Genomic DNA, 112278 nt, shown 5'->3' with positions numbered 1-112278 from the left:
ACACACTGGACACTGCAAGCAGGGCTGTCATTGATCTTTGCTTCTTCGCTACGAAAGATACAAGAATACAAACATACGTTCTTGAAACAAAACTCACAGTGTTGCAATATCCTCACAACAAAATCTAAAAATGTTTGGATTCAATGTCGTTCAGAACTGCTGTGCCATTATCAAACCACGATGGTTAGACATGCCTTCGTGTTTTTCTTTTGTGTAGGTGTTGAGAGTGGCGACGTTGCATTACATCAAATAGATTGTTTCCCCGTTGGACAGGGTCAACTGCAGGACGCTAGAAATTCTTGCTGACACTTAACATCTGTAATAGGAGGCGCCTCCTTGATAAACCTTTATGACATCCCTGCTCTCACCCTATCCCCTTGCAGACTCAAGCAAGTCTCTTAGTTACTGTCCCAAAATAGCTCAAAGGTTTTATCCACTCCTGGGTGTGATAAAAGGTAGCTATTATGACCTGCACAATGAACCTGTGTGAGCTACCTCACAGCCAGAAAACAGTTTTATGATCTCTTTGGTAAATGCGTTATGTTCGGTTATAGGATATTTCTCTCTTGGTCCGAATGAAACTCCTCCGTGAATCAGCACACTGCGAGGTGAAAGAGATTTCATGCCCTGGTGATGTCTTCAGTGACTTTAGTGTCTGGAAAGCAGAGGCACAATATTCATACTTTAGAGTGCAGATTACAATATTAATGTTCTCATTCTCAATTTATTCTCAGGCTTTTAGGGCGTCATTATAGCCAAATTTGCCATTTTGCTTTACACTGTATCGTGGGTCGTATTCTTCCATCTGAAGGGCACGGCGGCCTCTGTCAGGCTATTCTGTGAAGTCAGAGGGGAGGAGTCGTTAGCTTAGGGTATTAGTCTGCTGTCCATCATTTCTGCTGCGCTCTGAGGTCCCCGGAGACACTGGGAGAACGAAAGGAGGAGGAGGAGGCGAAGGGAGGGAAGGAAGGAGGGGCGAGGAGGAGGCAGAGGGATTGCGTGTAATTGTGTGTGCGTGTGTGCGTGCGTGCGTGCATGTGTGCGTGCGTGTGTGTGTGTGTGTGTGTGTGTGTGTGGGTGTGTGTTTGTGTGTGTGTGTGTGTGTGTGTGTGTGTGTGTGTGTGTGTCCATCAACCCATAGAGGACCTCTGAAGTCCCAGACAGAGGGAGGTGTGCACTGCTGCAATGCGTAAAGGCATCGCAGCTTCACGGCCTCATGCAGTCGGCACACTGACTGACTGACTGACTGACTTGAACGGCTGACTGACTTGTTGACAGACTGCATCAGGGATTTATACCATTTATACCGTTTCCTAACAACCACAGGTGATGCTGTCATTCAGGTCCATTCACCGTAGTGAGATATAATCCTATAACTAAATTTTGAATTAAGTTAATTACCACAAGAAAATCATGTGGTGTGTTTTGTTAGAACCCAGTTGCTGGGGCTAGATTATTAACGTGGTCAAGGGACAAGGCCCAGTATTAATAACCTTTTGTGCCGAAAAAGAGAAAAGGCAAAGAGTTTAGTATTTTACAAGAGCGCTAATTGACAAGAAAAGTGTCAATTTCATGACCGTGTTTCTAGTTCTGCAGCATCTCATTTATAACATCTTAATCAATTATCTTCTTTGGGTCTCCCTTATTATTTAAAAAAAGGAACTTTGCACATTCACTGGTCCCTTAATAGGCGACCCATAGGAAACAAAGCATCGGATAATAGATGTTTTGTTTCCTGTTCTTCATTTAAATCTTGTAGTTAGAAAAGTATATTCTCCTCCAGAGAAGCTATGTGCTCTATTCTTTTATTGTCATTTAGATGCATTTACACCCGGAAATTCTTTGCAATAATGGAGGATATGTTTATATCTAGACAGGTGTACTAAATCAAGACCAATTTCTGCACTATTACATTTAGCTTTTTTTTTAAACTCCTGCAGCCTTCAAAATGAGTTGAACCATATGTTTCATTTGTAGTTTCATTTTTCATGTTTACTGTGAATAACATTTGTCCTTACTAATATGCATGTGGATTTTGTTCACTGTACTTGTGTGCTGACGTTTTTTGTGCAGTTCTATTGAGTGTGTTGCTTGCAGAACGACTCGTTAATTAAACATGTAAATCCCCATTATTGGAGTTTCGAGGTTTTCACTCAACCGTGACACCAGCGCTCGCCATATTGTGGTGTCAAGAGATCATTCGCTCCCCGAGGTCCAACAGCATGGCGAAGGAGCTATGAAGGAAGCAGCTCAGTGTGACAACTGGAAACCCTCCAGTGTGAGGAGACGACGCTCACTTGTGGGTGAAAAAGATAAAGAACGACGTGAAAGAGTGCAAAAGTGTGAGGTTCCTGCATGTGCTACACTGAATTTCCTCCCTTGCCCTTGATAAGTGGGACAAAAAGGGAAAGGAAAGGGTGCAGCTTCGGGCCCAGCATGGCTTCAGTGCAGAAGGTGTGCGAGGACATTAACCACTGTGCCGTCTGTCGATGCAAAAACAGGACTGGGGCTGGACCTCTCGGGTTGCATATACTCGGTTTGCCCTGGTGGCTGCTCTGTCCACATCTTTGAACTGCAGGGTGTGAGCAGTGCACATCCCCATAGCTGTACCTGTATCTTCCCCTGTACCTGTCTGAAATAGGAATGAAATACTGCAGGAGGCTGGGCCCCCCACTCTCCTATACAAACACATTTGGAAAGCATCCAGAGTGGAGCGCATCGTGCCCTAGAAAGCTAGTGCAGTAGAACTGTCACGGAGCAATGCAGTGAGGAGGGGAACGTGCCCGTTAGACGGTGGGAGCCGGATTCACACACCACCCACCACACAAGCAAAATATGAGCATGAAAGGTATTGCAGTGGACAGCCAGAGCAGAGGGTTAGATTTCCTCTGAGCAGATTTATGACACAGTTGAATAAAAGCTGTAATAACGCAGCTGGGACCATCCTGCCCTGGTAACCCTCATGGGAGGTCAGGAAAAGCTGCTGTGACCAGAATTTAAAACTATATCTGTCTGAAAGGATAAAGAATTACATTTTAAGATCTCGATCATGGTGCAACGTGTAGCCAGTGTATTCACTTGTTTTACTGAATATAAGTCGAAACCACGGTGGCTGAGACGTCTCACACAAGCACAATGCAAAGGTAACAACACAACTGCTTTGTGGTGTTGTGGCTTTTGCATTTGTGTTATGGCTTTTGCAGTTGTGTTCTCCATTAATGCACTTGTGTAAACGTCCCTGTACTAAACACTGTTACAGAGACTTTGTTATAGTATTTATTGGACACTATAAAACGTAGAGACAGAGAAGAATTGATGATTGCACATCAGTCGATGGATTGATCCTGCAGCTCATCAGCTTTAAGCAGCTCAAATTACAACATCTGCGGTTGTGTCCCAAATTTAAAATGGCAGTGTGGTCAAAGAGCAGTGAGTGTGAGCTATCTCACAGACTGCTGTGAATGCTTACATTAGCTTATTGTGACAAAACGATACTGCCCTCACACAGCCACCCACCAGGGGAATCTGAAAGAAGCACAAAGAATTGGATCAGGAACAAAGTGTCCAGTTTGCCCGAGGAGACAAACTGCAGTGGAGACAGTTTCAGAGCAGCTCTGACAGGTTGTGCCTGCCTGAAAGTGACTTTCTCTTATTGTAGAATATACTGCACTGAAATCAGTTACACAAACAGACGGACAGATCAAGGTTGTCTGTACTTTTATTATAAAAGGAACATTTTGTATAGTAAAGGATAAAAAGACCTACAGAACTGTAACAAGGTTTGTTCAGAGTAAAAACTGCCCAACCAAAGAGAAGAAGTGGTTTTCTCTTCATTCTGTCGAGCAGCAGAAGGAAATATGACTTTTACCTTTTCAGCCTAAATCCAATCGTTTCATGGTTTCACAGGGGACACATATCAGACAGGACTTCAAAATGCAGACCTGTGTTAGAAGCACACTGGAAGTGTCCAACCAGCTATTGTTTGAACTGAAGTCAGAGAAGAGAAGCTGGATTGACTGCAGAGATGAACAGAAGGAGAAGAAGAAGAGCCAGCACGGAGAGGGATGCGTGAGATATGAGAGACCCCACCACCACCAGCCCCCCACCCCTGCTCTTAGAGCGTTAACTTTGTGTGTGTGTGCATCTTTGCATATATGAATATGTTTGTGTGTTTGTCCACTCCCATGAGCATTGGGGTGTGAGTGTGTGTTTGTTGGATGCTCAGTGGAGTCGTTCTAATTAATAGCCAAAAGAGTTTGGCTGTAAGCAGAGTTCCTTAAATTAGAAAACCCTCTGTCGTCGAACTTGGCAGGGTGAAGCAGTCACATTGGCACCCATGTTCCTCAGAGTTATAGCAACAGTATGTTAAATATCTTTACAAAAAGTGTATGTGTGTGTGTGTGTGTGTGTGCTCATTTTTGTTACCCCTTTGGGACCTTTTCTCCAGCATAAATACTGACCTTGTCAGGACCAGTAGAGCTCATGGGGACCAGAGCCTGATCCTAATGAGGTTGAGGTTCCTGGTTAAGGTTAGAGGTTAAAACGGTTAATTGTGGTCAGGTTAAGGTTAGGGTTAGGCATGAATTGGTCGTGATTAAGGCTAGGGGACAATATGTTCAAGGGGTTGAATAGACGCAGGCAGAGATATATATTTGCCCCTGTTTTACATAGAGACCCCTGGATTTAGGGTAAGTGGACAAGGCAGGTGGTTAGGATGTAGAATTAAAAAAGAGTAAAAGAAAATCAGGTAAGGCTGTCCCTAATGAATGGAAGTCAATGCAAAGCCCTAATAAGGATCGGTAAATATATACTCACACACTCTATACAGCCCAACAATGATAGAGATGCACTGACAGAGCAGTTTTACAGCATGTCTGGCTCCCGTTCAGATAGAGAGGGTACGTGTGTGTACCAAATATGAAAATGCAGACCATGGCTTGGGAGTCTCACTCATGTTAAAATATAGAAGTCTGGTGTAATTCTTGCCTTTCATTTGGGGGAGTTACAAAAAGAAAAATTGTGCAAATGTGGAATATGTTACACAGCAGGGTGGCCAAGAATTTGTTACCAATTTACATGGATGAAAAAAAATACGGGGTCTAGTTGTTACTCCGAGTTATATAACTTCAGCTCCCAAGAAACATTTGAGGTGTGGTGCGGCTTCCTACTGTCTTTTTTGGGTGATAAAACGTCTGTAATTCTCTACAAGTTAAAGGGAAGGAAACGGTGAGATTTGAAATGCAGGATTTTTACTTCTAGGCTAATGGAGTTTGATGGCAGATGGTCCAAGATGGTGGTTGAATGGTCACATGGAAAATATATATAATATATAATACTTTCATGTTTTAACTATAACACACACACACACACTATTGCTGAGATATACAAAACATGCCACCCACAGTCTCTCTCTGTCTCTCCTTTGAAACTCTGTAAAATGACTCCCTTCTTCCATAAGACCATGAATCAGTGTTTATTGATTATGTTTTATGTCTTGTCCCTGACACACACATACACACACAAACTGCTGATGGGGTGAGCTTTCCAGTGCAGTGGAGCTCCGTGAATACATTATACAGTATGTACACTCAGAGGGGCCATGCATATTTGATGGCTATAAAAAGGTGAGGCTGGGGGAGAGTTGTGAAGGCTCTGCTCATTCTTTAAGTACACACTTCCTATTCCCACAAAACTATGCAGCATTATTTAGAATAGCACATAGATGTTTATTACAAAGCACATAATGAGGACATTTCAGGTAAAAATATATATATGTTTATGATAAAAGACAACAAAGACAGTGGCGGTGCTGTCATCTTTTTGCTCTTAATCAAAGTTTCACCCTCAAATAGTGAAATCAGTGTGTGACCCATTGTGTCTGGTGTAAAGCTACCCGATGAATGAAAAAGCATTTCCCCTTCGTCTGAATGACTCGGTTTGCTCCGGCTGAAAACGCCCATGCAGCCTCGCCCTGCTTTACGTGTGACTTTGCAGATATGATGTGTGTCCTTGAAAGAGACCTTGGCTGGCATTGCAGTCATGATGATTGCAGAGAAACCGGCACGCTGGTTATGCTGCTGCCCCTCAGTGGGCAATATAGAAAAGTGCACCCAAATGCAGGAGATTGCATCATGGGAGTTGAAAATCACACGTTTTTATTCTGAGTGTGAAGGTATAGAAATCATATAATTCAAATGATTGTTATACCTACTGAAGTTAAAAACATGCGTTATATGATATAAAGCATGTTTCTAACTTCAGTGGATGAGGAACTGATGAAAACTAATTTTTATAATAAGTCTAAAAACAGCATGTGTGATGGAGAAGTGAAACAGTTTGTTAGAATTAGAAACTCACAACCATGGTGTGACTTTTACAATAATTTGTCGTTTATACTATAACTCAAATGTACAAAAATATTCCTAAAAACAGCACATCTTCCAAACCAGGAAACAGGTCAATCTTTTTGTGAAAAATATTTCCTCACACTAGCAAACTTACTGGCATTAGTCCCGCTCAGACACAAAACTCCTGCCAGGGGTTGGGCAGCTCACAGGAACAAAAGATACTTGTTCTTTTGCAGCTTTAACCTTCCCCTGAGGGATCATTTAAGTGTCTTCTGTAATCTACACTGACTCTAAAATGGTGTGATGTCAGAGGTTTGAGGTGTTGCCTGATGGTGATGGAGAACATAATATAATAATAATATATAATATAATATAATGGAAGAATAGCAGAACCCTGTCCCATCATTTGGCAATGTGGCGTCGCTCGAGTCAACAAAGGCATCAGTGGTGTCAAAGGAATTGGTGCAAAGTGATAGCGCCTCCTCGCGTTTATCTCAGTGAATAAGAAGCTGGAGAAGAAACAAAGTCACAAATACTCCTTTAAAAAAAGCTTTTTATTGGCTCAACACACACACACACACACACACACACACACACACACACACACACACACACACACACACACACACACACACACACACACACACACACACACACACACACACACACACACTCCCTCCCCTTCACAGTATCTCCTTATCAGTGATGCAGCAGGATTGTGTTGAAAAAAAAGGTGGTGGCCAGAGAAAGAGAAAGGGGCAGTACATTCAAAGGAAGTCAGATAAAGCGGTGCGAAGCAGTAACAGTTGATAATCTGTGTCTGGATGGGATTTTCTTTATCTACTGTGTTTGTTTGCTGTTGTTGTTCTGTTGCTCAGCGTCGGATGGGGGGGAAATCCTGCCAGTTATCACACAGCTCTAACTGCAGTAATAAGCTGATCTCTGAGTGAGAAGAAAATTCTTTACCCTGTTGCAACATTCAGGTGTGTGTGTGTGTGTGTGTGTGTGTGTGTGTGTGTGTGTGTGTGTGTGTGTCTGTGTGTGTCTGTGTGTGTGTGTGTGTGTGTGTGTGTGTGTGTGTGTGTGTGTGTGTGTGTGTGTGTGTCACGTGTGGAGGGAGTTTAAGAATGAGGAAGAAAGAGGCCTTGCAGGTACAGCGGGGGAGGGGGAGGTTGGCTTTTTTCCCCCTCATTCTTTTTAAATCTTTGTCCACACAACCATTAATTTACAAAATGTCTCCGTCCAGACGAGAACAAAAGACAAGTAAGAATGCCGGGCCAGTAGCTGGCGATAAAGTCTACATCAGCGATCCGTCTACCAGAGAAAAATATTGTGAACATGCTCAGTGAGCTTATTGGATGAGCTTCATATTGTGCATGCTTGAAATAAACTGTGACATCATCATTGCTTCCCTAAGGCTCTGATTTACATGAACACATGGATACACAGAAACCAATTATTCAAATCTGCAAACTGTCTGCATTTGTGAGGACAGGGCCTTACTCTGTGCCGTAGCACCACACCTACTTTATTAATTTATATTGTAGACTTTTAGGGCCCATTGGCTTCCTCTCTTTGGAATCTGAGGCAATCCATCTGGCAAACTCCTTGCCCTCTTTTTAATCTCTATTGCTTTAAGGCACAGTATTTATGTGTACTTTCTCAGGACTTGTGTTCTGGATTCATCTTTTTATTTTTATTGATCTATCTTCAATCTAGTTCTGATCATTATTCAACCTTTAGAAATCTTAATTTCACCAAAGCACCTCTAGGACACATAAAAGCTGTACAAATTGAAGTGTGACGAGAAATGCAGCTTCGGTTCTGCTGCTGGCAGAACCATGTGACTGTCATAAGTTGTAGACTGAGTGTGTGTGTGAGTGCATGTCACACATTCCCTGTGTTTTTCTGATTTTAGCAGCAGTTTTTGCTCGATTGCTTTGTAAACAAATTGTAATCTGTGAAATCGTCAAAAATCCACATTTACACATTGACTTTAAAATCTTCATGTTGAAACTCATGTGAGTATATTTCATAGATGAATAAAGCATCACAGGAACAGCTGACCAGGTGCAGTGAAGTGAGGCCCATATTCTGTGCATCAAAATGCATCAGTTCCTTCTGTCTGCCTCTACGGCTGCTGTGAAACGGACTCCTGTGGACGTAGGAGGAAGAGAGGGCCATGCTTCGACTCTCATATGTTACAGGGTACAGTTTCAGAGGGAGAAGTTTGCAGTTTCACATTTGCACAGTAGAACACTGGATTTACGTGTTAAAATAAGCCAGTGAAGGAAAGCACAACACAATACAACTGAGAACTAGATTACACCAACAAACAAGGTAAAAATGGAATTGTCCAGGTAAGGAAAGGTAATGAGTATTAATTAGGTAATACTCCCAATCTATTTATCTTCACATAACACAGGAATGCTGTAACTCAAATACGAATTTGTTTTATTAAATAATTAGGAGGTTATATTTTATTCAAGAAAACACCATGTTTATTTAAAGTTCATCAGAAAAGCCTTAGTCTGTAAATTGTCCATTGACAAAAGGTGTGTCTGTGAATTTCACATCAAAATAAATAGACAGGATAGTAGCGGGTGAGTTGTTGTGTACAAAAGGATGTGCAGTGTTTGAACATGTCAGCAGAGACAGCAGCCAGTCCTGCACTGCAACGTCCCTGTTAAAACCCCACTGCACTGCCCCAGGCCGAGAGTATCCTTCATGTCTGCACACACACACACACACACAAACGCACACACACACACACACACACACACACACACACACACACACACACACACACACACACACACACACACACACACACACACACACACATATAAATAGCTGTGTTTGTCTGATATCTCAGGTCTGAATGGAAGGAGGAAAGGAGAGGGGGGAGATAAAGTAAGTGCATTTCAGTCTCTGTGCACGTCCTACTGCGTCACAACCACACACACACACACACGCACCCCCCGCTTCTCTCTCTCTTTCTGCCTTTCTTACTCCGTTTCACACTCAACCTCAGTCGTCAACTCTTCTAAAAAACTTATTTTTCCCCATTCATTCTTAACTTTTCGTTTTTGTTTTCTGTCTTGAGGCAAAATCCCCTCCTCCACCCAGCTCTCAGGACTCCTCCAAACCACAATGACGCTGTCAGTTCTTATGCAACCCCAGCCCTGGTTGTGGGGGAAATAGCCCTGCAATGCAGTGCAGTTATAAAATAGCAGCAGGAATTATGGGGGCTGCAGCTGAGACGAGAACACTGCCACTTCCTGCACCGTTGTGTGTGGTTACACTGGAGCTGCTTAAAAAAAAGCACTGCTTCATCCTTAATGCACATGTTTCTATCTAGAGTTCATACCCAAAAAGAAGAATAGGTGTTTTATAATATTTTTCTTCAAGGTCAGATCAGTGTGATCTCATTGCAGGGCTGTTTTCAGACACAGTACATCTCATTTACATGGTTCATATGTTCTCACCATATACCAATAATAGTATATTTCTTTAAATATATTTTTTAAATATACTATGATCTTTAAAAAAACACATGATTTTTTACTTAAAATCCTTGCTGATTGGTTCTACACTCCACTAGGCTACCCACAGCGCCATCCAGTGGAATGGCGTTGAGTGTCTCCAATTCTGTCATTGTGTTCTCTGCATAAACATCTAATAATTTAAATCGAGAGCATCACGTTTTACATAAAAAAACGTTTACATCTTTAAACATTGCTCAGTGTTACATAGTTATTTACACATCTGCCCTGCACAGATGTGTGAATATGCTGATGTGGGTTTATCTCCTCCCCCTCCTCTTAGATGACGTCAGCTACACTACATTACTGTGCACATTTCTCTTGTGTTCACCGTGCCCTGCGTTGTTGCCAGGTTTCCTCGCGTAGTTCACCATCAAGTTTGTAAAGCAACACCGCTTCCGTCCAAGGTTCAAGAAAATAAGAGCTCAATAGACAACCCCCTTGTCACTTTTCTATTCACTTTTACTTAGTCCTCTCATCCATAGCCTAATTAGCCTGTGATGTGACTGGGAAGTCAATGGGGTGCCAATATATATAATTAAAAAAATAAAACACTGAGACTATAATTTACACTACCGTTCAAAAGTTTGGGGTCACCCAGACAATTTCGTGTTTTCCATGAAAACTCACACTTTTATTTATCAAATGAGTTGCAAAATGAATAGAAAATATAGTCAAGTCGTTGACAAGGTTAGAAATAATGATTTATATTTGAAATATAAATTTTGTTCTTCAAACTTTGCTTTCGTCAAAGAATGCTCCATTTGCAGCAATTATAGCATTGCAGACCTTTGGCATTCTAGCTGTTAATTTGTTGAGGTAATCTGTAGAAATTTCACCCCACGTGTGATCCAAACACCTCAAACTTTGATTCGTCTGTCCATAACACTTTTTTCCAATCTTCCTCTGTCCAATGTCTGTGTTCTTTTGCCCATATCAATCTTTTCTTTTTATTGGCCAGTCTCAGATATGGCTTTTTCTTTGCCACTCTGCCTAGAAGGCCAGCATCCCGGAGTCGCCTCTTCACTGTAGACGTTGACACTGGCGTTTTCTGGGTACCATTTAAAGAAGCTGCCAGTTGAGGACCTGTGAGGCGTCTATTTCTCAAACTAGAGACTCTAATATACTTGTCTTCTTGCTGAGTTGTGCACCGGGGCCTCCCACTTCTCTTTCTACTCTGGTTAGAGCCTGTTTGTGCTGTTCTCTGAAGGGAGTAGTACACACCGTTGTAGGAAATTTTCAGTTTCTTCGCAATTTCTCGCATGGAATAGCCTTCATTTCTAAGAACAAGAATAGACTGGCGAGTTTCACATGAAAGTTCTCTTTTTCTGGCCATTTTGAGAGTATAATCGAACCCACAAATGTGATGCTCCAGATACTCAACTAGCTCAAAGGAAGGCCAGTTTTATAGCTTCTCTCACCAGCAAAACAGTTTTCAGCTGTGCTAACATAATTGCACAAGGGTTTTCAAGGGTTTTCTAATCATCCATTAGTCTTCTAAGGCGATTAGCGACGTTTCCACCTAGAATAGTCATTTACCACATTAACAATGTATAGAGTGTATTTCTGATTAATTTAATGTTATCTTCATTGAAAAAAACAGTGCTTTTCTTTGAAAAATAAGGAAATTTCTAAGTGACCCCAAACTTTTGAACGGTAGTGTACATATGATGACTTGACATGGGTTTGCTCTCTCAGTGCTGCTAAGTTTGGATCAGTCTTTTTGTGAAAAATATTTCCTCACACTAGCAAACTTACTGGCATTAGTCCCGCTCAAACACCAAACTCCTGCAAGGGGTTGGACAGCTCGCAGGAACAAGAGATACTTGTTCGTTTGCAGCTGTAACCTTCCCCTGAGGCATCAAGTTTCTTCTCTAATCTAAACTGACTCTAAAATTATGTGATGTCAGAGGTTTGCGGTAGAGCTGTGTTCTGGATTCATCCTTTCATTTTTATTGATCTATCTTTAATCTAGTTCTGATCATTGTTCAACCTTTAGAAATCCTAATTTCACCAAAACACCTCCAAGACACATAAAAGCTGTACAAATTGAAGCTTCCTTTTTTTGGAACCTGAGGCAATCCATCTGGCAAGCTCCTTATCCTCTTTTTAATCTCCATTGCTTTAAGGCACAGTGTGTATGTGTACTTTCTCAGGACTGTGAATAAGAAGCCGGAGAAGAAACAAAGTCAGAAATACTCCTTTAAAAAAAGCTTCTTATTGGCAGTTGTTTTCACACAACCACAGACATGTTTAGGGGACTGATATTTGTGCAATTTGGTCCAGATCCGAATACAAATCCAGATCCAGTGGATGTAAATGTGGTTTCACAAGGGGAGTGTCAGGCCTTGGCGGACACGCAACTGAGAACCTTCGCCTTGTTTGGTTTTATTGTGAAGGTCCAACGCAGGCCCATCCGGTGCAGTTGCCCTGGCTCTTGCCGGTCTCGGTCTTGTGATGTTCAATGTTCTCAGTTAACCACTGAGGAGCCGGAAAGGAAGAGACAAGACAGTGCGTGTGCCCACCGATGGTTTCAGCTCGCAGCGCAGTGTCTCCGGCTAATTCAAGGTGAGTTCGAATCCGTGCTAACAGCGTGAACTGTGGGAGGGGCTGGAAACGTGCGCTGACTCGACTGTGAGGAGGCTTCAACGGCTAATGTTAGCTAACTTTACTCCTTCCACCCACTGTGTGTGTGTGAGAGAGGGAAACGTGTCCCTAAGTCTGACCATACAACTGTGTGTTTGTGTGTGTTTGTGTGTGTGTTGGTTTAATTCCCTGTCCTGCTTGTAACGGGACGAGCGGCTCCTAGCATAACACTGTAACCTCGGCTAAAGCCAGAGCTTTGTGTAACATGCTCATGTTAGCTCAAACAGCCCCTCGCTTGGACACAAGCAACTTAAATACTAAAGTTTTTAAAACACACACACACACACACACACACACATCCGGCTGATGGTTACTTCACGTGTTTGTCATAAACCGCTTCAACTTGAATTTAAACGTATTTGCCACGTTAGGAAGATGCTCACGTGTTGCAGCAACTTAATAACAAGCAGGCACTCTCAGTTTAAAACACAGTGGATTCCTGGAGGTATAGCTAGCTAACTATCCAACTGCTAAACAGTGTTGTTTAATGTTAATGTTTAAACGTTAGCTTGTCATCACATAGTTAAATGCAAACCTTTTATTTTGGCATGTTTAGCACCAACCAGCAGCCCTTGCTGTGTTTACTACATAATGCAGTGATAACAGCCGGTATGAATGTACTGTACAACCAGCCCACACCACTCTCAGTTAATCCGGTATCCTCCATCATCAGGTGGTTCCTTACTTTGAACTATTAAGATGTACCAAATGTCTACTTCCTCACAAGCATCATCTGATGACATTGACAGTTACGTGGCACATCCTCGTGTGTCCCTCTGTAAGGTGTCTCCTGTTTATGACGCCGCAACCCACTTCCTTCATAAGATAAATAAAACAGATATTAGTCATGGTTACTCTACTCCAGAGATCGTATTTAACTTAAAAACAAGGACGTTTAGACTCATTAAAACACATTAGTTTCAGAGAGCTAACTATTGTTGTACAGCTACTAACTAATATAAACAGTCTTAGTTTCCTTTAATGTTACAATGTTATCTTATCATCACATAGTTTGATTAAAACCTTTTTATATTTGGCGTCTTTGGCATCACCCATGCAGCATCTACTCCTGTGTTTAACACATGTGACTTGCATCATTCCCAGTTAATCCAGTATAACCCATGATATAATTCATCACCTGGTAGGGCCTCATGTACAAATATTTAGAAATGCAACGTGTCTGCTTCCTTATGAACGTCATGAGCAGTGATGTGACACATGTCTCACTGTAAGGTGTTGATTTAATGATCCTTTATTGTTATATCACAACCACAGCTTCATAAAACAGACATTCGTCCTGCACTCCAAGATAAGATATCATATTTAACTTAATTTGATAAAATACTGTGTCAAATTGAAAAAGTTGTCAGTTGCGGAGTATGTCCTTCCTGCCCCCCTTGTAAAAACTGGATATTGTCTGAGTGAGCCCATGTAAGAATACAGTAGGAAAATTCACAGCGGGGCGAGTGGGTGTGTTGATGATGTTTTTAACATGTGACAGACGCAAGACTGAAAAAAACCAAATGTATAGAAATATCTCAGGACGGAAAAAATAAGTTCCATACTTTTGTTGTGAATGTGTCTGGGCCTGGCAATCTCCTTCTGCATTCTACATATGGGAAAAGCAAACTTTTCACGTTTGAAAGGAACTCAAGAGATTTGTCCTAGACAACCTGAGAGGTGTGGATGTACGTAGTAAAGTAACATACCAGAAAGATATGGTTCAGATCTGGCAGCTGGAAAGATGGAATTCAGTTTCCTGGCCTTAATAGGGACACTGAGTCCATCTCACAGCTTATTTTAAGATACCTGTATAGACAGCTCTAGGGTCAGTAGGAGAAATAAAGAAAAAGACTAATTTGGGTTGTTGTTCCTTATAACTTGGTTCGGAGAACTTTAAACTTGCATCTCACATGTTGGTAAACCGGTAATTCAACCTTGTATACTGTGTTGCCTCCCGAAGGTTGACGATTCAAGTCGTCTCAGTCAACTAAGTCAAGCATTTGTCGATTAGTTTTTTTTGTCCTTTGGGCAGCATTTAGTTGAGGAAGAAGTTGCAGAATGAGTGCTCCTCTTTTTCATTCTTTCTCTGGGCTAAAATCATTCCAGTACAGTTTCAATAAAGCAATGCTTGTTCATTTAGTCGGTTATAGCGCGAGTATGATTTACACTGTATGAGTCATTTAATGGTAATTCTGTGGAGAAGCAGGTTGAGCGCACAGCCTCATAGCCCGTCACTATGTTTGCTCTTTTGATGATTGACCCAGAGTTTGGTTTGGTTTTATGTGGCATTATCTTTGTCTGATGTGAACCACGATGTCACAACTGTGTCAACAATGAGGCTAGTTTACTCAGTCCATGTTCCATTCTGGTGCCCACACTGCCATCCCCCCCATGTCAGACACAGGCTTAGAGAACGGGTGCTAAAAATCCCCTTTTAGGCCTATTAGGTTTGTGTTACAATACAGTATGTTTGGCTATTATTGACCAAGGCATCTCCACTGTCCCTTTTTAGTTAGGATATAGGGCTGCAACAATTGAAACTTGTATTCTCTGGAATGAACAGCAGAAGGCGACTCCACTAGATGCAAGAATAAGTAACTTTCTGTCGACGATTATAAGAAAATGACCTGACTTCTTACTTGATTTATAACATCAGTTAACATTGTCATATGGAGGTTAAGGCCTCAATCATTAGTTTCAGGTCTTTTTCAATACAGCATGATGTTTATTGTTAGGTTATGGTCCCATTTGGTTTGAAATAGATGATCAAGTATGGTATGCATGTGTGGTTACTTCAGGTTAAAAAAAAAAGAGGATGGTAGTGGACAAAATGATAAACTTGAGGCTTCAGAAACATTTGACATAACCAATGGAGGATGTCACGGTGGGTTGCCACTTTGCTCAAACTAAGGCTTTTTATTTTTGATAAATCTGACAATCCCAGTTTCCATGGGGACATTTTCAGACAAACAGACCAAAACCCACAAATTTATTGTCGTAAAGGTAAAATAAAACCAACGATTCCTCATAACCAAGAAAAACTAATTAATTCTTAATTTTTTTCCTCAAAAATTGCCTTAATCAACTAAAACTGCCACAAATGTCTGTCAATCAGCTCTTCAGTGAATTAAATTGTTTCTGCTCCAGTTTTAATGACTCATATATTTTGACTTTTTACCCTGGGCGTTATTAATCAGAGACTATCAAAGAATTTACACAATGAGTTCACCTGTATTTCCATTTCCGTATGTACACAACTTTAATTTGCAATTCAAATGCAGAGAGTATACAGATACAATGCATCTGTAACAAAAGACAAACACAGACACTCTTGAGGGACCCCATGGTCATTACAATGACCAAAGTGCTTCCAGCTGTTCTTCAGAGTGACTCACCCAGCTTCTTCCCTCAGGGCAGCACTCAAAGATCATGACTTTTTAGCACAACTGTGCCAGAGGAGGCAGCAGGAAGAATTCCCCTTCAGACATGCAAACAGCGTTCCTGTTTTCAAGGCCTTCAAGCCTGGATTCCTTTTGTAGTCTGCATTTTATATTACTCTGAATGTCAGTGTGATTTTCACCTGCCCCTTTTCCGTGATTTCTTAAGAAAATTTATTCTGTCTTTATTGAACCAGGTTAGCCCCACTGAGTTTAAGCATCACTTACAAGGGGGAGCTGGTTAAGAATAGCAGCACCACAGTTACATTACATTACATTTCATTTAGCTGACGCTTTTATCCAAAGCGACTTACAATAAGTGCATTCAACCATGAGGGTACAAACCCAGAACAACAAGAATCAAGAAAGTACAATTTCTTCAAAAGAGCAAAACTACAAAGTGCTATAAGTAAGTTTCAACAGTAAAAGTAATTAACAGACAAACACACAGATTAATAACCTTAAAACTTGATCATAAACATTTGCACAAAGACAGTGTGCACTCAAGAAAATTTACAAGAGATTAAATTAACTTGTTCAACTTAACTACGTTTTGAAGCTGAAAATCAATCTGTAAATTATTATGTGCATTAGGTGCCCAAAACCTAAAAGCTTTCCATCCCAAGTCAGTCCGGACTTCAGGAACAACAAACCACAAAATGTCCATAAACCAAAGATTATGACTTCTATAATTACAGTTTAAAAGAGAAGATAAATAGGTTGCCTGGAATGGTTTTGTAAAAATACATAATACAACAAAGTTACCTTGAACTCTTCAGATAAATGTGGGAAAGCAGAAGCCATAAGGTCCCTGAACTCGTTGATTAAACAGAGGACACCAGATAAAGTGATTTAAGGAACATATGAATCAGACGTGGTTGATGCAATAGGCTGAATCGTGTTTGTTATTTACCGATTTGTTTAAAGCTGACCTCTGATCAAGGTGGACAATTTAAGTCAGTGGAGACGGAGATTTTCTGACTAATAATGGAAAGCATGCAGACTATAGGACATTGTGTCACCTGAAACATTGAATAGAGACACCTTTGTCATGCTATGAATGTGGGCCAGGTTGACCTTGTGTTGTTGTAGCAACCTAAAATGTGGCTTTGTTGCATCTCTAGATTTTATCTGCAGGTTCTGCTAATTCCTAACGCTTTCTGGTGCGTACACTTTGATGATAAACATGATAAAAATCTAGTTTGATTTCATTCTTGTGTGAAAGAAACCTTCTGTTTCCTGTACCTTTTTTTTGGGGGGTAGAGGTAAAAGCAAGGATTGCAACAAAGAATTCTGAGAATTATTTGCATCGCATATTTCCTCTGAAGCATATTGTTTCTGTCATTTGTCATCTCGGTGATAGAAGCAGTCATAGATTTATGAGGGCTTTATATGATGGCTTTATATGATGTTTGGCAGGAGGTTGTTTCAGGATGTTGTTTCTTCCATCCGTTCAGCTAACTGTGTCTTTAAGCCAAACGGACCCTCCCGAATCTGGCGCAGCTCCTCCCCCATTGTACGTCTGTGTCACCCACCCTCCTCCTCTTCCTCCCTCCCTTCCTTCTGTGCTGCTTGATGGCTCGTACATGCCCTCCTTTTGTTGACTAATGCGGCAGGGCAAAAGAGAGGCATTTAAAAAAAGAAAGGGGATTTGAAAAATAATAAAGGGAATCCACAGACGCGTGGGATGGAAAATCATCCGGGATCTTTGTGCACCAACCCTCATGTGAGTCAAATGGCCTTTTTTTCTCTTCCATCTCTCATATTCTCTGTCTTCATCCTCCGTTTCTTTCACACTATCTTGTATTACCTCTCTTTTTATTCTGTATATTCAGTATGTCTGCCTCTATTGCAGTGTCATCCCTGCCTTAGCTTTATGCATGCGTACCTACCCCCATACCATGATGCCGGCTGCTGATGCTGTCTTGTGATGCTTGAGTGGAGGCCACGGCGTGCTGAATGAGATGCAGGCTAAATCATAGGACTTAGTCCAAGAAGGGTTCATTTGTGTGTGTAAGCTGATACATGAATGTTAAAGAAAAGCAGAAAAGAATCTTAATGTTGCTTTTATTATGTCGTACTGATATGATGGACATTTGCTCTGTTATGCTAAGGTCTTGTACCCTACATTCATAGTAGGTTTGAACTTTAATAGGACATGGTCTAAATATTGTTCTGATCTTCCTGTATAACTCATTTCTAAATATTTAAGAAACGAATAAGACGACTAAAATGTGGAATAAAAATCTAAAACTGAACAGTAGCACTTCCTCAGAGGAAATAATAGAGGAAAACATCAGCCCTTACAGTGAATGAAATGAATTTCCTTGAAGATGCATCAATGAAAATGTTTTGGAAGCAGAGGGAAGATTTTATAAAGCTCAACACAACATTCAAAATCGCTATCACAGTTTTAAATACCTTAATATTTTTTACATAAAGGGTTTTGAGCTGCTTTAAACCCCACTTTTGGGTTAAGACAATCCACAAGCTTCTGCTCCATGGAATCAATTAAAATAAATTAAATTAGAGAGGCATGCCACGCCCACAGAATGCTAGCTAGGCTAAGTACATTCTGCATATGTCACCTCCATTTTTTACAGTTTGTCTCGTTTCATATTTTAAATAAGTAATGTATTTCATCTGATTACAATGAAAGAAGTCGTAAAGAGTGGCTCTGTTCTGTTGAAACAATGCCGTCCCTATATAAACTGTACAAATAAATTGTAAAATGACATGACTTACAGTAAGTAGCTGTGCCTGTACACTAAGCATTTGTCTTTCTGTTTTGGAGAGAATACAATGTCTTATAGCATCATATTAAAAAGACATGTATCCTCAAAAGTGATGATTTTTTAAGAAGATATAGTGTTTCTTTACACGGATTTACACCCTGAGAGTCTCCTGCATACGTGCCCTGAGACTGGGATCTTTGCCTATAACAATATTTGATCAACCCTCACTAATCATTGATGGTTATCTGTTTGACAGCGCATGACGCCACTATTTTCAGTGGATCACCAGCCCAAGACATCGGAGACACAGAGACACAGCACATGTAATTTTGCAATAGTTGAAATCTCAGCAGGGCTTTAAGCAAGTATTCAGCTGTGTTGATTGTTGTCTTTAGTACAGTCAGAAGATAATTAGTTCCTATTTTGCAACCTGTTGCAATGAAGACACACAGTCATTTTCATAACAACGTGGTTGTGTGAAAGTAAAATGTACTTTAATGTTGATTTAATGTCATCTTTACCTTGGAGTGTATGAAGACTTTACTGCACTAATGTGGTGCTTTTTGAAGCGGGTACAAATAAGAATACTGAATTACATCATGGATGAAATTCTAAGCATTATGACCGTATGGCAGCGTTCTCTGTGCAGCTGAAGTCACATGATGTAGCACAGGCCTTTTAAAATATATTTGTGTAAGTTGAGATGTTCTTTGCTCCTCTCTGATACAGAGACTCCTTTATTTGGGTTTTCTGTCTTTCTGAGTATACTTGGACCCATAATGTTTGATTGTGCTCCTCTGTGTGGGTGGCTCAGTTGGATACGTTACAGCAGAACAAAGTGTCCATACACAGCAGGCATTGATTCTACCTTTACTATTCATTCCACTGACACTAGTCTACTAGGAAATGAAAACTTCATGGAATTTAATATTTGTACCACAGTGGGATCGCTGTTAACCCTAACCCTGCTGAACTCTGCACCACGGTGATAATTTTTATCTCACTTACTACCACCACTTATACTTACACCTGCACTTTATATATACTTATCATATATACACTACCTACTTCTATTGCTGCTAGTCTTGTATCAATACTGTTCATATTCCATATCTATTTCTTACTGTACATATCTTATTTATTTACATATTCCACTTTACATATGCACATACAGTTTTTTTGCACTTCTGGTTAGATGCTAAACTGCATTTCGTTGTCTCAGTACTTGTGCAGTACCTCTGTGCAATGACAATAAAGTTGAATCTAATCTAATCTAATTTAATTTCTCCTGAACTTTATGTTGGTTCATTCTCATGTCACTGAACTCTCCATTTGGCTTCAATTCCCAGAAGTGCAGAAGAGTGAAACTGAGCTCAGTCAGTAACTCGATCAAACCCCAGAGGTTGTTTTTTTTGTTGGAATTCCAAGCCGTCAATCCACTCAGGAATTTGAGGTCCCTGTGGTTTACCAGACCGCCTTGAAAAAGTATTTAAGTAGTTGACTTTCAGTACTTAACTAGGCAAGTGCAACTGTCATAATGCATCCACAGCAGCAGAGGGCAGCATGTATGCATGTATCACTGAGAACTTGAACACTAACTACAGTTTAAAATAGCTGGATGAGCTATACACGGTATATGAATGATCCATTGTGCAGTATCACTATAAGCTATAGTTGTGATTCTGAAGTGAACACATCCACAACAGAGTCTGACACAGATAATTAAACCCATGGACATAAATGCTGGGGGGAGAGCAGTTTGTCTGCATAAAAATAACAACAGTTACAATATAATTCTGTCATCCTACACTATAGTTTTAATAGGCTATTATTATTATTATTATTATTATTATTATTATTATTATTATTATTATTATTATTAACAATAATAATTATAAAATAAAATATTTAATACTAGTTCTACTGGGTTATAGAAAGAATGATAGAAGGTTAGAGAAAGAGCAAGGCTGAGAGAGAGAGGTTGAAAGTGCCAAGGAAAGAGCGCCACATACAGTTCTGCAATGAAGAAATGGTAGAAAAAGACTAAGCTCAAACTAACCTTATATGTTATTATGTAAAAGAAACCACTAATGAAACTGTAACGGGACAAATGAGACTAAATCAACCCACAGTGTATAGAGATAATTTGATCCACAGTCCAGCTAATGAATGTGAAACACTCTTGTGACACCTGCTGTTAAAACAGCTTACTGTGAACAGAGAGCAGATCCATCATGTGTAACATGTGCTTTAATGAGAAGTCAATATGTGTGAGACTGAAACTGTGTTGTTGCGGTTTTGTCTTGTATGTAAAATCATCAGCTAAAATCACAATTGTGCTACAGATTAGTTTTGGACAATTTCTTGATTCCATTTTAACCCTCGGGAGGCTGTATTCAGCCCATGGGACAAGAATAAGGGAGGGACAGTTCAATTCAAATGGACCGACACAAATATGCCAGGCATGTGCAGGGAGCCACCTACTTGGTGGTGGCTCCCTGCCATGCCTTGTTTCTCATCAGCCAATGAGCCCAGAGAAAGGCATTTACCACAGATGATGAGCTGAGGCCTGTGACATCTATAGCTATCCAAATGGTTCTCTTAGTATAAAGCAGTTCCCCAGTTTAGCCAAGTCTGACAGTTTTTGTCCACATGACAACAAAAGTGAAATGGCTGAAGGAGAAGAATCAGAGCATGAGAGGAATTGTGAGCTCTCCACACAGCTAAATGTTTACATATGTGTTGAGTTTTGAAAGATACTAAGAAAGTGGTAGTTGATTCATATTTAGTTGGAAAACAAAGACACATTTGTTATACTGTCTGTGGCATGGTGGGGCTGTGGTTTGCACTGTTGCCTCACAGCCAATAGGTTCTTGGTTTGAATCCCAGATTGGCCGGGGTCTTTGTTGCATGTTGTCGCTGTGTCTACGTGTCTTCCTCCCACAGTCCATAGACATGCAGATTATGGTTAGGTTAACTGGAGACCCTAAATTAAATGTGAGCATGAAGTTTCTGGTTATCAAACCAATCAATTAGTAAATAGTATTAAAGAATCCCTCCTCCCTACCAGTTTTATTCATGTGACCAGAGCGTTGCCTTGCCATGCAAAGCAATGTCCTACAGCATGTTTCTCACCTCTGGAAAAAAAGTGTTGTTTATGAAAAAAACAAAACATTTTTAGCGTAGTTTTGTTGTGTTTTCATGCTTCAGCATCTGAATATCTGGAAGGCCCAAGTGAGTATGACCTACGGGGGGTTTTGGCTGTAAAATAATGGTTCACATTTTGCTTTACCATCTTTTTACTGGATCAATCTCAGTCTCTCTTCTGTCTTTGTTTTGCAGGAGCTCTACTATCGGAGAATGCAGAGGGTGAGGGAATCGATGGAGAAAGAGAAAATGGGCGATCAGAATCAGGTATGTGAGGAAATACTTATAAAATACATATAAAAAGCTTTTTTCTGTAGCCGATGTAGAAGGATGTGTGGCAGTGATAATATTCCTGCAGACGTCAGGTAGAGTATTATTTTTTGTAATAATGCCTCTAGATGTGAAGTGGAGTGGGCTTTTACGAGTTGTGGGTAATAAATTTGAATCAAATTAAATGGTCTCTGGATGCGCTTGTTGGTTTCACCTCTTTTGACTGTAGTTTAAGAGGAGGTTGAGAGTGTGTGTGGCAACATGCAACCGAGCAGACTACTCCAAGCTGGCCCCCATCATGTTTGGCATCAAAGCACACCCTGAGGAGTTTGACCTGGAGGTTGTGGTGCTTGGTTCACATCTCATCGATGACTATGGGTAAGAACAACCATTACAACAGCTTCCTTTGAACAAGCTTGTTGCATATGTCCTAAAACAGTGAAATTGTGTTTGAAGAACAGTGCAACAGTTATTCTGTCAGGTTTATTTCTCCAGGATTCATTTGTCACTTTGTCTTGTTTTTTCCTACTTTCCACTCCGCAGGAACACTTTTCGCATGATCGAGCAGGATAACTTTGACATCGGCTCCAAGCTCCACACCATCGTGAGAGGAGAGGATGAGGCAGCCATGGTGGAGAGCGTCGGGCTGGCACTGGTGAAACTCCCTGATGTCCTGCAGAGGCTGCGCCCTGACATCCTGATCATCCATGGTGACCGTTTTGATGCACTCGCCCTGGCGACTGCTGCAGCACTGATGAACATTAGAATACTTCACTTGGAGGGTGGAGAGGTGAGGAGGCGTCAGTGTTGAGCAACAGAATAGATCGCATAACATACACTATATCTTAAAACGTGGTCTGGCTTCTTTTCGCAGGTGAGTGGTACGATTGATGACTCGATCCGCCACGCTATAAGTAAACTGGCCCATTACCACGCCTGCTGCACACCCCGGGCGGAGCAGTACCTCATCGCCATGTGTGAGGACCACTCTCGCATCTTGCTGGCTGGCTGCCCTTCTTATGATAAGCTGCTGTCAACTCATCAAAAAGGCGACTACATGGATATTATCAAGAGCTGGCTGGGTACGCAGGGATACAGTCATTACACAGTAAGGTAGCGTTAAACTTTTGTGTGTGTTTTTACGTGATATGTGTTTTGCTCTTGTTGCAGGTGACAAGGTGCAGAGACATGATTATGTCGTGGCTTTGCAGCACCCAGTCACCACAGACATCCAGCACTCCATAAAGATCTATGGACTAATGCTGGATGCCCTCCTCTCCTTCAACAAGAAGACCCTCATCCTCTTCCCTAATATTGATGCCGGTTAGTTTCACCTATGTCTCCTATCATCAGGGTTATTGTATGATTTAATAAAATATTTGAATAGTTGCATTAATAACTATGTCTCTTGATCTTCCCTTTCCTACGTAAACAGGCAGTAAGGAGATGGTGCGTGTGATGAGGAAAAAGGGCATCGAGCAGCACCCCAACTTTCGAGCGGTGAAGCACATTCCCTTTGAGCAGTTCATCCAGCTGGTGTGCCACGCCGGCTGCATGATCGGAAACAGCAGCTGTGGCGTGCGAGAGGCAGGGGCCTTCGGCACCCCCGTCATTAACCTGGGAACCAGGCAGACTGGCAGAGAGACAGGTGAGAAAGACAAAACCCAAGATTACATCTATTCCTTCTGTTAATTAAGCTAATCCTGGTGTTATTATAGAGCTGCTTTCATCATCGAACACAGGTTATGTTTTTTGATGAATAGTAAAGGATGATGGGCAGCTTGAAGACAAAGATACTGCCAAGGTGTCAAGATCAATTTCTTCATGTAAGCAACCCAAAGCAAGTATCATTCTGTTAATTCTAATGGCCTTTTTATGACATTTCCCTCTGCCAGGTGAAAATGTTCTACATGTCAGGGATGCTGATACTCACAATAAGATCTACCACGCTCTGGAGCTGCAGTTTGGGAAGAGATACCCCTGGTATGACCAACGTCCTGCTTGTCTGTCTCACTAAGTCTCTGTCTTGGTCATTCAGTTTTTCTCTTGCAGATCCTCTAAATATTGATTTTAGATTTTTTTTAATTCAGTCCACACTGTAAATTGCACAACAGGTTCTACTGAATGTGGAAGCACCGGCATGCCTCTTAGAGTTGGCTAAATGTAGTTGCTATACCAACACTACACGATAGCAGTTACCTAGAGAGTAGTGAACTTGTCTGGCAGGTGCGTTCGGCAATAGTGTTAAATATCCTTGTTTGAACAGTGTGCGTAGGTGACAATGTAAGTTCTCATCACTTGTACCTGATGTTATGTTTCATTGTACAATAACACTGGTTGTCTATATTATATTGTTTAGGAGCTCATGTGGTAATTAGCAGGCTATTAGCTTGTGAATGGGAATCACTTGTGAATCACTTACCACATACAAACAAATACAAACAAATCTACCACTAACTTTGCCGGGATTTCAAGCCTTCATGTTTGGAATAAGTGGATGTTTGGAAAGTTGCTGCTTTTTCTCTAACCGGAAGATTTGGTCATTTAGATACCATGAGAATACCGTCACCCACACTGTTGCTTACATGAGTGATATTATTGGATAGTATATAAATAATGCAGTGCGGGTGTAGCATCTCTGTTTGTGTGTTTTTAGTTGTTTCTGCTTTCCTCTGCAGACCACTGTTTTTAGTTTTGCTGAACTAGAAATAGGCTTTCTGATTTCTGTGTGGATCACGTTTTCTTGATTCTGTGATGCTTTAGCTCACATAAACCTTTATAACTGTTGTATATAACTGTTACATAACCTTGTGAACACCTCACAGTGATGTCAACAAAAGTATTTTCCTGTTTCCCGTCAGCTCTAAGATTTATGGCGATGGCAACGCCGTGCCTCGTATTCTCAAATTCCTGCACACCATTGACCTGGACGAGCCCCTCCAGAAGACCTTCTGTTTCCCGCCGGTGAAAGACCCCATCTCCCAAGACATCGATCACATCCTGGAGACACAGAGCGCTCTTTCCGTTGACCTGGGAGGGACCAACCTCAGAGTGGCTATCATCTGCATGAAGGTTGGCTGCATAGAGACACACCAGTGCATTAGTTCTGATGTAGCTGGATTTCTATGGGCCTTAAGTCTTTAACTTGAAGATATTAGTTTCACTTTGCTATTCGTCTGTCATTTGATCGCTGTACCTTTTTTTTACAATATTAATTGATCAATAATTAGTATTTGAATAAGTGATGCTTTCTTTTTATTTTTGACTTTTTTCCATGATGGTGTGTCAAATTCACTCCTTCCCTCTCTGTCCAGGGTAAGATAGTCAAGAAGTACGCTCAGCCCAACCCAAGGACCTTTGAGGCCAGAATGCATCTCTTATTAAAGATGTGCTCTGATGCCATGCGGGACGCTGTGAACCTCAACTGCAGAATACTTGGTGTTGGTATGTTAACTCTCACTGGGGTTGGGCCATTGTAAAACATGTTTACCACAAGGTGTCGTACTTGACTTGGCAGACACTCCTTGAATGGAATATTACTGGAAGTGACACAGAGAGTCAATGAATGAGAGTGTAGCAGCTCCAGTCCACAATTTTACGAAATAAGAAGAGACGTGAGGGAAGTTGTAACTATTATATTTTTATTACTCAAACAACACAAGGACCATTGAACTTGATCCACTTCAAATCCTCTTGTTATCACAAAAAAAAAAAAAAACACATTAACTTTCGTGAAGAGACACTTCCTCCCTCTCATGAAGTTTGATGTTGCCGGCCTTTGCTCTGCAATATATTGTTCTCTTAATACTGATGTAATACCATGATGACCCTGACGTAAGCTACCGTTTAATTTGTCAGAACCTGTTATCCTGAAAAATGTCAGTCTAGCCAGTTCATAAAGAATAAAACCTGTTCAAGCTCCTTCTCTGAACCGAACCTGCAAAACCATAAAATGTTCCAACTCAACACACACCGTTATGAAAACACTCTATTATGAAAGTATGAAAATATTTTCTCATGGTTTTGTTAAAATCATCTCTATCATCTCATGGTTTTGTTAAAATGTGTTTTCCACTTCTCAGGAGTGTCCACAGGTGGACGTGTAAATCCACAAGAAGGTGTGGTCTTGCACTCAACAAAGCTGGTCCCGGAATGGTCCTCGGTGAACCTGAGAACACCCATCTCTGATGCCCTGCACCTCCCCGTCTGGGTCGACAACGACGGCAACTGCGCCGCGTTGGCTGAGAAGAAGTTCGGTCATGGCAAAGGAGTGGAGAACTTTGTGACCATCATCACAGGAACAGGTGAGGAGGCAGGAATTGATCCAGCTATGTTATTTTTGGAATCTCAGAGAGTGAGTAATTGAGTTGAGACTAACTGAAGTTGCACCTCTGGTCAGCTCGACTACTTTTCCCAGCGGCGGTTGCCCTTTCAAAATGAAATGGCGCAAACAATTTCCATTATCAAACCATTTTTTGCAAAGTTTTGGACAAACCTTAACTTCTTTCCATAGAAGAGATTTGACAGTGCTGCTATAGGAGGGAGAGTTACACCTCTGTATCAACTCTGTTGAGTGAGAGGCAGAACGCTGGAGCAGGAGTCTGTAACCCAGACGGAGGCAGAAGCTACTTTCACATGTGCTCTGTAAACCCTTACCTTTTTAAGACATTATTCAAAGGAGCTTGTCGTGTGAACACGATGTGCAAACCAGTAAAATGGTAAATCTGGGATGCTGTTTTGTACTCGGTTCCTTTTATAAACCAGATCTCCTACTTAACAGCACTGACAGTGTGGGGAAGTAAATATCATGACTGTGTCTATAGGTATTGGAGGCGGAATCATCCATAACAGTGAGCTGGTCCATGGCAGCTCCTTCTGCGCCGCAGAGCTGGGTCACATCATGGTTTCCTTAGAAGGCCCAGAGTGTTCATGTGGCAGCCATGGATGCATTGAGGCCTACGCGTCCGGCCAGGCCCTGCAGAGAGAGGCCAAGAGGCTGCACGACGGTATGTGTTTGCTTTTAGTGTTCATGAACCTTCCAGGAATGTGCTAAGAGTGGAGAAATGTCACACCCTGAAAACGTTTAAGTTTTGTTAACCCTCAAATAACATGCATTTCCAAAATAGAGAGGCTTATGCATGTAAGCCTGAATGTTTTTAACGAGTTCAGACTCTCACTTGTTCTGAACTGCTTGAACTTAGACAGAGTAGATCATGACATTTGTTTCTGCATCATTATCATTGTTGTGTTGCTAAAAAAAAATTCTTAGATTGTATAACTAATCTAGAAGAATTAAAACAACTAAGCAAAGTGGTTGAGGCAGATAAAGTAAATATAGTTTCTGACCACGCATTTCCAAAAGGGCTTGACAGACAGGATCATTAACATACTTGAGGCTTTGTAGCGTCTGACTTGAGTGTCGCTGTCTCTCAGAGGACCTGCTGAAGGTGGAGGGGATGGATATGAAGCTTTCTGAGCCTATCACTGCTGCCCACCTCATCAGCGCAGCCAAACTGGGGAACTCAAAAGCCAACGCTGTCCTGAACAGGGGTAAGAGCACAAATTAGACACACAAATACGCACATACACACTCCATTCTGTTTAAAGAGATCAAAGTGCAAAATGTGTTTTATTTAACTTCTAGAGAGTTCAAACAAACCTTCCTTCTGCGCAGTCTGCAAACATAGCCTAGAGGTGTGTTTGACAGTGACTCACTGCATTCATTGTGGAGTGTAGTGAAGTCAATAATACTTAGGCTGCTGGCTATAAAATCAGCTTAAAACAATGTCCTCTCCTCTCCTCTCCAGCCTGCACAGCTCTCGGCGTGGGCATTGTCAACATCCTCCACGTAGTGAACCCGTCACTGGTGATTCTGTCTGGAGTCTTGGCCTCTTACTACGAGTCTCCTGTGCAGCACATCATCACTGAGAGAGCCCTCGTCTCTGCCCAGAGCATCAAAGTTGTCACATCAGACTTGGAGGAACCTGCATTACTTGGAGCTGCCAGCATGGTGTTGGACTATGCAACTAGAAGAACATATTGAAGGAAATAGTCTTGATTTGCTTAGGACCGATACCAAAAACAGCAAAGCAAGACTGAAAGGAAAGTAGTACCTGTCACGCCTAGATATATATATATATATATATAGATAGGATACATTTTATAGAGTGAATGAAAATGTATCATTGTTAAGGAAAAATCTAATATTTTATATATTCTTATTTTGTATGTCCTAATTGTTCATAACCTGGATGAGTTAGTTACTGTTTTACTTTTGTTTTCCACAAAATTGCATACTGTCACGTCTGTGAGAATCACGCCTTGACTGGGTCAAATGTTAGGTTGGTAAACTGCATGTTGGAAACGTTAAAAGAAAAAGTCCCAGGGCTAGAATCCACCTCAAATCCATTTTCAAGCCAAAATGACCCATTCAAGACAGGACTTTCCCACTTTACTTGTAATGTGATTTCTCACAGAGAGGTCAGCTAAGAAATGGGAACACTTGTTTCAGATGTGACCAAAACTGTTGCTGAAACATGCCCCTGTATCATCTACTCTGTTCTCTCTACATGCTTTTCTCACTTTTCTGTAAGTCCTGTATGGAGTAATTATCTCTTTTTCAGATTAAAGAGTTACTGTCCAGTTACTATGTCACAGTTCCATTTCCTGTCCCTTTTTAAATTATTTGAAAAACAGAAGTGCTTTAAGAATGTTAGTACAGTCCGTGGTCTAAGATGTAACAAATACACGGTCATTATAAAATCTGTATAAATGCTATGCTGGCTCATGTGAATGAAATGTTCAGGCAGCAAATGTTTTAGCTTTACCGCTGCTACACTGATATCTGAGTGAGAAACATTTGCCTGAATCAGGTCAACTTTCTTTTTGTTCTTTTACATTACATAACAGACTTATGAAGATTTTAGCAGGTGTTCTCTATGCCTCTCTGAGATATATTGTATCTCTGATTATGTGGTTTGCATGTGCCATTACAAACTGTATTGTACATGTCATGCTTTATGACATTTTTAGATACATTTCTATGTAATTTAATTGGTTTATGCAGATCTAAATCAGTGGAAGAGCACTGGAACAACCTGAAAAACATATGGAAGGAGGCGTGCCTAGAAGTAGTGGGGAGAAAAACAAAAAACCATAAACCTTGGTTATCAACAAACACACAGAAGAAAATTGAAGAAAGGAGGGCAAAAAAAGACACACTAAACAAAAGCAAAACCCGAGCAAAAAAGGCAGCAGCTCACAAAGAATATGAAACAGCAAATAAAGAGGTGAAGAAAAGTGCAAAATGTGACAAGCGGAACTACATCGAGAATTTGGCACAGGAAGCAGAGGAAGCAGCTGGAAAAAACAACCTCAAAGAACTCTACATGACCACCAAGAAACTAGCTGGAAAGTTTAGGCAGACAAACACTCAGATCAGGGACAAACAGGGACGACTCCTCACCACCAAGGAAGAACAACATCAAAGGTGGACAGAACACTTTAGGGAGCTGCTCAACAGACAGCCCCCTGCCCAAAAGGTAGAGATCCCACCAGCCACGCACACGCTTGACATCAACTGTGCCCCCCCAACAAGATCTGAGGTGAGGAAGGCCATCAAGGCATTGCGACGTGGCAAAGCAGCAGGGCCAGATGACATCCCATCAGAGGCTCTACAAGCGGATCTCGACACTTAAACCACCATGCTCCACCAGCTAATAAAGACCATATGGATTGAAGAAGGAAACATACCAACAGACTGGAAGGACGGGCTCATTTCTGTCATACCAAAGAAAGGAAACCTCAGGGATGCAACAGCTACCGAGGGATCATGTTGCTATCAACACCAGGCAAAGTGTTCAGCCGCATCATCTTGGAGAGACTGCGCAAGGGGGTTGATGATGAACTGAGAGAAAACCAAGCTGGTTTCAGGAATGAAAGATCATGCAGCGACCAAATTGCTAGCCTCAGGATCATTATTGAGCAGTCCATAGAATGGCAAACACCTGTTTATGTCAATTTCATAGACTTTGAAAAGGCATTTGACAGTGTAGACCGTGAAATGCTATGGAAACTCATGGCACACTATGGAATCCCCCCAAAGTATATCAACATCATTAAGAACATATACTGGGACATGCAATGCAACGTACTCTTCCAGGGATGCGCACAAGAAAAATTCAAAGTGCTCACCGGCGTGAAACAGGGCTGCCTGCTTTCCCCTTTCATCTTCCTTCTGTGCATTGACTGGATCATGGTACAATCAACCCACAATAAAAGGACTGGCATCCAGTGGAGTCTGACAGAACATCTGGAGGACCTCGACTTTGCGGATGACATTGCACTACTCTCCTACTCTCCCATGTTTCTTAGTGCATAATGTTTAAATGTAAAAGGGACATATAATGTATGTCCCTTTTACACCTGGATCTTCCACTCAAGTTAATGCACTGCTGTGCTTTAAAAGCAGTCTGCCATCAGTTTCATCTCTAAAACTTAGTGTGACACTCTCATGCAGATTGTTTGTTCCTCACGTGTTTAGTTATTACTTCACAACAAGGATGTTATTTTTCCCTCGGTCTGTTTGTTTGTTTTTTTTACAGCAGGATTTAGCAAAACCTACTTAGCAAATTTCCACGAAAACTTGATGGAAGGATTGGACATGGGCCACAAAAGAACCATTTAAATGTTGACACACATCTGGACAAAGGAGTGGATGCAGGACATTTTTTTCACTTTCTTTGACATTTCCCAGGGAATAATACATAGATTTTGATCAACAATCTGATCAGATATATTTTGGTGACTGATATGTTTAACTGTGATTGTGTGACTTAAAGAGGTCTCTTTGGCCTTGGTGAAGATTTGCGTACTACTGAGTGCTGTTCCAGTTTTGTTGCTGTGATTCAACTTAATCCTAGATTACAGCCATCATAAAAACGTAAAACATAAAAAAAATGTATGGACTTTTTCATCAGTTTGAATCGTTTTGTCTTTTTAATGATTTATTCCCATCAATTATTTTATGTTGATTGTAAATTCCATGGATATGTGTTGCCATTGATGACCATTCATGTCCCAACACAAAGAAAACCTAGTTGATGCTGTTGTACGATGTTCTAACTGAACTATCAGCAAGCAGACACATATTTTACACTGTGTTGCAAAAGGAACAAATGCAATGACCTCTGTTACATTAACAACAACTGGAAGCTTCTTGCTCTTTGTGTTTATCATGTTCAACATCATCACAATTTCCAATTGAGCAACTAACACTGTCGTAGTGAATCTGTACAACGACTACTTGTTGTATTTGCTGAACCTTAATGATATTGTGATTGTTTGACAGTGGTTGCTCTCAGCTTCGGGTCAGGTGAGTGTCTACCTGACACCTGAGCCCTTTGAGACCGTGAGAGTTAATAATTAACCATAATTTTGGCTCCGGGCCCTGAAAGGCTTGTAAAGGCAGAGACTGAGAAACACACTCAAGACGAACCTGCTGCAGCCTGCACCACAACAACACAACTGTGACATCAAAGACACTTTATAACAACACAACAAGCCCACATTGTGTCATTTGTTTTGGACATGTGCAATAAAAATCCATACCTGGACCATATATGTATGCAGAGCACACATTCAGATGACATCACAGTCTCTTTGACAACAGAACATATGCGAACAGAAATAACACCACGGCCTGACAGTGATCACAATCATCATGTAACAGTGAATCTCGCCTATTTGCAGACTGCGGATTTATCTCACAAGTCGAGTCGTCACGCAGCGCGTCACGGGACCCGGATGCAGCAGGGTCCAAAGATTTGATTGGTCCAATTTTGAAGCAGCTGCGGGGCGATTGGTGGTTTCCCCTATCACTCGCCCATCCCGGTTTGTGATTGGTCGCTCACCCGTTTCCGCTTCCCCAGCTCTGAGCCGTGCATTTCCCCCTCTTCCTTCCCGTTGAGCATTAATCTCTGTCGGTCCGCTGCTTACACCTGCCGCTCCCCGTCTCTCACGTCCAGCCTCACTCAACATGGATGATTTTGACATGCTGAACGCCCCCGCCGCCGATAACGGTGTCGGTTCGGAGGAGGACCCCGCCGCCGCCTTCTTGGCCCAGCAGGAGAGCGAGATCGCGGGGATCGAAAACGACGAAGGCTTCAGCATCCTGGACAGCGGAGAGGTCCCCTCGTCGCTGGGAGAGTCTAATGGTGGGTGACCGCTGTGGTCGAACGGAGACAGTTAGCCTCTCTACAGCGTTAACACAGCTGGGTTGGTTAGACTAGCTTTAAACAGAGGCTACTGAACAGTAAAGCTTCATTTGAACCGTTAACCTGGTCCTAAATGGACCCTCGAGTCTTTTAGCTAGCTTGTTAGCGTTAGCTGAACTAGCAATTTAGCTAAGTGGGAGAAGCTAGCGTTAAGATGTACCCAGTGTACACGTCATTTAAAATGTCAAAGAAACACAAACACGTGACGTGGAGACTATGACTTGTTCACTGGTGAGTTTAGGTGGTTATCTGAGCTCCGGCTCTCGCCTGTGAAATGAATGAAGCTGTGTGATAACATCAGATGGTCGCTCGCGTCATTCATCGGAGCTCCTCTCTGACAGCGCTACGTGCAGCTGGCTCTCACCCATAGGCTGTGGGTCCAACCTCGGGCTCATGAGGAAACTGGTGCCGCTTAATCACCTTTGGCCACGGCTGCCTCGCTTCCTGAAGGCTGGAGCTGCCTTGTGTCAGATGTGCTGACATATCATATTACGAAATACGTGTGTGTGTGTTAAAAATGTGAGGATTCAGCAAGAGTGCAGGGCAGTTAGCCGAGGTCGAGTCCTCATAATGTTTCCTTTCTCCTTCCCTGTTTGTGTTTTTCATTTGTCTGCTTGATTTCTCACTTCAATTTCCCATGTGTTCCTTTTAGATGGTGCCGTCAATGGAGATCTACATGTGGTAAAACTGTCTTTACTTTGTTTCTGTTCTCAATCAGTTTGCTGATAAATGTTCAAAGTTATGTATCTTGTATGTTGTTTGTGATTAGGGAACACTTTGACAGCAGCCTATCTGTGCCCATCACGCGCACACACACACATCTTTCATGTGTTGAACATATTTCTATACAGATATTTGGACTTGTAAAATAGTCTTTACTTGCAGACTCTCAGGAGCTGTGGGTTTTTTCTCTGCTGAATCCATAGTCGATCTCATCTCTATCGGTTATAACATTGTTGTAGCAAGCAACTGTCCATGAAAAATAAAAAGACGCCACTAAGCAGGATCCTTACTTTGACACGTTCAAAATTGTTTTAATACTTGTGGGAAAGTGTGAGTTGATGGTCAAGAGTAAATATTGAAGCCCTACTCCTGTCTTCATCTTACCACACCCCCTGCCCCTCTTAACCGGAAGTTTAAATACAACAAATATCTGTTGCCTAAACAAACAATCACAAGCCCAGGGTAAACTTTAACTTTGGCTTCTACAATTGTATTCAGCAAAGTAGTTGCTAATGTTTTCCCCACTAAGTAAATTGCAGAAATCGAGCAATAAAGAAGTCAGATGGGTGAAGCAGCTGAAGCAGGGAGGTGATTGGACAGGTTTTCAGTGAGCCAAAAGTTCAGACAGATATACTAGACCACTTTACAGTATTTGTATGTCAATCTGAAAGTTATTCTATGTAAAATGTCAGTAAAACCCATAGACTTATAGTACAGGGAAAAAATGTGAGCAAGCCCAACTACATCTAGTTCTGTCAGGTCAAAGTTAAACTAATAAGTTGTCTGCAATCTTTGATGGATTCTTCCATTGCAGAATTGAAGTAAAAAAAACCTCACTCTTAAGTTTTCACTCTAAAAAAGAGATTTGGGTAGCTGTCGAGTGTTCGACATCTTGGCTTCATCTTAGTGATGTGACCATGGTCCCTGATGTAAGCAATTTAGTGAGTGCAATGTTACAGCTACTGATGGGACTGAAGACACAAAATATATATACCAATGTTGTAATAAGCCAGAATAATGCATTCAGTGTGATGATAACTTTAATATACAATTGGCATGTTAATGGGATGTAGACCATTGCTCTGGTGTTTCTTTTTCTTTCTCATCGAATACCGTATAAAGAATGTGTCTAGTATTTATCTAGAGGTGTGGGAAACACTTTTAGTACTGTGGCAGTGTGATTTTAGTACTAACCTAAAACACTTGAATATGCGGCTGTTAGATTTGCTCCAACTTCCTTTTCCTGTGCTGTGGTTGCAACATTGCTTCCTTTTGCACTGTCATGACGTCCTTCTGTGAAAGAGACTAAGCTGATAAAACTCTCAAGTGACCAAGATTTGGTTCATTATACAGAAAAACTATACAAACTATGTGCATATTGGAATTAGGACAAGACACTGACCACAGTCCCTGAGTCAAAATGACTTTGTTCCTTTAGTTCAGAGTTTGAAAGGTGAATTATTGAATAATTCAGTACGGAGGACGGTTTCTTTAACATGTGATATCGTTGAGAGAATGGTTTCCTATCATCACTTTCATTGTCTCTCAGGAAAGCAATGGGCCATCAGATGCTTATGCAGCAATTTCCAATGCAGACCGGCTGCAGGCCGAACCTGAAAGCCTACGCAAGTGGAGGGAGGAGCAAAGCGACAGGCTGGAGCTGCTAGGTAAGACCAGAGTGAGGAGAACATGGCTGACCCTGCTCTCTGAAACATGAAGAGCTTAGCGTAATATTGTGGCCCAATATTGTGGAGATTCAAATATAGATATATAGTCTATAACCCGTACACTGTAATCATAAATACTTCCTCTACCAATTCCTATATTTTTTCTTCCTTGTCTCCTTCCCTGTCATTCCTGCCTTGTTGTCTCTACCCTCACATCTGCTCTTCACTTGTTTATTGTACCTCTCCTCGCTCATCTCCCTCCCCAGACGACAACTCTCGCCAGCAGGAGTCGGAGTGGAAGGACAAGGCCAAGGTGGAGCTGGAGGAGTGGCACGCCAGGCAGAACGAGCAGCTGGAGAAAACCAAAACCAACAACAGGTACTGGCGTCATAGACAGATAGAAAAAGGACAGAAGATTAATGGAACTGAGGGAAGGTTAATATTACTGTTAGAAAAGCCAAGATGATGATATAGAGGTTTTGAACAGCTCACATTCTTGGAAAATATGTGAATATTTTAAAAGGTAATTAGCAGTTCCTTAATAATAGCAGCAGACTTGGGGTCAGCCTGCACCTATCCATCATCAGCCGAAACCCTCCAGCTTTCAGCTCATTTGTGCCCAATAACTCGAAAGTTTTTATTCTTCAGGGTTCAACCTGAGAGCAACAGTAGATGAGTCAAAAACATTATATTCACAGTCATAGTGTAGGATTTCATGCTTTGGTACAAACAAATGAGCTTTTTTGGGTCATGTTTATTACAAATCTTGTCCTATAACAACCCTGGAACAATGAATACCTCTTTAAATCTATGTAAAAACCAATGCAATAACACTGCTACAAACGCTATTGTGTAATTTGTCACTCATTTACATACAGAATTGGTTGTAATGAGGACGGCACCCTTTACTAACCAACTGTTCTGTTTAAATGCCTGTAATATCTGTCCACGTTAGATCTGGCTAAATCAAACTTCAATCAAATTAATGTAGTTAATTGGTATTGACTTGTTTAAAATGACGACACTTGAAAAGACTAACACGTTGAGGTCTCCTATTGTTGCTAACGTGTATTACTATTAAAGGATGCACTAAATGTTGGCTGGTGTATTCGTCTCCTCCACCGGCCTCCAGGTAACTCATTGTTTTTACGAGTTGAAGTGGAAACTATGTCAGTTACTGCTTCACTGTAACGTATCCCTGCTGCCTTATTAATAATGCACCATCAGCAGCCATGTCTTCCTACTCATGTGACGATCCTGTTTCTTTTTGGTTGGTAAACTATTTCTGCTCTATAACAATACATTATGGATGTGTCTGTCTCGTAAAAATACTAACCTTGAAAAACTTGTCACACAAATGCCGAAGAATTCTACAAATGTAAATTCTACTGAGTTGGTGCTGCAACCTACAACTATTTTAACAATTTCTGTTTTTCTGAACTAATCATATAATCAACAATATTATATTGTTAATAATAATAATAGAAGACCGATTCCTTTCCTCCAAATTTATTGTATGTATTACAATTACAATTTTTGTCAAAATATAACCACAAAAGTATTCAGTTAAAGTTATATGAATCAAAAATTAGCAAATTAGTTCCCTCACGATAAAAAATGTGAATATCACATATTTTGGTATTATGGAATTATAACCTATGCTTTCAACACGCAGTGTCATGATGATTCATTAATAGTTGAGGAATACATTCAGAGGGGAAGAGTTAAAATTGATACTGTTTTGAAGTCTTTCGTGCACGTAAATAATGACTTATAAATGTGAGGAGCTGATGTTTTGAGCATCACTACTGCTGTATAATTATAGATTTTAAATCGGAGCCTCCCTGATCCTTCGAGCCCACCCTGACGCTGCAATGAGTCCATCCAAAAACCCGAGCCTCTGATTATATGCCGGAGCGTATTATTATGTCGTAACTTATAATGCTTGTGTTTCCATCCTATTCTCCCTTTTACCACTGTCTCTCTTCTCTCCTGCCTTCTTGCTGCTCTGTCGTTTGGGCGGATGTTTGTCCAGGGTGCTGGATGAAGACTTCTACAAGCAGCCCTTCTCTGAGCTCATTGGTTATGTGTATGTTGCTCCAACTAACATCCTCCTCTTTATTTCTTTCTTTTTGTTTTGTTTTCTCCATCGTCATCCCCTCCCAGCTTCTCATCATTTATATCATTTTCATTAGTCGCTGTGTTGCCATGTTTCAGTTCCATCTTTAGTTTTACATATGTACTTACCTGGATAATGGTTTCTCATCCAGCTCTTCATTATCGTTTTTTTTTTTTTTGTAAATATAAACTGCAGTAATTTACTCCACACATGTGCGCATGCCATTTGTGACTGGATGCCTGTCAGAAGAATGACTACATGCTACTACACACTCACAATCCACTGAAACCAATTGAATTCTGTCATCACTCTGCCTTACACATCAACCTATTTTACATTTTGCAAATACATTTCTTGAGTTTCCCACATTTCTCACTTGCTTACATTAACTGTATGAAGTCTCAGAGAAAGTGTTTTGTTTCTACTTGACGGCTTTTCTACTTGTGATTTTAAACAAATGAATCTACAAAATATATTCAGGAGTAGCATGCCAATAGATTTATTTGAAGCAATTGTGTGTTCATATGTGGACGTGGTGTTTGCATTAGTGTGTTAGCGAGTTGCATTTTATTTACTTAAGGGTATTTGGGCTTTTACTTGAGCTCTATACAGGATTAAGAAACAATTAATAATTTTAAGTATAATTTATCTTTAATATGCTGCACAAAGTTCAGTAAAGGTTAAGGGCATTAATCACCTTTTCGGAAACACAGGTTTCCAGATTTGTGTCCATGACTTTGGTTCTAAATTGTGTTTTACTTTACCTTTTGAAGAATCTTGACTTGGGACACAGTCGGCTCTGAAACGGGTTAGCAGTCCGTGCTGCTAAAATTAAAACGTACAGCAAGCTGTCATTGGAGGCACCATTGGTCGTGTCATGAATACACAACTGCTTCAAACTAAACTGTGTTCACGCTTTATTAGATGGTAAGCTGCTCTGTAGCTGCTGCTGTCTGACAGGATGACACACTGATTTACCAAAGCTAGCTGTCCAGAAGCCCGAGCTGTGCAGCCTTTGGTTTTGTTATCAAATCTTCCGGGAACATGTATTAGTCTGCATTATGGTGTACACATTTCTTTTCTGGTTTTCAAAGTCAAAGGACTTGTAGCAGGTTTTTATTAATGTTCAGCTGAAAGGCATCATGCTTGGTGAGAATATGAGCTGGACATTTTTTTATATTCAGTCATTGTATTTCTTCCCCTTCACCTATTCAATCAATGAGCTGTTCTTGGTGTCACTTTCCCACAGTGTAGTAACATCAGTACTAATATATGTCTGCTGCTGGGTAATTTACTCTTGTCTCTTGATAAGGGAAAGCAGTATCTTACAATGTTACTAACCTCTATATTTTATAATGTGTACTCCTCAATGCAGCCTATGCAGCTCATATGTGAGATTTTCCCCAATACTACTGAACAATGTGCTTTTTAGCCTCAGTGATGAAATAGAAAGACGCTGAATCAAACCTTCTTCCTCCTACGTCCTGTTGGTTTGTGTCTGTGACGAGGACTGCTGGGAACTTGTTTATGAACATCGAGCAAGAACATGTAGGCTTCAAAGATGTGAATACAGCCTCCCACACAAACGTGGTGTTTTAAGTAAGAAAAGGTGAAAAGAGAATGAACAGATCTCGACACAGTCTCTGATCAATGCCTGTGAAAATCCCTCAAAATAGTTGGAGCTGGTCATAATTGTAAAATAAGTAATTGAAATGAATTGTGTTAATAAGCGATTTTTAAAGAAAGGAAAACTGCTTGTAGATGCACTTTTTGGGATTATGTAAGATTATGCAGTGCTCAAAAAAAAACATCAACCCATTAGCAACTAGTCTACAGAGTTTCATAAATGAGAGCCTAAAGTCCTTGTTGACACAAATCTAACATGGGACTCACTCTCACCAAAACCAAAGGCTGCACACTATTCTTTCTGTAGAACACTTTGAACAAATACGTTTTTTATAAACTGCTGCTTTTGCATGTTTGCTTTCAACATCTGCATTTGGCTCATTTTTGTTGTCTTTCATTTCGTCCCCTCCCCTCTCTATCTCTCTTTTCTAAATTCTGACTTGTGAAACTGTTTCTCCCTGTTTTCTTTTCCTATGCACCTTAAAGCACACACATTAACCATCCTTGCTACCGCCTAGACCAGTTAAGTAAAAATATAAAACCCCAGAACCTCCGAATACTCCATATATTTTCTTTTGACGGGGGTAGATACAGTTCTTTGTGTGTGTGTTAGATATTTGTACCTTGCTCAGATACTCTAGTTTACGAGCCCGACAGTTGGATCCACTGCCTAGTTAAATGGTAAAATGTCCCTTCTGTGATGTTGTGGTCCTTCTGGTCCCTTTGTGTATTTGTAGTTGGTTGTGACGGTGAATGTTCATTGGCTTCTCATCCCCCATTTTGCTTTGTGTACTGTGTTGTAGTTAGAGCTGAGTCTGTGCTTAAATTGGGCGGGGGCAGGGTAGGGGGGGTCCTTGTAAATAGAAATAAAATCTGGCAGTGGAATTATGACTAAATGTTCTGTGGGTTGGGTGTGATGAGGGTTTTAATTTCTTTAGCCACAACCTGTGGCTTGCATCCTGAAGTGTATTGTGATGGTGGCACAAGTTTTGTATTTTTGTTCTTTGTTAAATCAGTTTTGTGTTTTCATTTAAAATAATGTCAGTCCTGTAGTGTAAATGTTGCTTTTCTTTTGGTTTGATTCATGGTTTTGAAAACTCCTCAACATCACCAAAAAGACACAAATTGATATCCACGACGATTGCACACGAAATCAAAATGAACACATTCACGCCTGCTTTTCAGCCGCAGCTAAATGCATGGCGACGGCCCAGTAGTGCTTCCAGTTCTTTTGGGCTTGGTGAAAAAAAGAACTTGTCATTATTGTTCCTTTTTTAAAATCAAGGACAAGTATACAGATGACCTTCACATCTCTGTACTTGCGTCTTGTTGAGGAAAGAGAACAGTGTAAATATGCCTGGGCGGGTGTGGGCAAACTCCCCTCCCTCAGTTCTACACAGAACTGTGATTTTAACCAACCAAAAATGCTTTTCACACCTTATGTTTATTATTATTATTTTAGCTTCAATTTGTTTTCTCATCAGTATTTCACATGTATCGCCCCCTAATGTTGTGGAGAGTTAAATACAGGTGACTGTAACGTGTAAGCAGAGTCCGGGGCATGTGACTGGTGATGAATCTGTTGTAGCTTGTTTCTCTTTGTGAGCATTAAGATAGATGTGTGTGTCTCTGTGCGATGATTGGACTGTCCTGTCCTGAGGTCGACTCTGCTGAACCAACACCAAGCTGAGAAAAACTATAAAACAGACTCAAATGTCATGAGTTCATTTACTGTTGTTGCAAGTCTTTTTCTAGCCTTTTTCAGAGAGAAATTTGAGCTTTATTTGATCCAATCAGTCAGCGATGCCAGAGTCTGCCCCCATGAGAGCTTCTGTTTGTTGGCTATCAGCAGAGGATTTTCTCAGGGCTGTACGTATGTCTTATGTTTACCTCGCCTCTTCCCCCACTAACGGTTCTCTACTCCTTGTCCTTTCCTTCCCTGTCGCGTGTAGGGCGGCCGAGGAGGCCATGGTTTCAGATCTGGATGAGAACAACCCCGGCACAGAGTGGGAGCGGGTGGCTCGGCTCTGCGACTTCAACCCCAAGTCCAGCAAGCAGGCCAAAGACGTGTCCCGCATGCGCTCCGTCCTCATCTCCCTGAAGCAGTCTCCGCTCGTCCGCTAGGCCGCCGAGGCCGCTCAGGGCATCATTCCATATCACCCTCTTACCACCACACACACCTACCAACCTAACTACCGACGTCCCACCATTTGTATTCTAAAGACAAGGGGGCTTGCACCTCATCTGTTTCTATCCGTTTGCCATACACAGCCCTTCCCCCTCAGTGGAAGGACAGAGCCAGTGGTCCCATCCCCATCTATCTCCTCCTGGCAGGGCTGTAGAGATTAGCCTCAAAGCACCAGCTCACCATGTTCTGCTCCCCTGAAAGGTTTGAGAACCTCCTCTGCAGACAAGTCAACACCTCGTAATTCCTCTTCCTTGTTGTTTAACGAGATCAAGACCAGTTAGATCTTATGTTAGGAATAACCAGACCAGTTCTCTGTAGTCTTGTGTATGGCTGGTGTAGGGCTGGTGAGTTGGGACACTAAAAGGGAAGGGTTGTTGTTTGTTTGGGCCGACAGCGACACTACAGCCTGCTTCTCATGGCCCCCAAACAATATCATTCCCACGATGCTGTACTCATTCTGATCCTGTCAATGTTTGACCTGTGAGGGTTGGTTGTTGTTAAATGGATTTAATTTGCCCTCCATCTCCCCATGTTCTCCCAGCCTCACAAAAATGTATCTTCAGCATTTTCTTTTTTCTTTCTGTTTAAGGACCAAACTAAAGCAAATCTCCAGTCCTTTGACCTGTGTGTGTTTAGAGCCTGCTTGTGGTATATGTTGTGTTAAATTTTCCAATCTATGCATTTCCTTTTGAAAAGTCCCCCCTCCCTCTCTCTCCAGTCAGGAACTGAACAAAGTCCAGTCATTACAGTATATGTGAGCTGTTTGTATGTGTGTTTAAACCTCAACAGTGTGTGTATGTACTCTATGTGTGTACCTTTGTACATATACAGAAGGCAATATATATACAGAATATAAAACAATTATGTCATTGAAATTAGACACTTGTGGTTTTAACGATAACTAAAACGATCAGCCAGCTGTTGCTTGACCATGTGTGTTCATTGTCCTTTTGATTTCAATATCAGTAAAAGTTGAATGAAAGTTATTGTCCTGTCGTTCTTCAGCTCAATTTTTATCACATTCGCCAAGGAGTTTGTTTTCCTCCCTGTCTGATGTCAGTGTAACGTGGAACGTGGAGGAAGGATGTGTTATTGGTCGGGGAAGAACCTGTTAAGTTTTGGTGCATTGTGATGTGTTTTTTTGACATTTTCACTTATTTCCCAGGGAATAATTCATTAATCTTGATAGAAAAAATCGGGCATATTAAAGGGCCCATATTGTGTTAAATACATTTTCTGGGCTTTTACTATCCGTAATGACTTGAAGGGGGTCAAGAGGGACCCTCAAAGTATGAAAACAGTCACCCAGCGGACTTTATCACTCAGTCCATTCTAAGAAATATGTTATTGAAACGTCTGGTTTCGTACTTCCTCCCCCGTATGAGTCATGGGTTCGCATTCGTCTCTCAGGCCCACCCAGCCGGTACCAGTCCAGCCTCTGAGAGACGGTTGGGCCTTGTTGGAGATATGTGTTCTACTGAGTGCTACTGTAGTTATTACTGTGGTGCACTGAGTCAACTGAAAGTATCATGGTGCCTGCTTGCAGGTCCTGGAAAGATGAGTGTGAGTTTGATCATTGAATCTGTACCAGTTTGTGTCCACAAGGAGGCAGAGCTTCTGTAGAGAGCAACAGTCGTACACATTTAATTTGAGATAACAAAAAAGAATAACAAAAATAGTAAAATTCATACAATACAATAACATGTACACATAGATTCAGCCTAATTAAATATGTATCCAACATAAATGTTATCTGTTATTGCTACCTGGTGCTGGGTTGCTTACGTGGGGTCGCTGTCTGGCTGGAGCCAGTTCCAGCTGACACTGGGAGAGAGAGCTTGATGTCTAGAAAAAATAAATATCAATGTTTAACAAACAGGTTTTGCTGCCTCCCTGTGTTTAAACACATCAACTGACTGCTCTTAAAGGACTACAGTGATGACGGAAGCTTTTGCACAATTCACTTTTCGATGTCAGAGCTCAAAAATGTCTCACCCGACCTTAACGTGCCCCCAAGATAAGGTCATCCATTCATCACTGATACAAACTGGTATAACTACTGATGGTATGCCAACGTGGTGTACTGCATACATGCCATCACACACACACACCTAAGTTTGTGGCTGCTGATGACTTAAGGATACGTGACAGATAGATAGATAGATTAAAAGATAGATAGATACATAGATAGTTTTTTTAAACATCAATATAAATAAAAAGTATAAAGATCTTTTATTGAAATATTTCATGAACCTGTTGAGAATAAAATCTGAATTCTAGACATCAAACATCAAAGTAGTTTTAGACATTGTCAGTATAATGCAGATCTTCTCGTCAATATCTGCACTGCCTCATCTGCTGTGTGTGTGTGTGCGTGTGTGTGTGTGTGTGAGGGAGAGAGACATGGTCATGTGTGTATAACTAAAAACTTAATATGCAAATGCAGTCCATATGGAGGCGGGATTTCTCTGGCTAACCTATAAAAGGCAGAGGGAAAACTTTGCTGCCTTACCTGGTCAGACCGGTACCCGAGCTTTCACTCTGTGTTTTTGCCTTTTGCTATTTTTGGAAAGGTTTTTGGATAGTTTTGTTTTAAAGTAAATTGAACCGTTTCACTTTTTACTCTGTGTCTGACTCTGAGCTCTGAATCTTAAGTCCTGAAATCCAGTTGATTGGAACACAGGGCACCTGACTCCTGTCTGCAGTTCACTCGTCACTTGTCCTGCGTACACCACCAGAATGCCTCTGCAGTTTGAGCTGTGTCCCGGCAGGATGATCGGGGGCTCCCATCCCTGCTTCATCATAGCTGAGATTGGACAAAACCACCAGGGAGACATTGAAATTGCAAAGAAAATGATCAAGATGGCAAAGGTAAATTAAAGAGATGAAACTGTGAATTTACAATACAAACAATATTGCTTTGTGCTGTCAAAATGAAGCCAGCATCCTCTGATCTCCCCTGCCTCATTGTCTTGTCGTCTCAGGACTGTGGTGCTGACTGTGCTAAGTTCCAGAAAAGTGAATTGGATCACAAATTCAGCAAGCGAGCCTTGGAGCGCCCCTACAAATCTATTCACTCCTGGGGCAAAACCTACGGGGAGCACAAGCGTCACTTGGAGTTCAGCCACGACCAGTACAAGGAGCTGAAGAAGCATGCAAAAGAAATTGGCATCTTCTTCACAGCCTCTGGCATGGATGAGGTAATAATCCAAATATGATCCAGGTTACTGTCACTTTGTCTTTTATCCACAGGAATAGTGTAGTGCATCTCAGGACACTGGCTGTTCATGACATTAAGACAACGTGTGAACATATCTTCACATATATGCTGTTTCTAAATTATTTTCATATATTATTTTATATGCTGTTCATGTTTTTTACATCTGTGCTTCTGTATTATGACATATAGGCTGTCTCTCTGTTTGTTTATGTCTTGTATCAGGAGTCTTCTGTCCTGAGAGATTTTCATATGAACATGAATCTTTACTTTTGTTCTGCATGCTTATGAATAATAACTTTGTCATTTCAAACATCCTCAATGTCTGGTTAGGGAACATGGATAAAAGAAATGGCCTCTTTTATATTTACAGCATTTTTTTATGTTACACAAATCAACAAATAAATAAAAGAGAAAACTAGCAACAGATGACAGGAACAAACAAGAATTGCTTTTACTTAACATTGAATTAATTGACCCGGAGAGGAGAGGTGTATTTACAGTGTGTTTGTGTCCTAATTACTGTGCACTGGTGTCCAAAGATGGCTGTGGAGTTCCTCGATGAGCTGGACGTCCCTTTCTTCAAAGTTGCCTCCTGCGATGCAAACAACTTCCCCTATCTGGAGAAAACTGCCAAAAAAGGTACGACGCTGCACAGCACGTCACCTCAAATGAATCTGAAAACCTCCGAAAAATCGAAACCCACAGGTTTCAGAAGAAAACTAATAGAAAAAAATACAAGATTTTGGTTGCAATTTAATTGTTGGATGTTTCATGTGCCTGCAGACTAAGCTCAGAGGTAAATAGATTCCACCTGTTTGTTGTTTGATATTTGGAATACAGCAGAAAATATGTTTATCACCACACCTTCAACAATGGGTGTGGTCGTGGGTGCAACAGAGTGTAAAAGAAACAACTCTTGTCACCATTGAAATCTGCCATGGAATGATGAATCACCAAATTCTTGACCTGTTTATGCCAACTGCTGCTGTGTAGATGAAGTGAAGCAGAGACTGTTTACTACCAGGAAACGTCCATTGCCATTGCCTCCTTCTTGTGTTCTGAATATTTGACAGCATCCACTACTTAGACTGACTCAAGCCAGTAGGGAGCGCTATTTACTTTTTTCTATGTTGTTTTAAGTCACACGATATTTTGTGAGTGATGGGTCTCTGGGGTCAACACATATTTTTAAATGCAAGATGTAAAAGAATAAACAAAACATGACTATGCACGGTTTCATGGCTGAACAACACAAAGTTATAAACCAGTTCCCTTTGTAAATATGTAAAGGGACGTGCATCCCATAACAAACACCATATCTCCCTGTGACTTTTTAAAAAACGTCTGTCTGTGTCAGGACGTCCCATGGTGGTGTCCACCGGGATGCAGTCCATGGAGACGGTGCGTCGCGTCTACCAGACAGTGAAGGAGCATAACCAGAACTTCACCATTCTGCAGTGCACCAGCGCCTACCCTCTGGACCCTAAAGACGTCAACCTCAGTGTGATCCGGGTAAGATGAATGGAACCAGTTTCTCCTCCCACTCAATCATCCTGCAGACATTTAACTCTGAACTGTTCTACATAGTAGCCGACAGCCCCGACCAGTTTGTGCTGAACAGATTCAGATTTTCTGCACTTGACTTTGTATTCACTGTTTTAACAGCAGTCTCGTCTGAATGGAGAAACTGAATCATGCAATGTGTGTGAATAGATACAGTGTAGATTTGTATCACACATGACTGTCGTAGTTCTTGTTGCAGTTTAATGCAATAATAATATGTTTTGCAGAATCCAATGCACCACTGACTCTGGGTAATCCCCACCATGTTCCAGAGATGAACAATGTGTGATCCAAGACTTGTGCTTCAATTCTCCCGTCACTTGAGGTTCATTTTATATCAATGTCTTCAATTGAGGCCCTGTCTGAGTGGGCTTTGAGTAGAGAGAGCTGCACAGCCTCCATCTTGATGATTCAAGATTCAGTACTTTATTGCCACACAACTCAGTTGTTTGGAATTTGCCTCTGTGTGCCCACGACGAGACAACAATCACAGCATAACACATTACAAGAAAAGAAACAAGACACATAACCCCCTCGCCACAACAACATAAAATACATCTGTTGATGTAAAATAATCAAAATAAATACAGAATGAATTTAAATACAGTAAAAACTAGTTTAATTAGAGTAGGATGTCCGGTGCTTTAAAAAAAAAAAAAAAACTAAAATACTAATTACAATAAAATTAGGTGGTAGTTATTTCTTTGGGTTTGTAAGTTATTTAGAGATTTGATGGTTCTGCAGTAAGTTTCGTATATATGTCAGAGATGGGGGTAAGTTTGAAATTGATGATTTTCAGTATACTGAGACTTTCTTCTTGGAGGCAACAGAGATCTACGCACACATGCAAATGGTACATTCACAGTTTGCATGGCCTTGAGTAACCTACAACCACACATATATCACTTGTGCACTACATTTTATTTGTTATTTTATCGTTTTAACAGGACATGAAGCATCAGAATCAGTCTTAGCACATGTGTATGTTAGCACATGATTTAATCTGCTGATTTATAAAACACTCAAATAGTTTCATAATCATTCAACATTTTCAGTCACAATTACTCCAATAGTCTAAATACAAAAATGCATAAAGAATGTCACTCAGAGAGCAGAAACTTCTGCCAAGGCCCAACAGTCCTCTAATGAAACCACATTTAAATTCACTAGATCCATATTTTTAGTTGGATCTGCACCAAATTGCACACACTCCATGAATATCAGCTTGAGTTTTTTTCATCAAGATCCATGAATTCCTGGATCTGACCCTGATCTGAATCCACACCAAAATTAAATGAGTTCTTCCATGACCCGTACCACATCCTTCCACCTAGTTTTTGTGGTACCAAGTCCAAGGGCCCCCATTGGCTCCAGGGCACTGGGCCTGTGTCCACTTTGGACCATAGCTGAAGACAAACGTGTTTAAACTTATAACACACATTCATCAGCTGTGCACATTGAACTGAACTTTATAACCTGCTCCCTTTACTTACCTGTCACTGTGTTAACTGGCCATGCTTGTTGGACTTTCAGTTTCAAAAACATAGTGGGAAGGTTGCTCTCTTCTAGCTTTCCCACTTGCTGACAACATGATAGTTGCAGTTTGCTAGTGAATGACTTCTGCACAGTTTTTGGTCCAAGTATAAAGTGCATAAAGTTTATTGAACCCAGGTTCTTTGAACCATAATGCTCAGGATAAGATGAACAAACAGTAGCTGATTTTAACATAGTGGTGCTCAGCTCAGATTCAGATCAGATAAGCAGTGATGCAGCGTGAATAGCTTTTAAAAAATTAGAGGGTTTCATTGAAAGGTATAACTGCATGTCATCTGTATAACTGACTGTAGACAGCAAACACAGCAGGACAGAACTGGGAGTAAATACCTCAGGTTCTTGAGGTTAATGCACACGTCTTCATTGAGATGGATTTTCTTCCCCTCCTCATCCATCTTTTATTTGCTATACATTTGCTAAACCTACCGAAGACTTGTGTGTGTGCAGTCTTATAACCGTAGCTTCTAAGGTCATTGCTGGGTTCATGTTCACTGTTCAGGTGAAGACCATCCTTTCGACAAGATGTTGGATGTTTCCCTAAAGTGGTTGAAATCTGATGAAAGGTACGTATGTATCTCCACAGCGCTGGCAGTACGAGTTAACAGTCTGGCTGCACCCCTGCTTTGTCTGTAATAATTATCTTGGGTGGTGCTGTCATTCAACAAAAGAAGACAAACGTTTTAGCACCTTGTAAAAATGGCCCGAAGGTGCGGCAAGAGAGCTGAGATGCCACGATTGAGTAAATCCCAACAGAGAAAAGGACACAACTCATTAAATACGTATAATGATCGTGTGATTTTATTGCGTGATCCAAATATTTCTAAATTTGCATGTAGGTTGCTAGCTTAATGGATATTGTTGTTTCTCATAGCGGAGGGTGTCCAACGGCAGGATTATACCCACAGTTTACACCCAGAGAGTCAGACCATAACCAGTTAGCCCCTCTTCTCAAAGCTCATTTACTGTAGCCTACTTTTTTTTGTCATTTAAGTTTTTATTCATTTTTCTTCACAGTCAACTTACATCATTAATTAAGGGAAGGAAGACACAAAACAGACACACAAGCAAACCAACAAAATCACAAAACAGACATCACAACACACATCTAATGGTTCACAAAAGCATGGATAACAGTATATTCAATAATTCCAGCTGTAATACTATCTAACAGAAATGTCCCTAAAAAAAGTCCCTAATATACAGGAAGAAGTGATCTTAGACTTTTCAAATTCAAATTTCACTTGTGCATATGTCAGTCTAGCTATCGAGAATGCATAGGAATCAGTTTGATTCTTAAGTGTAACCCAGTCAGTGAGTTTGAAATCACATTTGAGATCTGAATACAGCATCGTCAAATCAGTTATTATGTTAACGTCAGTAGTCAATGATTTACTCTCATATCTCATACACCATAAACTGGATCAACAGTTTCTTCCTATTCCAGTGTCTGAACATCATGTGATACCACAGCTGCGTGCGACTCCAACTGTTCCACAGAGCCTTGTCATGCCATCAGGAGTAGGGTGTGGCTAGATAACACATTTACATTTCTCGTACGTCCGCATGATAATGTCTTTGTTTTATTCCACTTCAGTTTGGGGAGTTCCCATGAAGACCAGTTAGACTGGAAACTGCGGTCTCCCTCCCTCCTTCATCAGACAGTCTCAGCAAACTGTGGAGGAGGAAGAGCATATTTGTATGTTGGGAAATCAAGTCAACATGTGTGTGTGCGCGTGTGTGTGCGCGTGTGCGTGTGTTTGTGTGTTTGTTTGTGTATTTCTGTCATAGGCTATCATTGGGGACAAAAAAAATACCATTTAATTGGGGGACGGGTTAAGAAATTGGGGACAAAAGTCTTACTCATCTATATAATGTTCTATATCGAGTCAATGTAATTAAACCATGTGTGTGTGTGTGTGGTGTGTTTGTATATATTTTTTTTCATAGGCTACCTTTGGGGACAGATTTCACAATATAAAACAGTCAAATTAGGGATGAGAGGTGTGTGTCCCCCAATTGGGGAAAAGCAGATTTTGGGGTCCATTGTTAAAGTTAAAGGTTGTCAAAGGTGATCTTTGAAAACAATGTGTGTGTGTGTGTGTGTGTGTGGGTGTATTTTTCATCAGTGGATTATTATCGAGTGAGACACCATGTGGGAATGTTTTTCTTTTTGTTATTTTAGGCAAACCTCCAAGGTAACTTTCCCACTCCTGTCTTACAAATAATTGAATTCACTCAGTTCATGAATAAAAACGTCTTTACAGTTAATACAACAGTAACATTGTTGGTAAGCACATACACATAAACTAATATAACAAACTATACAACAAATGTTACACACAACTCACATTTTGAGAGACTCAGATTTTTACACCCTCTCTCTTTCCCTGAAGGAATACCAGAGGGAATTTCCAGATGTTCCCATCGGATATTCTGGACATGAGCAGGGGCTCTACATCACTTTGGCCGCGGTGGCGATGGGAGCAAAGGTCGTGGAACGCCACGTGACCCTGGATAAGACCTGGAAGGGAAATGACCACGAGGCATCCCTGGAGCCATCGGAGCTGAAAGAGCTGGTCCAAGCCATTCGACTGCTGGAGATGGCGATGGGATCACCCACCAAGCAAATGTTACCCTGTGAGAAGAACTGCCACGATAAGGTTGGTGTGACTTGAGTCTGTGTCAGCAGTTTTATTTCTAGTGTTCACCCCCTTTTGCGTTAATAGTATACAAATTACACCAACCAGAATTAAAGGGCCACTCTGCCAATTTTGCTCATTTTACCCTTTCATTTCGATTGCGTTGTTTCATTCTAAACTCAAAGTATGATTGCCTTCACACGTGAATACACATATTTATAAGTTTAATTAAATTCCCTCAACTGAAACATTCCCTTTTTTTCCACAAGACCAAATGTCAGTTTGATGAAAACAAATGTGATGATGAAATGGGCACACATCAACTTGCTCCACTGCAGCTTACAAGGCTCAATAGTATTTTGTTTTCTAACCTGTCATTTGTATTAATCTTTCAATGGTTTTGTTTGGTTCCAGTTGGGTAAGTCGTTGGTGGCCAAGGTGGCCATCCCCAAAGGCACCGCATTGAGCCTGGACATGTTTGCGGTGAAGGTCGGCGAGCCAAAGGGCATCTCCCCTGAGACCATGCAGCAGCTGGTGGGCAAGAAGCTCAACGTGGCCGTGGAGGAGGACGACAGCATCTTGGCCAACATGATAGAGTAAAGGATACGCAGGATCCGGTTGAGGGAGAAAGAGGCAGACAAACAGAAAGGGAAACGGAATGATAGAGCAAGGTACATGAGAAGAATATGGATAGGGTGTGTTGTGTGTCTACAGGAAGAGATACAGTCAATGGAGAGATCCAGAGGGAAGAAGAAAGACAAGCAGAGGATCATGTCGGGGTGAAAGAGAAAGAGGTGGGATATATAGAGAGAGAAGTGCAGCTAGAGAAAAGTTAAAACAGGGTGAACAGATCTGATCAGATATTAAAGTTACCACATGATGCTGATAGTTGAACCAAAGAGGGTGTTGCTGTGAGATGTAATTACAAGCAGACAGTAATTACAGGGTGTGGTGCATGGTTTGCGTTGTGCACCACAACTATTTAACTGAAGTTCAAATAGTCACTCCACCAGCCCTGTCAAGAACTGAGAAATCCACCATGTCAGTATTTCTCATGTGTGGTGTGAACATCATCTGTACATGGAATGATCTGTCCCTGCCCATTTTTACCCAGCTGTACATCTAAAAAGGGATGAGGTTATGTGCAGTACGTATTTGTGGAGGATGTTCAAGATTAATGGTGTTGGGTTTTCTTTTGCAACTTCAGTTAGTTTGCATAGATGCCGCATGTGACCCTTCAATAGTAACCAGTGCTTCTGTTCTATTAATCTTGCAAATAAAGATGGTCCTGCAAATAAAAAAACATATTGAGAATAAAATGGTCCTGCAGATAAAATAAATACTGCAAATAAAGATGAATCTTGTAAATAAAAATGGTTCCGCTAATAAAAATGTATCTTGCAAATAGAAATGGTTATGCAAATAGAAATACACATTTCAAATAGAAATACACATTTCAAATAGAAATACACATTTCAAATAGAAATTGTCTCGGGAATAAAAATGAGTGTTGCAAATAAAAATTGTTTTGCAAATAATAATAAATACTGCGAATAAAAATGGTCTTGCAAATGAAAAAATTAACATAGCAAATAAAAACTGATTTTGCTAATAAAATGGGCTTCCAAATTAAAATAAAGAAATATTGAAATGAATGTTGTAAATAAACAGATAATAGATAAATAATAATCTTGCATTCTAAAAAATAAACCACATAAGCTCTATTTTCTTATTTTATTTTTATTTAGCAGTTAAACATCTTCTTTGTCAAGGGCATCGTCCCAGCTTTAGACTTTTATTTTGAGAACAAAACGGTTATTACGTAGTTTTATTAAACCGGAAGTCGTCGCATCCGGGATGTGCAGCACATTAACTCTTCCTGACACGACTCGTCACTGTCTGCGTTAGTCCTGTCTTCTGTTAAATAACAATTTTTACTTGTTAAACGTGTAATTTTCTGAAACAAAATGCCTTTGAAGTTCGAGCTGTGTCCGGACAGAATGATCGGAGGAAACCACCCGTGTTTCATCATCGCTGAGATCGGACAGAATCACCAGGGAGACATTGAGATTGCCAAGAAAATGATCAAAATGGCAAAGGTAAGGAAATCACATGGAAACAAAACAAAAAACGTATCGGCTCAAACTGTGAATGTTTTGTTTCATATTGTTTTATCCCAAACACGTCAGGACCTGACGTCCACTTAAAATCGACCGGTTTAAAAATCTTGCTTGCCCCACTTCCTCTTCTGAACCATCCATGTGAATACAATATTAACACTGCTAGTTTGTCTATGGCTGGAATACATGGTTAACATCATAACTGTGCTGTGTCCAAGTGGCTCTGAAGGATTTTGCATAAGGATGTTGAGTCATGAACACTAAATTTGTGGATTTCTGAATGGAGTCTGGTGTGTAAATTCCTATCTAGCACATGACACACACTGGTGGGTTTGTGTGCTGGTGTGTGGAGAGTGGTGGCTTAAGTTTTGTGCAGCAGATGGTGAGAAACTAAAACTTTAGATGTAGCATAATATCACACCATTGCAGAAACATGGCCAAAAGATTCAATGTGACTCATCCACTATTATTTAATTATGTTCTAAATATGCAGATATCTGATTTATCCACAATTTCCCAGGATATTTGCTGAAAAGATCTTGTTGTAATTTGGCAGCACTCACAGGGAAATGCATACAAAGAGAAGAGTTTTATTTTAATTTGGTTGTGTTGAGTTTATAAGTAATAAGTACTGCTCCTTTTCAACCCAAGTACAGTATTTACTTTATTTTAAAGGGGACATTGTATGCCCATTTTACCACAAGTTGATATGGTTCCTTGGGGTCTTAATGAAATGTCTGTAACATACTTTGGTCAAAATACCACAAGGATCATTTAAAACAGCACCCTTTTTACCCTGTATAAAACAGCCCTCCACAGAGCGACCTGTTTTGAGTGCCTGTTCCTTTAAATGCTAATGAGCCAGCTCCCCCCTCCCCCCTCTCCCCCATGATTTTAAACAATATAAATTACATATTTTATAATATAAATTATCAAATATGCATCCCATACTTTGTATTCCCCTTCTGTTGTCCTGGAGTTTTAATTTTCCCAATCACATAATTAAATGTCCCCCTCTGCCCATCCACTACAAGCACACAAGCAGACAGACAGAGAGAAAGAGAGGGGGGGGGGCTAGGATGAAGACCATCATTTACCCCGAACCCCGACATTCAACGGGTACAACAACAAGCGGAGAAAGCAGAATCGCGGGCTGACCTTATATATACAGATGGTCTCCGCTGACCAGCGGAGAAATGCTCGTCCCGTGTGAACAGCCAGGCGGCTGCGCGCTTGAGAATGGCGCTGCGCTGCGCGGCGCTTCCGCGTCCGGTGTAAAGTGGAATTTTCATAATATGTCCCCTTTAACGTCTTCCCCATATATGCTGATTAGTATATTTCCTTTTTTTAATTTTTTTTTTATTCTTTTCCATGTTCCGCTGACCTACCAGGGAATACAAGCTCATCTCCAGGAGCCTTTCTATGAATTTACAATTGCTTCCTAGGAAGTTCTAGAGGACCCTTAAAAGTCAAGTTAAGTCAGATTTATTTATATGGCGAATAAAAACAAACAAACGTGTACATAAAGATAAAAGGAAAGAAATGCAAAAACAAAAAAAAAGCAAGAATAAGATAAAATAACAACAGACATAAACTGATCCATGAGACAGAATCAGCTTGAATTAAGATGTATTACCATTATCCGATGTAAAATATGTGGGACAGGAGACTGTTCCTGAGCCTTGGGGCTGTAACTAGATTCAGACTAAAATCCTTACTATTCACTGTGACTTCCAATCTTCACTTCCTTCTATCCACCTTCACAGGACTGCGGAGCTGACTGTGCCAAATTTCAGAAGAGCGAATTAGAGCACAAGTTTAACAAGCGAGCCTTGGAGCGCCCCTACACCTCCAAACAATCCTGGGGGAAGACGTACGGTGAGCACAAGCGACACCTGGAATTCAGCCACGAGCAGTACAGGGAGCTGCAGAAACATGCAAAGGAAGTGGGGATCTACTTCACTGCCTCAGGGATGGATGAGGTAAGGAAGATACAGATGTTAAACCTTTGGTCACGGTTAAGTTTGAGCTTGAGCATAAATGTTTCTGTCTTTTTAGATGGCAGTGGAGTTTCTCCATGAGCTCAATGTGCCTTTCTTCAAAGTGGGATCAGGAGACACCAACAACTTCCCCTATCTGGAGAAGACTGCCAAGAAGGGTGAGTGTAAATGGTTATAACTCAATTAGATGTTTTAAGTTTAGATATAACAAGTGGTTGAATTGGTGTTAATAACTCACGATTAAAACAATCCATCATTATTGGGCCGCAGTGCTGGTCTGCTCTAGACATTATTTTATAAACTGCTCTTTTACTCTGAGAGTTAAAAAAAAAAAAAAGTGGCAACACATCCTCTTTCCGTCTGTGTCAGGACGTCCCATGGTGGTGTCCAGCGGGATGCAGTCCATGGAGACGATGCGTCGGGTCTACAAGACGGTGAAAGAGCACAACCAGAACTTCGCCATCCTGCAGTGCACCAGCGCCTACCCTCTGGAGGCCGAGGACGTCAACCTCCGAGTGATCGCTGTAAATAAAGCTTATAGGATTTTACTCTCGTATAAAAATGTTGCCGCAAAAACAGGTTGACTCCCCCTCCATATTTTAAGAATTCAAATCCATCCTAGAACATAAAATATATTAATATTTCATTGAAATCTTTATTGAGCTTTTACTGGCTAATAACCATTTATGTTCACAAACCGTCACCCCCACCTGATCATGAGATATGAGCATTGTGACAAGTGAAATTTTGAACTAGTCTTTAATTCGAGTTTTACTTGTCAAACTCACCACAGGAATACCAGAAGGAATTCCCTGACATTCCCATCGGGTATTCTGGCCACGAGTCTGGGATCAATATTTCAGTGGCGGCCGTCGCTCTTGGGGCGAAGGTCATCGAGCGCCACGTAACCTTGGACAAGTCGTGGAAGGGAAGCGACCATGCAGCCTCACTGGAGCCCTCAGAGCTGACAGAGCTGGTCCGCTCCATCCGGCTGGTGGAGAGGGCTCTGGGCAGTGGCCTTAAGCAGATGTTACCCTGCGAGAAGCCATGTCATGATAAGGTTAAATATCCTCTTTTCGTCTAGAAAATGCACACAAATTTCTGAAATAATGTTTTTAATGTCCTGAAGAGACATTTTCTGAAAGAGAACAGTTTCTGTTAATGTCCCTCTGCTCTTCCTTTTTCCGCCAGTTGGGTAAATCAGTGGTGGCCAAAGTGAAGATCCCCAGTGGAACCGTTCTGACTCTGGACATGCTGACGGTAAAGGTGGCTGAGCCCATGGGCGTCGCAGCCGAGGACATCTACCAGCTGGTCGGCAAAAAGGTGACAGAGGACGTGAAGGAAGACGAGAGCGTTGTGCCGGGGGTGGTGGACAACTACGGAAAAAGGGCAAAGTGCTGAGAATGGAATCGAGGTTTGAAATGGATAAAAAACAAAAATTAAGAGGAAATGTTTCTTCTGGGGATAATTCTGAAGGAGCTGAAGATGACATGTGAAGGAGTTTGATGGAGAATCAGTTTGTTGCTGCTAAGGTCCCAGATGTTCAGGTCCTGGATAGACACACACAGCAACAGGTTACGTGATGTAATTGGAAGAGGCATTATAGTCTGATAGATAGATCCTGTGTTCTGATTCAATACATTTCCTAATTTTCTAAAAGCGGCCTTAATATAATGCTCAAACAAAAAAATGTTCCTTAACAGGCCCAAAATATCAACAACAAGAAGAATGACTGGTTGTCAAAATTTCGTTTACTGAATGAAGTGGGGTTCCTGTTTTTATTGTATTTTTGTCATCAATTGTCTTTGTTGTGTTTCCATGAATGTCCACTAAGCCATGATCCAGGAGTCTGTCTAGACTCTGTAGAGAAGTCTACAATGTTCTGAAAAGATGACGTCTTCAAATAAAATACCAATATTGCCAAAACCTCTTTGCAGCTTTGCTCTGGTGTTTGACCGTTGTTAAGATACCGCAAAAGTAATTGTTATTGTCACAAAAATCGTAAAACCCGGATGATAATGTCCGACTGTGTTCCAGCTCCCTGCAAACAAGTTTATATTTTGCTATGTTGAGTAAACCTGTCACTTCTTTGGAGTAATTTGAACCACTAGATGGGGCTGTTTATCTGTTGTCTTTATTATGACAGGTTGGATTTACTCAAGAGTGTTAACATGGTGTTAACTCATTTCTCTTCCAGTGTTAACGGAAGGGAAATCATGTTCGTACCCATCCCCATGAGATATAATATATATCATGTATATCAGACTTTAAAAACAGCATGTATACATAAATAAAACCAACAACAACCCCATTTTTTCTAACACACAAGGGTCACGGTGCCGGTAGTAATCCTACTCTGCATTTGAGATTTAGAGGATTTTACTCGGATTATGTAAAGTTGTCTGTCTGACACGAGTTTTAGGCCTCTGGTGTCATGGCTCTACGGGCTGACGCTAAGAGGAGGGGCTACGCAGAGCTAATGAGCCGCCGTCGTCATTTCCAAGATGTCAAATTACCACGTTCAAGATTGACCTTTGCTTTTTTCCAGTGCATATTCCTTAATCAAGTTTTTACCCCGACCCCCACTTCCACATATGGGAATCTGGGTTATGATTGGTAGGCGTAGCAACAGTAACTAAAGGGTGCAGAGCTCCATGAAGGGTCGGTGTCCCTCAGAGGAGGCAGTTTACAGCGATGACCTGGGCCATCTCCCTGCTCATAGATAAAGGGTCTCTCTCTCTCTAAAGCATGTAGCCTATAACTTAGCGGCTATTTCAGGCAGGAGCTTTAGCCAGTAAGCTGCTGCTGATCCCAGCTTCACAAAGGAACATTGATCGATCTCTTTCACTTTTCATCATCTGGACCACCGCTACCCTCACCTTGATGCAATGTAGAATGATTAAATATGATGAAGAGTAATTCATTCACAAATCTTTTAATAGACCGTGAAAAGTACTGCTAACTCCAGCTATCTCAAAGTCACCCCCTATCAGATCGTACTGGTATTTATTTCTGTAAGAATATTGTGAAGTTCACTTGAAACCTTAAAGGTTTGTTGATGTTGTTTTCTTCATGCCAAGAGACTTATTGTATTTCAAGTTCTGCAGGCGATGTACCGCGGTCTACCTAGAAGTAGCGTACGGTTAACTGGTTGGTTATGTCACAAGTTAAGCCTTTTCAGGTCTTTACAAAGCTCTTAATATAGCAGCTGCAGCCCAAATAAAGAATCCTCGCACTCCTGCACCAAAGCAAGTGTCACATCAGGCTGTGGCACTGGCACGTAATTACAGTGCAAATAAATAGACTGTTCGAAATGTAGAGAAAAAAGCAACAACCTTCAACAGACTATTCCCTCTTTATTCAAAGAAGTCCATAGATTACCTGATCATCCAACCAAAGAAAATCCAGAAACATGTCACAAGATTTTAGCAGAAAAACACAGTCCTGCTTGTTGAAGCTGTTCAACCTTTGATGTGGTCATGGCTGGGTTAGGAAACAGACTGACTCTAAGCCATTAAGAGCAAGATTTTGCGAGCAGGAGAAAGTTAGCAGCCCATTCCATTAAGTATGCTCCGGTTTAATTGGATAAGAACAGTAGGAGATCAGAAACAATCGGCAGGTCTGGTTGGATTTGTTCCCAGCAGGGAATATGTCGCAGACTGCCAAAATATACACCTTGGCAAATAAATTAGTCTCACATGAGACATTATTCGTTTTCAAAAACAATACTCTTTATTAACCCAAACAATTGAAAAAAGCCTTGCTTTATTTTCTCAAGTTCCCTTATAACAATACTAGACTCCCCTCCATACCCCTCCTCTGTCTCAATGCCCACAGCCTCTCTCTGTCTCTCCTTTGTAAAATTACTCCCTTCTCCCAGAAGACAGTGAATCAGTGTACACACACACACACACACACACACACACCCACACACTGCTCCTGTAGACGCGAAGAAGGAGCCAAGAGACAGGCTATACGTAACAGAAGAGGTCATTTGTCATAGGTCATCATTTGAACTCACCTTCAGGTGGCTATTAAAGCCTGAACTGCCTTGAAGAGTCAGTGACACACCACCACAGTCAAAATCCCCTTAGAAAAGATTTTTGTACATATTTGCTTTTTCATATTCTTCAACAAAGAATTTAATAATAATAGCTAACTTTATTTGTATCACACTTTTCTTAACAATGATACAAATTGCTAGACAATAAGAACCCCCCCCCCCCAAAAAAAAACAGACAAGGCGGTGAATTAAAAGGGCATTGGCCACATAATGAGGAAGGGGGCTTCCTCACAGTACATGCACTTTACTGTGATTCCGTAAATCACAGTTGTGCTCAAAACCAATAACAGAAATGTGGGAAATGAGAGGTAGGAGGTGTGGTGACGTCACGTCCAACAACTGGCTGTTTGAGACTAAAATCAAAAACAAGAATTGGAAAAAAAGAGGTAAAACTTAAGGCAGATATTTGTAATCAACAAGAAAATTTAAAATGTCATTAAAAATGTGATCTAAATAATGTGATTGCGTGAGGAAAGTTTTGAATGTGTTGTGCAAAATGTCCCTTCCCTCTTCCAATGTATATGACCCCTGAATTTAGAAGTTTTAAAGCTTCAATCCATGCAGTGAATTCCACTGCGGTGCATCCCATCACTCAGCTGTTAGGATCGTTTTCAGAAGCTTCATGCTCGGCACTGTGATCTGATGGCACAAAACGCTTCAGCCCCATCAAGCTGTTTAAGCTCATTGTGTAAGGACCATTTTCTTGGATGTCTGGATGGGATGAAACGATACATGACACTAAAAGAAAGGTGGGAAGGGTGAGGAGGAGGAGGAGGAGGTGGAGGAGGAGGGTGATTGGCCGCAGCGATCCTCGTTCTTGGACAGTGACAAGAAGATAGAGAGAGGGAGGGAGGACAAGGAAGTCTGAGGGAGGTAGAAGGTAAAAGGAGGGAGGAATATATATTTAGAGAGAGGGAGGGAGGGAGGGAGGGGGACTTGGTCCTCAGCTGCTGATCTGATGCATTGGAGCTCCACCTCTGCTGAGGAAAATCTCACAGAGGATTTACTGCTCAGACCTTCACACTGGACACTGAGCCCTCAGGACCTTACTCCTCCGGGATTCAGTTTTAGTGGAATATTTCCCTCGGGAGACTCTGGACCTGAACACCTGCTGGAGTCCGTCCTGCCTGAACGGGAAACATCCAAGAGTGGTACGAGAACAAAGCAATTGATGCTTGTGTGATCTGTGTGTGTGTTGCTGTAGTTTGACTGCGCTTTAAGATTGTTATAAGTGCATGGTGTTGTTGAAGAGCTGCTGTCGTGGCACAGCAGGATTTCAAATTGTAAAAATGGTTTATGATGTTTGACATTGGTGCTTGACGGCAGATCAAGACTCTTCATTCTTCAGGATTTGTGAGACTAAGGTTCAGACATTCAGGAGTTTTGTCTCCAGTGCAGCTGCTTCATGAATCAACTTGTGATTTAGTCGTTGGGTTTATTTCGTTGGTGTCAGCTTTTTGACTTTGTGCAGTGGCATCAGTGTGCGGGGCTAATCTAAGTATATCTTCTTAGGGATTAAATAGCTTCCTAATGAGCTTTCAATAATGTCCAAGCTTCACTTGAGGGAGAGCTCTGACTGCAGCTTCTCAGCACAATGTCAAGAAGGCCACGGCACTTTAACAGATCTGCTGCTATTACTACTGCTACTATCAACTACTACTTTCTATCTAGTGCATACTTTAATTCTACCTATAAGAAGAGTAAGAAATGTAATGGATTTGAGATACAGCACGTTTATGTCATCACATTTTTGTACAATTATGGCAGATACGTTAATACTGTTGTTGCAGATACAACATTGTTATATCATCGGTTTCGTCAACCTATACAGAATATTGGACCCGCAGTTATTTTTCATCTGAGCCTTGAATTTAGTCAGGTTTTTAAATATTTGTCAGCAGCAGACCCAGATTTAGACATCACAGTTCAAATGAGCTCATTCAAATCTGTTTACAACAGAAGAAAAGTTAGTTATTCAATTTATAATTTTAGTTTTTCTGAGGCTATATTTGATTTATTCGTATTATTCAGGACCTTTAATTGAGTAAAAGTAGCAATACTACTTTATACAAATTCTCCATTACAGATTAAAGTTCTTACTTTGGCCAAATATACTTAAAATAGCAAAAAGCTTAAGTTATTGTAATGCTGAATTGTCCCTTCCAGTGTTATATTACTGTACACATAATATTATGGCCTTATTACTAATGCATCAACACATAGAACCATTGAATTTAGTTGTACTGCTTTATGCACTGTTGGTTTGTATAACAATTTATCAAATCCTATTCGTTGTGTTCTTATCATCTTGTGAGGCAACCACCAGCAGTTATTAGATAAATGTAGTGATGTAAAAGATTCAGTATTTGCCACTGAAAGCAGGGAATATTTTATATCAGTATATAATACTTAACCGTCTCAGATGAGGAAATGTACTTTGTTTCTTTTCACTACTGCTAACAAGGCATGCATAGGCCTGTGAGCGGATGGAAATGAGGAGTGGAGAAGATTTAAAGAAGAAAGACAGTCATATACTCATTAGGAAGCTTTATCTTCATGTAGCTTGTCTTTATGTTCTGATTGAATCCAGAGTGATTTTTTTCATCTGCTCACCTGCATTAACACTTGTGTTTCTGTTTTTCTCTGTCATCCAGTGACTAATATGTGGAAGCCTTTGAATGGGCTAGATCCAGGAATCAGAGTGCGGCGCTTCCATTGCGTTTAGACCGGGGAGCAGCATGCAAACAAACCGGTGAACCGCCGTGGCCTGTTAAACCCCCACCCTCATAGCCACCAGCACCACCAACCCAGCTTTAGGGGCGACTCCAGACACTTCCACTCTGCCTGACGATTTGCACCAAACGCCATGGATTTCACGCTACCCATAAGAAGTCAAGACAGGAAGTCTTCCTCCAGCTCTCCTCTTCTGGGCCCTCGCAGCAGCTGCAGAAGGCAACACTACCAGAGCGTCAAGAGAAAGCTGCGGCCTGGACGGATCTTTGGCTTCATCCTCAGCCTGGTGGTGGTCAGCATAGTGGGTTCATGGAGTGCCTTTTCGCTGGCCACGATGGTGGCCACAGAGCTGGGACCAGATGCCGAGGGCTCAGCAGAGGCAGCAGTGCCCCACAGAACTCTTCTACAATACAACAACCTCTCAGCAGCACAAGACGACACACCGGTGGCCATGCGATCATCTGAGATAGAGATGAATCACGGAGACTACCCAACGGACTACTTCACCGTGGAGGATAGACGTCAGGGCTTTGTGGCGTTTCATATGTTTGGTATGCTCTACATGTTCATAGCCTTAGCCATCGTCTGCGATGAGTTTTTTGTACCTGCACTAACTGTCATCACAGAGAAGCTGGAGATCTCTGATGATGTCGCAGGAGCCACCTTCATGGCTGCAGGCGGCTCAGCCCCAGAACTCTTCACCTCTGTCATTGGAGTCTTTGTCTCCCACAGTAATGTAGGTATCGGCACCATCGTGGGCTCCGCTGTATTCAACATCCTGTTTGTGATCGGGATGTGCGCCCTGTTCTCCAAAGAGGTGTTGAACCTCACCTGGTGGCCTCTGTTCAGAGACGTCTCCTTCTATATCATTGGCCTGCTCATGCTCATCTATTTCTTTCTGGATAATCAAATTGTGGTGGGGGAAAGTATCAGCCTGCTGATGTGCTACTCCTGCTATGTGACATTCATGAAGTTCAATGGCAAAGTAGAAAGGTTCATCAAGAGCCTGCTGGGCAGCAACCAGGTGGACGAGCTGGAGAGTGCACCCAAGGTGAGCCTCATCCATTCCATCCATTCCATCCATTCATCATCCATTCATCATCCATCCATCACTCATCCATCCATCATCTGAAATCCATCCATCCATCCATTTATCATCCATCCATCATCCATTCATCATTCATCCATCACTCATCTGAAATCCGTCTATCCATCCATCCATCATCCATTCCTCATTCATCCATCATCCATCCATCACTAATCCATTCATCATCTGACATCCATCCATCCATCCATCATCCATCCATCACTCATCCATCCATCCATGCATCAGCTGACATCTATCCATCTATTAATCCATCCATCCATCCATCCATCCATCCATCCATCCATCCATCCATCCATCCATCCATCCATCCATCCATCCATCCTTCCCTCAATCTGTCCATCTTTTGATGTATCTACCCCACTGTTACCATCTTCCATCCATCTTGCCAGCAGCAGAAACCTTCATCCATCCATCCATCTATACATTTAAACCACTATTCACTGACTAATCAGACTCACCAGTAACAACCATCAAGATGTTTTAAAGTCTATAAATGCACATGTAGTATATCAGTGAGCAAAAGGGGAAAATATCCGACTAAGGTCAAAATATAAAAGATCCCGTTCCTTTTCTTTCTTTACTTGACCATAAACCATAAACCATAACTGTTCTGACAATTATGTTTTTTGGAAGGAAACACGTTGCTGTTTTTTGTCAGTGCCTCTGGGCTGAAATCTGGGAATCTCTTGATAATTGATTTGAAGAAAAGCAATGAGAAAGATCACAGGGAAAACCCGTCCCGGCTAATGATCCTGAGAATAGCAGTGCTCCTGTTCTGTGAATGTGACAGGGTGTTCCACTGGGGCAGGGAGGGTGTTAAAGCAGAAGCTGCTGAACAGACAGACCTCTGTCAGGAAGCCAAACCCTCCTGAGTTCCCCTCTGCAAGGATATAAAGATTTGTCTTAACCTGCCACCTGTGCAGCTCATGAAGGGCCAGACGCAGAGCCAGACTGCAGTGTCTTCATGCTGACTAAGTCCAGGAGCAGGCCTGATCTTCAGAGTCCAGCAAAGTCTCTCAGAATAGGACGGATGTAACGGAGAGGGTCACTGAAATGACCTCAACAGGATTAATATGAAAAGATATTTTTCAGAAGAATAAATTTGATGTGTCGATTCCTTATAAAAGTGTCTAAATTAACACGATGCTTGTGTTTCTCTATGGTCACACTTATTACCAAACATTTTACAAAGAGCTGTATCTGCTCTGAGAGAGGACAATTACATTTTGTTACATTCTTCTCTTCCGATTATAAGATCCTACAAGAGAATATTAATGCTTTTCTACACTGTGAAAAAACATTTAACAGACATTTACTGTACTGATTATTTGTTCCTGCCAAAATAAGTGTAAATGGCATGAAAAAATATAGTTAAATACTTTTAGTAAAATGTTAACCATAAAATATAAATTACAATCTATAAATGAGTACAACAGATAATTGTTGATTTCTCAGCAGGATTATTTCAATTGCTTAGTGGTTTATTCCACGTAAAAAATACAATGTATGTCATTGCGTTTGTGTTTAAAAAAAAATTACAGTATTTTAAATAACATGTTGGGATCAAGTCTTTTATCTTTTTTCCCTACTATAATCACAGTGGTACATTGAGATATTTATTGAACCATTATTTTGACAGATGCAGTTATTGTTTTCTGGCCAAAGTGAATCCAGACGTTAAGTTGATAATCCTGAAACCTTCACATTGTTTATTGCAGAGAGAGTTGAGATGGATTCTATCCCATGGAAACTAAAAGCAAAGATAGAAGCAAAGAAATTGTGAAATTTGTCAAATAGAAAAAAAAACAACATATAGCATCTCTTGGTCTCTCGTCATCAGCTCGCCCCCTCTTTTCTCTGCCCTCGTCTTTGTGGTGACATCGGGTGAAGGGTCCTCTGACTGTGGAGGAAGACTGCAGCTCTAAGTGTTGAGTCCTCCATGTCAGATCAATGCACACAGATCAAACGAACCTCTGTGCCCAGGAAACAGAGAAATTGAACTATTTTGAGTTTTAATAATCCAAAACATCCATCATTTGCTGTTTGTTCTTTTTCTTTGGCTCCTGCACAGCATGACTCACACTGAGAGCATATTGACCTGATGAGAACACACTTAGAACATACCAATCACTTCGCAATCACGAAACCAATCACTTCACGTCTGCAGGGGGAAGATGACGGGAAGCTATAATTTTGAGATTAGCTCGAGGCTGCATTTAGAACCGGGGCTGGGGGACTGATGATGTGATGCACATGGTTGAACTCACGTTTTTGTCTCTCCGTCTGTTGTATGTTCTGTCTTGTGTGTGCAGTTGGAGTCAGATCTGTTGCTCTCTGATGTTGTAATCTCGTACGGCTCTCAGGTGACAAAAACTGTACGTAGGCTGATTCTAGAGCAGTTTGCCCCGTAGCTTAGACAAGCGTCACCCATCACCAGTTGGCCGGGGGGGCGTATGCAGTGCAGTGCTACTTTTGTTTTCCACATTGATATTAACATAACATTAGATAATTAAAAGGCTACAAAGTGAGACAGAATAAACTGTTATGATACAATAGGGGTTGAAAGCACTTTGTAGAATCACATAATGATGAAATATTTTTAATTGTAGTGATTCAGACCAGCAGAAGTCCTGTTTTCGGATGAATCCATGGAGACCAGGCCCTGTATCTGCATTGTCGTTCCTCCCTTTAACTGTTTAGATCATTTTAAACAAGAGAAACAAAGCATGACTTGCTTTTATTTAGAGCTTTAGAGTTATTAGTTATTATGCTTCTGCATCACAGTCACTTATGTATAACAATCATATATACAGTATATCCCCTTCTACATTTTTCCCTAATAATAGATTGTTAGATAATTTAGTTCTTCCCACTTTCTTCCATTATCATCAGGTAGATGAAAATCATATATAACGTGTTTTATTTATCGCAATCCAATCATTTATGATCATTTATTGATAATAACAAGTTTTATGATTCCAGATCTCAAGTGCATCATATGAACTTTTTAAGTTGTCGAATTTCTCTTATTTATGTGCTGATCAACCCTCTATTAGTATCAGGAGCTCTGTGTGACATTTGTGCCCTTTTGGAATCAGCTGGTCTCCATGGCTGCTTCACCTCAACACAAGGGCAGCTTTTCCATTTCTGTCGTCCGGCACTTGATGTCCAACTCCCTTGCCCTCATGTGTTGGTAGCTCCTCAGTAATCCCCCAGGTTAATGCCCTCCAATCCCATTAGAGTCGCTAATTATAGTCAGATGCTCCTTAGGGGAGCAGGAATCAGCAGATCACAGGGAAGAAGTGGTTGGATACTCCTTTGTCAGCCTGCAGTCTTGCTCGTGATGGGGCTTTTGTGCATAATTTAGGGATTTTTCAGGAGGTTTTTGCGCATTTATGTACAGTATGTTGCATATAGAGTCTCTCTGTAGGAGAGGGGAGAGAGAGAAGATCTGCTGGTTTGCTTGGTGATGGCACTAAAGACGCCAATCCTCTCTGATCCCCTTATCAACTGCTTACCTGCAGTGACGAAAGCAAACACACAGCCCAGCGCACCGAGGCTGTGCTCCGCTGCAAACAAAATGTTCATATTCTTGTTGCAATCATAAATTTCTACCCTGCATGGATCACAATGCATGTAATGTTGCAGTGTGACGGTCCGGACATTAGTGACTGGAGAGAAAAGGAGGAATGGTCTGGTTTAGGTGGTTGCTAATTCTAGTTTCAAGGATGTTTGATTTTCCTGAATTAAGCCGTACACTGACAGTTTGATGCATTTATCCAACAAATTGCAGCTGAAGTGATAAAACCACCTTTTATTAATTGATAGGACACTTTTCTTTGTCTAACACAAAAGTTAAATGACTGATTTTACACCTGCAGCAGTTCCACAACCCAACTGTGGATTGTGTGTTTAAGTGAACTTTATCAAAATCTGTTCAAGGAAGCCAACGATTTCTTTCCCACACTGTCACCTATACATGTCGTGCTTGACCATCTACAGTATCTCTAATTATTGAGGATTCCCTATTAATTGCAGTGGAACTTGTTGAGGAAATTTGAGTCAGGATGAGAAATAGTTTGGGTGAAAACTCAAAAGATGAGTGTGATAGTGATTGTTCGACAGCGCAGTGACCTGTGAAAGTTGCTGCAGGACTTCACACGCAGGCTGGAAAATAACCAGTCTAAAAGCGGTGATCTCTGCCGATTAATCCTCGCTAAGTCCCACAGCTCTGACAGTCAGGTGGACGCTGCAGAGAGGGAGAGAGAGAGGGAACGTGCATGTGTTTGAATTTTGTGCAGGTGATCTGATTGTTGCTTCTCTGTTGACAGCGGTGATGATTATAACTGTGTAATGCTGCTGCCTCCACGTCAGCACTTTACATCACTTTACATTCTCTTTCTTCTGATCATCTTCAAACCTCAAACAGCTCATTGTTATTGCATGAAAGAGCTTAATATGTCAGTTAGAAATCATTTTACTTGCCAAAACAGATTTTGATTGCTTGAGTGTGTTTAAGCTTGCATGCATTAAATCTACATTTACTCCAAAGAGAAAGTTTTAAATGTAAGAAAACTAATTTGCTTCATAATTTGCAGCAGTTAAAAATGAAAATTACCCGCATTTTTTCCTGTTGTTCAACAAAGATGGCTTTTGAAAATTAATTTCTCTGGTGACACGAAGAAACTCCTCATCCTCTCCTTACAGTTTCCGCCATTGAAAAATAATGTAGGCAATATTATTTGTTGTGGAGCTGAACTTATTTATTCTCTAAAAAAACAGGAAAAAAAAGGATCAAACTTTGAACTATGAACGACAGCATGTGGCTTCATGATAGATGCAGATTGTATACACATGTATACACATTTGGATAATCCAATCTTCCCTCTATATGATTATTTCTTACTTAATAGAGATTGCTGTAAACTACCTAATGTTCTGAACAAGGTCAACTGCAGATTATCTCGTTCTGTAACAGTTGTTTTTATGTTTCTGCTGCTTCAGCAGTTACTAATTAGTTCTGTGTGTTTTTGATTCTGTTGCTGGAACCTGGTGGAATGAGAAACAAATAATATCCGTGACGATTCACCAGGTCATGGTACCTTCAGCAGTTGTACCTGAGGACATGTTGTATATGATTTTTCGGCGGTGGTTATTGGTGGTTCAGGCCAGAACCCTGAGGAGAGCAGGGGGAATGAGAGCTGCATTAAATAATGGAATGATCATTAATTGCAGGTTTGAGTCCCAGGTACTTCTTTTCTTCTTTCTTCTTCTCTTTTGTCAGGAGCCATGTGAGTGTTAAGACAACATGAGCTAATGCCAAGCTGCCCTCTGTTATCACAGCAGAGGCCGGGCTGCTCAACAATCACATGGACCAAACAGACACAGAATCCACTGCCTCTGTTTCCTTCTCATAAACATGTTTTCTTTCTAGAAAATCCAATTTATTAAATATAAAACAGAGAAAGGAAATCCTCTTTGTATGCAGATTGGTAGTCCAACATCTTTGACATTATATTATCCAGTTATATCCTCCATTTGATGAGTCTGTCAACTTGAATCATGAACATCCCCTTCAGTAATCTGCAGCCCGGGGGTCTTCAAGCAACTGCTGCAAAAACCCACGCAAACATGTTTGGACTGGAAAGACATGTAACAGGTGACGGCCGTGTGTGCCATAACAGCAGCAGCTGTCTTATCAGCAGCAGACTAATGTGATTATCTCCTGCAACACTGAGGCCTCCATCATGAAATTGTGTCAACAACAAAACCCTCCACCTCTCGGCTGCTGGTTACCCACCTACAGCACAGAGGTGTTTGTGCTTCTGCTTGGCTCTCAAGTGTCTTTGTAGGATGTTGGCGCTTGGTAATATGAACTAGGGAAGTAGAGACGGCTGTGAGCAGCTGCGATGTAATTGTTTGTGTAAGATAACTCTATAGGTTTGGCACGACAGTATGTCAGGAAGAGGCATATGAGCAAAATTAACCTCAGGCAAAAGACGGACTGCAGCTCTTTACTCAGTAGAAATTATCTGACTTTTCATGTGAATATCTTTGATTGAAATTTCGATTCCATCATTTTCATTGATTAAATACAAGGCTTCTCTAGGCTGCCTTTTTTCACTGTGTTTGGCCCCATGAAAATATATGAGTGCACACGTGTGTGGCTGAGATAGTGAATGAGTTCATGTCCATATAAACCTGACACATCAGGAGGAACGTGGACAGATGTTGAGTGGCAAACACAAATAATGACAGCTCTGTTGATTTGTTGTTTGCTCTAGAATATAATTCATTTCAGAGAATTACAAAACTACTAAAGCATCCTCCTGAACCATCTAATAATATTAACAAGTCTAAATATTAGTTTAATCAAAGGTGACTGAATGGCAGTGGACACTGACCACCATTATATTAGAATCTGTTATAAAATGTAAGTTGTTACTATCTGGTACAACCACATTATCGCAGGGCTGTGTTCTTATGCTCTATGACATTCTTTTATACTTAATTTAGCAAATACTTTGGGTTTGTTTATTCAAATACCTGTCAATCATCTTGAGATTTACATGAGGTTTCAAAGTTTTTGATGCTTGATGTTTCTTACTTTCACTTTTTATTTTTTATACACAGTGATCTGTTCTACCTCCAATCAGTTTGTTGATTCTTTGCTGAGTTTCTTCTCTCTTTTTCGGAGCAAACTTTTCTACATACTTTAGAAACACAAATGTAAGAGTTTTCACTCTCAGTGATAGTTTATATATTGTATACTACGGTATAAGCACTAATAAATGATATATAGTTTAAAACATTTACGTAAGAATCCCCATTGATGTAACTGTGACGTTTGGAGCAAACCTCGTCAATCAATACATTAAAAATGGTTGTGCCAACAAGAGCAAATTTACCAAAACACAACACACAAAACTTCATAGTCCTATCTGTTCTGTTGAACCTCTCCTCATCCCCGATTCCTAAACCTCCCCCACCGCTGACATCACCACATCTGTGTTATCACACACACACTCACATCACAATCTCTGTTTGACTCAGTTGTGTGTTTTGGTTTAGGTTAGGGATAGGGTAAGGGTTAGTGTTAGGGTTAGGTTTATGGTCAGGGCTTTAGTTGTGATGGTTAAGTTTAGGGTAAGGGGCTGGAATATTCTCACTGAGATAGAAGTACAAGAAAGTGTGTGTGTGTGTGTGTGTGTGTGTGTAGGATGGCTCTGGTTTGCTCCCTCCAGCTCTGAGGAGCAGTAAAGAAGGAGGAGACAGTGGTGTCTTCAGGGTCATGAACAGTGGACGTGTGATATATGTTTCTAAAGTAAATTAGTATATTCTTGGTACAAGAGAATTAGGAACATTTTGAATCAGTTGTTTTTAGAATGATATCGTGGGTCGGAAAAAGCTCATGTTGTCTTTTATACAATGCCTTTACCTCTCTGTGCTCTCAGCATACTTATCGAGTGTAGAAAAAAAACACATCATTGAGGGAAAATTACACATACAAAATGATAACATGAAAAGAATGCCAGTGCTGTTCAATTATACATATCTCAGAATCAGACCCTATATTCTGTCTCTGTTCTTCCTGGTTTGAAGTTTCTGTTGATAAGATTTACCATATTTCTACTAAAGTGAGTGAATAGCAAAAATATTTCCTTGATTATTAATCATTGGAAGTAATCCTTTAAACTCTGCATCATTGCTTTGGTTGCTCATGTGTGTTTACATCAAGTGATTAAACATTTTCATTTCAATTTTGTTATGTTCTGGAACTTTTTTGTATCTGTATCCACTAATTATTTCACTTATTCTCTTTCTCACCCTGACATTGTAGTGGTGCAATCAACAGCAACACAAACTGGAGACAGAGTCAGAAAAGGTCATTTGTTGCAGCTCAAAAGTATTGGATTGTATATAGCTCATGTGTTGGCATTACTGTGTCCACTCCTTGTTTTGTACATTACTGTGTAAGATAACTTATACTGTTTATACAACATATTATGTTTTTTTCTTCTGTTTTCCCCTTTAGGAGGCTGCACCAGTAGATGATGAGAACAAGCTGATGGTGGGTTTGTCTCTTATGAGTCAGTCAACACAAACGTTGCATATTTTTTGTTTGTGTCTCATTTTGCTTTTTGCACCAGTTTAGATAGAGAGTTAAACGGTGATTGAGTGGAGAAGTATCATGAGTTTCATAAATGAATAAACAAAATATCATTGATGACAAGGTATGGAATAAGTACATGTTCATCTTTGTTTTGGTGTTTGTGCTCCTACAGGCAAAGCCCCGGCTGCAGAGGGAGGGCAGCTGTGCTTCTCTACACAACTCACTGATGAGAAACAGCATCTTCCAGCTCATGATCCACACCCTGGACCCGCTGAGTGATGAAGGTATGGGTAAGAAAAAACTCACTGCACAACAAATACACTACAACCCAAAAATCTACACAAAGACCACTATACAAGATGTGATGTAAAACTCTGTGACACTGTGTACAGTATGTAATCATTAAATACGTCCATTTAGAACGAGACAACATGACACATTTCACCTCTATCTGCTTAACTAAAGCTTCATTTGTGGTTAATGGTTGGGTTGCTACACATGAAGGGGGAATAAATTAACATATTTCCGTCAGGGAGACTGGACTACGAAATGTACCATTTCCTCTGTTTCAGGACCTTTCAAAGAGAAAGCGTCGATTCTTCACAAAATGGCGAAGCAGAAGTGTAAAGACGACGCTATCAATGCCAACGGTGTAGGTGGGTCTCAGTGACGGCTTGTAAACCCATTTGTCTCATGAAATAATCAACTGATAAATCCAGTGACAAATCAATTTTCAAATCAATAAGAGCCTTAAGAACTGTGGCTATTGGAATCCCAATGTAATTGAGGGGTGGACAATGGGGAGTTTGCAGAATAACAAGTCATTAAATCATAAAACCGTGAGACAAAGCTGAAGATACACTTTAGTATTTATTTATTTATTTGCTTTACTCAATTTAAAATGATGATTTCCCAGATGTCATAGATGCTAGCTGAAGTTTTCACTTAGCTTCCTCTGTCATTACTATATAAATACACTGTGATATTTTTAATAAATCATGAAAGCAGGTGGTATTTTACAATCAAAAGTGAGCGACTGCTAATGCTGGGAGTTTCTGTGGTGTCAGATAGTAGTTATTTTTATTGTTTGTTCACTCGTTTATTTCTTTGATTTATCAGCAGTATCCAATGATCTGAGTTTTACCAGACATTTGTCAATATGGCAGTGAATCAGCTTTCATGAGGCATAAAATGGCTTCCATATGATATTACACGTGTGAGGATGGATTGGGATAATAACACATACATTGTGTTTCCCAACATAGGAGTCCTGCCCCAGGCACAACCTTCAAGAAGTGCAATGTGTAATGAGATTCATCTTTTCTCTCAATTATGTCAGACGACTATTTTTATTTCAACGTGACACTGTTCTCATGAGAGTCACCTAAACTGTCTTCTTTTCCTTTCCCCAAGCTGATAAAAACATCCCCAACAGTTCAAACGTGGCAGTGGAAGTGACGCCACCCATGAACGGTGTCGCGGGAGGGGACGAGGTGGGCTCTTTGTCTGTCTGCCTTGTTACAAATTCATGTTTACCACCATTTTAAATCATTTATTTTTGATAGAGCTTCAACCAACTACAGAACAAAAACACCACTAAATATACCCGCTGACGTCATTGTACACAGCCGTAGCTTTAACATCACTTAAAATGTGTATCTCTTGATATGCACCGTATAATTTATGCAACTCTTCTTCAGGATGAGGAAGAGGAAGATGAAGACCAGCCTCTGAGTCTGGCCTGGCCTGACACCAACAGGAAAAGACTCACTTACCTCGTTATTCTGCCCATTGTCCTTCCACTGTGGCTCACACTGCCCGACGTCAGGAGAGAGGTGACAACCCACACACACACACACACACACACACACACACATAAACATAAACGCACACAAACCTATGACACAAACACACGTAGACCTATGTGTTATTATTTGAACACACTGTGAAACAAGGTACTGCTTTACATGTGTAGGATAATTATCTATTTATTTTCAGAGCTCGGCAAGGTTCTTCCCCGTCACTTTCATCGGCTCCATTTCTTGGATTGCTTTCTTCTCCTACCTGATGGTGTGGTGGGCTCACCAGGTACGACACACACAAGCAACACAATTCCAAAGATATCTGTAAAATCCGCACTTCAACATTAACTTTTCTTTTAATCTCTTTCGTTGTTTGTCAATTTAACATGAACTATTGTGCATTCTGCTCTATCTCTCTGTTTCTGAAGCTGCTCTGCTTATCAGAGTGCAGCAGTCAGGGTGTTGAATGTGTGACCACGACAGCTAATCCCGACTAATCTGCCTTGATCCACAGCCAGATCAACCTGTAACGCTCTATTTTAACAGCGCAGGCCTAAGAGGGGGTTATGTGTGCAAGGTCACTGAGGAAGTTTCTGGAAATATTTTCTTGGTCATTTGCAATCCATGTAATAATGACTCTTTGGTAGAAGAACATGCAAACCGTACCATTAAAGAGTAAACCAATCTTTTTGTTTCTACCAGCAACTTGTGATTATGCTTTCCCCTCAAACTGTGCAGCTGTGATCTTGCATGGTGTTGTAGTGCTAAGCTACATCACAGCACTCATTACAGGTGTAGCAGAGATGGTTGGTGTTAATACCTTAAAAGCCATGGTTACAAAAGTTAAGATGCTGGCTTTCTGACTTCATGAAGTTTCCAAACTGTGCGGCTGCAACATGAAGCGATGTATTTTTTGCCTTCAGGTTGGAGAAACGTTCTGGATCACAGAGGAGATCATGGGTCTGACCATATTAGCAGCTGGCACTTCAATCCCCGACCTGATCACCAGTGTAATTGTGGCGAGAAAAGGCCTCGGTGACATGGCCGTGTCCAGCTCTGTGGGCTCCAACATCTTTGACATCACTGTGGGGTAAAGGAAATTCCATAGCTATGTATTAAGTTTAATATCCATTTATAAACGGGAGCATCCCCTAGCCTGAAATAACTCTTCTCTGCTTGTGCTTCATCCTCTCTCCAGCCTGCCATTCCCCTGGCTTGTCTACAACATCATCAACGACTTCAAGCCGGTAGAGGTGAGCAGCAACGGCTTGTTCTGCGCCATCGTCCTCCTCTTCATCATGCTCCTCTTCGTCATCATCTCCATCGCGTCTTGCAAGTGGAGAATGAGCAAGATCCTGGGCCTTTTCATGTTCGTGCTCTACTTCGTGTTCCTCATCGTCAGTGTCATGCTGGAGGACAAGATCATCACCTGTCCTGTCACCGTCTGAGTGAGCAACCGAGTCTCAGAAGGCTGAAATTAAACCGAAATATGCTCATGTGCACCAACATTGACTGAAACTCCTGTCAGTCTCACATATACACACAGTAGAAGACTGGATACACACATACACACACACACATACACACATTGGCATCCACACGCTCAGTGTCAAGCTGTACCTGCACACACACATGAAGCAAACAGGTAAACACGCACAGGTTGTTTCCAGTGTTTCAGGACTGCATCACAGCCTTCCAGGAGTGGCAGAGAAGCCAGTCCTCGGTGAATGGACTTCTGCCACCCGATAGGAGAGCCTCCACCCAGTGACGAGTGAATTGAACAACACCCAGGATGGACATTTTAATCAAAGAGCATCAGATATATTTATATATATTCTTTTTATTTATTTTTTAAACCAAAGGACTGTGTGGTAGTGTAAGAAGTACATCCACCACTCATGCTAGCAGCCATGGTGAGCATATAAACTGATTTCTTGTTTGTTTGTGGAGCTTTGGAGAGATCCCGTGTGTCAAACTGGGGAAATGTGAAAGCTGCTGAACAGACCTTTATATTTAACTGTGTCCCTTCCACCATATGTATATGGGTTTGCAATGTCATCAGAAAAGAAATGTTCAGTGTTGCTGATTTGAGTGTTTTGCATTCCAGGGCATATGTGGCAGAAATTTTTACTTTATTTCCAGTTCATCCAGATGTATAATAGAACACATTAAATACTAAGTAGTTACATTATAGTGTACACTAATAGCATGGACTAAACTGGGTAAGGTTTTATCATGCTCAATATTTATATCCAAACTATCTCATTTGGGGTTTCATATTCATAAGCTTGTAAGTGTGACTTTTTCAGATCTGTCTTTTTTCTGTCTGCCTTTACATGCACCACTTTAGAGCGAGCGAGTACTTCATTATCGGGACTAAAACTGGACAATTTTGGTGCATGGAAATGCCACGAGTGGGGAAAAAAGCGCTCATTGCCACATCTGCATCCCAGTAAGTGATGGGATGCAGTCGGGATAACAAATGGTGGGGTAAAGATTAGTGTTCTCTGTTGTATTTTACTTTTTTCTTTTTGAATGTATGTATTTATAAAAGGAGTGTTCAATATCAACAGGTATCACCGGCTTTTTGTGATGTTTTGATCTAAACAACTCATGCCATGTACTGTATAATGTGTGTATATATGTATAAATATATATATATATCTACACAAAAAAATATTGATATCATTTCCATATGTATATATTGATATCATTTCCGTATATATATGAAGATGACAACAATATTTTTATCTTGGACATTTTTCCACTGCTGTAGGCCTTTTGTACTCAGGCCTAATGTGGGGCTGTCACCGCAATGTTCTCACACCACTTTCTTGTGTTTGCTTTATGATATACAGTGGGAAATCTTAGACTAAAATTCTAATAAGCAATGTCAAGTAGGCCCATATAATAATTCTAAAATGAAACACTGCTGAAGAGATTGTGACACTTGAGTAATTTGGCACAAACTCTGTTTTCCTTGAATTCCTTTCTGTTAGGTTTGGTAAACTAGTGCAATAGCACTGAACAAAATGCGTCTGGAGGGTCCTGCTGTAGTAGACAATTATCCATGAGAAAACACTATTTCCATTCAAATGTTGCAGATATAAGAGTGTAATGCAACTACTCCTACGAAGCTGCAAAAAGATTAAACAAACTAAGAATAAAGACGTCTAAAAAGTCAAAAAAATTGGTTTCCGTTATTGCGTTTTTTCCCCTGATTTTGAGAATCTTAGGTCATTTTATTTTCAAATTAAAATAGATTCCCATTCTATCTTCTTTAATGAGTCAAACTGCCTGTAAAAACAGGTGGAACAAAACATACTTCTAATGTGAAAGAGATATTAGTGACATGACAACAAACCAAATGTCTACATTTACATTTGTAACATTACAGCTGCACCAGGTTCTGAACTGCCCGACTGGCCTCTTACAAGCTACAACAGGCCATGAAACATTTATTTCACCATCCTGATCATCTCAAACATCTCAAATACAAAAACGTGACCTGCTGATGATCAGCGGACAGCATATGTTTGAAAAGTTCAAGCTTTGGTTTGCCAACTATTTTAAAGGACATGTGAATATATGATTGATTTTGCTTCTGTCACATTCTTACTTTGTCAACTAAATGGAACCAAATGAGGGTGACACTTTGTTTTCGCAGCATTGTTTAATGTGCTCCATCAGTTCTGGAAAAATGTATTTTTGTAAACTTGCCACTTAACATCCTTCTCTACTTTTTTTTTTTTTACAGTAAAGTTAGGAAATGTTAAATTGTTTCAGTGCAACCTCGAGACATCGTAGAATATAAATGAATACGGAAGCTGGTGTTCTGAGCGGTTAGCTAACTTTGCCTAGGATACCATGTTTACTAACCTAAGAGGTAAACAGCTAGCATACAGAATGGAAACCCTCCTTTTTTCTCAGGTATTCATTTGCACTGAATTTGCGTTTTCTTTTTAACATGGACATATTTCCTTGTAGATAATCTGGATTTAAGCCTCTTTCATCAGTTATAGTACCAAGGGATTAAAAATCACATTGCGTCATTATGCTATCCCAACTATTCTTTTACATTTTTATGTTTTAATAAATTGCAATATATTTTGTCCAAATGAATATGTTTATAAATGTCTGTCCATAAAACTATACCGAATTTCACAATCATAAAGTGTATGTATAAAAGATTTGTAAAGTGTAATGCAAAAACTGCATAAGCTCCAGTATGTAATGATGTCAGATGGTAGATTTCAAAGCCAAGCACAATTATCCATCTTCTTATTTAGCCTGTCTATGCAGTATAATTTCTAAATCGTTCTTGTTTTGATGCATCATCTGAATGTGAGAAATGAATGTATGAATGAATGCTTTTAGGAAATATCCATAAGAATTCATCCTCAGCCAGTTTGGATACCTTGACAAATGGTAAAATGATTTTGTACTTCCTGTACACGATATGCAAACATGGAATCATATTCATGTACTACTTGAATCATGTATTATGCTGTACAAAACATATATCGTTCAACTGTGTATCAAGTGTTATATGATCAAATAAACCAAACTCAAATTTTCACCACTGGTAGTTTGAGTTAATGGTCGGAAACAGAATGAGTGTGACTGACAGGAACAGAAAAGAAAACTGTATCGTTGATAGAATTTGTCAATTGTTTTAATGGAAAATATTCATACAAGATTTTAAATATACTTCACCTTTAAGCTTCCTCAAGGCAGCGGTCAATCAATCAATCAAATTTTATTTGTATAGCCCATATTCACAAATCACAATTTGTCTCATAGTGTCAGGATGAGCAAAATGGCAGAAGTGAACCCAGAAGCACGACACTTGAGCAGTTATGGGAGTAGACAAGAGTTCTGGTTTATTGGACGAGCAGAGGTCAAAAACCAGGCAGACAGTCAGTGATATCAAACAAATCTGATAGGGAGCAGGCAAAAGGGAATCCAGGGTCCAAAAGGCAGGTCAGAGCAGTGATATCAAACAAATCCGATAGGGAGCAGGCAATCGGGAATCCAGGGTCCAAAATGCAGGTCAGAGCAGAGATCAGGCAGAAGAGTTAAACACGGGATAACGCTGGAAAGCTAGGAGAAAACACACTAGACGATCTGGCAGAGAAGAGAGGAAATGAGCCGGTATATATACACTGGGTGACTAATGACGAGGGAACGAGGTGATGCAGAGCAGGGGGGAGTGGCTGAATTCTGAAATGACACGAGAATTAGTACATGAAAAAATAAGATAACAGACAGTGAAAATGTTACGAGCTGACTGAAGTTGTGACACATAGGGCTTTAACAAGGTGTGACATCCTCTGCCCTTAACCCTCAACAAGAGTAAGGAAAAACTACTAAAAAACCCTTTTAACAGGGTAAAAAGAACGTAGAAACCTCAGAGAGACACATGTGAGGGATCCCTCTCCCAGGACGGACACAAGTGCAATAGATGTCAAGTGTAAAGGAGAACATCAGAAAGATAATGGTTTTAGCAGCATTGATAAGAATAAACATTTTGAAGCATAACTGAAGGTCAATGAATTGATGGATTATTGTCAGTAATGGTCGAGTATCTGAGGAGAAATACTATATATCAAGCAGTCCTGCTGCAATCATAGTCTATGGTCAGCTGCCAGGAAGATCATGATCCACCATCAAGATCGGATGCCACTATAGTCCACAGTCATTGTCCACTGCCGCCATCAGGATCCACCATCAGCTGCCACCTCGATCGTGGTCCACCACCATTATCAGATGCCAACACGATACAGGATCCACCATTATTATCACGATCAGCCAGCACGATACAGAATCCGCCATACTGGATCCACCATTACGATCTCTGATACGCGATCCATAGATCATCGATGAAATCTGCAGTGTCATCTACCAGGATGCGATCTGCTGTTCTTTGACACAAGCCTCTTACAGCAGCATGTGTGGCTCTCTGCCACGATCAGCGTGATGAAACAGGGATTCACAGGACGCTTGAGGACAACCAATGAAGGACGTACTCACCTGTCTGCTTTCTCTCATCATTTATGTTCACTGCCATCTTATGACACTCACTCACTGCACATGTAAGTGTTTGCCAGCCAACATGCTAGAGATGATTACTGCCTTCAAATGGGTTCATGTTTCCAGTGGGTATGAGAAGAGTCCATACTAACCTCGCCTGGTATGCACGAGTTTGCTCAGAGGTTTATGACTTGTGACGTGGTTGTAGACATCCTCAGAAATGATGGAGGTCATGGGAGTAAGTTCTTTGGATAGTTGGCCGATAACCCTGTGATAACTGGATGTTCACTCTACTATGCAACAATCTGATACTTCAAAGTAGGAACATTTAGATTTTACCAACAGCCTCGTGTTTTCTCTCAGTTGCACCCTCTGATGTGTCACCCAACTGATGTTACTTTGTTAAAGTCCATGTGGCTTCTATACAATTACAGTAACGTTAACATTCGCATCCATCTGATTGCAGCAGTTCTCACAACTTAACCACTACAATGGGAATTACAAACTGTGTACACGACTTCCTATGTCACAACTAGGATGTTATGATTTTCATTTGAAGGCAATAAACATCCTACAAACCTGTCCATCACTTAAGTGTTGGTGTCAGTCACTTTCTCATATGAAAATGTTGCAGCTATGGAGAAGAGGATTAAATAAAAACTTGGAGGCTTGATGACCGTATCTCCCTGAAAGATCTGACGAGAGAGATGCCACTAGAACTCAGAGTAAAGCCTTTAGTGACCAACTACAGAGCCAACGCTCAGCGACACGGAGAACAACCATAAACTGTATTTAGAGCAACCCATAACGAATGGAGCAAAAGTTGTGCATGAGTTGGACTGATATGTGGAACAGTTCGGGATAACTGTTGCATCCGTCACTGCCTCCTATTGAGATTAAAGGGACAGTTCACCGAAAAATGAAAATTCACTCATTATCTACTCACCACTATGCCGATGGAGGGGTGGGTGAAGTGTTTGATTCACAAACTCTTTCAGAGTCTCAGGGGTAAACAGTGTTTCAGCCAAAGTGACTCCTTCTTCAGACGTAATAAAACAACAGAAAAAAAACACAACATGCCTCCATGCCACTCGAAACAGCATCCTTTACACCATGTTTTAAGCCTAAAGGTCCACCACCGGAAGTAGTGATGCTAGCAGATGTAGCGATGCTAACTCACACTTTGGGCGAGAGCTTGTGTGCAGTGTTTCCGGTGTGTGTGCGCGCGAACGTGACCGTGGCTCCGAGGAGGATATCAGAGGACATTTAGGCTAAAAACATGGTGTAAATGATGCCATTTTGAGTCAAATATTCAGAATGTCACCACAGGAGCAGTATGAAGGCATTTTATGTTTTTTTCTGTTGTTTTTCTAAGTTTGAATGGGATTGTATTGGATTTGGCTGCATAGTGGTAAGTAGATAATGAGTACATTTTTAAAAAATTCTGTCAACTATCCTTTTAAGAGAGAGGACTTAGGAAAAGCTTTCTACTTCATTTCAAAGAAGCTAACCCCACTTCCTACATGTATGGCGTACTTCAATAGATCTTTTCAACGTATTAAAATAGTTTTGGCCCACACCGATCACTGTCATCCGGCCCACATACCATGAGACATAATGGCACTTGGGCGGGTCCTGAGAAACAGAATTAAGCTCCACTGTATGGTTTACAATATATGGATTGAAAACAAATAAAAGCAAAATCTTAAGCTGTAAGAACTGTTTCATTATGAAGACATGGACTTTCCAAGTGACAGATGCATCAACCTTTTATTAGATTTTACATTTATGTTATTATTTATATTTTTTATGTTAAAATGTAACATTGGAGAATGGCGCTATACTATCAGAATCCGCTAGGGGCAGTAACGCGTCTATAAAGTTCAGAATAAAAAAAGAGGAAGAGACGCGGCCGGAAACATGCAGCTGTCACTTTCATAACAACAGCTCGTCTGTTTGAATGGGACGTGACTGTTTGTGGAGTCATTTCATTCATCCTCATGTTGTGATCTCTGTGTGAGTGGACGTCATGGACCCTCCAGAGTCAGAGGCGGTGGTCGCTGCTGCTCAGGACCCGGAGCAGAGTCCCAAGCCCGAGCTCTCTGCAGCGATGCGGGCTAAAATCGAGAGGAACCGGCAGCGAGCTCTGATGCTCCGCCAAGCCCGACTAGCGAGCCGCCCTTTGTCCGCGGTGGAGGGCGCCACCTCGGCCAAAGTCTCCAAGACCATCGACTCCGGAGCCGGCTTCTTCATCGAGGAGGAGGAGGACGGAGAGGAGGAGCACAAGGCCAGGAAGGTGGTGCATCAGCCAGGTGTGTGTTTGTGAATATAGTGTTTACATGTGTGCAGAGAAACTTTGTGTGTGTGTGTGTGTGTGTGTGTGTGTGTGTGTGTGTGTGTGTGTGCGTGTGCGTGCGCGCGCGCGAGGATACAGTGTTTACATGTGTGCAGAGAAACTTTTATATATGTATGTGTGTGTGTTTTGATTCCAGCTCCAGTGATTGAGCCAGACTACCTAATTTGTGATGACTGTCAAAAACCCTTTATGGACTCCTACCTCAGTAACAGCTTTGACCTGTCTGTGTGTGACAAGTGCAGGTACACACACACACACACACACACTACTGCAGACCTTTGTTTGACAATGAGCATGAATTCCAAATATTATAGTTTTTCCTGCATCTCTCCAATCATTACAGTTGGATTTCTTTTAGTGCAGTGTTTAATTTTATTTAATGTTTTTCAAAATTATATTATAAAATTGTTCTGCTATTGGTATGTAGATGATTTTCTGTGTATGAATAGTTTATATGTATTTTTTAAATCTTACAGCACAATATTTTGTCTATGCAGTACTTGATAATTGTTTTTTCTTTTGCTACTTGTGCAAAGTAAAGAAACATAGCACAATGTAAAACTTTTGTCACTTTAGTGCAAGTGAAACTTTACATACTGTCAGAATTTTAGCTTGTTGTCTCACTTGAGTTGAGGAAAAATTCGAAAGTAAAGTAGATCAAGAAGATCACCAGGATAAAATGACATTCAATAGTATTTTCAGACTTTATATCATTATTGGTTTTACTGGACTAAGCACATAATTTCTGTGTCCAATGGTACAAACTGCAGTACCAGCATGCAGTATTTTGTATATTTAATACTAATATTACACAATCCCATGCATGTAAGATATATCTTAAAGTGTAATAAGTGATGATGCAGCACCTCTGTTCTGAGAAAGTTCTAAATGTAGAAGGCAATGTTAAAAAAGTATGTATTTAAGCTTAAATTTGACGTGTACAAAAAGCTGAAACTCACACCTATTCAGACTCCTCGTGCCATTTTGTCTTTGAGTAACTGTTTTTGCATCTTTCTCTTCAGAGACAACGAGGAGAAGCACAAACTGATCTCCAGAACTGAGGCCAAGCAACAGTACCTGCTGAAGGACTGTGACATGGACATGCGAGAGCCTCCGCTCAGGTTTATACTGAAGAAGAACCCACACAACCCAACCTGGGGCGACATGAAGCTCTACCTCAAAGTACAGGTGCTGCTCTCTCTCTCTCTCTCTCTCTCTCTCTCTCTCTCTCTCTCTCTCTCTCTCTCTCTCTCTCTCTCTCTCTCTCTCTCTCTCCTCTCTCTCTCTCTCTGGCCTCTTTATGTTATGTTGTGTTCTTTATGTTTTCACCAGCGTTTGTCTGTTAGATAGCAGCATTACACAAAAACTACAGAACCAACGTCCATGAAATGTTGCGGTGGTTTGAGGCATGACCCAAGAAAGAACCCATTTAACATGAGATACAGCGTTAGCCTTGGCGGAGTTCTATCCTCTAAGTCGTTATCCTCTATTTGTCCCTCTTATCCTACTACTTGTTCACTATGTGCCACTTGCTGCCAATACAACAAGTAGCTGAAGCAATCCACAGCCTAATTGGTAAGATTCTTAATATCATGCATTTCAAGTGATTAGATGCTTTTAATGCAATTTCCCCCTTTTTTTGTCCCTTTTAAGGTCAGTCAGTAGATGAAGGAATTGCACAAAATATTGATATTGAAAAAAGCATGCAAAGTTTGTAAGACCAACTAGCTGAAATTATTAGCTGCTTTATTATTTGTTCAATCTTTAAAATAATTAAGCAACAAATTTCCAGTTCCAGTTTTCTGACTTAATAGTCTAAAATCCAACCCCTCATCATTCTGTGAGGCTTTCTTGTCCCATCCATGCCTCAATAAGTGTGTCTGATGTGTATGTATATACACTACCGTTCAAAAGTTTGGGGTCACCCAGACAATTTCGTGTTTTCCATGAAAACTCACACTTTTATTTATCAAATGATTTGCAAAATGAATAGAAAATATAGTCAAGACATTGACAAGGTTAGAAATAATGATTTTTATTTGAAATATAAATTTTGTTCTTCAAACTTTGCTTTCGTCAAAGAATGCTCCATTTGCAGCAATTACAGCATTGCAGACCTTTGGCATTCTAGCTGTTAATTTGTTGAGGTAATCTGTAGAAATGTCACCCCACGCTTCCTGAAGCACCTCCCACAAGTTGGATTGGCTTGATGGGCACTTCTTGCGTACCATACGGTCAAGCTGCTCCCACAACAGCTCAATGGGGTTGAGATCTGGTGACTGCGCTGGCCACTCCATTACAGACAGCATACCAGCTGCCTGCTTCTTCCCTAAATAGTTCTTGCATAATTTGGAGGTGTGCTTTGGGTCATTGTCCTGTTGTAGGAGGAAATTGGCTCCAATCAAGCGCTGTCCACAGGGTATGGCATGGCGTTGCAAAATGGAGTGATAGCCTTCCTTATTTAAAATCCCTTTTACCTTGTACAAATCTCCCACTTTACCAGCACCAAAGCAGCCCCAGACCATCACATTACCTCCACCATGCTTGACAGATGGCGTCAGGCACTCTTCCAGCATCTTTTCACCTGTTCTGCGTCTCACAAATGTTCTTCTGTGTGATCCAAACACCTCAAACTTTGATTCGTCTGTCCATAACACTTTTTTCCAATCTTCCTCTGTCCAATGTCTGTGTTCTTTTGCCCATATCAATCTTTTCTTTTTATTGGCCAGTCTCAGATATGGCTTTATCTTTGCCACTCTGCCTAAAAGGCCAGCATCCCGGAGTCGCCTCTTCACTGTAGACGTTGACACTGGCGTTTTGCGGGTACCATTTAAAGAAGCTGCCAGTTGAGGACCTGTGAGGCGTCTATTTCTCAAACTAGAGACTCTAATATACTTGTCTTCTTGCTGAGTTGTGCACCGGGGCCTCCCACTTCTCTTTCTACTCTGGTTAGAGCCCGTTTGTGCTGTTCTCTGAAGGGAGTAGTGCACACCATTGTAGGAAATTTTCAGTTTCTTCGCAATTTCTCGCATTGGAATAGCCTTCATTTCTGAGAACAAGAATAGACTGGCGAGTTTCACATGAAAGTTCTCTTTTTCTGGCCATTTTGAGAGTATAATCGAACCCACAAATGTGATGCTCCAGATACTCAACTAGCTCAAAGGAAGGCCAGTTTTATAGCTTCTCTCACCAGCAAAACAGTTTTCAGCTGTGCTAACATAATTGCACAAGGGTTTTCAAGGGTTTTCTAATCATCCATTAGTCTTCTAAGGCGATTAGCAAACACAATGTTAGAACACTGGAGTGATAGTTGCTGGAAATGGGCCTCTATACACCTATGTAGATATTTCATTAAAAACCAGACGTTTCCACCTAGAATAGTCATTTACCACATTAACAATGTATAGAGTGTATTTCTGATTAATTTAATGTTATCTTCATTGAAAAAAACAGTGCTTTTCTTTGAAAAATAAGGACATTTCTAAGTGACCCCAAACTTTTGAACGGTAGTGCATGTGTACACCCCAGGTGGAGAAGAGATCAATGGAGGTGTGGAGTTCGGAGGAGGCTCTGGAGGAGGCCAAGGAGACGAGAGAAGAGAACCGAGAGGTGCAGAAACAAAAGCGCTTCAACAAGAAGGTCAAAGGTCAGTTCGCTGTCTGAGACAAAACTCTCAAATGCCAACTCACTTACGCTGTGCATGGTTTTAACATCACCGTGTGTGTGTTTGTGTCAGAGCTGCGTCGGGCGGTGAGGAGCAGCATGTGGACCAAAGACACAAGCGTGCACCAACACCAGTACGGACCAGAGGAGGTGGTGGATCCAGAGGAGGACCTCTACAAGAAGACCTGCACCACCTGCGGACATGAACTCTCCTACGAGAAGATGTAGACACACACACACACACACACACACACACACACACACACACACACACACTGAGACTGTTACAGATGATATTTGGTGCTTCTGTGGGGAACCATTCCTCTCACAAACCACTTCTACCTCCAGTAGTTTATTACTTTTTCTTGAATAAAACGTTCCATCCTGATCACATACATCACTCTCCTGTGTGATGCCTGACTTTTTCAGTTCGGGAGTGATTTCTATGTTAAATGGTTGTTACTCAGTGGTGGTTCTAGCATGTATGGCACCCTGGGTGAACCCCACCCTCTAAAGCTAAATCCTAATCTGGTCCTATATCAAAACAGATTTCATTGCCTTTCTTCAGGTAAGTCACTGATACTGCAACACTTGTCTTCGAGAATGAGAAAAATGACTGATGAAGTCGCTCATATCTGGTTGCTCGGGGCATTTCTCACAAACTACAACTAGCATACCCCCTCCAACAAGGTTAATTGACCCACACACGACCCACATGTCATTGACGTGACGTGACACAGAGTGATAGAAAATCCATTGTGCAACATGCTGTTACTCATCTCAGCCTAAATGTTGATTCAGAGAAGCTGTTGATATTTTTAGCTCTAACTCTGAAGACTGCCTTTTTTAGCTCGCTGCCTGTTGCTTCACTTCCTGTTAGGAATCCCCTTTCATGATGGGCAAATGAAGGAAAGCGTGTGGAAATTCAGTCTTGACAAAAGCAGTGGATTGTGGGGCTCACTCCCAAGTGTAGTGCAAAAAACGTGAATTTTGATTTGATTATTTTGAATTAATTTAGGTTCTTTTTTAGTTTTTATTTCATGTATTTCGGCTGTGGCTGATCCAGATGTTCTGAAAGATTTCAGTCAAATGTGCTGTGATGTCTCCATTCTTATATCAAGGCTGAAGGTTAAATCATTTCTTGTCCTCTGCCTTATTCACCTGGAGTGAATTAGGTCATAAGGCATATATCATAGTGGCTTAATAGTCGATTAGAAACTTCTGCCGAGCACCATGTGCTCTATAACTTCCAAATGAGGTGATATTTTTTACTTTTCAAAAGACAATAATTCAAGACTACATTAGAAATAAACTTGTTTATATCTTTGTAAAACAGTTGTACAAAAGTTAATTCATAACTTACAAAATCTAAAATTCATGAATTAAAATCTCAGTTTTTTTGGGGGGGGTATCCTCTTTTTGCAAGATATTTTTTAAAAAGTAGCAACCATAAGGTTTTGCTTTGGAACCAGTTTATTAAGGTTCGAGATGTGCTGTTTATGTCAGTCAGATGTAGGGTGATCCTTTTCATAGCTGTGTATTGTAAGTAAAAATATTCTCTTTTTTTTATAAATCACTTGAGACATTTTTTTTATTTACAGACTTATTTGTGGAGTATCCTGTTTTTGTTATTTAAAGTGAAAATTTAATTTTCAGGAGAACTCTTTGGTTTTTCTATTTTTATGTAATATAAAGACTTAAGGGACTAGGAATGGTTTTTGGAATGTGGTTCCTCAAATTAAAGACTAATTCTCATGTTTTGCTTCTCCCTGTCAAATTCCCAACTTGTTGCCCCAGTGTTCAAAAGAGCAAATAAACCAGTATGTCATTTGCAGAAGTGTTACTTTTGTCACACTTCATCTTTTGTAAAATGATTGTAAATGTTAGTTTCAGCTTTCTCTCAACTTTTATGCCATAATGGATGAGAAGTCCTTAAAGTGCTAATCTACAATTGAAGCGTGATAATGTAATAATATCAAAAGTTGGCTAACTAAATGCCTTTTTAAAAAGATTTAGTTGTCTGATGTTTAAGTCATAAATAAACTCGAAGTCTTAAAAGTGTTTTTAATACGTTTTAATAAATAAATTCAGCACAGTGAAGCATAATAATGTTGACTGGTGGAGACTGTGGCTCATGGTGAAATTATACTGACAAATGTTAAAATTGCACATGTCAAAGGTCCAGAGCCTGACAGTTGAGGCTGCTGTAAACTCCTGCCGTCTCAAGCTTGAAGTAAACATCACACTGTAAGTCATTCTCTCCCGACATGTCCACAGCGACTATATTGAACATTTCATACGGAGGAATCAGTACTTCATCCTCGTCCGAGTCAAACTCTGAATAGGACTTGAGGTAGGCGCCGAAACACGTCTTTATCTCAAAGCAGGTCCTTTGTCCAAACTGGCGCAGGTTCTTGCTGAGGGAGCTGGAGGCAAAGGAGCCGAAGCGCATGGTTTGTCCAGCTTCCCCGCTGTAGAGCCGTTTGCTCCTGCGGTAGGTGGTGTAGCAGCTCCTTTGGTTGAGCTTCAGGAGCCGGATGGCGTCCGACAATAGGAAGTGAAGAGCATGGAATTGGAACGACTTCTTGTAGGAAGCCTTTCCCGTGCGGACTGCTCTATTCAAGTCGGCATAGGAACCTGCTGTGTAGGCACACAGAGCCCTGAAGTGATTCCAGGACACATGGTCGTAGATGTCCTTGGTACTCATGGCTCTCAGAGCACAATGTTTTGTGTATGCAGTGTGTAGACCTTGTCCGGTGCTCCTTGGCAGGTAGTGGCGTTTCACCTTGATGAGCATCTTCTGGGCGCAGCCGTAATACATGTCGTCCACAGAGTCCAGGGACAAGCTCAAGGGGATTGTGCTGAGGCTGAGCAGGCCTGAGGCGACCTGCGCTGAGGCTCCAGAGGCTTTCAGTGAGGGATTGGAGATGGTGTGGGTGGAGACATTCTGAACCTTTACAGGAGCTTCTGGGGCTGAAGATGGGACCATTGTCTGAACAGGCAACTGTAGAAAACAATACATGCAGTTTAAGTGCATTTTAATTTTCTAATGCCATTTAAACCAGGATGTTCAGAGACATCAACTCCAGTCATTACCTCCACCAAAGAGGTTATGTTATGTTATGTTATGTGCGTTTGTTTGTTAGTTAGTTAGCAGGATAACATAAAAACTACTGGACGTATCACCACAGAACTTGATAACAGGATGCCATATGGGTCAGGGAAGAACCCATTCTTCAACATTGTGAGATGCATTTAACATTTAGGTTGATTTGTTAGCAAATAATTAATGGATCTTGATGAAAAAAAAACAAGTATGTTAAGGGGACTGATTTGTTTGGTGTAGATCCAAATAAAAATCTCGGTTTAGTGTATTTAGTTTTACAAGGGCGTTGGCAGACGTACCATTCTATTTTCAAGAGTCTAAGAGTTGTTCAGATACCCACGTTTTTATGATAGTGTATACTGTATGCATCTGAATTTACCGTCTTTGCATCAAGTGGTCTTGTCTTCATACAGAGGCAGCAGAGGACAATAAACAACATGTTAACCATCAACATGATTGGCAGAGCCTAAGAAAAAGTACAAGTCAGTTTAGTTTGTGCCCATTTACAGAATACAAATAACAAGGCCTTCTGTAAGGGAAGGATAATATCTTTTCTATTGTTCGACAATAGAATTTGAATTGAGAACAAAATATTAAAACCCATACAATAACCTTAAAAACATTTTTGCTTATGGTTTTAGCAAATAAGAAATAATTGTATTCGATTCGATCTTACCAGATAGTGGTGCAGTGACCGTCAGAGCCAGTGAGGGGTTTAGTCTGGATGGTGCCAGTTCCTCTTCTTATATCAGAACTGATGTGGGCGTGTATAGTAGAACAGCAACGTCAGGGTTTAAAACCCTCCACCCTGTCAATCAAAAATCTCCACTCCTGTTGTTATCAAGGATTTCCCCAGAATTTTTTGAGAAATTAGCAAGACAGTTTCTCTTGATTTCATGATCTTAAAAAATGGAAGTTGTAGGGTTGAGGGGTCACTTCCCCCCGAATTCCAAAAAGAACCTCTTATCCAAAAATGGTACACACCCAAGCAGATGGTTTTAGTTTTACTTGCCCAAGTTGAGAACTGCGTCTAAGAGAAACACTTCCAACACACAAAATGCTGACTGTTCTCAGGGACAGATCAATAGATGAACCAAAGTTAAGGCAGAAGTCAGGCATCTCCTGGTCTGGACACAAAATTGGAAACAATTCATATAGCTTGAAACAGGTGACGTTTTGTAGTTCAGTGGAATGTTTTTAAAGCTGTAGACCTTCGATTTTCCATCTGATAACAGTTCACAGGTGTATCACAATTTAAACTGATCCAATAAAGAGATTAGATAAGAAACTTGCAGATTAACAAATTTCTGTTGCTCTAGGTCAGGGGTCGGCAACCCGCGTCTATATATAGTCTATACCCCTCCTCAATGGCTCCCTGTACAGTGTTGTGCATGAACAATTATATTTTTCATTAACAATAAACTGAACGAATCAGTTTTCATATGATGAACGTGAACGACGTTCACTCCAGCGAAAGTGAACGTCACTCACATACATTTTTTAAATCATCGTATCAGGCCATCATGTGAAATACCAGGAGCGATAGAAAATGTGTGTGTGCGTTTGCTCCCAGAGAGCGCGCACACACACAGGCCCCGAGGCTCCGCTCCCACTCACTCGCTCAGAGCGACACACGCAGTGAGATCAGAGCTCGTTCACGTGAAGCAGCCGGTCAGTGACTTTGTAGAAAAACAGTGAAACATAGTTTCTCACTGGAACTAATAAACACTCACTAGTTATCAGGACCTGATCAGCACATGAAGTCACTTAGTGTTTGTGTGATTCCAGAGAATTTGGTAAAAAATTGTATAGCTGCGCTATCAAATATGTTTTGCGGCTCCAAACAAATTTTATTTGGTAGAAGAGGGGGCAAAATGGCTCTTTTGATAGTAAAGGTTGCCGACCCCTGCTCTAGGTGGTTTAGCTACTGACTTATCTTCGAGCTAGAATAATATAGCAGGTGGCAAAACCGTTTGTTTATCTTCCCCTAATTATTTTTTGTGGAAGCAGAAAAATCAATTTGTCTTTACTTAATTTGGGAAAAGTGAGTTTCATCACAGAAAACTGAAAGTGAAGATGCCCAGACTCACCATTCTGGTGAAATACATGACAAACCAAGTGAGGTCATCTTTTGTTAGGGAAGTCCCTTCATAAGTCAGCACAGAAAATTCATGCAAATAATTTCGTAGTTCTGTGCCTGTACAAGTTACCAGGTAATGTGGTAGACATCCAACTGCAGATAGCTGGAATATATGTGGAAGCTGTTGAATAAACCTGTTTATTAGAGTGAGGCATGTTCACTGGTGCTGAAAATCTTTGGTAATGGTCACTCCAGAGCCCTCAGTTTCCCCTGTATCAGGCTATATTAGCTTAGATTTACCTAATAAAAGTAGAGTCGATTAACTTTGGTCATTAGGGGATATAGTGCTGTTGAACTATTGTTTTACAGGTTTTCGTTCAATCCATAAATGAAGTCAGGATGTTGCAATGTGGATCAACAGGGCAGTGGAATTAGGAAAAAAAAAAAGTTACAATTGTCATTACCATTTTATCAGATTCACTTATAAACCGCAAAAATGTCCAAACACTGCAATAAACTCCAGTCATAGGAAACTGAGTGAGGAAGTAACAATTTACCACAGGGGCAATACAGAGTTGCAGTGAAATTCTGAGTCCAGGTTTGTGCCACTTACCAAAACATCTTTTATTTTACGACATTTATAGAACAAAAGGCATCTGTTCTCTGATCAGTATAATTTAAAAAAGGTTTGTTACCCTATTGTCCACAAACCCTAGATTCAGTTTAAACATTTCTAGGTCAAGATACTAGATGAATGCATGTAGCTGGGTTAAATATAATGAAGGCTAACGTGTGGATTTTAAAACCTGCATGGTAGCAATAGTTTTGAATGCTGACAAACTGTACATCCCAAAAGGTTTTAATTGCGACAGGATCTGATGTTGAAGATCGATTCATCCCTTAGAGACTAGTGAAGAGCTGATCAATCTACTTACAAATCCGCTTCAACAGTGTCTCCCCAGCACCACTCAAAACAAGGACTGTACTGCAAATCATTTATTTTATTGTCAACATTTAAATTAAAACACGTACAATAGGAATGTCATGAGTTTAAAATTCAAAGGTTTTTTGAACATCAGAGCACTCAAATACAAATGCATCACTGGTTGTGTCCACCTTGACGCCATCAATCTCATCCTAGAATGCGGGGGAGAAGTGTCATATCACAAAATTGCAAACAGACATTACTGCAAGCCTTTCTGCCAAGAGTTCTACCTCACCTTTGAATAGAAATAAAGGCTAATACATTTAAACAAAAATAATAAGCTTATGCATCAAATTGCAAAAATGTTTACAGTCTTTTTTTTAGATGCACAATTTGTCCACTTACTTCACCAAAGTACTTCTCAATCAGGCTGTGTGCAGCCTGGTACACCATATCATTGTCATGGTTCTGCAGCAACTCGACGCGATCCAGTCCTCCCAGCTCTTCAACCAACAGGCTCAGTTTCCCTGTCTCACCGAGCTTCTCTGCTGCCTGAAAAAAACAAAACAAACAAACACATTTGAGTCCTCGATGGATCCAACTGTAGCATGTTTTAGACCATTTAGAAGCAAGAGTTAATTTGGCCCCCCCACTCACCATGAACATGTTATTGATGGCATCCAGTATGACCAGAATGACTTTAGCATCCTTGACCTGCAGCAGGTTGATTATTGCCTCCAGAGCGCCACTCTGCACCAGAGCAACCACCTGCTCCACAGTGCCCCCGCTGGTGAAGTTTGTCACTGCCCACACGGCCTCCCTTTGAGTTTTGAAGTCTCCCTGAGAAGAGATCGACGACACCTTTTGGATCTGCTCACATTTGTGACCCAACCACTTAAAAGTAGACAACTACATCTTGCATGTGCTTCCATCAGCTTTAGCAGTGGTTATGTTAAACTTCAGTCCAATTGTTAGGAAATTCCTATCCATAGTTATTCAAATAGAAATGCCAGCCACGTGCATGGTTCATATTTACTCACATTTCTAAGCTGTTCAACCAGAGGGGGGAGCAGTCCGCAGGTGATGACCTGTTGGATTTGCTTACATGGACCTGCAGCGATGTTGGACAGTGCCCACGCTGCCTCCTTCTGCACACTGGCCTTTGTGTGCCTCATCAGTTGAGGTAAGGTGTTCAGAACCCCAGCATCGATCGCCACCTGGGTCTGCAGGTCGGAGCCGCTGACAATGTTGCCGATGGAGCGGAGAGCCGGGGTCTGGACAGCAGAAGTAACAAATCAGCTCACTTGAATGTTGTTACAGGACTGTGGACATTTAGTATTTATGACACTTGGGAAGTTTAAGTGGTTTAAAATACACTACCATGACACTGAGCTCCTCGTGGCTCATGAGCTCCACCAGCCGAGCGACGATACCAGTTCTTACAACTACATCGATACGATCGTTGTCGCCATCTGAGAGGTAGGAGATCGCCCAGCATGCATCAGACAAGATGTCCTTATCACCGAGATAGAGCAGCTGGATCAGAGAGGGAAGCACCTGAAGGACAATTACAGAAAAGCAGTCAGCTCATGGGTACAGTTGGGACCTTCCTGGAGTGATAGTGTCAGGACCACGCTGCAGTTACTCACCTGCAGGACTGCAGACAAGGGAGGAAATGGATTCTTATTTCGGCACAAGTTGGATAATGTCCATGTTAGGTTACGCAGGTAGCCAACCTGGGGTGATACATCAGTAACAGGATTATACAACAGCAACATTCAGACAGCTACCTCATATAGAGGAAATCTAGCACATGTTAGTGTCGGAGTAACTACTGAATGTGGAAACTTTTAGCCCTTTGGGGCAACATTTAAAATCTATTGAATGAAGCGATGTCACTTAAGTCAGAGTCAGTTGGGATGAGAATGTCTAACTTGCCCGTACCCTTCAGGATAAAGTGGTCATTCAGGGGAAATACAAATAAGCCTTGTTTGAGAAAAATGGCATCTTGTCTTGTGAAGTTTGGACTTACTGGTGTGTCCGGGGCGATGCGGGCCAGCAAGGCTGGAACGACATTGCATTCAATCAGGATGTCCCGATAAGATGCACCGTCACCTGTGGTGACATTAGTACAGAAAACCTCAGTGAAAGATGTAGACTCCACCACCACTTTTATCAGACACTTATTTCAGCACTGAGCTTAAACACGGACCACATTAACATCTGGAAGAGATAATTCACTTGGATATGTACCAAGGTAATGGTACATAATCTCTGCAACCACCAAGACATTAACATTTTTCCTGATAGATCCCACTTTTATTTATTTCAATAACAGAGGTATGACACCAATTCATATTAGGATTTTACCTGCAATGTTTCCTAGAGCCCACACAGCCTGTTCACTGATGTGCAACAGTGGTGAGGCCAGCAGGGAGATGAAAGCTGGCACAGCCCCATGTTCCACCACCTGAGGATGGAAATCCATATTTAGGTTTATTATGAAAGTGACATCAGTACCAAATCAAGGGTCATGAGAACCCAAGACCGTTGTCTCAGAAGGTTTAACACCTGTTGTGTATGCCAAGATGTTCCAGAGGCAATGTTAGTCAGAGCCCAAGCTGCCTCAAACTGCAGAGTCGACTCATCGTCCATAGACAGGAAGGACACAAAGCGGGACAGCAGACCAGCATCTATGATTTCCTTCAGAGGAGGGTTACGCTCCTGAGAAAGCAGCTTTCTGTGGAAAGGGCACAGAAGTTTACTTGAACTATTTACATTATACTCTAGTTCTCTCTTCCTATTGGTTTCACTTGATGTGACATTAAAGATATCTTAAGCTGCATCTTTGGTCAGTGTCAGAAAGCGGAAGAATGTGATACAAATTTTAACAAATGGTACAAAGTTATCAAAGTGTTGTCTTGGAATCTAGACGGGACAAACATTAGACAATAGATTGTAAAATCATCATGGTGGCTCACCTGGCTGCCTGGCAGCCTCGGGTTTGAGACTCCCTGCAGTCACTGTTCACGTCTTTGACTATCTCCTCAATGGATACATAGGCGACCTACAAGACAGGCAACCCGTTAGTGCCAGCATGAGTGTGAATTCAGTTGTGGAGGGGTTTCTGTGCACTAACTTTGTCGTTGGAGATGTAATCGGGAGAAATAGCCTCCTCATCCGGAAGAGAGGACAGCGTTATGTTTCGCCTCTTCAGGAAACTTTCATCCTTGTGAGCTTTGCGCAGCTCCACGCACACTGAGATCCTTTTCTCTCGCAGTTTCTGCAAGTGGACGAGACGCAATGTCGTTATCATGACTTAAAAACGCAACGCACTTGAAAACTAAACACAAACTTACCGCTGGATCTTTGCCCTTGTTTTTGAATTTCGAGATGCGCTCGTCGACGACGTTCTTGGTGGGCATGGTGAACTTTTACGCACGGTGTTTTACGCACGGTGCACTCGTCGGCGCTGCTTCAGTCACACTGTTGCAATGTGAGTGAAACCTTCCTCTGGGTCGTTATAAGCAGCAGAGCAGCTTCAGGTGAATACAATCTGCTGTGATTGGTGTAACAGCCATATTGGTTCATCCACATGCACGTGTGTGATCTTCAATCAAGTCACCAAAACCTCTTCAAGTTCCCTGAAGCGCCAGGTAAAGCTGACATGTGTTCATCTTCCGTCTTTACAGTGAAAACAACAAAGCAATGAATTAAATCACCAGTTCAATTTAATAAACCACCTCTAACAGCCCAGCCCTACTTTTTAAATCACATTTATTTATCATTCTTCTAATTATGATTATATTATTATTATTATGATTTATTTATTTTCTGTCACAAGTTTTCAGAATATTTGTCATATATTCTACTACTACTATTAATAATAATTACTAGAAAGGCACTATATACATTAAAAAATGTATTATTAAAATATTGTGAAAGTGTAAAAAAAAACCCACCGTATTTCGCAATGTTATCGTCACCAAAATGTGATGGGTTCTTCCCTGACTCTTACTGTAATCCTTCTACCAAGTGCCATGATAATCTACCGAGTAGTATTTGTGTAATCATGCTAACTAACAGACAAACAAACAAACGTCGATGAAGTCATAACCTCCTTGTTGGAGGTAATGATAATAATCACGAATAAGGTTTGAAATGTATATTGGAGATGCTGCTGCTTTACCTGTCATTGCGTGTGTTGGACAATAGATGGCAGCATAACATAACTGACAACTACATGTGTGTATCTTTGTGTTGAGGTGATTGTGAGGAATTCTGATGTAATCCTAAATCACAGGGATCTTGTAGATTTTGTGTATCTGTGTCTTTGTATCTTCCAAAATAGGGGTAACCGTTTTTGAATTGCAGTCCACGTGTTTTATTTTAGGTACACATCACTTCAGATGGATGAGGTCGAGGATGAGGTCAAATATAAGGAAAAGATGAAAACAAATAGATCACACAAGTGAAAGACAAGAAAGAGTGTGAGAGAGAGAGAGAGAGAGAGAGAGAGAGAGAGCGAGCAGAGAAAAAGTGTGGAGGTGATGGGGTCTCGTCTTCCTCTGTAACAACCAGGAAGGCCTGAACAATGGCAGCTGAAGTGGAGTTATAATCACTTCCTCTTGATAACATATGTACACACACACACACTCACGCTGTACAAAACAGGGCCCTGTGACTCCGGGTACTCAGACTCATGTGTAAACACAATCGCACTCTGCAGCTTTGCCACCACCAGACTGAGTGTAGGTCACAGCCTGAGTCATTTCCTCTAACACAGACCCTTCAACTTTCCCCCTCACACCTCGCTCTGAAAAACCTGTTTGAGTCTCTCTCTCTCTCTCTTCCACACACACACAACTAGAAACAAAAACACACAAGGCCCTGTCCACACAGATGTGGACACATAAAACACTGTGTGTGTGTATATATATATATAAAAACATTGGACACTTGTCAATCATTCGGTATCCATGCCTACTGCACACCATGCTTTATTGCCTATTTTACTATAAATGGGGCCATAATTTATTGAATAAACATCATGCTGTATTAGAGAAGACTTGAAACTTTAGTGATTTAGACAATAAACTCCTTAAGAAAACCTTTAATGACAGAAATTATCTCATTGACTTGAAACTGACTTATTTTTCGCAACCAGTGGAGTCGCCCTCTGCTGGTCATTTGAGAGAATACAGGTTTTGGCACTTCTGTTTTGGCTTCACTTTCCAGACCCAGAGTCTACGATCATTTTTATACAGTCAAATCAAATAGATGCATTTATATGTCAGCCTGTTTTAGCATTTGTCTGTCCCCTAGTGGCCAAAAATATGTTATCGCAGCTAGAATGCCACAGTTCGGTTGCCTTTTTGATTGCATTTTCACACACAACTTTAGATGTTTGTGAGAAAATATTATTGTTTCAAGAATGGAAGACGAATCAACATATATATATATATATTTTAGTGATAATATTTGCTGAAAGAAACATGTTCTTAATTTGATGTCAACACTTTAAATATTCCTGTACAACCATAGTTTTAGAGCATGTCAAAGGGCAAGAAAATGCAGTTGTATTAGTCAGAGTTGACAATCATATTAAAATGACAAGCACCTCATTAGACAAAACTGAAATCATCCAAAAAATGAACGGAAAGGGATATTTTCACTTGTCTCTTCCCTTGGCAGTGTCTCCACGTCTGTTATATTTTCATATCCCTGTTTCACTGTTAGTAATTTCCCTCTCTCGGGCGTGAGAAACCAGGGAGGATAAACAGACATGATGATTCCATTTGTTCTCATGCTCTCTTGCTACTGCTTTATTATCATTATAACGTAAAGGTCAGAATGTCCTTCAGCGGAGGACGGGCTACTGTGAGCCTTTACCAGGGGGGTTGATGTATGGCAGTGCTGCTTAATAAGATGAATTGGGTGAAATTTAAGAAATAAGCAAAGGAAATCATTCATTATTACCTGTTGAAGTGGAGTTGTGCAGTGTGTGCGTGTGTGTGTGTGTGTGCGCTCCTCTCATTGCCCGTGAGATCATCCTGCTGGCCTTTTGACCTGGAAGTGCTTATGGTTCCTCAGAGACACACTGAAGGGTGTGGAGTGTTTCTGTCCTGCCCCGTCGTCTTTGACTCGTTGTTAGTCTGAACAATGTGAGGTGATTGGAGGAAATTCCAAAGTGCAGGTTCAAGGCTTCACACACACACACACACACACACACACACACACACACACACACACACACACACACACACACACACAAAGACAGACACACACAGTCACACTACAAGTTGCAGCTAATGGCTTTAATAGTGACTGATAAAGATACCAACAGTGCTTTATTTTCTAGAAGCTGTTGTTGATGAAACCTTTCGGTCACCAGTTTGTGGAAAATCTCTCTGGCTGATGTCTCGTGCTTTATCTTTTTAACTGGGTCAAAATCAGAATGTTAGCTATTTATAGGAGCAAGTTTTACTGGCACATTTTTAAAAGATGGGAAACTTGTGACCTTTCATTCTGACTCACAAATAATTATAACTGCAGATTTAAGTGCTTAAATCTCAGAGAAATGAAGCGAGAAACTCATCAGCATTTTAACTTGACAATTAATGGACTCACCAGCAAAGGAGCAGTTATTTCTGGCTTATATTGGATTAGTACGTATTAGTGGGTAATTTATTAACCTTTAACTCAGCCATTTGTTACAGATTATAAACCCCTAGCTTAGAAACGAGTACACATTATTTCTGCTGTAAATTGTGCATGCACATAACTGGCATTTACCCCTCAACATATATACCCTCCTCTCCTTCTGTGCTGCCTCCATCTTCTTTCAGTCCTTCTTTCCCTCCCTCCCTTCCTCCATCTCTACCTTCTTCTCTTTTGACATTCTTCCTCCCTGCTTTCCCAGATCAACTTGAGGTTTCTATGGGAAATCATTAGAATAGATTGTGCTGCAGCGCTGCGTCAATACACACACACACACACACACACACACACACACACACACACACACACACACACACACACACACACACACACACACACACACACACACAAGCACACAAGCAGAGGGACGTTACAACCCTCTTTGCCATTGTAAGTGTGATACTGGGGACAAATTCTTGGCAAGGTATTGTACTTTTGTTTGTGTGATTGTGTGTGTGTGGGGGGGGGGGCTGTAATTATTATAGGAAGAACCTGAACACACTCAAATACACACGCAAAACATTGATTGCAAATAATGATGACAAACACACAAGCCGTGTGGCAAAGACAAAGGTGTGCTTTGTCTGTCCACGTAAGTCAGCGGTTCTCAGATATCAAAGCAGAGGAGAGCAAAAGAACCGCAAAAGGATGTGGGTTAGAGTGACACAAGCAGTGAGAGAAGCATGCGTGTGTGTTTTTGTGTGTGTCAGTTTTGTGAAATGTATCAAGGATGGAGGGAATTTCCATTAAGAAAAGAAAAAAATGTGATACTGATATCAGACATTTTTTGAATTCTCAGACACATTCAACTCAACGCTTTGCTTTTTCGAATGCTGCTCATCACTTCTCCATGTTGTAATGCCTCAGGTATGACTTCTGTCATTGCATTTTAACATCGCTCTCTTTGCCCTTCACTTTCTGCCTCTCATTCTTTGTCAGATTGGCGCTTAGCTCCACTCTATTAATATTTCATGCTGCCACTCCAGTACCAGCCTATCAATAATCCAGACAAGACACACCTCGGGCCCAATCCATCATACTCACCACTGACCAGGCTGCAAAATTGTGTGTGTGTTGATAGATCATTTGTTTCTGCTGACCAAGCCCTCGTCGCTGGCTTGTGTAAACGGGCTGAAGACTCGACAGCTGAGAGATCGAAATGAGCCATTTATCATTTCACACACACACACACACACACACACACACACACACACACACACACACACACACACACACACTCTCACACACACACACACACACACACACACACACACACACACACACACACACACACACACACACACACACACACACACACACACACACACACACACACACACACACAGAGAGAGAGAGAGAAACTTGTGCTGTTAGCTTTGTGAGGACACTCATTGACATAATGCATTGATTTGATTATGATCCTGAAACCAAGTCTTAACCCTCAGCCCTTTGAATGTGTGAGAAGGTGAGGACCACCCAAAAAAATGCAGGTGGGATCCTCACTCCAGTCTAAAATGTATTGTTGCAAGGTCACACGTGGGATCAACCCATTAGCCATAGTCCTAAAGGTCGTAGCCTATACAAAATATAATATTAGTTACAAATTGTAACTCCAGATTCTGTGAGTAAAGCCTTAGACCTAAGCTGTCAGTCTAAGTTATAACTGAAATGAAGCCCATCACACAAGGAGGTGTGGACACATTCTTTTCCTGTGCTGTAAAGTTCTAAATTGGTCCTCATAAAGTCAAGCCATTCAAGCGCACGCACACACACACACAAATGTTTACTGGTGTGCAGGGGTGAAAATCAATACAGGCTTTCTTTGATCTTCAGTCAAAAAATAATAGTTCCCATAAAGCAAGAGGGGAAAGCAAAACCTAGTCAGGAGGAACAAAAACAGATTAATTGCTCAATTCATTTAATTACAAAAAACACTAACATGGTTGATGAGCTAATTAAATAATTGTTTCTTATTTGCCAAATTAAATGATATAGAAGTGTTCTCATAGGTCAGGTTGTGATTTGGAGGAAGTTGAAGTGGTTTTCTTGACCTTGGCCCACGAGAACTAGGAGCATGAACCGTGTAACCAGGTATGTGAAGTGGACACATCATTGGATCTAACTACTATGTAATCTACCATTGAGTTATTAAGTGATTTTAGTTTTAACACGAAAAGTAATGTCAACTCTACTTATTTGAGCTGAAAAGTTGGACCAAGCACAATTTATATAATTGACATCATATATATCCAGTGTCTACATCAGAATGTCACATTAATACCAACTTTATCTCTTGGCTTTAAACACAAGGGGAAAACTGTCCATCAATTACTGTATGCATATGTATTATATGGAAAAAACACATAGAGGATATGGACTTGTGGTGTTGCTGATTGTATATGTGGAGTTTTAACTGTTTGTACCTTGGGTGCAATTGTTCTCTGTTGGATGTCATTGTAAGATGTGAGCTTCGCTTTTGTCAAACCTTTGCCCTGATGTTGGTCTAATGAATATCCAAATATTCATACGAGGATATCCAAACCTTCTTCATTATTTGTTTTTATTGATCTAAAATATACTTGTTTTTTTTTTAGACGTTACCCTCTTATAATGGAACTAATGGCCACCATCTGATTGAAAACACTGCAGAGTACACCATGTTCTGAAAGCAGCTACAATCCCATGACAATCGCACAATCGGCATCTGCAAAAGAAGATCCTACCATATGATCAAAAGCTCCAGAACAGCCACTGAAAGATAAAAATGTTTTGTTAGTGTACAGGGTAATTCCACAATCCTTGAATGAAATGATTTGTCTTGAAATAATCTCTAAAGCCAAAAACAAGATACCAACACAAAGACAGATGCATGATGGGAAATGTCTGTGAAGGTTACTACTGTTTGTGAAGGCAGTAAAGAAGCAATGAAAGACTCTCAGTGTATTGTCCTTAGGCCAGCCCAGAAATTATCATCTGCATGCAAACCTGTGGCTTTTTATAATCCACCTGTGTGCCTTCAAAGCCACTGAGCCATTTCAGCACATTGGTGACATGCAGTAAAAGTGAAAGCAATAGACAGAAAGCTTTCCCCAATGAACCAGTGCAAACAAAGTTACTGGGACAGTTTTCTGTAACCACTTATCCCACACACCAGCCTGTATTTGATATTACTACACTACATACCCATGCATCTAAACGTACAAATAATGAAACAGGGAGCAGATCAAAAACATTTAAGTACTTCTCCATTTTCTCTGCACGCGAGCCATGTATTCTGTTGTTTAATCCAAAATGCAGCCTAGAAGAGACTGAGTGGTATTATCTGTGGATCAGCCAACTCTCCGTAACAAGAAAGGGAATCAAAGCGGCGGAGGAGAGACGGGGAGGGGCGCAAGGGGGTGCAGGGATGCATAGTGGAGAACTTCAAAGGTGAACGCAGAGTTCACACAGATATGAGGCTCAGACAACAGAGCAGAGCCCTCACAGACTCTGAGAGCTGAGAACGTGCACATGACATACACACACTTGGGTGGGGTGAGGGATGCGGGGGGTACAAAGCTGCAAATACTGTCAACAATAACATCCTTCATGCCTGATGTATGTCTGTGAGTTTTTATTTTTTTTAAAGGCCAGCTGGCAGGCAGACTGAAGGAGGAGGAGTTGGGGGCTTTGGGGGTCCAGTGGGGACTTTGGAGGCAGCAGTGGTGGGTGGGAGTTGCTGTGGGGGTCTGAGCCAGGTATCAGGTGTATCTCGAGCTGAGAGGCCCCTCACATGGGCATCCTATTCACCTGCTGCCCGGACCTGGACAAAGGCTGGGGCTCTGGGGCGCTGGGGCTCCACTGGGCCACAGACAGGCCAGGTAACACTAGAAGGTCTTAATGGCCCCAAGATGAAGGGATGAAGATGGTTAGAAGAAGATTACAACATGGGAAAATGTTGGGTTAAAACCAGAGCTTTTTGATCCTCTGAGGCTCCGCCGTCAACACAGTCACCTTTTCCCATGGAGCCCTCTTCAACAACTGAGCAGGGCTTCACAGAAACTCCATGTTTGTCATTAAAACAGCATTTGCTAAAAAAATAATGCACAGTTTTACTATCACTTTGAGCATGTGAAAAGCAAAGGCAAATGTTAACTCTTGTTTTGAATTCATTTCTACCACTTCTTTGCTTCTAACATAGTTAGCATGCTAACCAGCTAGCCCTGACCTGTGTCACCACTTTCTGATTGCGAGTGAAGAAGTAGCTGCTCTTGTTATAACCTCATTTGCTCGTTTTGTTTATGCAATGACGGCTGAAGCTCTTGGCAAGCAACCATCACCTGCTCCTAGCAGGAAACTATGTTTAGTGGTTACTTTACTCTACTTTTTAAGATACCTGTGTGTGTGCGTGTGCGTGTGTGCGTGCGTGCGTGCGTGCGTGCGTGCGTGTGTGTGAGAGAGAGAGAATGAAACTGATGCCCATTTTACTTCCTGGGTGTCCTGTGCAACAACAGCAGTGACTTTTATGAAAGTAAAGGCATATTGATTTCTTACTGCCAACACATACATACAGCAAAGAGCTAAATCCAAACAATAATTACCATACCTGACTGACATACAGACAGACAGACGTGTGTGTGTATGTGTGTGTGTGTGTGTATGTACGTACAAAAGCTCCCTGTAGCTTGCTTTTACACAGACTTAAATTATTGTAAAATGGTACGATAAACTGACCCAATATCACAGTACTATGTTTCTAGTTTAAAGACCTTTTGATAGACCACAAAGGCATCATCTTTCATTTTTCAACTTAATAAATTTCGATTTATTGTTTAACTAACCAACCAACCAACCAACCAACCCACCAGCCAGCTAAATAAATAAAAACAACTTGATTTGTGAAAAGAAATTGTTCTTTCAATCTTGGGCAGAGCAAAGAAAAATATTGTTACATACTAACATATCTTGTTTTATCAATAGTCAGACATATTGGATTAAAATGCCACCTTTTTGCCACAAGAATAAATAAATAAAAAATGAAATTCTAACATAGTTTAACATTCTTCTTGCTGTGCTGTCCTTGCTAAACTTGAAGAAAGTTGACTATACAGTTATCTTATTATTTTGTCATTATTTGTTTTGGTTGTAATGACATAATAGATCAAACTGAGAAATGCAACTACAACAACAACAGGTAGGATGGAAAAGTACCGACATCAAAGAGCAATGGAGGAGAGTGTGTGTGTGTGTGTGTGTGTACGTGTACATGAACCTTCAAAGGGGACCCTAGATGTGCCAGTCCACCTGACTTCAGGCTTCAGTATAGGGACACATGTAGACTCTCGTGCACACACTCTTCCAAACTCACAAACACACATGTTCTCTGAAATAAACCAAAACTGACACACAGTTAATGGAGAGGCCCTTTTACATATAAACTGTACTTATAAACCTCACTTGTCATGTGTGTCCGTGCTTGTATGTATATGAGTGTGTGTGTGTGTGTTTTGTCAGTAATTAAACCACACAAGAGTTTCCTGTCCTAACATGTCCAGGCTCAGCTCACCACAGCTGGGCAGGACGGGTCTGGATTCAGGTTCTGAACAAGAGAACCAGACAACAACTGCAAAGTGGAGGGAGGAGCAACCTGATCAGGAATATTTTCATGTGCATATTTGTACCTGGAATGTTCTGCACTTTATCTGTGACGTCACAGAGCAATTTCATGGGTGACTGTTTTTGGAGGTTTTAAGTCCTAACATTGAATTTCTAGTTATGGTGCACCACAAGTGAAGTCAAAACACATTGATCGCCCCCTGCTGGCTAGTAAAGGGCCATTTTTGGAATGAACCACAACATTTTTTACACTTCCCATCATAACATAAAAGAACTTATTGTGTGCAGTGATATTTGTCACAAGCTCACGTTTGTCGTCATGCTACCGCTGCTCGCGCTATGGTCCCAAACATATTTACTGTCCAAGCAGACAGTCAGATCTCATAGTTTGAGCTGCAGTTGTGGCATCAATGCAGTTCCCTGTCTCATGTGAGAACTTGTCTTTCACTATTTAGTCTCTGTTCCTGTCACTCTGAATCATGAGAGCGACCTTCGTGCATAGTTGGAGGAAGTAGAGACATGTTGTCCATACAGTTTATGGTTTAGCCTGATGATGCACAAATGCAGCGGGCAGAAGGACTCTAAGCTAGGCGGGCTAGCTTAGGGTTTAGATGGGTTTACTTCCTTCACAGATGATGTTTCCCTCATAAATTTCAATTATATTGTTGACTTGGATCATATACGGTGTCTGTTACAGCTTTGCTTTGTGACATGTCAAGTGATGGAATTACTGAATGAGGCTCTTAATGAGAGAACACTGCTTTCTTTCACTTCCAAGGTTTGTCAATGAAGAGTCAACATATGATACGCTCCTCTTCTGGAGAAAAAGTGTGTGTGTGGGGTGAGACTGTGCAGGAGTGTGTGTAAATGTGGTATATCTAAGAACAACCTGAGGCCACGAAGTTGTTTACCTCCTGGCAGGTCAAAACTGCTTGGAAGAACACACACACACACACACACACACACACACACACACACACACACACACACACACACACACACACACACACAGCCAGGAAAGGAAACTCCCTGTCTCAGAAAGGCAGTGATCACTCATATCCTGATCTTCTGATAACAACGTGTGTGCGTGCGTGTGTGTTTTGTCTGCTTTCTATTTCCATAGTTACGGGCTGTATTCATGATGCCACAGTATGTATAAGGCAAGCATTACATAGCTCAAGTGCCATTTGTTCTGCATACACAGTCACTCATACAGACACAAACACGCAGAGCGCTGATTTTCCAAATACTGTCCGTCACCGCCACATGTCGTAGCTCCTCAGGTATGGATACTGTCATCGCAGTCAAACACCTCCGTCTCCCCTCTTAAAGAGAAATCATCAGTGAGACACAGGTGACACAACCACAGAATAAGACGTGATCAAATACCTCGTCCTACCTGCGTGTGTTGTTCGGACAGCAGCTGTGGCTGATAACAACAACAATGAATGACATCATGATTATTACAATTGTCATGTGCATCATTTCACATACAGCAGATTCGTCCCTACAGTTTCTCTTTTGTACTTCAAAGTAATCATACAAAATGGTGGGTTTGAGGATTTCTGTAGTATTAAATAGTTTGTTCACTTTTCCCGGATTTCCTTCAGTCTTTCCTCCAACGAATTGTTAAGCGGAGGTGACAAGTGAAGCAGATCCTGACACATCTTGTCTTGTAATCAATTTTATTGGTAGACAATGGCCCCTAGACAGTAACCAGACTCATTAAATATGTAACACTTGCTCTGTGAACAGCACAACTCTCTTCACCGGAAAAATTAATGTTTTATATGATTTTCTTTTATTTTTAATGATGATGCATGTGCTCCACCTCCGTTAAAACGCCTTTTCTTTTCATTTTAGTAGAGTGGTCCTTGTAGTTTACACAAATGTGCAATTATCTATTTTTTTTATCATTGATCATTTTTGTCTTTATTCAGAGCTCCAGACCGGCCAAACCCTGTCTGGTTCTGCACGTGTGTGTGTGTGTGTGTTTGTGTGACAAGTAGAATCCTTCGTGTTTGCACTGACAACAACATGTTTCATAAAAGGAGCAGCAACAGAAAAGAGCACTGAGGAAGGTTTTGTTGCTGTGAAGTCATGTTTTGTTCTGAAAATCTGGCAACTCGTCAGCCTGACCGCTGTCTACACCTCTCCCAGCTGAGAACAGACGACACACACGCACACACACACACACACACACACACACACACACACACACACACACACACACACGCACACGCACACGCACACACACACGCTTGCTTTGAAAAAAGGGTGTAATAAAACTTCCTTGTCAGTCTTTCATGTGTGAGGCTTAAGAGCTGTCACACCAACAGGAGGAAACCACCATGCTTTGATAGGCCCTCCGCACTGAACAGAAAGCTGCGCACAGCATGCATGGACGTGTGTCGCTGTGTGTGCACGTCTTTGTGTGTCTGTGTGCAAAATATTATCAGGTTCCATTGCTCCATAAGGCTACTTGATATCTAATTATATATTTAATAGTGGTAGGGCCAAACAGCACTGACTGACTGTTTGCAGGATGCTAATGTATCACGTTAACCAGTACATCAGTGGAGTTTGAGTAATGTTTGCTCAAATGTGGATAAATGTGTTTCGGTGAAATAACACTCAATGCAAACCAATCCTTCCTCCGTCAGGCTTGTTCATAGACAATTTTGTAAATGTTCACTTGGACTGACAGATTAAATGATCAGAATTTGGTGGTCAAAGGTAAATCTTGTGAATGCAACAGCTCAGGAACAACTTGAGGGAATTTGTTCAAATTTGGTTCAAACATTCACTTGAATTCAAAGATAAATTGATTCGATATTGGGTCGTCACAAAACATATTTTTGGCCTCTTATACATGATATCTCCAGTGTGCCTCCAATGGGAGTTTCTTCAAATTTTGTTGGATTCAAAGATTAATTAATTGGATTTTAGTGGTCAAAGGAAAAGGTGACCTGATAATCTGGGGGAGAAAGATTATAGACTAATATTTCTGTGACGATATATGTACTGTTTATCTTTTAGTTGTTGTCTCTAATCCCTATAGCTGACTCAACACAATTTAGTCCTCCATCTTGGTTAGCTCATTGTTGGAGCATAGCTTAGTATTTCCATCAGGTCGAACGATAAAATCAACACACTTAAAGGGGAATGGATGAAGAAAGTGGAGGAGAAAAAGGCTGAGACTGAGAAGCCTAGTCCTACATAGTGAAAGGACTCGGCCTTCAGTGGTTGCAAACCCACTTAGGATTGATCACAAATAAGAGATAATCAATTCAACTCCAATTGAATTCACATCAAGCAGAGGGGGGAGAGGGCATTTTAACAGAGCAGCCAAGGCATTCTTCTGCTCTGCCATTGATGGTGCTGTGTTTGACAGACATTTGTCATGCCGAGACCTTGTGGAGAAATCCCACTGAGTACTCAATAAAAATCCATCACCTCCTATATGCATTTCCGTATCTGGAAAATCTCTGCTGTCATTTTTGTTCTTGTTGTTTCTCATCAGCAGCGGCTTTGTCCATGCATATAGCCCCACATACCCCTCCGCCTCCTGCCCCCCCTCCTCCCCCCAACACACAAATGCTGTTCCATTGATCCGCTAATCTAGTGGGGCGGGGAAGTGTAAGACTCTCATTTAGTTAAAATCATTATCCCTCCCAATAGATAGATGGAGAAAAGGGATATAAAGAGAAAGGATGCCCAGAGGAGGGCCGATGAGGAGAGAGGTTAGGACAAGAAGGAGAGGGAGAGGGAGAGAGGAGAAATGAGGGATGAAGTGATAGAGAAGGATGGAGGGTGACGTTTTTTTGCAAATCATCTGTGTAGTCCTTTCTGTCTTTTTCTAAAGTCTTCTGTCCCTCATTGCATCTGTCCCTTTCTCTTGTTCACCAACTATCATCCCACACACAGTCACTGCAGAGAGGAATGTTTTGCAGAGGGAAGTCTTTGCAGCGGTCGATAGCGCTTGGTGAGTGATCTATCGACGGAGCGGGAGTGTGTGAGAGATGAGTTCAATAAACTTCAATTTAGCTCCACTTGCTTTAATTACTTTCACCCTCTCTCTCTCTCTCTCTCTCTCTCTCTCTCTCTCTCTCTCTCTCTCTCTCCCTCTCCCTCTCTCTTTCTCTCTCTCTCTTTGTGTGTGTGTGTGTGTGTGTGTGTGTGTGTGTGCACGCATGTGTGTACACCCCAGAGGCTGTGGTGTTTGACTACCCATGAAGGCTGATAATAAAAATACAGCGGCCATTATTGAATTCTGGGTCTGCAGAGTATTTAGGAGTCTCGCGGCTGTGGCCTCTTAAGGTGTGAATGTAGGAGGGAGACTAAATAATTTAAAGACTATAGAACATTTTAAATAATTGTGTCAATGTCATATCATCTAATGGAATGGACATAGTGGGGCGATAACACATTTTGCTTTTAGTTAACTTTTTAGGTTCAAGCCATCCTGCTTGAAGTTCTTTTGCACTGATCCTAGAAGGCCATACACAAACCAATCTCATATCTATGAACTGCTGTGTTATGACCAGGTTGGTACATAAATAATAATTATTGTACATAATGTACAATTTTCTCAATTTCAACATACTTTCTTAAATGAGCCTTTTACACACCCTTTCATGTTGCATGATACCCAGTTTTTTGTCCCTTTTCTTTTTAGGACAATTTCAGCTTTCTGTAAATTGAGGCTAAAAATTTGACACTATTTGCCCTGAAGCTGAAAAAAATTTAAATGAAATGATGTTTTGTGTGGTTCAATGTTTCGGTGCAACTTCATATTCATTTACCACATAGGTTTAAAACACTTCTCCTTTTTCTTTCCTTTCTTTCTTTGAGTTTACAGTACATTGTTTTGTGTCTCCCCCTGTCATCTTCTCCCTCCCTTTACCCCTCCTTGTCTGGCATGTTAATGGATGTTTCCACTCCTATTAAGAATTTAGTAGTGAATTTGTCTGTGAATCCATAGCATTGAGCGAACATGTCCGCCGTAAGCCACATAAATGATTTTACACCACAGGGGTGGAGAACCACAGGGGAATAAGTGTCTGCTGTCTCATCTCTAATCCTTTCCTTTCCCTCCTATCAGTTCACTTCCCAATACCTCTTTTTCAATTTCACTGCACTTTCCTAGAAAGGATGTGCAGCTCGGCCAGCTTGGCTGGTTATTACACTTCATTTCACCCCCACAATGTTTCATGAGCAACAAACACACCTACAAGATCAACTGAGTTTGATGTTCCTTTCTACATCTACTGGCAAGCACGCATTGTCGAGCATAATTCAGCCAGATAAATGCATTTAGCACAAACTACTGATGTCATGTAGAAACCCCCACACCAACAATTATGGTCTGTTTATATGTTTACATGACTTAAACAGGAATTATTTTTACGTATTAGCACCATTTTTTGACCTCAGGGTAAATCAAAGTCTTTATGGCAACAATCTACAATTTTAATTGTCGTGTTCTTCTATGAAACAAACTCAGATAGTTCGATCTCCTATGACTAGTGTTCGTTCTTTGCCCGGTCTCATGTCCTTCCCATGCTGTGTGTAATTTGTGGTTTCCAGGTTTGTGGATATGAGCTGAACACAGTGGTTAGATGGGTATTTGACATGGAATCTGCCGTCTGCTCAGCAACATGTTCAACAACTGCTTTGCAACCATCTATGATAACAGGGTTGAAAATATGTGCGCTGGTGTGAATCTTTCATCTGCAATATGTCAGCGAACACTCTTTCATTGGAGCAGGCCGAGGGAAAACGGCAGGAGGGTGTGGAGGTGAACGTCAGGCACACTTGGTTTACTTTAGCTTGTGCTGTGGTTTCACTGTGTATGTTTTCTTCAGAGATAATTGGGTACAACTCTTATTTTAAATCTATTCCCCAGTATGCCTTTGCTACTCAGGTCTATTTTAGTTAAAATAACCTACTGCTACAAAACTATTAATTCACAGGCTGCATCCTTCAGAGGCTGCATTCGAAGACCGATTGCGTCACAACGTTGCAACTAGGCTGTCTGACTTTGAAGGCACCTTCAAATATAGTCAACAAATGCATCCCTCCATTCATTAGCAATGAAGGGTGAAACATCCTTCTCAGCTAAACTATCCAGGGATTCATTGCACACCGGTGACGAAGCTAACATGCAAGCTATGCAGGCTGCTGAGCTGCCGTAAGTGTAGCCGCTCAAGGTAGCTAACGATGCAATGGTAATGCTAGGGCCTCCATAGACCAGACCATCTCATTTCGGTTTGGCCATTGCGGTCTACTCGGTCACCCAAAAAGTATGCCGCCCCTGACACTGCTAGTAACCAGCCATCTGTAAACGCTGATACTGTCATTGACTACCACAACCACTTAATCGCTAACGATATCTGTAAGTTATTTAACTTGATGCTGTGCTGACCTTTTTAGCTAAAAGTAGCAGCAGAATCTAAAACCAAAATAATGAGCTGAACGATGCTAAAACAATCTGTCAGCTATATATCTTAGCTTGTCCTTTGAGGTACACAGGGAGCTGGAGCCCTCCAGAGGCCAGATACAACCTAGAAAGTCTATCACAGATGACCTGCTGCAGGGCATTAGAGACAAACAACCATTTAGCTAATCAGAACTTTGCACATTAGAAAACCTAACCATTCAAAGTCCTGATACTGATACACATGTTGGGGCATTCAATAGAACTTGAGTTCAAATTGTGTGGGTTTGAACAGTGGTGGGTGCAACCCAAGTTTGTAGAATTGTTGCCTCTGATAAGTGCGTCAGAACTGAAGTCATTTGTTAGTCATTTGTTGGATGAGTTCACATCTCATAGGTCTAAGAATTTGGGAAGGACACATAGTTTGTTTTTTTCATGTCTCAATTCAGCAGAGCTGAGTCACTCCCACAGCACCATTAATCTCATGCACAGAAAAGTGATGACAGATGGTGTGCGCATATCATAAGCGTGTGTGTGTATTTGCGTGTCTGTGTGTTGAGGACTGCAGGACGAACACCTGTGTGGACAAAGTCGTAGATACGTACCAGCAGAGATCACTGACTTCTACACCTGCCTGTTGAGAAAAACAAAACAAACCGCATGCACGTACTCCCCTGCACACACACACACACACACACACACACACACACACACACACACACACACACACACACACCTTCATGACAGCACAAGAAGCTATACATTTGAAGTGAACTGGGCTTGAAAGGTTTTGATGTTTTGGGTTAAAAGCATAAATATGTTACCATGCACACCAGCTGGCTACAACATACAGTCTGCAATAGACAACATGCAATTTTAATGGAGCTTTTTAGACAGCATGCTAAGGAGACTCATGGGAAAGATACAAGAAAGAAGTGTTTTGAAGGGAATTTCAGCTTTTTCAACTTATTTTGCTCTGGTTTTATCTCTGCATGGACGATTACCTGCTGGATCCAACAGTGGAGATCTAACCAGTCAATGGAAAACCCCACAGAGGACAGACAGAGAGTGAAAAGAGGGGTGGAGGCAGTGCACACTCCTCTCACACACACACACACAGGCCTTCACACATCAGTCAGACAGCCCTCAAGTCAGGAGAACCCCTGGCTCACCTTCACACAGATTCAGATTCACAGATCACACAAACACACACTCACAGACGTTGTACTGACATGAATCCATGCAGTCACTTTGACTCACATAAACATGCCCCCTCCTTCCTGCAAACACACACACACTTCAAAGATTGCAGCTTGACAGGCCGGCAACACTAAGAACCCTCATATGGTCTTTTTTTCGAATTGTTCCTCGCAGAAACCCACCTGCTTCTTTCAAACTTTCAAGTCATATCTCTCTCTCTCTCTCTCTCTCTCTCTCTCTCTCTCTCTCTCTCTCTCTCTCTCTCTCCCTGTCTGATTTACACTCTCAGTCAGTATACGTATGCTGGTACTCAGGCACTGTCTTTCTGATGTTCTCTCCCTCTCATCCTGCACTGTACACCCCTATCAGAGGATTACACACACACATACACTGAACCATGTCTTCTCTATAGACACAATGTAACCATGCTCCGGTCTGTACAGCTGGGCAGATGTGAAGCGCACCGTTTTGTAATCTTATCTGAAAACTGTTGCCGAGCCAATGGGCCTGCATGCTGGCTGTTATATTGCAATATCTCCTTGATGTGAAATGCAGCTGAAGAAAAAGCTACTTCAGGACAAATGTGACTGAGCTGGTGTTTCTTCAGTGTCAGGCGAGCATGGGCCAGATGTTGAAGGGTACAGATTAAAAGGCAGCACAGAGCAATGCTTCAGTATTGTTCAAGGTCAGTCTTGGAATGCTGCAGATGAGGGTTCAAGCATCGCAATTCACTCACGAAACCCTTTTGAGCCTGTTAGAGCTCTTAGCCTTTAGAACAAAGGCTAGAACACATTAAGAGGGCCACAGTAATTCAAAAGATACCAACCTTTCTTAACTGAATGATATTCACTCCATTTTCACTCCACTTTCAGAATATTATCCTGATCTGACTGCACTTGAATTACAGATAAACACAGACACACAGATTACCAAAAATAATCTCACCTAAAGATCCATTTAGCAGCAACTCTGTAGCTTTTGATCATACTTTGTCCTCCCCACAATAAGAGTTTACCCTGTTATAACTCAATTGATTGTTCTAAGTATGTATGAAAATAGAGCACGATATATATTCAGGAGTTGTTTCAGACAAGCAAGTCCAGTCGCTTGTACGCATGTAAAACTCCGGAAAATCTCTCCTTCTGTTCCTGAATTGTGGGTTTGAAGATTAAAACTTCAATATGGAGGAATTGTTCAGATATTAAAGCTTGAAAATATTTGATATAGAATTCAAAACTGTAGTATCAAACCACGGACAAATCTGTGTTCTGTCAGTGTAGTCCAGCAGTTACCTGTTACTGGAAGTGACCCTGGCCTTTTCCTACTTGAAGGCCAGCAAAGTCAACTTTACTCCAAGGATCATTTCATTGTAGCATAACAGAATGGTCTTTGGCAGATATTGGTGCCATTGTAGTGGGAGACAAAGCAATGCATGCAACCTGAGTTTCTTTTATTTGATATTATTTGAGTACTGAGCTAGTACATGATGGTATTATGTTTTTTAGGTACATGTAACCTTAAACAAGGCAGCCATACCAGTGCTAAAAAATATAGGCCATATGTTGGCAGATATGGACAGACATGAGCCCATTCTTTTTTTATTTGCTTGACTAATCCAGGCTTTAGTCTTCTGATAAATCAGATGTCACAGTTGATTCATGCATTTTGACTTTGTGTCCTGTTAAAACACAAAGCTAATAGTTGGGAATATTGACAGCATATTACAGTGGTCAATTACAGTAGCCAATGGCACTGAATGTGGAGAGTTGACAGCAGCTCATCATGGAAAGTCATGACAGCAGACAGCTTGGACTGCAAGGAACCTTGTGTGCCGCTTGCAGAATTTATAATCATGGGGAGGTAGTTACAAAGTTGGGTAAGCGTTATCATTGGATGCAAAATTTGTAAATCCAATTTATTGTCGGATGTCTAATCAAACAGTTCAAACTGAAACCAGTGTGACAAAAGACTGGGATTTTGATATAAGAATACCATAATACTGTTGTTGTTGTTGTTTTTTACATATATTTGGTAAATAACTGGAGATATTTGAACAATTAATACAGGGTCACAGGATTGAAACTATGAAAATGTTTTCAGATATTATTTTCAAGTGGCCCCTCTTATTTGCTTTTGCAGTTCACTTCTTCTTCTTCTTCTTCTTCTTCTTTTTCTTCTTTCAATTCTTCCTATTCTTCTTCCTCTTCCTACATCAAGGTGCATTACCACCATCTACTGGATCTACATTTTCTTCTTCTTTCTTACCGACTTTGGTTCTCACTGTGCATCTTAGTATATGAATCAGTTAGTGATACTAATCCACCAAGTGCATACCTGACTTTGACATATTAAAGTATAAACAAGATATAAAATGCTTTGTGTTAGTAGTTCAGTTTAAAGAGACTTCAAGGGCAGGTACGACAATCCCCTAAACACATTTCTCAAAGTCAAGACATAGATTGTCTGTGACAGTCTGTGCTGGATTATTCTTTTATTTTTCTGTCCCTTGCAAGTCCATA

General features: G+C 41.0%; 8 protein-coding genes across 25 annotated transcripts; 6 read left to right on the top strand and 2 right to left on the bottom strand.

Moving 5' to 3' along the window:
* Nucleotides 1-12289: 12289 nt before the first annotated feature.
* On the top strand, nucleotides 12290-28776 carry gne (glucosamine (UDP-N-acetyl)-2-epimerase/N-acetylmannosamine kinase). Of its 4 annotated transcripts, none has more exons than XM_035169284.2 (15): nucleotides 17519-17704; nucleotides 21924-21947; nucleotides 22056-22127; nucleotides 22360-22508; nucleotides 22674-22920; nucleotides 23005-23212; nucleotides 23301-23453; nucleotides 23566-23778; nucleotides 24026-24113; nucleotides 24992-25202; nucleotides 25445-25574; nucleotides 26213-26434; nucleotides 26954-27136; nucleotides 27564-27680; nucleotides 27938-28776. In XM_035169284.2, exons 1-15 carry the CDS (start codon nucleotides 17666-17668, stop codon nucleotides 28171-28173), a joined length of 2292 nt encoding a protein of 763 aa, XP_035025175.1. In that variant the 5' UTR covers nucleotides 17519-17665; the 3' UTR covers nucleotides 28174-28776. The 4 variants fall into 4 exon arrangements, with proteins under 4 accessions (XP_035025193.1, XP_035025175.1, XP_035025185.1 ...); XM_035169310.2 differs by lacking the exon at nucleotides 21924-21947 and adding an exon at nucleotides 17834-17991 and having other exon boundaries at nucleotides 17541-17704; XM_035169302.2 differs by lacking the exons at nucleotides 17519-17704; nucleotides 21924-21947 and adding an exon at nucleotides 12290-12460.
* A 3290-nt stretch (nucleotides 28777-32066) lies between these two features.
* Nucleotides 32067-41709, top strand: clta (clathrin, light chain A). 3 transcript variants are annotated; one of them, XM_035169321.2, is made up of 7 exons: nucleotides 32067-32344; nucleotides 33057-33085; nucleotides 34677-34794; nucleotides 35061-35172; nucleotides 36830-36883; nucleotides 39026-39061; nucleotides 40492-41709. In XM_035169321.2, exons 1-7 carry the CDS (start codon nucleotides 32167-32169, stop codon nucleotides 40661-40663), a joined length of 699 nt encoding a protein of 232 aa, XP_035025212.1. In that variant the 5' UTR covers nucleotides 32067-32166; the 3' UTR covers nucleotides 40664-41709. The 3 variants fall into 3 exon arrangements, with proteins under 3 accessions (XP_035025212.1, XP_035025220.1, XP_035025231.1); XM_035169329.2 differs by lacking the exon at nucleotides 39026-39061; XM_035169340.2 differs by lacking the exons at nucleotides 36830-36883; nucleotides 39026-39061 and having other exon boundaries at nucleotides 32068-32344.
* A 1516-nt stretch (nucleotides 41710-43225) lies between these two features.
* Nucleotides 43226-51077, top strand: LOC118122966 (sialic acid synthase). Its single transcript, XM_035179953.2, has 6 exons — nucleotides 43226-43598; nucleotides 43712-43927; nucleotides 44487-44586; nucleotides 45305-45459; nucleotides 49458-49724; nucleotides 50118-51077. The coding sequence occupies exons 1-6, from the start codon at nucleotides 43467-43469 to the stop codon at nucleotides 50301-50303; spliced, it is 1056 nt and encodes a 351-aa protein (XP_035035844.1). The 5' UTR covers nucleotides 43226-43466; the 3' UTR covers nucleotides 50304-51077.
* Nucleotides 51078-51538: 461 nt separating this feature from the next.
* Nucleotides 51539-55749, top strand: LOC118126039 (sialic acid synthase). Its single transcript, XM_035185185.2, has 6 exons — nucleotides 51539-51802; nucleotides 53590-53805; nucleotides 53882-53981; nucleotides 54193-54347; nucleotides 54617-54883; nucleotides 55015-55749. Exons 1-6 carry the CDS (start codon nucleotides 51671-51673, stop codon nucleotides 55222-55224), a joined length of 1080 nt encoding a protein of 359 aa, XP_035041076.1. The 5' UTR covers nucleotides 51539-51670; the 3' UTR covers nucleotides 55225-55749.
* Nucleotides 55750-58829: 3080 nt separating this feature from the next.
* slc24a2 (solute carrier family 24 member 2) lies at nucleotides 58830-76219 on the top strand. Of its 12 annotated transcripts, none has more exons than XM_035181426.2 (13): nucleotides 58830-59037; nucleotides 60541-61670; nucleotides 64040-64090; nucleotides 69568-69612; nucleotides 69763-69798; nucleotides 70013-70124; nucleotides 70413-70496; nucleotides 71106-71144; nucleotides 71254-71333; nucleotides 71541-71675; nucleotides 71839-71928; nucleotides 72566-72732; nucleotides 72841-76219. In XM_035181426.2, the coding sequence occupies exons 2-13, from the start codon at nucleotides 60753-60755 to the stop codon at nucleotides 73088-73090; spliced, it is 2007 nt and encodes a 668-aa protein (XP_035037317.1). In that variant the 5' UTR covers nucleotides 58830-59037; nucleotides 60541-60752; the 3' UTR covers nucleotides 73091-76219. The 12 variants fall into 12 exon arrangements, with proteins under 12 accessions (XP_035037317.1, XP_035037302.1, XP_035037359.1 ...); XM_035181411.2 differs by having other exon boundaries at nucleotides 70013-70130; XM_035181418.2 differs by lacking the exon at nucleotides 58830-59037 and adding an exon at nucleotides 59454-59586 and having other exon boundaries at nucleotides 70013-70130.
* Nucleotides 76220-79584: 3365 nt separating this feature from the next.
* Nucleotides 79585-85526, top strand: xpa (xeroderma pigmentosum, complementation group A). 2 transcript variants are annotated; one of them, XM_035181551.2, is made up of 5 exons: nucleotides 79585-79987; nucleotides 80168-80273; nucleotides 81054-81213; nucleotides 83560-83677; nucleotides 83768-85526. In XM_035181551.2, exons 1-5 carry the CDS (start codon nucleotides 79705-79707, stop codon nucleotides 83920-83922), a joined length of 822 nt encoding a protein of 273 aa, XP_035037442.1. In that variant the 5' UTR covers nucleotides 79585-79704; the 3' UTR covers nucleotides 83923-85526. The 2 variants fall into 2 exon arrangements, with proteins under 2 accessions (XP_035037442.1, XP_035037425.1); XM_035181534.2 differs by having other exon boundaries at nucleotides 81054-81219.
* Nucleotides 85527-85867: 341 nt separating this feature from the next.
* LOC118123872 (NAD(P)(+)--arginine ADP-ribosyltransferase 1-like) lies at nucleotides 85868-86683 on the bottom strand. Its single transcript, XM_035181521.2, has one exon. It carries the CDS (start codon nucleotides 86681-86683, stop codon nucleotides 85868-85870), a length of 816 nt encoding a protein of 271 aa, XP_035037412.2.
* A 3178-nt stretch (nucleotides 86684-89861) lies between these two features.
* On the bottom strand, nucleotides 89862-93326 carry kpna7 (karyopherin alpha 7 (importin alpha 8)). The gene is made up of 12 exons (XM_035181509.2): nucleotides 93165-93326; nucleotides 92945-93088; nucleotides 92787-92872; nucleotides 92377-92545; nucleotides 92176-92275; nucleotides 91838-91920; nucleotides 91455-91541; nucleotides 91186-91362; nucleotides 90846-91079; nucleotides 90463-90645; nucleotides 90211-90357; nucleotides 89862-90017 (listed from the first exon to the last, which is right to left on the bottom strand). Exons 1-12 carry the CDS (start codon nucleotides 93228-93230, stop codon nucleotides 89931-89933), a joined length of 1563 nt encoding a protein of 520 aa, XP_035037400.1. The 5' UTR covers nucleotides 93231-93326; the 3' UTR covers nucleotides 89862-89930.
* Between the last annotated feature and the right edge of the window lie 18952 nt (nucleotides 93327-112278).

Source organism: Hippoglossus stenolepis, chromosome 2, assembly GCF_022539355.2.
Source record: "Hippoglossus stenolepis isolate QCI-W04-F060 chromosome 2, HSTE1.2, whole genome shotgun sequence".
NCBI lineage: Eukaryota > Metazoa > Chordata > Actinopteri > Pleuronectiformes > Pleuronectidae > Hippoglossus > Hippoglossus stenolepis.
The sequence above is the reverse complement of the archived record's forward strand: the minus strand, read 5'-3'. Positions and strand labels throughout refer to the sequence as shown.

Coding starts and splice junctions, on each gene's coding strand:
- gne (XM_035169284.2), top strand. CDS start 17,666: ATGGAAAATCATCCGGGATCTTTGTGCACCAACCCTCAT. Junction 22,128..22,359: donor AAATGGGCGATCAGAATCAG/GTATGTGAGGAA, acceptor TTTTGACTGTAG/TTTAAGAGGAGGTTGAGAGT. Junction 25,203..25,444: donor TGGCTATCATCTGCATGAAG/GTTGGCTGCATA, acceptor CTCTCTGTCCAG/GGTAAGATAGTCAAGAAGTA.
- clta (XM_035169321.2), top strand. CDS start 32,167: ATGGATGATTTTGACATGCTGAACGCCCCCGCCGCCGATAACGGTGTC. Junction 33,086..34,676: donor TCAATGGAGATCTACATGTG/GTAAAACTGTCT, acceptor ATTGTCTCTCAG/GAAAGCAATGGGCCATCAGA. Junction 35,173..36,829: donor AAAACCAAAACCAACAACAG/GTACTGGCGTCA, acceptor ATGTTTGTCCAG/GGTGCTGGATGAAGACTTCT.
- LOC118122966 (XM_035179953.2), top strand. CDS start 43,467: ATGCCTCTGCAGTTTGAGCTGTGTCCCGGCAGGATGATCGGGGGCTCC. Junction 45,460..49,457: donor TCAACCTCAGTGTGATCCGG/GTAAGATGAATG, acceptor CTTTCCCTGAAG/GAATACCAGAGGGAATTTCC. Junction 49,725..50,117: donor AGAAGAACTGCCACGATAAG/GTTGGTGTGACT, acceptor GTTTGGTTCCAG/TTGGGTAAGTCGTTGGTGGC.
- LOC118126039 (XM_035185185.2), top strand. CDS start 51,671: ATGCCTTTGAAGTTCGAGCTGTGTCCGGACAGAATGATCGGAGGAAAC. Junction 51,803..53,589: donor AAATGATCAAAATGGCAAAG/GTAAGGAAATCA, acceptor CCACCTTCACAG/GACTGCGGAGCTGACTGTGC. Junction 53,982..54,192: donor GGAGAAGACTGCCAAGAAGG/GTGAGTGTAAAT, acceptor CGTCTGTGTCAG/GACGTCCCATGGTGGTGTCC.
- slc24a2 (XM_035181411.2), top strand. CDS start 60,753: ATGGATTTCACGCTACCCATAAGAAGTCAAGACAGGAAGTCTTCCTCC. Junction 69,799..70,012: donor ATGATGAGAACAAGCTGATG/GTGGGTTTGTCT, acceptor GTGCTCCTACAG/GCAAAGCCCCGGCTGCAGAG. Junction 71,334..71,540: donor GTGTCGCGGGAGGGGACGAG/GTGGGCTCTTTG, acceptor ACTCTTCTTCAG/GATGAGGAAGAGGAAGATGA.
- xpa (XM_035181534.2), top strand. CDS start 79,705: ATGGACCCTCCAGAGTCAGAGGCGGTGGTCGCTGCTGCTCAGGACCCG. Junction 79,988..80,167: donor GAAGGTGGTGCATCAGCCAG/GTGTGTGTTTGT, acceptor TTTTGATTCCAG/CTCCAGTGATTGAGCCAGAC. Junction 83,678..83,767: donor CTTCAACAAGAAGGTCAAAG/GTCAGTTCGCTG, acceptor TGTTTGTGTCAG/AGCTGCGTCGGGCGGTGAGG.
- LOC118123872 (XM_035181521.2), bottom strand. CDS start 86,683: ATGGTCCCATCTTCAGCCCCAGAAGCTCCTGTAAAGGTTCAGAATGTC.
- kpna7 (XM_035181509.2), bottom strand. CDS start 93,230: ATGCCCACCAAGAACGTCGTCGACGAGCGCATCTCGAAATTCAAAAAC. Junction 91,921..92,175: donor GGCTCTAGGAAACATTGCAG/GTAAAATCCTAA, acceptor ATGTCACCACAG/GTGACGGTGCATCTTATCGG. Junction 90,018..90,210: donor TTGAGAAGTACTTTGGTGAA/GTAAGTGGACAA, acceptor CCCGCATTCTAG/GATGAGATTGATGGCGTCAA.